This window comes from Schistocerca nitens, chromosome 1, assembly GCF_023898315.1.
Source record: "Schistocerca nitens isolate TAMUIC-IGC-003100 chromosome 1, iqSchNite1.1, whole genome shotgun sequence".
Classification (NCBI taxonomy): Eukaryota; Metazoa; Arthropoda; class Insecta; order Orthoptera; family Acrididae; genus Schistocerca; species Schistocerca nitens.
The window spans coordinates 306,515,136-306,659,314 of NC_064614.1; the positions used below are offsets into that span (position 1 = coordinate 306,515,136).

A 144,179-nucleotide genomic window follows, 5' to 3' on the forward strand; every position below is an offset into this window, starting at 1 on the left:
CTTTATTTTCGTACTGCATTTCCTTAGGATTCTGCCAATGAATCACAGTCTGGCATCTGCTTTATCGACGATTAATTTTATATGGTCATTCCATTTTAAATCACTCCTAATGCCTACTCCCAGATAATTTATGGAATTAATTGCTTCCAGTTACTGGCCTGCTATACTGTAGGCAAATGATAAAGGATCTTTCTATGTATTAGCAGAACATAACACTTGTCTACATTGAGATTGCTATTCCCTGCACCATGCGTCAATTCGTTGCAGATCCTCCTGCATTGCAGTACAATTTTCCATTGTTACAACCTCTCGATATACCACAGCATCATCCGCAAAAAGCCTCAGTGAACTTCCAATGTTATCCACAAGGTCATTTATGTATATTGTGAATAGCAACGGTCCTACAACACTCCCCTGCGGCACACCTGAAATCACTCTACTTCGGAACACTTCTCTCCATTGAGAATGACATGTTGGTTTCTGTTATCTAGGAACTCCTTAATCCAATCACACAATTGGTCTGATAGTCTATATGCTCTTACTTTGTTCATTAAACGGCTGTGGGGAACTGTATCGAACGCCTTGCGGAAGTCAAGAAACACAGCATCTTCCTGGGAACCTGTGTCTATGGCCCTCTGAGTCTCGTGGACGAATAGCGCGAGCTGGGTTTCACACGATCGTCCTTTTGGAAACCCATGCTGATTCCTACAGAATAGATTTCTAGTCTCCAGAAAAGTCATTATACTCGAACATAATATGTGTTCCAAAATTCTAAAACTGATCGACGTTAGAGATATAGGTCTATAATTCTGCACATCTGTTCGACGTCCCTTCTTAAAAACGGTGATGACCTGTGCCCTTTTCCAATCTCTTGGAATGCTATGCTCTTCTGGATACCTACGGTACACCGCTGGAAGAAGGGGGGCAAGTTCCTTCGCGTACTCTGAGTAAAATCGAACGGGTATCCCTTTCATCTTTTGAGCGATTTTAATTGTTTTTCTATCCCTCTGTCATCTGTTTAGATATCTGCCATTTTGTCATCTGTGCGACAATCTCGAGAAGGAACTTCAGTGCAGTCTTCCTCTGTGAAACAGCTTTGTGAGAAGACATTTAGTATTTCGGCCTTTTGTCTATCATTCTTTATTTCAATACCATTTTTGTCACAGAGTGTCTGGACATTTTGTTTTGTTCCACCTACTGCTTTGACATAAGAGCAAAATTTCTTAGGATTTTCTTCCAAGCCAGTACATTGTGTTTAGTACCATACAGGTTCTTCGAGGGACATTGAGGCCAGGAACATGATGAGCCGAGTTCTTAATGAGATGTCTATAGTTAACATTTGCCTGTTGTCATACATGTTTCCATTTTGCTATGGTGTCCTGATTGCTTGAGGAGTGAGTCCAGAAGGGATTTCTTGACTTTAATCGTGTCGGGCCATGCAGATCAGCGTGTATTGGGAGTGTGGTGTCAGCAGCAATTTTTTGCATTTCTCTTTGGACTGCTTGTTGTCTGTGAAAGAAGGGAGGTTCAGTGTTTGCCAGCACAGAGCCCCATGGTGTTGGTGTAGGTCTCACTGTTCCAGTTATTGTTTGCAATGTGTCATTTAGCCGAACATCTACATTGCTGACGTGTAAACTGTTAGCCCATACAGGCTCACAGGAATCTGCAAAGCTGTAGACCAGAAACCAGAGCAAAGGAGGAAGCGCGAAGTGTCGTAGCATTACTTCCCCAGGTAGAGAGCTACAGATCTATCTATCTGCTATGTGTGATACACAGACTTCTCGAGAAAATTCTCCTAAAGGGAGTGATGCAGCAATACCCGTGGAGCAAGCTGGATTCAAGTCGAAGAAGAGCTGCTGCGATCAAGTCCTGGCGCTAACCACGCATATTTAACGTGATTTTCAGAACAAGAAAAAAGACCGGTGCAGTATTTATAGATCTCTCAGCTGCATACGACACAATGTGGCTTAAAGGATTACTGTATAAGCTTGCTATAGTAGTGAAATGTAAGAAGTCGCCATCTGAAATGCAGTGCAGACTGTTGTGATGTCACGTTACGTGTTGTGGAGGCCTTTTGGTGAAATCAGAATCGTCAGCACTTATCGATTTGCCGAAGAAAAATTTTGAAAGTGTGTGTGTAGGCACTGGAAATTTCACAGTCGATCTAAATTCCTTTGTTTCATTAAAATTCATAAGATTCATGTCGACATTGCTTAGTATTATCTTTCTTCGTACCAATGGTTAATTTGATGTATAGTGAAATATCGTTGGTGTTTCCTGTGTTGCACTGTTATCACTGATCATTTTGTAATGACGAACAGCGTCTTTGATTATTGGCGTCGAGGTGTCCATGTTGTGATAGTAGTAAAGCCGAATGCTTGTTAAATATTAATTTACAACAATTTCGAAACTTCATTGCAGTCAAGGAGGTTTAAGACGAGGTTGGACGCATTTCGCCGAACTTAGATAGGTTTAAATGTGAGTAGTTGAGATAATGATGTTGCTTTTATGCCTGTAAACGCCATTTTGTGATTTGTTTGAAGTGCCACAGTTTTTTGTATATTAGCCCTTCCCTTTTGTTATTAGCTGTCTTGTTTTGATTTTTAATTGTAAGTCGTTATAATTTCCAAGGAATCATGGAGGATATTTCATTATAGCATTTTATGTATAATAGGAAATTGGTCCTGACGCCATTTTGAATCTGATTGCTGGCCCGGCGCCGGGTAGTAGGCGTTGCTGTAAGGTGACTGGTTAAATTAATGTTTATTATTAGAAAAGCAGGAGAAGTAAAAGCAGAAGGGAAATAGAAAATTGTTTTAATGTTTGTTAAAGCAAGTGAACCTTTAAGACTTCAATTATGTAAACGTACGTATTGCAGCTGAACATTTTGAATTGAGCGGTGGATATTTATATTGCGATTGATGATAAAACATGTTTTATGGTATATTGCGATTTATTTTCCAGTTTGTATTGGTATGAGAGTTACAACATATAAAACGGACAGCGGTAATGGCAACCATTTTGATTTCTTCCTTGATACAGATTTCTCACCAGTCGTATCATTAGCCATGCTTTACGGGTTTGTCTATTTTCTTCGTACGTTTAAGTACGCCCTTGATGCTAAAATGAAAGTGCTGTATTAAAAATTGTGCCAGCCGTCATGAATGATTTACTGCTTTTGTAATTTGAATGTTTCCAAATGTTTGTCGTAAAAAACTCAGTAGTTAGTTTTTTTCGTTTCATTGGTATAACATTTGATGAGTCTTCATTGATTTCTTACTGCATTTTTCCATGTAGAATGTCAATCGATGGTAAAAGTTCTACGTGGGAAAACAGGGCAAATGTGTCCTGAAACTTTCTTCTTAATAAATGAAAGTTGACGCGTACTTGTTACCTGGTTTTCGCTGAATTTGAGCTGTTTGTGTAATGTGAAGTTCATTGAAGCTCTGCAAATAGATTACCTAGCTAAGTTTTACGTGTTTTAAAAACTAGTATGCACATATGATAATGCAAAAATACGTTGTTACATATCTTGCAAGCATACCAGCTCTAGAGATCTGTTTCGCCTTATATTTTATGCTTTTAATACTTATCATTGACAAGATGTGTGCTGTAGGGAACAGTCATCTGGTTCTAATTCGCTATGACTGTCTTGTAAGAAACAGTTGCTCAGTATGTAACACTGTTTTCTTAAAAGGTAGATAGTACTCGAAATTAATTTTAAAAGAGCTGTATTAATGTACATTCATAAATGCCTATTTGGTACCATATTATGTATATAGGCAATACACCATACGTAAATTATGAAACATGCAAGTGAGAGCCATTATGGAGCTCTGTTACAACTTTTTCTTTGCATTCAGTGTAAATGATAGCTCTCCAACTTAATGTTATGTCATGGGGCTATGGTACGGATTAGTCTGTTCCATCAGCTAATATTCCAGAGGCTAGCTGCAGTATCTCAATCTAGTCACAGGCTGATCTGCAAAAGGCCCTTATACTCGGTTTACAAACCTTGTTTGTCAAATTATTGGCTGTATGGTGACAGACTGGGAGAAATTGATAGCCGATTTTACAATCCAGTTTCATGTTTGTATCTGTCGAGGAGTAGAAAGTTGCTTGGATTATTATTATTCATAACTTTTTAAAAACTTAAACTATGTTATGCATTGCACTTCATATATTGTGAACTAGTTTCAAAATACTTCACACTGTGGTATGCACAGTGAGATAGCTGCTTCAGAATTTGGGTTAAATTTGACGGCCATATGGATATCTACAGTTAATTTAACAAATTAGTTTGATCTTTGACAGGGGCCTTGATTTACTTTTGCACATGTTACTGTTTTAATGATATAAATTAAAACTGTAATGGAAAAGGAATGGATGGAGCATATCCCATTCCCACCTCCAAGGGCAAAAGTATGTATGATCAACTGATGTAGCTTGGTAGCATTCACGTCATTGCATCCGAACACAAAGGGGAAATTGTGGCTATTATTTTTCCGAGAACTTGCAGTTCTGTGTGCAGTAATGATTGCATACTGTGGAATAAAGGTTTCTGGAGATCCCCATTTGGATCTCTGGATGGGATTACTTGGGTTAACAGAAACGTCAGATTCCACCCGCTGGTAATTTCCAAGAATGATTGCCTATCGAAGTCACGGGTTCCAAACGATATTGAAAGTGCGATTGTAAATCAATCATGTGACTTTGGTGGTGGGCGTTATGATCAATTATTTGTGTTTCAGTTTTGTTTTCAGTCTTTCCCTTGGTTGTTGTTATTACATACCTCCACAAATTGCTTGTGAGTTGGTAGGGAAACCCAGACGGTTTCTGTCGGTAGTGAGTGGGATGTCTGGTGGTGCTGATGTTTCTTAGGCGGATTCTCTCACATGGAAAAATGCAATTCCATGCTCATGCAGCGTAGAAAATTGACTTTTTGTCGCAAATATGGAGTATTACTGGGTGAGGAAAGCAGGGACTGTGCAGACTGGTGGTGCGAAGTGCATACAACTTCGTAAGAAAAGTTTTGATGCTGAAATACCGTTACAGTTTCATTGTGGACAGTGTCGAAAACGAACGAGTATCGGGAAGAATACTTGGTTCGTCTCATCCAGATTATCCATCCAGACCAGCGTAATTCTTTTATCTTGCTGGATTCGACACTACACCTTGCAAGTGACAGCATCGGAAATTTACTTATCTGTTAATACCACTTGGGACTATTTCTGGTTTTACAGAGAAGTGTTAAGTGGTAGTGTCGAACGACAGTGTACCGATTGGTGGACCGAGTAAAGTTGTTTAAGTGGACGATTCTCACATAGCAAGAAGAACCAGAGAGGATGACCTTCAAAGAGTGAAATCGATCATATTTGGGTATTCGATGGAATAGAACGAGAGTCACGGAAGTGTTTTGTTGTCAGGGTATTATCCAGAGACAAGATCACATTAGTGTGTCTGATGAAGCACTTCATACTGCCTAGTAGTAAAGTCATGACAGACAGGTTTCAGTCCTACAAGACACTCAAAGCAGAAGGATTCGACCACAAGTTCCTCAACCACTCTGTAGAGTTTGTGTCTTAGGTTGACCCCAGTGTGCACATGCAGAACATAAAGTGACTATGGAAATCTATGAAGTCTTCCGTTAACAGAGAAGGGCGTCCAAAAATACTCCCATATCGCGACTATGACGTCATTACGTAAACATGACAACAAACTCAAAAATATATCGAAAAACCATCAAACACATATTCCTCCAAAAATATAATGAAACTAATGGGACAAGCGGTGAAATTGAGGGTTTTTGGGTAGGGACAAACTAAAAGTAAACACACACCACTAAACCAAATGACAAAAATGATAAAATAAAATGACCACTACCTTCCCAAAACCAATAAAAACAATATCCACTGGAATCGAACACTTCCCTTGACCTAAATAGGTCAACAGAAAATAGATACCAAATCCTGAGACCCAAAAATACAACTAAGTCCACAATCATCACTACCTCAAAAAGCACAACAAACCAACAAAATTGGAAATGAACACTTCCGTTGACCTATGTAGGTAAACAGCAACTACCGATACCACACTGTACGTCTCAAAACTTGCGCCACCACTCTTAATTTTACCCAAAAAAAAAAAAAAACCCTAGAAAATCAAAATTGGAATCAAACACTTCCCTGACCTGTTACCCTTACGACATCTCCACATATAGCCGTCCCTGATCTGAGACGCCAGAACTTTAGTGAGCCTCAATTCTTCACGACACACTGAACACTTCACGACTTCAGCCAACAGGCCGAATAGCTGAAAAAATTTTGCTAGAGACAACGCACTGTCCTCCATTATCGCAGACAACCGAAAACTGTTGACCTTGTCAGTCATATCCATACCTACCAAAGACATAAACAAAACGATTTACCAACATTCACACGTGATGAATTAAAAAAACTACAGAAACATTGACATAACAAAACCAAAATTGTTAACTCACTGAAAAATATTCCGCTGAAAGCATGGTCACCACCGATACCACACAAGTGCAATGCTACCACGCAAATGAATCTCATAGGCCATGTAACGCGCTAACCATAAAAACATCACCAGAGAGGACCACCAACTGTAACAATACACCACCGATAAACGTGCCACAAAAGCAAACTAAACCAAAAACACCACCGATAACATCAAAACAACACTTACAAACACGCCACTATTACAAACTAAACTCTGTGCCGTTGTGACTTCACAAACAGCAGCCGCCTTAAGTCACGGATCAAAGCAGACGGGTGGAATCGGGCGCTTCAGTTGGCCCAATTACTTAGTAGGATGTTAGCGGGAAAGAAAGAGCTGTCATTCTATGGATCAGTGTGTGTAATGTTAGATTTATTGTCGGATAGACAGGTTAGAGAATTAAAGAAGGGAATAGATAAATTGAAATTAGATCAGTGGGTCTTAGTGAAAATTGCAATGGCAGGAATAACAGGACTTATTAGCTTAGGATTTATAATAAAGATTGAACAGGGGTAATGCAGAAATAGGCTATAATGCATAAGGAAAGATTGGTAAGCAATTGTGAACAGCTGAGGGAACATATTGGCTTGCTACTTAAATAGTATGACATTTGGTATTTGGACAGCAAAATAACTGACAAAGCCGAGAGGATATAAAATGTAGACAGGCCAGTAGTGAGAGAACCACATTTTAATAGTAAAATTAGTTAACATAAATTTTAGATGTTTGGATGTTGGTCCTTTCTGAAGGTATTCACCTGCAGTATAGCCTTGTTAAGAAGTGACACGTGGACAATAAACGATTCAGACAAGAGAGGAACAGCTTTTGAAATGCACTGTGGTGGTATGTAATGGTAAATGGGTTGATCGAATAACTAATGTGGTGGTACGAACCGAATTGGGGGAGAGGAGGAATGTATAGCACATTGTGATCCAACAGGAGTTTATTTGTTGGGTAATAGAACTGGGGTGGGGGGCATAAGAACTGTAGATGGACTCTTTAAAGTATAGTAAGCTGGTTCAAATGACTAGGTTGCGGTTATTGTGAAGAGGCTTGTGCCAAATAGACTATGGTGAATAGATGCATTAACATAGAAGTTATGGTTGTATTCTGATTACTGCAATAGTCAGAATCTGAGTGAAGCTCTCCTAATTAATTCATGATGCATTATTTCCAAGCCATCACGGCTTGTAGTCAGTTGTTCACTCTTCCAGTACTTCGGACAGCTGCTAGATGGCTGTGCCTGCGTCCATGGGTGGCTTGACAAATTGTGTCATCAGTTCCTGTGTATTTTTTGTTACAGTGTTCTTTCATAGTGGCCTGAACTGCAAAAGTTTGTCATAAGATGGGGCACAGCTTGACTGACAAATCCTAGTTGTGTTTCAAGACTCTGGTTCTTATATTGACAATGATGGTTTTGAAATGGCTGATAGTATTTGTGAAACACAGTAATATGCTTTCCTGCATCTTACAAGTAGGAGCCAAACAAACTCGAAAAAGTGTAAAACTTCTTGGGGACTGCAGCAACCACTTTGGCCCAATTAGAATGTGTTAAACCAGTCCTCCATCTGAAAACAAAATTCAGAAGATCGACACAATAAACGAGGCCCAGATTAAAGGTGTGCATTTGTACAAGCTGTGAAAAATCAATTGTTTAACATTTACCCCTTTTTGTTTTTGGAAACACTATCAAAAGTTGGCACAGTGGTGAAGTGTGGAAATGATTGCACAGTAGTGAGGATGGGAGGCAATGTGAGTGTTGCCTAAACAGTTCATCTTGTTGGATGGTGTGAAACAGCCAGCTGCAAGCTGGGTAATTCCATGAAAAGAGTATACTGTCACTTAACACGGAAAAAGTGTTTTCACCTTGGAGAAAGTATATTTTTAACTGTGAAATCCGGGTATTTTTTTTTTTTCCTTCTACACTTATACACCCTGTCATATAATGTTTCATTTTCATATTAATTCCTCTTTGTTGTACAAATGCTAATTATGTAACAATGGAATGGACCAGCTAGTCTTTGACATTGAAGTAGTGCTTTATTGTTCTGCAAGTATAGGGAAGGGGCAAGTGATCTTGAAAATTGAAGCTGATCTTGTAGATGCTCAGGTAGAATTGAAGCTTTGAGTTGCAGTTGACAGCAGGAAGTTTGATGGGTGGGCTGAGGTCAGACATGCTAAATCACGCAGATTTAAGAGCAGTGTGTATGCTAATGTTAATCAGCTACACAGCTCCAGAAATTCTACAAGTGTACTGAGACTTTTCTTGCAAGTACTATCCTTTTAGAAATATCCACTTTACTGCAATAGCACCCTTTCATATTTGAGATGTTAAAAGTAACTCCATAAATTCTTAGCTACCAGTATTAAATATTTCATCTTTATGAGCACCTTAATTACAGGTAGCCTAAATTTTACGACAAAGATACAAAAATTTATAAATAAAATGTTTAAACCCGGGCCACTGAAACATGTCACTTCAAGGACACTCCCCAAGCGCCGCAGAGTTGGTAGTATAACTAATAAACAAGTGAGGAACGGGAGGCGCCACGTGTACTGAACCAATAACACCGAACAAAAGCCAGTTCCGGCGTAAATGCTGCCACGTTGCCGGCTTCTGTGTAAACATTGTATGTTAGTGCGCCAGTGCCTGCTGTTGTTTTGTGTTACCGCCTTGACTACAGTTTTTATTTGTTACACAATGTCTCCAAAACGATGTCGTTCACCAAGTGACAATCCGTTGCGTAGTGGAGTGCCATTAAATAGTCATGCTTTAGAATTACTACGGAGGACACGAGAGTTTTACGAGCAAGAAAAAAAAATTGTTTCTGTTCATGGACATGCGTTGATTGCTGCTGATAAAGTTTTAGAGCGCACCTCAAAAACTCTAGGACTCAGTGAAAGAACAGTTATAAGGAAAAGGGTGCTACTTCAAGACTTAAGACAGTGAAATAAACAGTGTGGAAGAAAGCCTGTGTGGAAGAAACAGTGTTCTTAAGTACTCCGGTCAAGAAAAAGCAGCAGCCTTGTCCTATTACAGATATTGATTCTTTCCAATCCGATGCATTTGGTTGGCACATATACGGATACTATAAAAGGAAAGAATACCCCACAATAGCGAAGTTTCCAATTTCTTTAAAAGAAAGTGAACTTTTCTCAGGGTGAAAACATCATTGGAGATATTAAAAAGTATGGGCTTCCGTTTTTAAAAGTTAGATGGACGAAAACTGTTACTAGAAGAAGCTCATGTCGTTGCAGCTCGTACCATTTTCTTACACAAAATTGTAGGAAAGGACATAGTGTCGTATGGTTAGACGAAACCTGGGTCAACGCTGGAGAATCAGTTGAGAAATGCTGGATAGATGATACTCTGAATAGCAGCAGTCATCAGCCAACAGGAAGAGGATCACGATTGTGGCCCATGCAGGATCTTTAAACGGCTTTGTGTCTGAAGGACTTATAGATGGCATTATAAATGAAAACGAACAGTTAATGATTTCTCTTAATGATGATGACGAAGACAACAGTTTTGGCGCCTATTCTGATGACAGTGAAGGAGAACTGTATGGAATTACACCATTGACATCATAAACTGGTTAGTGTAAATGTAGCCTATACAAGATCAATTCTTTTTTCTCTCTGCAATCGGGTGGGCTATGTATGTTCTTTATTTCTTTCTATGTGTGTGGATGGCATGTTATTCGGTGTGCTTAGATTTGCATTATTAGACGATGTTTTGGCTGCAGCTATACTGTAACAATTTGGACGACTTTTCATAGATATTGTCATTAACTTCAGATGTTATTTCCCGGTTTAATATACTATCAAACACTTTGTCTCCGTCGTCGTTCTCTCCATTGTTAGAAAAACGTACTTTGTTGCACTTACATATAAATGTTGATTGTAGCTTAATTACAAAATGTACTTCGGAGTTGTGGACATGTGCGGTGGCAGCTATTGCAACCTCGCAATCACAGTGTAGCCAACCACACGTGAGCTGTCAAGTGACATGTTTCACCTGCCTGGGTATAGTGTGACAACACATTGACATAGTTAACCTGAGAGAGTTGGTTAACTAATTCAGTATTTTGGATGGTGTAGATTTCCAATATAAAATTCAATGCCCCAGTTTTCAAGGGATGCAGTCAATTAGAAGTTGGGATTCCACCTGTTTGTTTTGACTAGTGACACAACTGTGTTGTACGCAATCATGGTGGCGTATTTTTGAATCGAACTGTTTGTATATAGAATGTTGTTGTGTTCTGTGGTGCTTTTATGAGTTGGATCTTTGTTTTGAACTTATTTGTTAGGTATCTTAGTGAATTGTCATTGTTGTTTGAGTGTGTGAGCTTTCTGTGAAGAATCTGTGCTGGCTCGTGGTGAATTAGTATGATTTTGTGCAGTGTGTGTGAAGGGTTAGTGCTTGTTTGGAATTATTATGCCGTGTGTTTCATATTGTAGGATTTTTCTTTTTTCAGTTATGGGTGTGACAAAAAATTGGCCAAAAATATAGTGTTCATGATAAAAATTCTTGGTTATTTGGACCGATTGCTGAAGATTTTATTTTTTAGTGTACGTGTGTGGAGGGAGACTCAAATTTGTGATGAATTTCGTTGATAAGTAATACGTTGTTTTGTTTGTTGTGTAATGTATGGTATGTGGGTTAATAGTTGCTTGTGTATATTGAAATTGATGTAAGTTTCATGAATTTTGGGGTTTTTCTTGTTAATGTTTGATAATTGTGTTGGATTGTGATTGGTAGGTATGTTGGATATTGGTTTGCCCTTATTAGTTAGGTTAAATTTTTGATATTAGTTATGAGTTTTGGTTAGTAGGGCTGTGGACTTTGCTTTATACAGATAGGCTTAGTGAAGGTATGGATAATGTATTTGACAGTTTGAGTGTGTTTGTTTTGTGGGCTTTGTTTTAGCTGCTGTATAGATCAAGTGACATTTAGGTATCAAGTTTTGGAATTGTGCGTGGGTTCATGGTAGGTTCACAGTAGCTTCTATAGGTCAAGTGAAATTCGTGATACCAGTTGTGTGTGGGTTCCTTGTACCAAGGCATTCGTTTGAACTATATAGGTAAGCAGAATTTGTGATACCAGTGTTTTTCATTTTTGTTGAATGTTGAGAATTCTATTTACTTGATTTATGATAAATATTTGTTCTGAATGGTGTCAGATACTGGGTTTCTCTCTGCCCAGAACCACCCGCTTCTCACAGTTTCCCTGTTAGTCTCATATCTGGAGTCTAATATTTCACATACTGTTTGTTATATATGGTGTAATGGGTGGCAATAGGGTAAATATATTGCATACACCTGAAATAAGGGTGCAGGTCAATGCAGAAGTGTTGAATTGCAGCTTTCGGTAAGCCCAAAACTTGTTACAAAAAACATTTAAAGCTACAATTGTCATAAAAAGTTCAGGTTTTTGGATGTTGTTCTCTATTAGTTTATTTGAGAGGTATGCAGAAAATTTGAGTGTACCCTTTGAAATAGTCTTGTGTGAAGTGTGTCTTGAAAGGTATTACTGTGCTGTTTGAGGTTGTCACATCTTTCCCATCTCATCTTCATTTCCTCTTACGTTTACCGTATTTACTCAAATCCAAGCCGCACTTTTTTTCCGGTTTTTGTAATAAAAAAAAAAGCCTGCGGCTTAGAATAGAGTGCAAAGTAAGCATAATTTCTGAAAAATGTTGGTAGGTGCCGCCACAACTACCTTCTGCTGTCGAATATATGTAGCGCTACACAGGCATGCTTTGCAGGCACAAAGATAAATACTGGCGCCAAAACCTCTACGTCAGTAAATAAGTTAAAAAAAAAAGTGGAAGAAGAGCTTTTTATTCTCCGCCCCCAATTTCGACCACTGCATTTTCATACATTATCCATCAAAGTAAATACAAACTCTGTATTGTTCATCTTCGAATGTTGCAGCGTTTCAGTGTACTACGAAAATCCGACTGGCAAGACTGTTAGGGATGTTTGTCAATATGGCCAACTCTACGTTCTGAATTTTTTCCTACCTGCGAGAAGAGATGGTTGCTAATAGGAACTTTTAGGTATTGTGAATCACATGCACTATTCTCTTCACCATAAGAATGGTACCAATATAAACATTTTGCCATGTATTCTTTCATGTTTGCTGCTACCTCATATAAATTCTGTCTGCCTAATAAACTACGAAACTAGAGTGAGACAACAGCAAACGGGGAAGAATATACATATCATGTCACGTTTATATTCGTATTATTCTTATGGGTAATAGTGATAGTCGGAAATGAAGCACGGCAATTGACTAGATTTTTAAATCTAAGATTACTCTAATTTCTGTGCAGAATGTAATGTGCTAAAGAGGCGCCTGCAAAGATTTTCAAACGGAGAAAATTTTCGCTAAACTCTCATTCAGAACATTTTCAATCATTCGCAGTCTATTATTTGGTTCTTGTTGATCATTATCAAAGAAAGCAGCAGTGTAAATAACAACAAATAAGTCTCTTGCCATTGTTTCGCTAATGAGACGATTTCTCTCTCTCTCATATATAACGAAAGTGCTGGCAGGTCGATAGATACACAAACAAACACATACATACACACAAAATTCAAGCTTTCGCAAACAATGGTTGCTTCGTCGGGAAAGACGGAGAAGGAGAGGGAAAGATGAAAGGATGTGGGTTTTAAGGGAGAGGGTAAGGAGTCATTCCAATCCCGGGAGCGGAAAGACTTACCTTAGGGGGAAAAAAGGACAGGTATACAATCTGCTTGTGTCTGTGTATGTGTGGTCGGATATGGGTGTGTGTGCCAGTATATACCTGTCCTTTTTTCCCCCTAAGGTAAGTCTTTCCGCTCCCGGGACTGGAATGACTCCTTACCCTCTACCTTAAAACCCACATCCTTTTGTCTTTCCCTCTCCTTCCCTCTTTCCTGATGAAGCAACCGTTGGTTGCGAAAGCTTGAATTTTTGTGTATGTTTGTATATATAATACACAGTACAGTAATGCATCTTACCTTCAGCTTAGGTTGATGTAAACACCTATAACAAAGAAAACGGCACTTATCAGATCAAAGAAAATAAAGCAATCAATTAAAACCAGTCGAAGCACATGGAAAAGGAAGGGTACCCGTATAAATATGGACGGAGCGCCTGACACACATCAATGGCTACCTGGTAAAGCTTAACTGCTGAGCATAAGACTCGTACCAAACTACTGTAGCTGTATAGTCATTCATTTGGCCTAAATTGTCTCTCATATTACAATGGATCAACTTTGTTTCAATTTGGAGGTGCAGCCTAAAACTTTTCTCTCCCCTAGAATTTAGAGTCTCAAATTTCAGGTGCGGCTTAGATTCGAGTAAATACAGTATATAACAGCCTTAATAGTTAAGTTTCCTTTGTATACTATTCCTATATATTCTTTCTCCCTTTGCGTTCCTTTCTGATCTTGGTATTAACTTGCCATCTGAGCTCTTCCTGCTCACACAGCTGCTTCTTTCTCCAAAAGATTTTGAATTTTTCTGTAGATGGCATCTAGCTTTTCCATTGCCATGCATAGATCTACAACTTTGCATTTTTTCCTCTAGCCATACCTGCTTTGCCATTTGGCACTTTTCCTCATTCGTTTTTTAGACGTGTGTACTCTTTGCTTGCGTTACATTTCCTTGTTATGTCATTTGAAATTCTGTTTTTGTTTCAGCTAATTGACGGTTTTGATTGCACTAGCCATTCCAAGATGAGCTACAGCAGTTATAGGCAGAGGTGAGTGGCACAGTTTGAAAATTTTGTTCAGTTCATTTAACGTACAGAAAAAAGCTGCTATTATAATTCATATGTAACAATGCTTAAAGTGGACACCAGCTTATCAACTAGTGTTGGTAAGTTATGGTAAGTTGCATTCTCTCCCCCTTTCTCCCTCCATGAACCACCACGTGGAGAGCAGTCCAGTCACTTTCTGTGATTTCACAATTCTCTTATTGTCAATCTCCACATTTTGTTGCTTTCTTCCACATATACCTGTTTATTGACCCTGTTTCTAATTCCCCTTTCCCATCTTTTGTCATGCTACCTCCAATTTTATTTCCATAATTTTTGAGATGGTAATGTAATTCTTCAGCATGTAAGCAACAAAAAGTGACCTGGCTGGTATGATTTGAAATTGGACCCTTCTACTGAAGTAGCTATTTGTACTTGAACTGGGCCCACTAAATATTTTAGATGGCAAAACAGTACCAGTTTACCTGCTGGAGGGATTCTTGGGTAAGTGACGAAGTGAACTTTTTTGGGGTTGGGTCATCTGTAAAATGTTAATAGCAATAGATTTTGAAGCTTAGAGGTCTTTTCTTACTAAAATCTAGACCTTGTGGGTCTATCTTCAATCACACTAAGGTACCTGATGTACAGTAATTGCAGAATCTGACACATAATCTACCACGAGCAGTGGAAGAGTTATTTTTGTGGTTGTCTACATTATTTGCTTGAGTAGTGCAAATTCTTTACACAGAGACCTGTGTTGTAAACTCCTGGTCATTTTATAATTTACTGTAACTAAAATGTTGTTGAACTTATAACAAATTTAGACCTAAAGACAGTATATAGGACATTTTTGTGGGTATCAAATGTCCATGTGCTAGGTGATGAATCTGGATATGTTAATGAAATACACTAGGTGATCTAAAAGTACCCGGACACCCCCCAAAACATAAGTTTTTTATATTATGTGCATTGTGCTGCCACCTACTGCCAGGTACCTCCATATCAGCACCTCAGTAGCCATTAGACATTGTTAGAGAGCTGTATGGGGCACTCCGCTGAACTCATGGACTTCGAATGTGGTCAGGTGATTGGGTGTCACTTTGGTCATACATTTGTACGTAAGATTTCCACACTCCTAAACATCCCTAGGTCCATTCTTCCCAATGTGATAGTGAAGTGGAAACATGAAGGGACATGAACAGCACAAAAGTGTAAAAGTCGGTTGACTGACTGACAGACCACTGAAAGTTGAAGAGGGTCATAATGTGTAATAGGCAGACATCAATCCAGACTATCACACAGGAATTCCAAACTGCATCAGGATCCACTGCAAGTACTAAGACAGTTAAGCCGGAGGTGAGAAAACTTTGTAAGATATCGTGGTCGAGCGGCTGCTCATAAGCCACACGTCATGCTGGTAAATGCCAAACGAGAACTCATTTGATGTAAGGAGCATAAACATTGGATGATTGAACTGTGGAAAAATGTTGTGTGGAGTGATGAATTACAGTACACAATGTGGCGATCCAATGGCATGGTGTGGGTATGGCGAATGCCCGCTGAATGTCATCTGCCAGTGTGTGTAGTGCCAACAACAAAATTCAGAGGCAGTGGTGTTATGGTGTGGTTTTGTTTTTCATGGAGGGGGTTTGCACCCCTTGTTGTTCTGCGTGGCATTATCACAGCACAGCACGGGCCTACATTGATGTTCTAATCTCCTCCTTGCTTTCCACTGTTGAAGAGCAATTCGGGGGTGGCAGTTCCAGAATTACCGATGTATAGCACCACAAATTTGTAATTTCAGCCAGGTGTCTGGATACTTCTGATACTAGTGTACCTTTGGAGCAGCAACTTTAAGGTCAGCAATAAGTTGATATTATAAAAGAGTATTGCGAATTAATGTGTGGATTAAGATACAGAGTACAGGTGAACCATAGATGATATGCAACGTTAGAGGTGGTTGTTATAGTGGGGCTAAACAGACAAAAAGCGGGTCTTACTGTTCATAAGGAAAGACCTTGATATGCAAACAAGTGGAAAATTTTCTATCTTCCATAATTTGTCGCTATGGGCTCTTGAAACTTATTGTATTTCTGATAATCCAACTCTGCAGAACGTAGACAAGCACAAGCTTCCTTCTCCCCCCTTACATTGCGACCTGTGTGCACGTGTGTCGGTCAGTGAATGAATGGTTCATATTTGAGTGTTAATGGTACTTCTTTGTTACTACAGTTTGGTGTTTTTCTCTTTGTAATGAAATGATTGCTCTCACTTGTCGTATTGGTTCATGAACTCAGTTTATTATAACTTTTTGAGTTTCTCCACTATCTGTTTGCTGTAGCTGCAGAAATAATGCACTTTTGGACTTTCGGTAGTGCACCATCTGGAATGACAAGAGGACGTGGTTTTGGTGGCCGTGGTGGATCACGTGGCGGCCGTGGAGGTGGTGAAAGTTCATGGGGTTCTACTGGACGTGGTACAGGTAGAGGTGGCTTTTCGGGTCCATCACGAGGAAGATTCAATTGGTACAAGGAACATTCTTCGCCCAGTTTTGATTCTCGCAGTAGATATGGCTCAGGTAAGTTATTGAAGTTCAGAAATTCTTTATTGAAGGCTATTGACATTAGGTGTTTGAAAATGATGTGTTCTTAAGTTGATTGGTTTCATATTCCCAGAAAAATAGTTAATAGCCCAAGAATCCTAATTTCCATGTATTAGAGTGCAGATTAGACAATTCACAAGAATATATTATGTGTAGCATATTGTGTACAAACAGTTGCAATGGCATGTTGGATAACTGTTACACTTCTCATGCTTTTGACGGAAGTACTTATAATGTGACCCACTTCTTAGGTCTGAAGTTTGACTTCTTGCAAGCTACACTTTCCCAACAAAAATAGGAAAGTTGTTCTTCATCCGTTGTGTAAAAATTTTATCGATCATTTATCTTTTGGTGGCTGTAGACACTTCTGCAATAAGTGTCGCAAACTTCATATAAAACACAGTGTACATTCTTATAAAACTGTACAAAAACATACTTTTTTGCGTACGTCACAATAATTTGTCAGCACAGGGTGTCATTTATACTATGTTGAAGTAGAGCTATCTATGTTTAGCAAAAAGTGTTTGAGAAAAGGTAGTTATTCATGAACTAAGTAGGAATCCCTGAATAATTGTTCCCTACAACAACCTTTCTTGCTGTGCAAAGTAACTCCAGTTAAGGCACACTGCTGTTCTTTTTGTATACCGTTTTTGTTTAATTGTAGAAATTATTATATGGGTTTGATTTTAGAAATAATTATATTTGTTTCATTGTAGAAATTATTTGTAGATATAGTGGATTTTTTAAATGGCGTCAACTATTTTACAACTAGTCTTTGCACAGGCACAAATGGATTGTCTATTTATATTTCTGTGAGCAGAACAGTGGAGCTGTACTGTCTTGCTGTCATTAAGATGAGCTAGCTATGCTAATACACATAAAGATCAGTCAGTGCTCTTAGTTTTCCTATATGTTACAAACTGCTCGTATAAGCATAATATTGCCATTTGGCAACACACACTGGGTGTATACGCTCCGGGGCAATGGGGGAAATCTGGGAATTTTTCATCTGGGGGAAAAAACTGAAGTTTTTAGAACTGCAGAAATTTTTCATTGTTTTAGTTTCAGTTAAATTTTTTTGATTGATGAACTGATAGTCTAACAAAGAATTTTACTTTAGCCCACTGCTGCAGAATAATACTGCCCCAATAAAACATAAATGAGAGAATAACACCAAAATAAAACATTTGTCGCAAAGAAAATGAGCCATTTACAACAACAAAATACAGTGCACAAACAAGTGTCTGCTGAAAGCAAAATGTCAAAGGCTTTAGGATGAAGACTATGCAATACTTTGTGACAACAAACTGCTTTCGATGGACGTGACGTCGCAGCTACTTAGTTTCCAACAGATCGCTGGAAAAATCTTGCAAATGCTGATATTCTCTGAATAACTGGCATCATTAGCTGACAAGACCATATGATGTAATCTATGATTGGCTGACAAAAGTGCATTACAATCTCGATTTCAGTGTTTTGGAAGCCACCTTGCTGTGTATGTGGTGGAATTTGTATTTACACTTTCATAATATGAAAATATGCAGTGTACGTATTGTTCCAGAATATACTGTTCTTTTGCTGGATTTTTGTTTCCTCATGTGCCGGCAAGGTCTATGCTGATCTATAAAACCTTTACCATTCAAAGGATTGATATGTTTTACAGCTCCTGGGGAAACAGTGTCTTTTCACATGGGAAAATCTCTATTTTTTAACTGAGAAATCCAGGAAAAATCTAGTATTTTTTCCTTTTTGCATATACACCCTGGCAGTTTGACTGCATGGATCTGAGCTGTGTGTGTTATGTTTGCTGGAATTGTGTGTAAATACATGCATGAGCCTATCAGGTCACATTTAAAGAAATTATATCCATAAAGCACTTCTGACCTACCCCAGCATTGCACGGGTAGCTTCCAAGTATCTATGGCCAGACTGCTTGTCTGGTGTGGCAGTAATTTTATACACAAACCTTCCCCTCATGTATTGGTCTATCTAATAGTGAAAACCATATTAAAATCCCCACTTTAGTTCCTGGGATTAGCCTTCACGTACAGATAGAAAAATGCAGTGGGGAATATTTATATTTGTAGATGTAGATTGGTGCTTAACATAAGCATAGATTGTTCTTGTTTGTTAATTAATCAATGGCAATCCAGGCTGGAATATTTTCAGTTTGTTGCCGTGCAGCTACACTGTGATCTTGTTGCTGTGAACATCATAGTAGCTGTTTCTATTTTCAGTAGGATCAGAACAATGCTGTTTATTACTATTATATTGTAGATACAGTGTCCAATTCCAGTTTCGTGCTTTTGTGATGAAGACATTATGCACCAGTTAGGAATACTCTTGAAAAAAATAATTTACAGAATTGGATGACAGTCAAAGAAGTGTTATGGGTAGCTTAGTGGAGGAGAGGCTCAGACTCTAACATTCTTCTTGGAACTTCCATTATAGTTATTGCTGAGATTGTTGACGAAGGAAAAGTAGAGGAAAAAGAATGAAATGCCAGCAGTGTTAAATGAAGTCATTGTAGTTGCAGAAAAATGAAATGCTCCAAACCTGAATAAAAAGTTTAAACTTACTTGCACAAGTAAGAAGTTCTGGAAAGAACTACACATTCCTAAATAGACTGTTACACTCCATGTACCTTCTCATAAATGCCTTCTGAAAGAGTAGTTTCATACATTTCTTGGAAGTGAAATGTTGGACATTATTGTAGAAGAGAGGCAAAGACTTTGATTTAAAAAAATCCTTGATGAACAGTGTACTATTCAGAGGGTGTTATTCAGTGTAAGAGTACAATCTGAAGAAACCAAAAGGGTTGGTGCTTTAAAATATTTTTACATCAGATCTGAATTGCTTGGTGTGCAGCTTTGACTGCATACTTAAGGTATTGTCACAATAAAAATTTTATTGACATAAGAGCCAGTGGAAATTTTGTGCCAAGACTTTGTAGATATAATATCAGAGTACAAAAATTGTAATATATTTTTGCATACAGTTCTGTAGTTTAGCTTTGCAAATGGAAATAAGAAAAAAAGGCTCTGTGAGATACGTACTGCCTAAAGGAATGTGTGTCTCTGACAAGAGAATGAAGAGATCTGGATGATGTGAAACATATGAAGCAGTGAATCGTGATAAATATACAGTATTCTGCTGTGAAGTGATGTAACAGACTTGTCAGTGCTCAATAATTTTGTAGAGTAAATCTGAGGACTGAAGTAGAAAAACATGACAAGAATTTGAAATTAGTCAAGGTTGCTTGTCACAGATATCATTTCATGGAATGTGTGGATCCTGTGTATTCTGTGATAGACTTGCATAGGTTCCAAATTCTTTCAAAGAGATACGATAGAATAGTTCTTCATATTCTTTGTCTGATGGCAGTGAGTCTGGTTCTTTACATAAAAGATGTACTATAAAGTGGAATTCATTGGAGAAGCACACTTGTCTTAGTGCAGAGCTCAAGGAGGCCATAGGCAAAGGTTTGCTGTTAAGAGTGGGAAAAGTTACGCAAGAAAGGCATAGTTCTGTTGAGAGCTCGGAGACTGCAAAGGGGACGAGCTGCTATCCCGGTTGAGACATGCAACTGGATGGTGTAGAACATTTGCCTATTAAAGATATGAAATGGATTTTAAAGATTCCATCGTGCGTTGGAATAGTCAGAGCAAAGTGTGTGAAATGCGAGGTGCATTTATATTTCACTACAAATAGCTGTTTTTAGAAATTCCTTGCTAAGTGATTGCATGAGGTATCAAACTGTTAGTGTGTGACTAAAAATAATATGTAAAATTGCAGATAAAATAATAATTTCCTTCACATATAATGTCTCATTTTATTACTTAAAAGCATATTTATATCTGAATAAAATCTTTTTTGTTTCCAAAGTTGTCAGTTCGAATAAAATCATCAGGCTTTTGATGGCTATCTCCACCATTGTTGTCAAGAGTAAAACCATTAACTGCTGGGGCTGGAATGGTTTTCTATGTAGATAGAAAAGTTTACAGCTCCTGGCACCACTCAGAGGGCCAAAACGACACAAGCCTGGGAGGAGATTTGGATGGCTCAAAGCAGTTCTGGCCCACTGCTGGACAGAGTGACATCAGGTGGCGCAAGTGACTGGCGCTATGTTTGGAACAGCTGCTCCCACCTCCCTACAAGTGTCAAGCATTGTCTTTGCTTCCGTTAGATATCTAAAGTCCACCCCAATGCCCTATGAAGAGTGTACTGCTGGACTCATAAAATCGTTGCCATCCATTCTAGTCTCAACTACCTCCTCTGTAACATAATTCCCTTAAAAGTTGACAAATGTGCCAAGACTCACGTTTTCAAACTGTACTTTGTGTCTGTTTTCTAGGCAATACTCAGCTACGTCCGACTCGTAAGGCTCAGATTCCCTTTGTTTAATATGTCACTTCTGCTCAGTATGACACACCGCAATTGTGTGAATTGTTTGACCTATGCACATGCTTCCACATTCACAAGGGGTGCCATACACCCCTGGAACACGAAGAGCTGAGCTATATAATCTTAAACAGGATGCAGCATATCTCGTATTTTGGGGGAGAGTTGGGACACTAGTCTTGGTCCATGTCTCTGCAGCACACATCATAACTTGCTGCACGTTGACTCACAGAAATGAGATTTTATGCAGACAAGCCACTGCAAAAATATGGGACATGTATTTATATATTTCATAAAGTTGTTTAGGTGTATGTGTAAATAAAAATATTGTCCTCTTGGTAATTGTATGTATTGTGGTGTAGGTCAACAAACCTAAAATGCTGAGTAAATTGAAAGTAAACAAAAATTTCTGTGTTTAAACTGCTAAATAGTATTTTGTCAGAACCGACACCCAAATTTTTCTATTGACATTGGCATCTTTAAAAAACTAGTGCAGTAGAGGGTTAACATAAAGTATTATTTAAAAAGAAATCGTAATGCTTATGGTGAGTCTTTTAATAAAGGTTTTTATTAGTGTATAAATAAGAAAATCTAGTCATCACATAGCTTTTAACTCACCTGTATGCTACAAAAATTGCTCAGCTTTAGAATTGTTACTTCTATGAATCTGTGATTTTAAAAAGTTGTTTCTTTGGTATATTTGTTGTATTACTTCTTTGGAAAAGAATAATTTAAATTTGTCCTGCTTAGAACATCCTTGCTTTTGTTCTTAGGTGGTGTTGGAGATGGAAGTGACAGGTACTCGAGTCGTGGAAGGGGTGATGACTCTTATCGTCGTTACAGCAGAATGGTCAGTACTGGAATACTTGCAGTTTTATTAGATATTGCCTCTAGAATTCCAGCTGTAAACACTGTTCCCTGTCACTGTCAGGTTAATGATTTAGTTCTGCTGTTAGGTTAGTAACAAATTGTTCGTAATTTAAGCATGTAAAAAAATTATGCACTGCAAAAAATTGTGGTGTTAGTGTAGAAATTTTAATGAGTGGTGGATGATGCTGATTCAGAGCGGAGACCTAACACTGTAGGAGTGTTGTACAAACTGTAAATGAAAACTTGCTTTCCTTCAGCTAATTTTGTTTCGTATGTGGTGTAATACTATTTCTTTCTTTTGAAATTTTGTCTCAAGGGATATGTTAGAAATACTAGGTACTGAAAATAAGGAAAGTATGTGTAAAAGTGAAACTGAAAAAGCAGAGGAACTGCTTCAATGCAGTTATAATCTATTAGTGAACCTATTTCAGAGAAATCCTCTGAAAATTTCATAACTCTTTCAGGCCCTGCATGCACAATTGGGCATTTCTGCTCTTGCCTGCTTTATTTCCTTGTGATTAGCACTGGGAAGCTGCAACAAGCACTGTACTATCTTGGTTGGAGGTTTCTGATGGGTGCAGTGCTGTTTAGTTCCATAGTTAGCGGATGGCACCAGCAGTTGACAAACTTGTAATTAGTTAAGATGGTGTCCAGGAAGCATGTGTTGGACTGTGTGTTATAAAAATCAGTTCGGTTAGATAGTTTTCGTGGTGTAAATCTGATTTAAATATATAATCTTACTTAAATATAAATTGTTAGTTTATTTGAAAATTAACGGAGTTGTAAACTGAAACATTAGAGCATCCACAATTGTGGATGTTGATCCTACTGTCTGATTTTTAAGACAATTCTGTTGACAAAGTGCTGATATCAACATTTGTTTCAACATCTGTGTCATGTCTGATGGTCAGTTGATTTTTTTATGATCCTGTGATGATTTGTCATTACTGTGATAATATAACCGTGTCTTCGAGTTATTATTAATCGAAAATAAATTCAAATTATTTGTGCAATTTAGCCATCCGTGAGAGCTTATGTGATTGCTGTTTTGCTAAACCTTTCATTTATATATTATTTAACCAATAACAACACCCAAGATTCTAATTAGCTGCCAACTACAAAGAGAAATGTTATAAACTGCTGGAAAAGTTCTTCTGGTCCATTCTCCTCGGGTGAAGGTTTTGAAGAAGCATCTATTTCACAGTACAGTGAAGAAGACATATAACAATGAGATGTTGTCAAAGTTAGAAATCCAGCATCTTATTTTCTAAATTATTTCAGTGAACAATTGTTCTGAGAAGCTGCAGCCCATATAGACATTTACTAAATGATTAAAACGGGACAGCTTGCAACAAGTTTGCTGGAAAGAGACATCGTTTAATACGCACGTCAACTGTAAGTGCAATCAATCAATCAATGGAAGAAATTGAGGTGTGTGATCAGCAGATGGAGGCGTATTGTACGCACATAAAAACGAATTAGTGGATTCTGAAGATAAATGAAATATGATGGAAATGACGTGCATACCTTCTGGTATAGGCTGGGCTGTGTTGGACTGATTGCATGAGCTGTTACTTTCCTGATTGCTTATTAGTTGCTCTGTCTGGAGTTCGAGAGGTGTGAACAATCAGCTAAGTTGTGTGCACTGTGCTCTGTGGGGTCCAGCAAAAGAAAGGAGTACACCATCAGAGATACTGGCATTCATGGGGATTAAAATGAGATTGCTACATCAGCTCCACCAACGCAACTTCCATGTAATAAACAGAAATGGAATGAGGACAAAGATAACGAAGAATCTTCCAGTTGCTCTCTATTTCGTGTGTCATGTACAGGAGGTGGTCAGAACCTCCCTACAGTGTACTGGTTTGTCATTCAGAAAGGTATGGGTATAATTGCAGGCCCACAAGTCCTGCACTCACCTATGCAATGGAACGTTGCTTCTGCAGACGCAGTGCCTTGCAATCCCAAAAGCTGCTTAAAGCTCCACTCCGCCACAGATGGCCTGTTCAGGTAGAGGCTTATCGAACACTGAATTCTTCATGTGGCGTCATACACTCAGCTGCTTGATGCTACGACAGAGAGAGAGAGATATATATATACAACATTATCACTTTGATCAGTGTGTAACCGCAGTCTGTTGGGTTATGAAGAGTGGTGATGCAGAATTTGTGTCTATCCACACCCTTCTCTTAATGTTTAATTGAATGTAGCAGCTCCTATCGAAGATAAAGGCATTGTATGAAGTCACCGTCAGACCCTCCATACGGAACCCAATATGTTGCTTCCAGTGTCAGTGTTGTAACCATACTTGCATGTTCTGTAAAATACAGCCAAATGTGTAATTTGTGGCAAGGGTGTTCATTGGAGTGATTGTCCGCTTCCTTCTCCCCTCTGCATCAACTGCACAGAGAGCCGTGCTGCTTCATTCTGCTAATACCCAGTGGAACTAGATGAGCGAGCCCAGGAGATCTGGGTGAAGGGAAAGTTACCCCTCAATGTTGCTCACAAAATGTTAGCCGGTCGAAAGCCTTGCATACTTCTGTACTGTTGCTGCATCAGTTCCCACAAAAAATATGGCCACACATACCTGTGAGTTCAGTTCAGTGCCACAGTGGTGAAATTGCCCAGTGCTAAGGTGACATTCTCACCTCTGCCCACTACAGTAAGTTTTTCAGCACACAAAAATCCATTTATCCACAGTGGTGAAGTCACTTGTGATGCTACCAGAACATAAATGTAAGAAGGAATTCTCCAGAGATGACTTTTTGTGCACTTAGGTAGCAAATCATACAGACTTACAGGTACTAAGAAGTTGAACAAACAATGACACCTTATGAAATTTCTGTCCGGCTGACTTCCCTTTTACCAGTGCAAATCACCAACAATTTTCCTACCTGGTGCTAGCTAACTGACCCAGGGATGTTAATGGTATCCCTGAAGAAATAATGGAAGACGATCCTCTAACCTCAGAACCCTGTAGTGGTGTACCCGAAATCTGGCACTCAGCAGCTGCTGAAGTAATTGCCCCTTATAGGAGAAATACGTCCTGTCAGCTAATATGGCTGTTCTCCAGTGGTACGATCATGGCATGAGATCACACAGGGCAGACTTAACAGCTGCTTTGTGATTACATTGCCCAGTTAGAAATTATGCCCTGAAGTATGCTTTGACCTCCTACATTTCACTCCGGTACATTTCTATTCCTGTTCTGAGGGAAGAACTCCAGCTCATGGAGTTGTGATGCTCATTTGGGACGACATTCATAGCAAAACAATTTCATTGAACACCCAGCTACAAGCTGTTGACATCCGGCTTTTTCTCCTCATTTACAGCTTTTGTCTTCGTAATATCTTCATACGTGCATCGTCTGGTCTCACCAGTGCAGACTACTGCAACTTACTGCGCAACTCCCTCAACCCTTTTTGCTATTCCCACTATCCCATTTGGGGCTCTTTGAGAACATGCACGAGAGGCCCTCCCCCGATATTCTGAACCAGTTTACACTCATTTCTCTCAACACTTGTGGATGCCCATTTCCTTGAGATTCCATGCACACTTTCTCACATCTGGATCTCTCATTCTGTAATGCACAGCTGCCATCATAAAGAGTGGTCTGTCTTCTCAGACACATCGAGTGACCATTTCCCGTGTATAATTCGCCTACTAACTCACGTCCCATATGTGTGCAAGATCAACTGGCAGCTTTCTATAGCTGACTGGAGGCTCTATTCTTCACTGGCAACCTTTGACGAAATTTCCACAACAGTATGATCAGCTAGAGTACCTGACGAATGTTATCCTTACTGCTGCAGAATGTTCCATTACCCAAAACTTTCTCCTACTGTGACATGTCCCAGTCCCATGGTGGTCTGAAGGATTGTGCAATGTGCTTCATGTGCAGAAACGTCTCTAACACCATCCCACAACTGTATTTGTTATAAACAGTTGTGTGCAAAGTGTCGTTGCATTATTGGAGATAGCAAAAAGAAAGTGGGATTTCTTTTACTAATTCTTTTAACCAATTTCTCCCACTTCCATTATTTGGGGTAACCTATGTCAAATTGATGGAAACAAGGTACATCTCCCAATTCCTGGTGAACAGTGTCCTTGTCGATGCTGTCGATATCTCTGGCACCTTGGGTTGATACTTCAGAGATCTCAAGCTGCGCCCGTTATTATCCAGCCTTCATATCTTGAAAAGAGAAGAGAGGCTTTGAGAGATAACTTTCCCCTCTCAGAATCGTGACTGCTACAGTGCCACTTGCACTATGAGGAGCTCGAACGTGCTCTCACCTTGTCACGGTCCTCTGCTCCAGGACCAGACGATATTCACATTTAGTTGTTGCAGCACCTCTTTCTTGATGCCAAGCACTTTCTCCTTCATACATATAATCGCATCAGAACAGATGGCGTGTTTCCCAGATGTTGGTGTGAAACCACTGTGATCCCCATACCCATACGAGGTATGGACAAAGCTCTTCCGTCCAGCTGCCGTCCAATTTCCTTTACCAGCAGTGTCTTCAAGGTGATGGTATGCAAGATCAGTGGTTAGCTGGTATGGTGACTTGTCTTAGAGTTCGCCAACAAATACACAAGTGGATTTTTAAGCAACATTTTGCAGTACATCTCGTCACCGTGTCAACCCATACTATGAAAAATTTTCTGTTTAAATGCTAGACTGTAGCTACGCTTTTTGATTTGGAGAAGGCTTAAGATACCTGCTGGAGGACAGGCATCCTCCATACTGTGTGCATGTGGGGCTTCCAAGGCTGCCTGCCCCATTTTGAATTTTGAAGACTGTTTTCACAGTAAGTGAGGTTTCAGCTTTTTTGAACACTTTCATTCAGAACAGGGTGCCTGAGGACTCTGTGATGAGTGAGTGTAGCCCTATTTGCCATAGCAGTTAACCCTATAATGGATCGTCTCCCACAGGGCCTCTCAGGCTCTCTTCGTCGATGTCTTTACAATCTACTGCTGCGCTCAACGGACGCGTTGACCTAAGTGACGACTTCAACAATGTCTTGACTGTACTCTTGGAGCATTGACAACAGCTTCAACTTTCCCACAGATACAATGGTCATTCTGAATGTCTGGTGGTATCAGGAGTTTCTTCAACCAACCTTCTATCTCTGTCTTGTTGCTCTTCAGTTTGTTGAAACCATGAAATTCTTAAGGCTCACACTCGGTAGGAAACTCTGTTGGTCTTCCCACATAATCTTGTCTAGCAGCACACTGTACCTGATCTCTGAATATCCTACACTACTTCATAGGGGCAAACTGGAAAATTCTCATTTTATACCAATCCATTGTCTGATCTAAATGGACTAAAGATGTCCCATTTCCTATTCTGCACAACTTTCATTTTACACTGCCATTGAGGCATACATTTGGCTATTGGTGCTTTCTACACAAGACCAGTAAGAGTATCTATGCAGATGCTGCTGTCACTGGCAACAAACATTTTAGATACTGGCTTCTAGAACAGTGCTCTATTTTTACTGCAGAGGTTTCTGTCTTCTATCAGACCACCTGGTACATGTAACAACACTGACTTCTTGATTGTGTATTATGTCCAGATTCATTTCGTGCCCTCCAGAGCTTCTGTGTTATATATACATACTGCCCCTTGGTAAAACAAATCCAAGAATGCTTCCACTTGCTTGCTGATGATGGAGCCAACATGATGTTGTTGTGGATCTCTGTTCACAAAGAAGTGTTGGGGAATGATGCTGGTGCAAAGACTGCAGTCGGACTATCTTGTCATTTAGCTATTAGATTCCTTCAGATGACATCTGTTGCTGCACATAGGAACATTGTTACTCTGGCACAAACACTGGTCTTTTCTATATGGGAAGAAACTCCGAGAAATTAAACACCTCCCAACAACTTGGACAACTTCCTCCTGCCCCTGTTGTCGTGAAGAGATGCTGTAATGGCTACGTATTGGATACTGTCATTTCAGTCACCGTCATTTAAGTGAAGACCCCTCACTACTCTGTGTGTATTGCAACCAATGATTGGCAGTGCGCCATTTTTTGACCTAGTGCTGATTTTATAACTACATTTTAAGGTATGTTTGCAATCTGAATTATGTTCAGCAGCTACAGCACGAGCTATAGATGGTGTTTTACTTGTGTAATATGGCAAAGCAAATTTTATTTTCAACCTTTTGATCAACCTCCTCAGAGGATAAGGGCTTGGTTTTTAGCTATCCTTCTACTCCAGTTGATTAGGCTCTAGAGTATTATTGCCTTCAAATTCATTTGGTAATTGACCATTTTAATTTATGACGTAGGTGTTTATGGCCTATATCCTACATCCATAACGAAAGCTGCCTCAGCATGGAATGCAAAAGAACTTCTGACAGCGAAAGGGTTAAGAACCATCTCTCATTTTTTGTAATGCTTAGGGGTTCATCTTGACTCAGATGACGAGTGTAATTATTGTCCTTGAATAAAAGTGCCATTTCTGTTTGTCTCATTGTGTAAATTTTACATTTTGTACTATACTGTAGCAATTATTTCTATGTATGGTCCAAGTTTCAGATCATGCTATTTTAGTTGGCACTGATAAACCATGCAAAAGTTGCTTTTGTCTTAAGTTTTGCACACCAGTGTATGAAAGTTGGCAAATTGAAACATGTCTTTGACCAAACTCTTGGAAGCTGTTTCTTTCATTTTGGAGTGATTATTCTGGGTGCTTCCTTCGAATACAAATATCGTTTTGTGATTTTACAGGTGACGTAAAATAAAAACCTGTCCATTTCTGTGAAGGCTGTGGATCTAGTATGTATATCATGATTGGCGGAATAAACAGATGCTTTTGTTATAAGTAGTATTTTAGTTTCCAGCACTAGTGTGTTGTTAAGAGGGTATTGTGACAAATTAAATTCCTAAGCTCAAGAGCATGGTGCCATGTTCAGACAGTAGCTTGTGCTTGTGGTTTAGCAGCGATGAATGAAGGGTGGGGGTAGTAAAGATAAAAAAAGGCTGTTACGTTGTAGATATTAACCAAAAGATAGAGAAGTGGAAAAATACAAATATAATTTCTCACCAAAAGTTGTACAATCAGAAAATTGCGAAATAATAGGTGCTATTTTATGAGTGACACTTTCACATGCATGGGGATTCCCAAAGTTTGCCAAGAATTTTCTAGAAAATGAAAATTTCTCATTGTAATAATAACCAAAGTAACAGGTTATTTTATGAAAAGTATTGATTCACGGAAGCAAAAAAATTTTGGGCTACAAAACTATAATGCTTCGTTTTGGAAAGAATCATAAACGTGAAGTCCTCAGATCAAGTAAAACATTTCTAGAAAGAGAAGAATAAGGGCTTTCCAATAAGCTGTCAACTATAAGATTTTTTTTGTAAGGAAAGGTTGAGTTTTGATGTGCATGTGGTTTTCAGGTGTTGAGCTATCATTATTTTTTAAATAGAATGTTTCCATAGGAACTAAATAAACTATTGTCATCAGCAGTAGCTAAATTATACTGTGACTAATGAGGTTCAGCAAGATGGAGTGTGAATAAGAAATTACTACATGTGACTCAGTTCACTAAATTATATTAACATATTGCTTTTCTTATTGTGGTAGTCACAAGATTTTTCCAGTCCAATTACTATAAAAGTTAAAATTTAGCAAGAAGCCTGCATTATATGCAAATGGCACAATTTGAAATAAAAAGTTTCTTCTTTCAGATTAATAACAAAGGTAATTTGAACATCTCTCTAACAAATTATGAAGGAACACTGTTTTTTTAATATTATGTTTCTGCAATCATTTACTTACAAATGTTGGTGGTTGTATGCTTCTCTTTGCAGGAAGGCCCTGGTGGTTACTCAGGTAGAGATCATCATAGATCACCTGAAAGAAAACGAATGAGGAGTGATGGCTATCCACAGGTTTGTGTTACAATCAGTTAATCAAAACTGTACAGAATTTTAAGGCATTCAGTTATACAGACTTAACATGATTTCACACTTGTTATCGAGGTATATTTTCTTACTTTTGAAGCACTTGAGTTCAATTTTACTGAATTAACGAATTTGAGGGTAGCTCTGCGAACAAAGTAACATCATTGTTTGTTATGAGATTTATCAAGAAGATCCCTCTCTGTTGGATACAGAACAGTTAATTGGGGAAAACTTCAGCACAACACTGCTTAAAAATTTCTGATCATCCACATTTGAAAGTCTGATGTTACTGAAATATACATATGGTATCTATTTTCTTCTGTCCTAACTTTGTGTATTTGTGTGTTGTGAAGTATACTAATTGAAATAACTTGAAAAGTACATTAATGTTCTATTGTATTTACTAGCAGGAAATAACTGAAATCATGAGGGTAGCAAGATTCTAAAACTCTTTTGACACTGGATGCTGATAGTACTGGAAGACAGATTGTTACTGAAAGTGTGTACTTACAGATATGCAAGTGTTAATTTTCTGTAAGTAAAATTCAGTTAGTTGCACACACAGAAGCAGAGGAAGCCCTCATATGGAGGGAATGAGATTTCCTGCATTGCATTCATGAAATACATGCCCCCCGCCCCTCACACACACACACACACGCACGAACGCACGCACGCACGCACGCGCGCACGCGCGCGCGCGCGCGCGCGCGGAAGTGGATTGAACAGAGGTGTGAGATATTGTTGGTGGGAGTGTGGGAAAAATTGTTTTCGGTGATGGGGTGAGGAGAAAACCATATGTTGGTTCAAGAAGCTTATTGGTGCCATATTTAAATGTCAAGGTTATTTCTGGTGGTTTTAGTTAAATAAATTTAATTGTAACTGGTAAATGTGGCACAGAAAGTCAGTGGTACCAGTTTTTTGGGAAATTGAAATAAAGGCATTTAAAGATCATTCCATGACATATGAAGTTTAGGAATCAGCACCACCTGGTTTTGAAATATACTGAAATTTTTTCGTGAATGTTTGTCATAAAATATAACAGATCTGTGCAAAATTTAAAACGTAAGCTTAAGCTACAAAATGCCTAGGGTTGCAAAATCTTGGTGAGCTATTTGTCAGTTTTGGCCACATCTAAGGGGACCAAAAATTGAAGCTGTTTTCATGTTTGTGGGTTATTTGGGTTAGAGGTGTAACATTTTATACTAAAGTGTCAAAATTTCTGCAATGAAGCATTTACCATTTTTGTGCTACACACCGAATGAGGGGAAATCTGTCGCAATAATTCTCAAGCATTTGTGACTGCAGGAATTTAAGTATACCAAATGCCCTTCAGAAGTTTCTCAGAAGTTACTTCCACTGTACTTCGCCAGACATTTGTCATTGCTGTAAAAGTTATTAGCATGTAAACATGCTATCAAAATTTTTATCAAATTTGTGCTGATTCCCACCACTGAACGCCCACAGTCTGCAAGACACCAGAGCATCGAGCACACTGATACATTGTTGCATTTGTGCCATTTTTATTTTGCAAAAATGTTCTTATGCACATTATCTTTAGAAAGTGGGCTGCTTCTAGATTTAAATACCAGTAACTGAGGACAGTACATATTTGGTATTTATGTGCAGAAAGTAAAGCTATTATAGAACTGTATCTGATAAAAAACCTCCTGTTCATTTTTGGTTCATTGGAAAGAACATGTGTGTTCATAGTAAGACTTTTAACAGTTTTCCAGAATTTGTGTAGCAGGTTCTACTGCACAGAACTTATGTTAGGTGGGGGACAACTGGCCATCAATGCCATAAGATCATTCCACTTCACCTGTTTATTGCATTTGAAACCAGGATCTTTTTTGTAGGACATTAATTTCCTAAATAGAGATTGAGAATTAGTTATTTGTGCTGACAATAAAACTATTTTAAAATCAAACAATAGAAAATCCAGTGTGGTTTCAGTTGCCTGAGACTGCAGTTTGTGTATGTGGTGATAAATGCTATTGGCCGAAAGCTTTAAGTGTGAAAATCTTTTTGTTGTGCCTATCTGCGACACAGCATCTCCACTATATGATGAGTAGCAACATTCCTTCTCAGAATATTGTTACAGACTATTTGAAAATGTAGTTTTTATTAAAAGTTACTCAAGTTAAATTTGCTGTAGGAAAAATTTTGAAGTGTTTTGGAAAATGAAATCCTGCTTCACCTTATTCACAATAGTACCTGGTATCTCCCAGCTACTTGCCGACATTTTTGGCTTTCAGAGGAAAATTTGACATTTCTCCAGCTAGGAAAATGTTTTCTCTAACAAGAAGGTCCTTGGTGATGAGATTGACTTTTTGAAGCCTAGTAAATGGTGATGTAGGTTAAGATCCCAAGTGATCACACCCTGCAGCCATTTATCCTGGTGGATTCTTCCTTGCGTATAATTGACGAAAAAGTCTTGGCATTTTGCATGATGATTAATAGCGTTAAAAAATATGTTTTATGTAGAACATGGTGTAATGTATAGGTTAAGGGCTTTACATGCAGGAAGTTGAGAGTTCATATGTCGACATAGGCATTACATTTTTATTATTTTTTAGATCTTTATTGAAAAGACTTTGATCATTTTTATTCAAGTAATTGTTTTAAATGTAATTTTTATATATATTCCTTCGTTACATAATTTTAATGAATGTAAGAAGTTTTTCATCTCATTTTTTCCTTTATATCATTCTTTTCCACTTGGAATGTTAGTGATTGTGAATTTATGTATAACAATATTCAGTTACTTGAAAATTCTGGTATCATTTAAAAAACAAAATAGTAATTTATATATATATATATATATATATATATATATATATATATATATATATATATATATATATTGACTGTGCAATGGTGTGAAAAATGTATTTTTTATTAAAAGATATGCAAGGTTTTTTGTGTAGTAATTGTCATTCATTTAAAATATAGTGTAAATTCCTGTTGCACTATGGACAAAGGTGGAAATTTGACTGAAAGAAGAGTTTATAAGTAAAATAAAAATCAAGCAATATGGGGGAATAGATATAATGAATGCAATAACCTGAATGAAAAAAATAGGATGTTGCAACCAAAGAAAATAAATGAAAATTAGTACTTAAAATTAATAAAAACATATGAACAAAGATTTAAACTCAAAGAAGAGTGGTAGGAAGAAAAATGATCAAATGAAGTTACTATGATTAATATGTGACAAAGGAATGGAAATAAAAAAATTACATTTAAATGAATTAACCAAACAAGTTATCAGTCATTCAGATATAGATTTAACAGTAAAAATAAAAATAAAAAAATGTAGCTGACGAGATCTGAATCCACAACCTTCTGAATGGGAAGCCCTTTATGTGTATCTAATACAACTCTCTTAATGCTATGTAGCATCATGCATACTTCAGATTTTTCCCTTTTTTCTGTCAGGTACTTCAGGGTTCACCAGAGTGAACAATTGCAGTATGTGATACCTAGGTTCTTAACCTACATAACCATATACATGGTTTCAAGAAGTTGATCCCACCACAGGGGACCTCTGCTTGTGAGTCTGTTTACATGTCAACTATTTAGAGTGGGAATTGATCAACAAGGTTTCCTTCGTTCATCAAAGCCACTGCCAGTTCAGTGGCAAATTCGACAAAAGTTTTGCTAGTAGACTTTGACTTCTATATAAAACGTATGAATTTACAATCACCATGAAAATGTGAAAAAACGTTTTCTTCGACCACTTTATTTGCTTCCTCTCAAAATCGTGGTAGCCCACGGCTGCTAGCTGTGGCCTACACCAGCCTTTTTGTTATTGTAATTCAAAATATAGGCTGGGTTAATCTTCTCTATCATTCCTAATTTTATTCTGACATTGAAATTGTGTAAGGTCAGCTTCTTTCATTGTCAAAAGAAATAAATTCCTAGTGTCCTCCAATCCAGACAGCAAATGGTCTTCTCTGGGAAACTGAGTTTCTTTCAGCTTCTGGGCAATTAGATCTCTAGATAGCCAGTTTCTTTTTCTCAGGAATGTATTGTAAGGCACTTATGAAAATAAATACAAAGTTTGTAGCAGAAAACATACATGTTAGCACTGCTTATGACATTGTAAGGTGGGTCATATGGAAACAAAGGTTAATGTGAACACCAAAAAACTTACACCACAGTGTTGTCTGTTTTCATTTTCTGCCAATATGATGAAAAGTGATGGCATCTGTGTTCTTGGTGGTAGTAAAGTATCAGAGAGGTATTTCTGTACAGATGTAAGACAACTTTGGAATATATTTACTAAATTGAGAAGTGGCCAATATAGATCCTATATCGCTGAATTTATTGGAGTATTATCTGTGCAGTGTAGGAGCTATGGTGCTAGTCTGTAAAGTGTTAAGAAAGGTTTTGTTTGTGTCATAGACTCTGTGTAAGGCTCAAAAAATGAACTTGAAAATACTGTCAAGCATATACCAATGGTTATCATGACCAAGAAATTAGATGACTGGGAAAAAAAAGATGGCTACTCACCTGTTGTTGATTCTATTACACACTCATATTTTGTTGGTGGCAATTTAGTATAGGAGATAAGGTGATAATTGTTGGTGGTTGAAACCAACAAATAGAAAAAAAACTGTGTGTGTGTGTGTGTGTGTGTGTGTGTGTGTGTGTGTGTGTGTGTGTGTGTGGGCGCGCACGCGTAACTAAGAAATTAGTCACTTGGAGTCCAAGAACACAGTGGGCGATGTGCTGCCAACTCAATGCCAAACCTGCAATTTTTTAAAAAGTTTTGTTTACTGGGCAACATAGATGTTGAAGCATGGGGCTGTCTAATTATGAGCAGCCCAGATGTTGGTCGTGGCTTATCACTTAAGTGCGGAGTGTTTCGGCAATTCAGGGTAGCATCAGATCATCTCGTAATAGATGGAGAAAAAGCTATTCAGTGTATTCAAACATGATCAGCAAATTTTGTTGAGTCTATGCTCTGCTTACAGATTAAATGATTTGATTCTGTTGGGAAGCTTTCCTCTTCACACAGTATGAATTCTTGTGAAAGCAACCCTTATGCAAAAACAGTTTTACAAAAATGGCTTGCATGCTCTTTGTAAAGCAAGAGCAACTAAATTAAGCTCACAAAATAGTGTCCAATATGGCAGAATGATGTTCACAAGAAACTTGCTGCTCTGTTATCCTCAAAGGCTTCAGGATCTGCTGTTGATAAACCAGTGGAAACTGCAGAAAGGGTCAGCTCACGTTTGTCTTGGTCACTCTCCACTAAAATGTCAGTCCTTGCATAAGATTCACAATACTTCAGAAAAAAAGATTCATCAAATGAAAAGTGAAATTAATTAGCATATTTTGATTCCTGGTGGATTTGAGTGAGATCAGTTTTTGCAGCATCAGAGGCCTATACTATGTCATAACCTACTGAGCGAATTGAAGCTAAAACGTTTTCTTCAAATGCCAAGATTCGAAAACATTAACATTTGTTCCAAAAAGTTTGTTTCCACGTTGTATGATGATATGAGCAATTTTTAGCAAGAAGAAAAGTCATAAAGCAATATTTCAGCTTTATTGTAGGATCAGTTTGAATGAAAATTTTACATGCATTGTTTCGGAAACATTAGATTGAAGGATGTAGCTACTGTACAAATGTGTGTTTCTCTTAGAAAATGCACGTGCTACAACAATGGATCATGCTCATGTGACAGTGTTTTCAAACTCACTTTAACTTAATCCTGAGGACCTCCAAAATAACTGCTCTTGGTAATGAAACCAAGGTAAATGAAATGGCGATAATGTGAAACGAAGACATCAAAGTAAGCACAAATTTGAAAATATTGATGACATGTTTATATGTTATTAAGGACCTCAAACATTTACGATTTGTGATAATTGTGACTATAGATGTGAATTTTGGCTTAAAAGTGGAAATACAAAATTATTTAACAAATGCTATTTCATAGTTAGCTGTATACAGATGAACTATTTTATCAGATACAGTTCTATAATAGCTTTATTTTCTGCACATAAATACCAAATATGTACTGTTCTCAGTTACTGGTATTTAAATCCAGTAGAAGCCCACTTTCTAAAGATACTGTGCATAAGAAGATTTTTGCAAAATAAAAATGGCACAAACACAACAATGTATCAGTGTGCTCAATGCTCTGGTGTCTTGCAGATTGTGGGCGTTCAGTGGTGGGAATCAGCACCTTTGAACAAAGAAACTTGTAAATTTGTGCGTTAACTAAGCTTCAAGCATTGGTGTAATGTGGACACTTTAAAGTGGCAGTTTCGGGTGGCAGGTGTTGAGCTACAGTTGTTTCAGATACCGGTGTAGGTCAGGCTTGAATTTATGACACTGCCAACATCATTAAACAGTTCTGCAGTAGCTGTTACTGAATACTTTGCACTGTGCATTGCTCCTCCTCCTCAAAAATAAACAAACAATATTGTTGAGAAAACTAATTCTGATCCATTGGAATTCAATCAAGACCACCAGAACAACAGACACCATGTGTTAATTTACACTTTACAGAAATGCAGAACATGTATAGGATGGAATGTAACATTATGAAGAGGCTGGTTCCTACTCACCATACAGCAAAGATGCTGAGTCACAGATAAGCACAACAAAAAGACTGTTACAAAATAAGCTCTCGGGCAACAAGGCCTTCGACACACACACACACACACACACACACACACACACACACACACACAGTGTGTGGCTTCAGCTGCCAGACTGCAGGCGCGCGCGCGTGTGTGTGTGTGTGTGTGTGTGTCGTGTGTGTGTGTGTGTGTGTGTGTGCGTGTGTGCGTGCGTGCGTGAGAGAGAGAGAGAGAGAGAGACCGACCTTGTTAGCATAAAGCTTATAACAGTCTTACGAGGGGCTTGTTTTTATTCACAGCTTCTCTTCCTTTTGACAGTCAAAATTGTCGTTTATTTATGTTCACAGCCTACTATCAATTTATAATGTCCACATTAGTGCATCCAGAAAACTGAATCTATTAACATATTTCAACCATACCAAAAGTCTTTCTCCACTTGCAAACAGTTATCAGCATTGCCACAGGTTCTGGAAATCAGCGAATTTCAAACAAGTTGGGGAAACTTGGAGGGGGAGGGGGGGGGGGAGAGAGAGAGAGAGAGAGAGAGAGAGAGAGAGAGAGAGAGAGACTGAAAAAGTCTTTCTCAGATGAAACGGTTTGTTTACTGAGGTGTTATGCATCGTCGCTGGATGCGTGCACCACGTTCCTACTCCCTCATTACTACTGCTTCCCCTTCCTACTACTCTCCTCAGGTTGCAGCCCGTGCTGCTGCCACCACTTCATACCACTAGCCTAGCAGCTGACCATGAGAGGCAGGAAGGCATGAGGAGTGGTTTGTTTGGATACGATTCTCAGAGATAGTAGACTCTGCCGCCCGAGACTGACGGTCATGTTTACATGAGTTGTATGTGAGTGATTGTGTGAATGTGTGTGCGCTTTCATTTTCCGACAAAAGCTATGGCTGAAAATTTAGTTGTGAGAGCTTTTTCTATGTGCCTGCCTGCAGCTCGGCAATCATCTTTTTATGATGCTTATTCTCAGAGTATTGAGCAAATTACCTGTTGCATGGCTTGATCACTGCGGTCTCATTTCAACAACACTCAGTCTGTGACTCGTGAATAACTGGCTACACGAGTGGATTTGTGTCACGGACCAAAACCTCAGGCCATTTCTGCCAGTATCTGTAATGGATCAGGCCTGTCTATCTGAAGCCATTCGGTTCCCACTAATGTGCATGCCGTGCTGGTTGGATCTAGTCTCACTGATCTGCCCACTGCCTGGTTCTGTCAGTGAGTGGCAAATGCAGCAGATTTTCATGGTTTATTCATGGACTCAGATCCACAGTGCTCCTGAGCAGGCCAGAGACCATGGGGCGATGGATATCAAGAATTGCAACAGTCTCACCACAAGTATGTTGCACAGTGGAGTTTTATAGGCATTTTATATGTTCTGGTACATTTTGGCACTTCGATAGTAGTTCATATGTTAAAGTATGGTGGTAGTTCAGTTGCTGGCGGTTTGTACACTATGTACTTATATATTTCTCGAAAGAAAAATCGCACAATATCAGTAAAATAATAGGTGTAACACAGTGGGTAATAACCGACAATAATGAACATAGTAGAACTAACATTTTATTCCAGTTACCTACAGTGTTGGTTATACAATTCTTCCCCACCTTATACACTTCTTTGAAGGGGCCTACTTTTTCTGGGGTTACTTCTGGAATCGGTGGAGGTATTATCAATGTGTCTTGCGACTCGAAGGAAATCTGTATTTTTGGCATGAAATGTTTTATTTTATTGAAATAAAATATCAGTGGTCTTCATGAACCTTACATACCATTAACAATATTATGAAAAGGATGATCAGGAAACACCATCTGCTTGCAACTTTTTTAGGTATTTGGTCATTTGCACTATTGTTTCTTGTACCATAGCTGCAAAGGCAAGATTATCAGCTTGCATATTAACTTATCTTTGAGATGTCAAAATTTGTCAGAGGAAAATGCTAAAACTTGTCTGGAAATCAGGGAATTTCACTTGGGGAACTTGTGGCAACTCTGGTTATTTTGTGTTGTATTTCTACCCAAAGTTCCTTGTCGGTTCTGTCTGTAGCATTGTCACAGGTATGGGTCACACGATGTGTGTTTTCATGAAAGGTTGAAATAATTACTCTGCAGGTTTTGTGAACTGGTTTTAGAAAGATATTGTCTTGAAACACCTTAACCAGAGATGTGAAAATTGTGCTGCTGCTTAGCAGAAGCAGTCATTTGTTGAAAGATTTGGAGAGCTAAAAGAAGAAAACAAGCAAAGATCATTTCAGAAAACGCTTTTGAAATTTTTGTATACTCAAGTCTTAAAGCTCCCAAATAACTGCTTATTCTTCTTTGTTTCAAAGAACAAAGGTTTTTCAGGCACAAAATGTGACCACTTGGTAAATTTGAGAGTCCAGTCATTTATAAACAAAAAATTTAGATGCAAATTTTGCCAAAAAAGATGAAAATTACACCAAAAATGTGTGTTACATTTTGAGGTCCAAATGTATTACATACTTCCAAAATGCTCGGAAATGACAATTGCAGTTTGGTAAAAGTGAGTAAAAAGTAACTTCAATGCAGAAGTGCACTCAGCATGCTTTGTCTACTCCAAAGTTATTGCAGTCATAAAGTAGTTGAAAATTATTATTCTTTCCTAAATAAGTTTTCTTAACTTTGATCATAAAAGTTTAATGTGATGGCAGTCACGCCCCAGGTTCTGCTCTAAGTGATGTGATTAGGACAAGGGAAGTATTTGGGAAGAGCAGATCATCTTTAGTGTTTTTTAAAAAAGAAAAAAATATTGACACTATTAATACATGTGAAAAAAGTTTGTGTGTCAGGCATGACTTAAATCCTTGATATGTACTATTTGCTGGCAGTTTTAAACAAGTTGCACCACCTGAGTGTATCTCTCAGGCAAGCTTACTCTCCTAGCCTCATGAGGGTGGATTTTGGGTCAGGGGCATGGTGGTTGGGGGTGAGGTGTCTTTTGCCACTTATTGGTCTCAACCTACCTCTTTTGTTAGCCACCTTGGTAAAGCCTACTTTCCTCCCATCACCTTCAGATGTGGTTAGCCTCTTTTTATGCCACATGCTATTTCTTGTTTTAGGGGCAGTGCTCTGATGCCTAGTGAGTGCTGTTCTCTTCTTTAAAATTGGCTGCAGTGGATTGGGGTGGGACAGCTGTGGGATGGATGGCCACTGTTGTTGCAGAGCCCAGGGAGACATTCTCCTGGCCCCACACACCTATTGGCAGTTATTTCTCTTACTTCATTTTATTTTTGTTGGTCCAAGTGATACCCATCACAATTTTAGCCTTCTCATTTTTCTGTTATGAAAATCCTATCTAGAAGCTACTTACATCTCCATTCTTAATCAGGTTGGAGGGTGTGAGAAACAGGTGGGCTATATCTCGCCACAGATGAGCTGTGGTAGACCCTTAGTCTGCACTGACTTAGTATTAGCTTGACTCATGTATTTTCACTTGTCTTAAAAAATTTTCTCAGCTCTAGCATCAACATTGCTTTCAAGGCCTTGATTTTACCACTCGTACATAGTTTCATAATTCAATAAGGTCATTGAGTGCACCAATTCCCGACGAATTCTCTCTTGACTGAGGGGCAGATGACCTTGCTGTTGAGTTCCTCAGTCCCCGACCAACCATATGTGAGAGATATGACAGAATGGGAATTCTGTTTGAAAATTTATCAGAATTTGAAGTTAGTTGCACACAAAATGTTATCCATATTGGGCATCTGTTCTGGCACAGTTTTAACTTTGAAGCATTGACACAATGTTCTTTCTGTTTAATAAGAATCTAGAGTACTTTTATCTTTTTGCCATTGTGTTAATGCTACAGTAGGGAAGTACTTTGAGATTCAGGATGGCTTTAAGGATTCTAACACACTAAGCTGGCAAGCCATGGAATACCTCCTAATACAGTGTTGATCCTCCATTTGCCCGGCATAGTGCAACAACTTGACATGGTATGGATTCAACAAGTCAGTGAAGTCCTGTGCAGAAATATTGAGCCATGTTGCCTCTATAGCCATCTGTAATTGCAAAAGTGTTGATTGTACAGGATTTTGTGCATGAGCAGACCTCTTGGTTAGGCAGTTATTACACTTATCATATTTCTTTTACAAGGCAATGTCATCAAATATTCCTCAAATTTCTTTGACAAAGATCTTTCATATTTTCATCAAAGTTCAACATGGCTGACAAAAATAATTTACTACGTGCTGCAGTTATTTGTACCACAGTTGCAGCAGAATAGAAAGGAAACATACTTTGGTGAAACTGTGGATTTCATGTCGAGATAATAAAAGCATTCAGAAAATTTGTTCAGAGAGCTGCAAGTGGATGTTGTCAAGTCTTACATAAGTTATTTAAGAATGAGTGAGAGTGCATTTCAGTATTTGCTCAATAAAGCGGTTCCTCATATAAAAAAAGGATACTCACTTGAGAAATGCGACATGTGCTGAAGACAGGCTCACCATAACACTGCAATTTCTTGCTACAGGAAAGAGCTATTTTAGCAGATAGTACAGCACTAGAATATCACAGTGCACAGTAACCAAAATAATTCTAGAAATGTATGAAGCTATCTATAAACTACCGGAGGAGGTATATCTGAAGGTAAATAAATGTTTATACACTGTATGGGCAATAAGAACTTTTTTAATTTTGAATAATTCAATTAATAGAATTCTTGATTCCAACACCCACAAAATTAATAAAAAGTACAAAACAGATGAAGTGGCATCAAGAATTCAATAATTGACAAAGTAGAGTGTAGAGCTAATAAAAAATTTATTGTGAAGTATTTCGTATTCCAGCTTGCTGAAAAACTGCCTGGATGTTTCCCCAATGTATAGATGGTTGGTCATAGATATGTTAGTGGATTGGGAGTTGCCTGTAGTGTCCCACCTTCCCATCACCACACAATTAATGGCATGCTCTGTGTCCCTTGCCTACACCCCCCCTCCCCCAACCCCACTTGAAGCAAGGTTATTAAAAAGAGCTGAAGGAACACACCAACTTAATTTTGCAGCTTTTTTTACAAATGCTACAGATGTCACAGTTGTAGTGGTGCCAGCACTCCAAGCAGTTAAATTTCACATGGCAGTGACCCAGAAGACAAACAGCTTATGATCAAATCTAAGGTTCTAGATTTGATGACATTTGTTTGATGAAAGGTGAGATTTGACAGAGTTCCCTAGTACACTATCAAATTTCTTTGACATAAATATTTGATGTATTAGCTTTGTCAAAGAGAGATGATAATGTAACAACAGCCTTGTGTCCAATAAATGTTAAGAGGAGATTCACATGTGGCTATCTGAGTAGCAGATAATTCGCTTGAATTGTCCAGAATGTTCTTCAAATTAGTCACAAACGGTTCTGGCCCGGTGACATGGCCCATTGTCAACCATAAAAATTCCATCACTGTTTGGGAACAGAAGGCCATGAATGGCTTCTCAAAGTAGCTGAACATAACCATTTACAGTCAATGATCAGTTCAGTCGGACGAGAGGACCCAGTCCATTCCAAGTAGGCACAGCCCACACATTTATGGTGCCACTGCCAGCTTGCACAGTGCCTTGTTGACAACTTGGGTCCATGGCTTTGTGAGGTCTGTGCCGCACTTGAAACCCACCATCAGTCTTAGCAACTGAAATCGTGACTCATCTGAGTAGGCCTATTTTTCCTGTCATCTAGGGTCCAACTAATAATGGTCACAAGCCCAGGAGAAGCACTGCAAGTAATGTCATGCTGTTAACAATAGCACTTGAACCAATTATCTGGTGCATAGCCCAGTGATGCTATATTTCGCCACAATGTGTGTGTCCCACATTGATTTCTGTGGTTATTTCACTCAGTGTAAGCAGTTTAAGCATACTCGCCAAATTTAAGATAAGCCATAAGAGCACATTTCTCAAAAGTGAATGGAATGTTTGAATGGTTATGTAGAACCCTTACATTTGCTCCCAGTAATCATCCTCTCCCACTCCCAAAGTGCCAATGTATTGTGTATAAAATATCCATATAATTACATAAGTTGCTCCTCGTGTTAGGATTTTTAGTGGAGACTGAGCTGATGTGGTTATGATACTACTGGTTCAGGAGGCTTAGCTTGGGTGTTGATGTAAGTCGCTGTTGTAGACTGAGGCTTAGTGAAACAGTGTTGTCTGGAAACATATTTGTTACTTACGATCTTTCAGTGTCAGTTGTCTACCCCAGTGGGGCAGTAGGCATGAAGATTTGCAGTCTAGAGTGCAGGAAGGCTGTGGACATTGTGCTTTGTAGTTTGTGGCCTTGATGTAAGTCAGGCCCCAACGGCGATGTCGTGAAGGTAGCTGGAGCAGGAGTCTATAGGTATAGGCTCACCATGACGCGCCAATGACACATACGGCTTGCACCTTTGCTCTCTAAGACAGATGTGCATTTTAGTGGGTGCCAGCAGCATATCATGGATGATGGGAGTCATGTTCTAAGCCCAGGACCCAAATTAGCAACACAGTATATAGCCAGGAAGGCGGTACTCAAGTGGCTCGCCTGACAGGTTGTAGGTAGTAGTCAACATAGTACAGCCCATTGTGAGGGTAACATCCAGTTTTGTCTAAATCTTCAGTCATGGAGGTGACCCAATAGCAGTGGCTGCTTGCTGCGGTGAAGTTCCATTACAGCTGATTGGCTGTGATCTCAAAGGCGATGTGTTTTCTTGTCAGCAGGCAGCGCACTATGATATACCATCCAAGTTATCCTGAAAATGGTCATTGTCGGAATCATAGATACAGACAGATGACAAGAGACAGGGAGAGTGAGGCTTCTGAAAGTCGTATGTGAGCCGAACATAATGTCATCGTAGCTGGCGATGTGGTTATTTGCCCTCACTATTTGGTGGGGTCTCAGAAACGGTCAGTTCTCCTTCAGTCAGTGCTAGGACACCATGGAGTGGCAGAGGTTACATGTTACAGGTCTGTATTGAAAGGCTTGTAGAATGACGCTTCGGATGCTGCCATATAGTGCTGTTTGCATGCTTAATTACAGTCAGGCTCAATATAGAAATATAGTACAAGCGGCCCCCTGCCTTCTGCAGCATTGGCACTATTTTCGTGCCCCAGGTACCAATTGTGACAAGGCATTGAGCCAGATCAGGTTCTTTACCATCTGTGCCAGATAATGACTTAAAAATTTATATGTGCCCTGGGGATTTGATCTGCTGGGCAACAGTTAGCTTGGTTAAGTATTAATGAAGAAATAAATTTGAACTTCCTGTCATTTGTAAATTCTTGATCAGAAAGGATGTGATGGAAGAAGCAGCAACTCCACATGAAAGTTGCAATTTATAGTGATTGAAAAGCCTTCTAAATACAAGCATCTATTTGCATATTTTATAATTGTTAGCTTACGTTCCTAGTCTCTAGTAGCTATGGGTTTATAATTTCCTTGCAGTTAATTTTTTCTTTTCCAGTTGGCCCCCATGAAAGTATCTTTTTAATAGCACATTTCTCAGAAGAGTCAGTTGCTATATATTTTGTAAAAAGATTACATATAGTATCCCTCTTTGCCGTGTACTGATACTCTCTCAAATGATACAGAGACAAGGCTTATTTTCATATCAAAATGAACTCATATTAATTTGTGATTGATTTTCTTCAAATTGCTTAAAATGATGCCTCTGCAGAGACCAGCCTCACAGCTACAAGTATTTGTACCTTCTTGCACAGAGTTTACACACAATCTCATTGCTTTTGCTTGTTGGTATGTAGAAGTCATTGAGTTAGTCAAGCCATAAACATTTTGAATGTTCAGATGTTTGCCCACTAACTTGCTGTACAGATGCTTAAGTGGGTTTGTCAAACTGTAAACACTGGGTCTAAGCAGGAGCAAGTTGCAAAACCCTGTATGTGTGACTCAGATTTTCTGTTGGGGAGTTTCTGTGAATTAGCTGCAAACAGATTTCCTATCCTGTCATGGGAAGTTAAACTCTCAAACCTATTGTACTCCATTTGATTTGAGAAAACTGGCGCAATGACCGACATTTGATTGCTACTTACGGAATCAATCTGTCTGTTATGATTTACAGGGGAATGGTGTGATGTTATATTTTGTAACCTCTTATAAATTTTTTGTACTACAATAATGCATCCAGTGAAATCCAGTGTCAAAATTGCATCTGCTAAATTGCATGAAGTATTCTTTTACAGTATAAGAATAAGAAAAGATTTTAACCTTTCACAAAGGAAAAAGTATCCAAACTCATTAGTGCCATTACTACTGGGGTAACATGGCACAAATCCATTGTAAACTGACAAGAACACTTCAGTTTCTCCAATGTTAGTTTCATTGACAGATAAAACTTTGTTAATAGTACTTGTATTTTCACAATATTATGAAAAGGAAAGTTGCTACTCACCATATAGTAGACACACTGAGTCACAGATAGGCACAACAAAAAGACTTGTCACACTATAAGCTTTCAGCCAATGAGGCCTTCACCAAAAACACTCTCTCTCTCTCTCTCTCTCTCTCTCTCTCTCTCGCTCAGGCAGCTGCTAGAGGCTGCAGTCGTGTGCGCATGCATGTGCGTCGGTGTCGTCTGTTTTGACAAAGGCCATGATGACTGAAAGCTTCTATTGTCACAGTCTTTGTTGTGCCTGTCTGTGACTCAGCGTTTCCACTGTACGGTGAATAGCTACTTTCATTTTCATAATATTGTTACATTCTATCCCGGATTTTCCATTGTGTAATTGTATTTTCTTTATATAAGCAAACTAACAAATTTTTTATTTTTGTGCAGGTTATAGAGCTCTACTTCGTGCGATATCATTGAATCCTTGTAATGTTTTCAGTCTTGCAATGTCAAAATAGGGAGAATGTGGTATGAAACTGAAATAACAGAATTGTTCCTGAAAGCAGAAGTAATTTCCAATATTTTATTTGAAATATTTAACTGTCATAAAATAAGTACCAGATTTTGTTGAATTCTTGGTGAGGACAGATGTTTTATACATCGATAAAAAAATAGTTGGCATAAAGTGATTACTGAAAGCAAATGGCACATGGTACAGTAAGTACTGCTGCATTGTATAAGGAACTGGATCGCTCTCTTGAGCAAGAAACTGTTCATAGTAACATTATTGTGTGATTTCGACTTTGAATTGTAAGGTTCCTCTATGATACTTCAAATCATATGCAACTAATGCTGAGACAGAACAACAGTTGACTACAAACATTTTAAGCTCTGTCAGATAATGTTTTGTAGGAGTTCGGTTACAAAACAAATGACATTTGGTGCAAATTTGTGTACTCAACAGTGATGACCAAAATGTTAAGATCATCTGCACATCAGTGCTGCATAAATTCAACAAGGCTTTCATGGGTGCTGGGGGTATATTGCACCATATGTCTACACGCAGGTCACACATTACTCATAAATTATGGGCTGGTGGTTTGTGGTCATGGAACTGGTGGCAGACAACTATCTCAAATGTGTTACATTGGATTAAGATCAGGTACATTCAGTGGGCAAGACTTGTTCACTATAATTCTCAAACCACTGTATCATGATTCTTGCTGTGTGACTTTTAATGTTATCCTTCTGTAATATGCCATTGTTACTGGGATGGATGTCAAGCATGAAGGAATTATGTGGTCCACTGGTGTCAATGATGTCCAAAGTGGTCTTGATGCTTTTGTTACCATAGGTCCCATGGGAGCTCAGGGAATGTGCCCCAGAGCATAATACTATCCCTATTGACCTGCTTCTATGTTTACAGTGCGAATTTTGAGCAGCTATTCGCATGAAGGATGGCATTTCTAGGCGCGATCACCCACCTGTTGTCTCAGATGTAATTAAACAAATTTCTATTTATCCAGGACAAATCTCTATCATTTCATACCAACTGCAATCACAACAGACAATGTTGTTGTACAACAGGGAACAAGTAGGAATAATTTGCTGCAGTGCTCAATGTTGAACGTAGTGCACTGAACTGCTTCTTGTACTGAGTTGGTGCAGTGGTTAGTACACTGGACCCGCATTCGGGAGGACGACAGGTCACTCGCGACTGCCCATCCTAATTTAGGTATTTTTTGATTTCCCAAAATCACTTCTCATAAATGCCTTTATGGTTCTTGTGAAAGGAAATGACATACTTCCTTCCCCATTGTTCCCTACCACGATGGGCCCCGATGACCTCACTGTTTCGTCTCCTCCCCCAAATCAACCAACCAACCTGTGTGCTCTGAAACACTTTGCCTGCACCAGCATTATATTTGGTTCTCAGATCTATTTTGCAATCTGTGACATTGCCACCTATCTTCATTTACAGAATGGACAAGCCACTGACCTTCACACACAAACACCTTGTCATCTACTTGTAGTTTCACCATCCTTGAAATATTTCCCATATATGCTCAAAACAGTAGCGCACGAACAGTCACCCAGCTTCACCAATTCAAAGATTATCAATCACAAACTCCAGCCTGTAACGATCTGTCCGTCATAAGTCACTTATGTGTGGGGGTTTTCCCATTTGTGAACCATATTGTCCCTCAGTTTATTTCCCTTACAATGTCAAGTGCCCACAACACACCAGACAGCTTTCCTTCTTGCAATGGACAGTGGTCATAATGTTTTGACACAAGAGAGTATATTCAACTAGTTGTAGGTGTCTTGAAAGTAGGACCTACTGGATAAACACACTTTTCCTTTAAGAAGCCAAAATTCCAGTAGTGCCAACACACACTTTAAATATCAATGAATCTGTTCCTAGCTTTTAGAACTGTTACTTCTTCAGAGGGACAGAGGCGATAAGTTGGGTAAAGTTGGGAGGGAGATTACTCTGATTCTAGAACGTGAATGACTCACTTGATATGTTGAGAGGTGACATAAATGAATCAGAGGTGAGAATTTAAAACATTGTGCTAGCTTTGGCCCAGATGACAGGACAGTGAGACAAGCAATGACCACCAAACTGGCAGATCACTAAAGCAGAAAATCAAACTGTAACAATGAAACTTTGATGATAGTCCTCATCTACATATCAGCTCTTCACTGCAACACATTTCAACTCGATGGATGACTTGATCAAGACCCTGGTTGAAGAAGTTGGCATTTTGGCTGTTCAGGAATCCTTCTGCTTTGAAAATCATCATTGTGGAAATGCTTGCCACACTAAAGTTTCATCAGAGGGAAGAGGTAGTAGTCACTGGGTGCCACACCAGGAGATTAGTAGATGATACGGCATTCGATAGACCATTGCAGCAGCATCACAGCAGCTGTCCTTTGCAGTATGAGCCTTGACACCATCTAGTAATCTGGTCACGAGATTTCGGTAGAATGCTGCTGTGATGATTTACCCTTTAAAGAGGCATCCATACAATGCTTTTTGTGTTCAACTTCACGTATGCGAACAAATTTCCAACAGCACAACTATGCATGTTCATTTGTACGTGGCTAATTTACTGGGAATGGAGGCCACAGGTAAGTCACGTTGCTTCCCGACTTTGGTGGGAATCTTAGTGCTTTTTAGCAGACTGGGACCCGATTGTGTGTAGTAAGTTGAGATTGTGCTGTGAAGCGATCAATGTGCAATAATTTGTGTTGACTTCAAAGGAAGTGTGCTGAAATTTATAGATTACACGAGTCTTATGGAATGCTGCTGCTAATGATTATTTGAATAAAAATTGGAAATGTGATGCCCTGAGTGTAAAGTATTACATAAGTCTCCAATCATATAATTGCAAAGAACAAGACTATGTAAGTTTGAGTAGTAAAACAATGAAGAAAGGGCCACAATTTATGAAAAGTGTAGTATATGAAAACTGTGGACGAATATTCATGCTGTGGTAACTTAGAAAAAACAACTGCTGAGGAGCTTGACATCTGAACAAAAGAAATGATGGGCTAAATGCAGCTGCTCAGCAAACTACTAGAAATAGAAATGAAAGACATTGACAAAGCAAAGCATACAAAACTGGAAAACACAACCTCCCTCCCAGTGGCTGCTGGCGTTCATGTAGTTCTCAAGTGTGTCTAGTCTGAGGATGTTAATCTACATATAATATTTCATGATTAAAGTTGTGTAAACTACTTTTTTATAAAATACAAATGATGCATTGAAAGTAAATTACGCTTTACGTAGCGATGACAAACCTCCCTCAACTATTTTTCAGTTTCAGGAATAATCACTGACATGAAATGCTTAGTTTTGGAATAAGAAGTAAACTGTTTAAAAGCGATACATGTATAAGTCGCTGGTTACTAGCTAACGAAATACTGTTGCCAGCCTTATCACTAAGCAGAAAATGTAAAACCTCACTGTGACATCCTCCTGAAATTTGCAAACAAAATGTTGCCACTTTGTATTTCTTGTACCTCTGTTATTTAGATACTTCTTCACCTACTCTCGCTTCTGTGTTTTCTTTTTCTGTCATACTTTTGTGACAATAAATGCAGCACAAATTCCCAAGCAAAGAAGGGGAATCCATTGCAGACTGCTTGCGAAGTGATGCAACGTATGGACATGAGAAAACGCCCATGTGTGTGTGTGTGTGTGTGTGTGTGTGTGTGTGTGCATCCTATCACAAATTTTTGTGTGTACCCTGTTATTCCTGTGCATCTGTGATTGTGCCCGAGGAAAGACACATCTTGGGAACATAAATTAATGATCATCAGAAGTTAACCCTACTCCTTGGCAGTCAAAATCTCAGAATCACCATTACCTATAATGGTATAGTCTTCATTTTTTCATTGTTGTTGAATCCTCATTTCAGCTACTTGTTTAGTTTTTTTGTCTTGTGGTCATAGTGATACACTGACTTGTCCGTAGTGAAGAGGCAGCTAGAGAAGGCTGCATAGATTTGCTTGACAAAGCTGCAACATTTCTGCTGCTGCCTTTGTTCTGCAGGCTATTTGATTAGGTGTAAGCAGTCACAGAAACCAGCAAGCAGTGACTTGTGTTAAAAGCTGGTTCTTCACTTTTCCCATTATCGTCTAAATTGCAATACACTGGTTTTCAAGGTCAAGGGCTTCCACTTACCTTGAGATGCCATCTTCTTCACAGGAAGATGGTCTGCTGCTTTGTTCATTGTCTTGTTTGACAATACTGAGTGTCTGTGCCACCTAACCACTGTTTCATATTGCTGCACAATGCTCCACTGCATCAAGAAGCTGTGTCCTCTTATTTTGGCTCCTCTAGTGGTGTACTATAGTACTGTAGTGCACATGGTCATAGTTTACTTTGACTACTACTCATATTCCTGCATACCAGCATCGTCCTGGACTTGAAGAGGGATGTATGAGAAACTACTTGGAATCATATATATGCTAATGTAACACTTGCTGTTTGAGAGAGAATTGAATCAAATTTTGCACATGTTGACGTTATATTTATTGGCTATAATAAAGATCTTTCCAATTTTTTGTCAAATAATTTGATCAGAATGTTGATGGGTGCTCTCACAATGCATCAGGAATGTTTCCTCGAAGTTTAGTTTACTTATCACTTTCAAAAAGTGGTATGTTATTCTTAGTAATTAGCTAAACAAATCTATATACCAGCTTTTTAATATGTCTCAGAAGTCTCGCAAGAATTTTTAATTTTTGAGAGATACATGGCAATTTTTTCTTTACAAAAATTTACTACAATGCACTTTGAAAAATTTTGTACCACATGATTTTGTATTATGGTATGTACAAAGTCTGTAGCAAATTTCACCTTTTTATTCACAGTGCTTCAGCAGGAAATGTGCCTTATACACTGAAAAATGAAAGTTGTGGGAAATGCAGAAAAAGATAGGATTTATGCCAAAAATGAGTACCTTAATGTTGGCTGTAACCATACATCTGGTCTTTATTGTCTTTGTGTAGCTGTTTTTTTTCTAGTGTGATCTTTCTTGCATTCCCTTTTGGTGAAATCAAACAATGGAAACTTCAGGTAGTAATATCAGTAATTTAGGAAGAGAGATTGCTACTTTAAAGAGATATGTTAGTTCACAGTAAGTAGCAATCTCTTTTCCTACATTGTTGGTGTGCCCTTTTGGCAGATATCATTCACTGACATTTCAGTACTAGCATTACACATCATCATCTTAACAGGTTTTCAGTGAATCAAATTTCATCAGATCCTAGTCTCATAAGGGCGCTGGTTCTTCCAGCATTACCACCATTGAATGCCGGAAAAGCATCTTACAAGGAAATTTTAACAGTAGCAGATAAGTGAAATGTTGTCTTTGGGTCTCTCTCCTAAATGAAGTTATTAAAGCTTTCATTTGGGTTTTGTGTTCAGTGTGTGTATTTCTTTAAAATGGTAATTGATTACATCGTAAGTGGGGGCACACAGCCACTTATACTCTACAGATGTCTTCTCTGATGGCAGGAAATAATAAAATATCACAAACAAGGCAAGGACAGAGTTGCGGAGAATGAGGTGGCGCTGCCCATCTGTTGAAACAAGATAGCTTTTACATCTTTTGTAGTACAAATTAAACTCTGAAAATTGGAGACATTTCTAACATGCTACGGAAGTATGTGATGGCAAAAAATTTCAACATTCTGATCAATTTTACATACCTATCCCCTAAACTTCCGTTGATGATAATTCTCCGCCCCCCCCCCCCCCCCCATTTTCTTTCATCTTTCCCCAACTCTTTAGTTCTTACCTGCCCACCACCAACATCTCTGCTTTCCTCTTGGTTCTTAATTGGATTTTTCATGTTTCTCATCTTAGAAATTGAACTGTACTTCTCATTCTGTTCTGTCATCTGTCCCAAAGTTGATACATTACTTACCATAATACAAGGTATTACCTTTCATGTGCCATATCCCTGACATCCTGCCCCCCTTTCATCCTGGTTTACACATCAGGTGAGTCCCTTGCATCCTGGTGTCTTGAGTGACCTGCCTCCCTTCCCAAACACATTCCTCTTTCCTCCCCGATAAAGGAACCAACAGTTTGGAAAGCTAAAAACATAATTTTTTTTCCTACACTTTTTTTGTTATAGGCAGTATTGGAATGTTCCCTCCTGAAGGTTATTGGTGGCTACTAAACTCTCTCTACATAATTTTTCAGTTAGATTGCACAGAATTCCTTAAGCACCCTTATGAAGGATTTATGTTCCAGGAGGCATGTTTTCTTTTATTGTGATTTTGTTAATGAGTCTTAGGTGCAAAGCTTCCATTCACATTTCACTGATGTTACTGAACACAATTCATTCTGAACCATTTGGCTGGTATGTTTGTGCTATTCTTTAATGAGAGTTTTTTAAAGTTTCAGAAAAGGAAAGCCACATTGTGAGAAGTATTTCCTTGATGTTATATTTTGAATAGTTCTAAGCAGGACTCTACTCCTTTGGTGGCTCCATTTTCCTGGATTGTGTTACCAAGATTTGGTTGCCTCCAGAGTTCACTGTATTCAGTGCCTAATTATATCTGATGCTGAGGGAACTGAAGGAGATGAGATGTGCCATACTGCTAAATTCCTCATCTCTTCAGGCAATGTGAGTGCCCTTTAGTCTCTGCAACAGTTGTATCCAGCCAATAAAGTAGTCCAGGATGTCTGCCTCCACTTACTAAGGCTGGAAAAGGAGATGTCTTCTGCTGAGTTGCAGGACACATGGGTGGTGTGGAGATCAAAGGGTGGGTGTAGCAGGCAGAGGCATGTTGTGCCCCCTCAGCTCAGTTTGTCGTTCTCCTGCATGCATCTTACTGTTGAGGCACAGTCATACATTGATGGGACGATGAGTGGTTTTAAGTGACACTCTAAGCTCCATGATGGGACGAGGTTCTCCTTAATCGTCTTTGCTTAGGCCACAGCCCTATGACTCAAAGCTTCTTGCTGCAGTGAGAGTACCCTCCAATGTGTGTTGCTTGTGATATAGAGATCACTGTGTGCCACATTTTGTTAGATGTTTTATTTTCAGACAAAAGGGTAGTGGCAGATTTGCCAGCCCTCTGTTTTAAATGACTTCAAACAAATGTGGTTAGAGTTTTAAGGTTTTGTGATTTGTCTAATTTGTTCAATTAAATTTTAGGGATATGTCCTTGATGTGGTAACATTGACTGGCTCATCCATATTTTTGGTTTGTGGTCAACCAATCACATTTCCCTGTTCCTTCCTTTTAGCTCCTTTTAATTTTACTTCTGTTTTAATCTCAGGAATAGCACCTTATACCCCATCTCCATTTTCCGGAAGGTGTGTGACATTGAGTGATACAACTAAAATTGTAAAAACTGCTCTGTTGCTACATAGTTGTCACAGCCAAGTTACTCAGTGTTTCTATCCATTATCTCAGGGTAACAAAGAAACGAGTTTGAAACAATATAGATGGTTGGAAATTCATTCATAGTCTCAAAATAATTCTCACATCAGTTCTTTCATTTTGAAATATTACTGATTATACACCAAGGAACTGTCAGACAGCAAAACCAATGTTGTTCTGAAGTGCTTAAGTGTCCTTCAGGTTTCATGAACAAATCTGTATGAGGTTAAGCAGTTTGACCATTGTTTAACCTATTACGCTGTCACACTCTTGTGGGATTGCCAACTGTCAGCAAATCTGTAAATGATTTGCTAACTTCGGGACATTTGCTTCATGCCCAGCACAGCTCATGAAGACTCCAGTACACAGAATGGTGAGATGGATTGGCAAGCTCAGGTCAAAATGAATAATATGACTGTAGGAAATCATCTTGCCTTCAATCAGAGGCTGACACTCTTTTTGACAGTGTGATATGAAATTGTATCTGGTTAAATTTTCCTTGCTCATTGTTAAAGTACTTTGGCAAGTGGAAGATGTCTTCAAATCACAATTGAAAATGAATATAACATGATTTAGAAACTGGCCAGGATAGTGACCTGCTGACAGTGAACTGATGTTTCTGCATATCTGATAGTGGTTGAAAAATATGTGCCTGCTATAATTTGTGTACCAAGTTTCTAAACACATTATCATCACATCAGTGAAAAAGATGGAACAATCAACCAACTCAGGATTGTTATTGGAAAAATTTCAGATGAAGTGCTAAAAATTACAAAATTTCAGGCTCGCAGTCAGTTATAACTTGACTTATTCCAGAAAGTTGGCCTCAAAACATCTTCCGTGCTTCGTTACTGGAATACATGTATCGATTATGCATGCACCCTCTAGCTTATGGAGAATAAATAGTGTAAGTTATGAGGTAAACAATGCATTATGCAGAATGTCCCCTTCCCAGAAAGGCAGTTCATACAAAAATTAATTTTCTAAGGTCAGAGGTGTTTTGTTATCCATTTGTTAAGGATTGTTTTAATGACAATCTTCTGTTACACTCCTAACATGCTTGAAAGCTGCTGGTCACTATCTCAGAAAAATCAACTCGGTATGACAGAAAATTAGTGTAGTTGTTAAGAGATTCTAAATAAATGAGGAAGTGATTATTTTGAGTATGAATCGGTTCCATTTTATGCATGTTGTTTCCTTATGATTCCAGTATGAACATTGCAGCAGATACTTCATCTAAATGTTAAGTTTTGTAAAAATCTGAATTGCCATTAGTATACTTCTTCCTGTACAATTAAAAATTCAATAATTAAGATATTTTGCAGTTGAGAATTATCTTCAATTTAATTTTTAGTTCTCTGCATGTCATGTACACCAGTTCAGACAAAGAATTTTCATTTCATGGTCTCATCTCTTTAGTGTGTAGCCCTGTTTTTTAGAAAGGGAATCTTCTGTTGAGGGTATTGTTGGTCATATAAATAACAGAGAAATCTGGAAATGGTATCTCTTTTTTCCTTGTTGCAGGTACAGGTTTGTGCAGGATATTTCATTTAGCAAATAAGACGTGGTGGAAACTCATTTAGTGTAAAATACCAAAATTTGAGGAATTTTTCATCGAGTCATATTATCGCAAATTCTGAATTTGAGATGACTGAATACTGCTGCTCAGCTGCTAGAATTGTAATAGGGATAATATTGGAGGTTGTGCTCTGAATTAATGATGCAGCTACTCTTCGAAATTGTGATCTAAGACATTCCTAAGTTGTCATAAAGAGTAAAATTAGAATAGTTAAGTATGCACACAGATGCAATGGGCCTGCAGCTTCTGGTGGATACTAATTTAAAATTGTGCATGTTGTGTTTACGACTGAAAGTTTTCACTGGTGAGAACTGAGTATGTGGTTACTTTCCCAAAGTGTGAACTCTGAACAAACTGATGCTTGTGATTGCGTGAGCTTCCTCGTACGAACTCTTGGATTCAAGAGCTGCTTGCAGAATTTATCTATTCTTTGCAGATTCATATTTATATTTGACGTTAAGAGCATATGAAAATAATAATTTGGTTGAATGTTGCAGCAGAATCGGAAATGCATCAGCTTTTGGGCCTTGTACAATTTTACTATATAGTTCACTAGACTTGTTAAATGACTTTAAAATGTTACTGCATGGTCTTGGGTGTGTAACTGTTGGGAAATAGATTTTACCATGATGGAACTAGAAGCTGTAATAAAAAGATTGTCAAAATCGAAAATGATTCTGCACTGTTTCTGCCCATTTATGATAGATGTAGAGAAGAGTGAAAAGTTGATGACAGATTATTTCACATTATAAAGTGTGTCAGCCAAGAGCTATGATTAACATTTAATAGATAATGCCTGGAAAAAAATGCTGATACACTGGCCTGTGAAGTAAGACATTTAATTCCTAGACTTGCAAGTTCTACTTGTCTGCTGTTCAGATAGCTGTTTATGGTTACTGTTGTAAATTGAGTTTCTATGAAATTTCCCAACAATGCAGAAGAAAAATGTGATGTTGTTGTTCAACTTTTGATTTTGAATTTCAGTATTCTGAAACATGATGTATAATTGCAGTGAATGTTACTTATTTCAGACAAATGGCCGAATTGTTCACGTAAATGGATCCCGCACATGCCTGTAATGGTTTTCTTGTTTTGACTTTGCATACAGGCCTCATCTGCCAGACGCAGCCATGAAGGAAGCTATGGGGGTGGGACCGACTACAATAGTCGCTATAGTTACACTGAGGATAAGGGAGGTTACGGAGAGGAGAGGGGCCGCGGATATCGCGAGGAAAGGCGGTCCGCAGGAGCTTTCAGAGACCGCTCAAGGGAAGATTATCCCCACAGAAAAGCAGATCATCTGGATTCAGACATGCCTCCACCCTCAAGTGGACCTCCTCGCCATGTGTCCTCCCCCCGTGGCTCCTTCAGGGGAAGAATTAGTAGCAGAGGCTCAAGAGGCCTATCAAGATTTATGCTCGCCAGAAGAGCTGACTCCATACTCGCCAGGAAGAGGAGATTAGTTGATTCTTACACGGTCCGCAAGCAATATCTAGCAAGAGCTCATGCAGAGAGTTTGAGGAGGCTCAAGATGCAAAAGTTAAGGAGGTAATAGCTGTTAAAATATATTTTAAAAAAGCATATGAAAATGATTGAAAAAATGTGATGTATCATACAGAACAGGAGGATTGTCAACTGGTCAAAGTATTTTTTTCTTTTGACACTGAATATTCCTGGAAAGTAGTTTGAAAGAAGAAAAAGCAAAACACATGATAAGCATTTCGCTGATAATGGCTTAGATGCCAGTGATTATCTGTATTTTACATGTAAAAATGTGATGTCATGTGTTATGAATGAATAGTTTGTATAAGTAATACCATTTTTAATGGTATGTGTGTAGAAAAACCAGTTGACCTCTGTTACTATGGTAAATGAGAGATAGCAAAACCTCTAAACTAATTGCATGTAAGAATTATGTGTACTATGCTGTGTAAAGCATAAGCAGACAGTTACTAATGATGAAACTACAGAAATGAAAATGATTAATTAGGTTTTCAAATACAGATTTTTGAAGAGATAAATGCCCCAAGAAATGGCATATCTTACTTTGTACTAAGCATTCCATTGATATGAAGCATAGATGAAATTTTATGTGACGGAGAAAGGGGAGGGGGTTCTTCACTATGATTATGAAATGGTTAGAACCTGAAATGAACATCATCTACAGATGTACTAAAGTATAGTTACATAAACTTAGTATGTATTATGCTTTCTTCTTATTTTGTTTTCTTATTTAAATCCTCTGTGAAAGTAGGCTCAGAGAAGCAGCTGCAAAGAAAGAGAGTGCAAAGGCAGAAAAAGATTCTGCAAAAGCTACAGAAGATATAAGTGATGAGGAGAAAGAAGCAAACTGGGAAGAAGGCAAAGCAGCCAAGGTAAGATAAGGTTCATATTTGTTGTTATGAAATAGAGAAGTCCTAAACATTTTTTGAAGTTCCTTTGCAAATTTTTCTGTAAGTGTTACTTGTTACTGTTATCATTACTCGAAAAAGCCACCTGTTGTTACTCTTTAGGCTAAAGTTTGCTACTGCAGTAGCAGCAAATGGTAAGTGGTGAAAGTCCTGGAAACAAGTTTCATATCACCTCTATGCTTGTGCAGTATTTTCTTGCAGTATCATTGCAGTTTTTTTCTGCCAAAACACCCTACTCAACAGGGGTTAAAAATGACTTGTTGATTTAGGAGCAGGTGATTCATTTTCACTTAAACAAAAGCAGTGTGAAACAATACTACTGACCATTACACTCCCTTCACCATGAAAAATAGAAAACATAATTTTGTCTTGTGTGTTCACTGTGTAGTAGGAAATAAAAATGAATCAATTTGTAGATGCTTAAGGGGTATACGGTGTGCGAAATTTAGTACATGAAACTACCACCTGTTGAAGTTACAGTAGCCCTAACCTTGCTGGGAATAGTGGAGTCATACTGTTGTGTACCCTATAGGATTCATTACAATCGCAGCAGTTGTTGTGTATGTTTCTGTGGACACTAGTTGCATTGGCCTGTTAATGTCTGCATGACATTGAGAATGGCCCTTCTGAACCCATGAACTGTGTGTCATTCGTGGAATCCCAATGAACATGAATAGCCTGGGACAGGATAATTTTGTGAAACAGCAATGGGAAAAATAATGTAAAATTAGCAGTTTTTAATACAGTAATACGAAATTGATGTTTTTTTTATGAAAAATTAATAAATGTGTAATTTTGCTGTACAAAAATGCTACAAATTTGAAGATAGCAGTAGTCTGGAGAAGCCTTGATCCTGCCTCTTGTCAAATTGATGTGCTGGTAGGTGTTTAACCTTCTTAAATAAGGCAGAACCCAATTGTCCAACATTCAAATGCATATTTCTGAATTGAAACCTATTGCATAAACTTTCTTTATATAGAGAATGGAGGTAGTGTTTCTCCTAACAATTTGTGTGGTTGCTCGGAAATTCTAATCATTTACGTATTCAAGTATGTAGGACATTTCATGCCAAATTGGTTTTTCTTGTGTGCTGTTGCAATGTTCATTGCTAGCACAGTATCATATTTTCAGTTTTTAGTGTCCATTGAATCATGTGTGGGTTGGAAACACAGGGTGGTTCAATCCTTTGTCACACAAGATAATTTAGGAAGTTTGTCTTATGACACAGCAGCCACCATGATGATTAAGGCATTCAGTGTGTAAAATTATGTGTTGAGTATGCTGTAAAAGACAAATATTAATGGATTTGACGAGAAAATCGCACAATTAATTTCATAACATGTCACATTGATGTAAAGCAGTGTATTGGACTCAAATTCTTCAATTTTCACAAAAATACTTTAGTGTCATGTACTGCATTTCCACACAGTTGACCTACTATTCCGGCACTTTTATGTTTTGGATTAGAGATTTGCAATCTGCCTCTTCTTTCGTGTTCTGAAAAATTTGGTCTTTGCACAAAATCTTGAAGTTTCAAGGAGTCTGTATTTTCTTGCATTAACATTTCCAGATCAGATTTGTATGGTCTCTTAATGGCTACTTTTTACTTCCACTCATGAGTAGATAATCATTAATTTGTAACTGCGTTTGTATGCTTCCTTCAGTATTATACAGAGTTACAATCTGTTTCCTTTTCTGTCAGCAGTCTTTCTTGTCTGTAAGATAATGAGTGGACAGAACTAATGGCAAAGAGAATTTCTGTTGATGTTCAGTGTACTTGTACTGCAAAAGTGAGATGTATATCTCTGTTGTTGAGATTGTGCTTTAGCACAATTGTGCCTAGCTTTTGATTTGGCAGGAACACAGATCACTATTAACACAAGAGGTTGGGTCATGTTTTGCCAGTTGACCTGTTGTTACAGAGTACATACCCTTTCAATGGTAATCTTTGGGAAATGGGAAAAGTTAACATAAAGATTTTGTTGTTAAAGAATAACAAACGGCAGTGAATGTGTAAGGAATTTACCATTCATTGTTGATTGTGTGTACTGCATAAGCCAACTTCTATGGAACTGGAATTATCCTTTCCTTCTAGAGCACATGTGAAAAGTAATAGTGGGCTATTATGTTAATGTTAGTTAACAATGAATGACCCAAAAAAATTTTTTTTAAGCATTGTGAATTTTTTTATAGGTGATATAAACGAAACCTCAGGACTTAAGCAGGGCAATAATACACACAACTGTGCTGCTGATTGTCATTTCATCACAAAAGTCATATACATTACACATATTCTTCTCATTTGCTGCGGATTTCGAGAAAACCACTTCATATCAAAACTTTAAACAGTTGTAAGATACTTAACGAGAATTATGGTAGCAAAATTGTTTAAAGTATTTGTGATTTTTCTTGATAATAGTAAACAATACTTGCCCTAATTTAATTTTTTGTGGAATTTGTAAAAAGTATTTCCTGGCGGTAGTGAAGCAAAGGAACACTTAACACTGCTAACATCGTAGAAAGGTAAGTCCTTTGCAGCCTTCTGTCTGGCATTTTGACCATATTCTTCTGAACATGGCAGTCACACATCGTAACAAAGCGTATATAAAAACAAACCCCACTTCCCTGACATAAAGTTGGCATTGAGTCCCGAGATATATACAAAATCCAAAATTTTAATGCTTATAAGTTATACATTAATTTATAGTTAGCTATTAACTAAAGAATGTCTTCACAGATTTAATGAGTTATTGAAGCATGTGAAAACACTTTCAGTTAGAAAAAAACCTGTCTTCAGTGTTACTTCGCAGAATCTGAAGTTTGCAGTCAATGCTGAAACCCATGGGCTCAGCAGGATGATGAACAGGGGAGTTCTGCAAGTGTGATGTGTATTGTATATGATAACTCAGGCCAGAAAAGGTTCAGTTGTGTACATAATGAAGAAAAAATAAAACCTGGAGGTATATAGCACTAGGGGCTGAATTTTATTGTCTTCCTGCTGTACAAAACGCTTTTTGTTGGTCAGGATTAGTCCAGTCAATTGAAGGAAAATTGGGGGAAAAATTTGTGTAGCTGCAGATTTTTGTAGGAGTAGGTGGTGGTGGTGGTGGTGGTGGTGGTGGTGTAATGCATTAAATATGAAAAATCAAGAGTGTGGTGGATTGGGGTTTAAAGGTCACTTCAAAGTATAACATTAAACTACATTAGATTTCCTACAAAAAGATCTTATTCATTTTTTCCTTTCGAAATTCTACATTTAGCATTGCAGGGAATGGAAAAATCAGGGCAATAAGTGTTTCAATGTTATAAAATCGATGTGCGTTGTAAAATGAACTGTGTTAAGAACAAATTTTAAATGTATTCTAGTGTTTCCGACTTAGTGAGTGTGTCAATCTGGGTTACTTCGGTTTATTCCTCCAAACCACCTTCCACTTCTTTACGAGGTGGGTGACTTGGAATTCGCAGCCACTCTTCGTTACTGGATAGCCGGCTGCTGGAAATCCTCTGGACTTCTTCTCCATTAAATAACACTAGGTACAGGAATTTTTAGACTCTTTTCTACTTATGAAATAAGTTGACATACAAACTTTACTTTTCATCAGTTAATGATGTATTTGACTTCGATACACAATAAAACTCTTAATTTCAACATAAATATTTAACTTCCAGTATGTACCTCGTACAATCGAACGTCAGAAACAAATTGAATTACAGTTAAGAAAGTTGGCATTGATAACAACTTTTCTTAACATGACTCCGCAAATAGTCTTACATATAGAAAGGTTACGTCAAGAGTTCTCAGGAGTTCTTTTTCAACTGTCTTTGTTTTAATAACAATAGTCAATGACCCAATAAGCACAGAGCTGCATATAAACTCCATGGTTCTTCCTTACACACAAATCTGTGGATTGCCTGACAGGTACTTGTCAGTGCTGTTTGTGCACCTTGTCTTTCTTCCTGCGACTGCACACAAACATGAGACGCGCAGTAGGTAGGATTCTACCATCCCACACTCATATCCAGAACATTGTGTGTTAGAGACAGTAGATAGAATGTCACGCTGTTCTTTCCTTCATAAGTCTGCAAAATGAAGCACGAACTGGCAGTTCCCCATTTTCTCAGATGCACTATGTCACAAATATGAACTATAGTGTGTTTCACAAAGGTACATCGACCCAGCCACAGCATGGTTTATGAATCACTGTTGTCACATTGTGCAGACATGTCCAGGGGTGTTGACTTTCCCCAAAGTGCCGTTACACTACGTGGAATATAGATATGCATTATTAATAATACTTACGCATATAGACAGAATCTACAGAAATCTCTGCACGCTGTTCTGCAATGCTAGAGGGAAATTGATATTTAGTCACCCTGTATGGCAGCTGCGGCATTCTTCTGGGAAAGGCAACTTCTCCTGTGAGTGCTGTTCACTTTTTGATTTAAAGACTACACCTTCCTAGCACTTCCTGTTCAGTTCTCTCTTGTGAGTGGATAAAATAACTCCACTGAGCTGGTATTAATAGAGTGGAATTGCTTTCAGTCCAGTAGTGAGTACTTATTTGCTGCTGTTAAATGCTCTATTATGTAAAAAGAGCTAAACAGTTAGCTGTTACTTGTCGGCTGTGCCGAAGACCCTGCACAAAGTGTAGCATGTGAATATGTATTTGATATGTCGATTTCATTGTCTCCATGATCTGTGGCTGGAATAATTTTCACAGCTTGAAGGTATAAACTGCACCACCCTAGCCCCAGTTCTCCAAATCTCTGAAGAGGCCTGAAGCCTTGAATTGACTCCTTCTGTAACTGATGTAGGTAACTTAATTGTTATGGAACTTCAGATATTTCCACAAAAATCAAGCAATGCATTACAGCAGGTTATTCCTCTTCTAGATTTGAACATGATCAGTCCTATTTAATCAGACATACCAACACCCACCTAGACAGATTCACAATGGGTGTGTGGCTTCACTCAGTGCAGCCCACTCAAGTGCCAAAAATTTATGAATGGAAGAGATTAATAGTGAGAAGTGCAGTAACTTTCTGATAACACAGTTAAACAGTTTTACAATGTGCTGTCAGTATAGACAGCAGCAAGATGCCACATTTATTAAAACAATCCCTTTCTCACCAACACCACGTAGGTTAAATAAAGCATTTCTCATCCATTGTTTAACAGCACATATGTTGGGCTTACAATAATTTTGTTTATTGGGTTACAGTTATAGGTGAGTAACCGTAGATATTTCCATAGTTGCTCATGAATTCTTAGATCACTTCTATACTGATGTGAGAATGTTACAATATCTCTGTCTTCAAACGGATTGTCCGCCCACCTGTTTCTCATTGACTATGTTGAACCAGCAGCTAACAACCTCTTTCATTCTCGTCATATGTCATCGTGAACATCAACATTGTAGCATGTAATTATGCACTGACCCCTATCAAGAGTTCTCCAGTCCCCTGCAGAAATTAATATTATTGTTGAGTATTTGTTCAATTTTGACTAGAAATGGATTCAGTCACACTGCAGTTTAAACATGGCAGATGTTCCTAAAGACAGTGTACACAGTATAGATTCCCATTGTTGGCAGTGTGATGTAACATGTAGAGTGCAAGTCATGTGTAACAACAGCAAGTAATACATAAATATAAGATCACAATCATGGTTCAGTTCAATTATTGAATTTCTGCTTGGCCTGTGATCTACTGATGTTGGCACTATCTCCATTTTTCTCAACAGTATTACAGTTGTGGTGCATAACTTAATTCTCTCACAACAAGAAGTCAGTTTAATATGAATGAGTTCATTCATTAGATGTTTCATTATGGACCTATTTTCTTCGTCTCACCTTAATGTCACTGTGTTATCAAGCTGATCAAAAGCTGGTAACATCTTCACCTAATATTGTAATAGAAGAACAGTGACTGTCTTACACTTTTGTAACCCACTTACTAGATCATTACACACTCTCATAATCAAAATATTGATCTGGCTTCAGAACCAAGGAATGTCTTTTGAAGGATAACATTTCTGCCTTTGAATGAATGTTACCCTTACTGGAATAGCAGTTTTAATGTTTGTACATAGTGTCCATACGTGTACGAGAAATTTAATTGCAAACATGTTCAAATACAATAGTTCGTAACATGATGGAATTGTGCTGTTTCCTCCCGTATTTCACACAATTATTTTTTGAGCATAGCAGTAGTTTGTTGTGTCTAGTTCATAGTTTCTCGTGTATCCTGTGTGCACTGTCGCCATGAGAGTCAAGTGTCATATGATTGTTTGAGCATCCTCAAGACTGTATTGAGCACTTTGACATATTGGGAAATCTTGAGTCTGTTCGAATATGAGTATCATTTGCCCAGCTGTGTCATTTCTTCAAAATATATCTGCATGTGACCTCAATAGCAAAAGCTCTATAAATGTGAGACAACCCCTATATAATATATTAACCAGTATACAAAGTTAAGCTCAGCAGCAATAGTTAAGTGTGAGTATGATGATACTGTGTATTTTGAATTATGAATTTGGAAGAAAAACATTGTCTTATAATCAGGAAAATGTTAGTAGTAATTGATGGTTCTGGTAGAATTGTTACCCATAACAGTTAGTCTGGCAGCATTGTATTCAGAGTAAATGTACTCAAGGTATACCCTTGGCACTAAGTATGTTGTAACCTCAGTGCATAACGTTAGAGATGGAGCATGCACATATCTGCCGATCCAAGAGTCTGATACCTGGATTTGTCGTACTACAGTCCAAACTTTAATTTTTTATGCTGACAGGGGCACCATCCTCTCTCCAACATGTTTATCTACTTCAATTGTTCATTAATGTACTCAGTTATGCAACACTGTTGACAATGTTTTTATGCTGAATGGGTCCATATTTTGCTATTTTGTTACTACCTTTTGACATTGTATTGCACATTTATATTCATTGTCTTACATGAAATAACTAAATTTTAGAAGGCTGAAGAGCAAGAAGGTGAAGCGGAAGGAGAAGGCGGAGACGAGGAGGAAGATGAAGAGGATGATGCTGAAGAGGAGTTAGAGGAAGGGGAGACACCTGACAAAAAGGAAAAGAAGACGAAAAAGGTTAAAAAAGAGGTTAAGAAAGAAACCAAAGATGAGGAACCGGAAGAAGGAGAAGAAGTTGAGGAAGAAGAGGAAGAAACAGAAGGTGGAGAAAAAACAGATAAGACTGAGAGTGAGAAGAAAGAAACTAAAAGTAATGGAGGAGTTCATGTGAGTATGGCACAGATAAATGCTAGAATGTAATATGCTTTCAATTGTGTGTATCACACTATAATAAATTAAATATGCTGTAAAGTTTGCATTAATAGATTCCATGGCAGCAAAGAAACATGCTTAATCTTGGGTAAGGAAAAATTCATTTCCTTATATTTAAAAAATTCATTTCCTTATATTTAAAAAATTCATTTCCTTATATTTAAAAAATTCATTTCCTTATATTTAAAAAATTCATTTCCTTATATTTAAAAAATTCATTTCCTTATATTTAAAAAATTCATTTCCTTATATTTAAAAAATTCATTTCCTTATATTTAAAAAATTCATTTCCTTATATTTAAAAAATTCATTTCCTTATATTTAAAAAATTCATTTCCTTATATTTAAAAAATTCTACCCTGCAGCGCCCTGCTTCACGAGTGGAGGAGCGTGCATACACATGGTATTTTTTGTATTTATCAGTGTAGTTGTTAATTACATAATTGGTTTGCACATAGTGATGGGTGATGCTGATACCCGTAAACCCCCAGTTTTCTAAAGAATCTAATTCCCATGTATCAGACAGCTTCAGATGTCTCATCACTTTTCAAATTAGGTAGTGTGTTAAATATTTGAGTTTAAGCGCGCAGGTGAGTTAGTTTCGCAAAGTTTGAAATTATGCACAAACTTTGTTGGAAGTTGCTAAGTGCCCCCATTCTCAAATTCTGGCTTAATATATAGTCTGTGTGTTTGCATATCATCAGTTGTGCCGCCTCAAGATAAATGCAGTTTCTAATTGTAATACTTTTCATATTACATTTGCTGATAACCTCAGTGTTGAGCGCCCTTATGATCCTCCTTGCTAGTTTGGTAAACTTAGACATAAGATCACAGCTCTCAGCGAGTAAATTGGCAGCAATTTAAATTTTTAAACTCGATAAATAAATAGCAGACTTAAAATCAAATTTGCCCTCCACCACCACTTTCAAAGCCATTGTATATGTATGTGCAACTAGTACCAGGTTCTGTGACAGTGTTTTAATAGTATAGATGCCTGTTAAGAAGAAATGCCATTTGTCACTTAACCCTTTCACTGTCAGGCCTTTATATATCTGGGTGGCTCATGAATAGCTGGCCACACAAGTGGATTTCCACACTGGGCCAAAACTGCAGGCCTTTTCTGCAGTTATCTGTAATGGATGGTGCCTGCTGATCTGAAGCCATTCGGGTCCCACTAATGTACAGCCCCTACCTGTCAGATCTAGTCTCACTGATCTCCCTGCAGGCCGTGTCTGTGTGTGGTGCTCATCAGCAGGCCAGAGGCCATGGGTGATGCATTTCAGGATTTGTAAATGTCTCACTGCAGTTTATAAACATTTTATTTGTTCTAGTACATTTTGGCACTTGCAAAGTAGTCTATATGTTGGAAAGTACAGACGATAACAAGAAATTTGTCAGTCGTTAACGATTTGTACGCTATGTACTTGTAGATTCCTCAAAAGAAAAATCATAAAATACCTGTAAAATAATAGATATAACACAATGGGTAATAACTCGCAATAATGAACAGAGTAGAACCATCATTTTATTGCTGTCACCAACAGTGCTGGTTTACACAATTCTTCCCCTCTGTATACCCTTCTTTCAAGAGGCCTACATTTTTGTGAGGTCATTTCTGAAATCAGTGAAGGTATTTTAAATATGTCTTGTTCTATTGAAGTAAAATAACGGTTGTGGTCTAAATAAACAACATATACCATTTGGCTTGCTTTTTCCATCTAAAAACAGTTAATTACAAAAAATGTTGATGTTACTCCTTAATATTTTGCTCATATCAGTAAACGTCATCTGCTTGCAAGCTTTTGTTAGATATTCCCTTATTTGCACTATTGTTTCTTGTACCGTAGCTGCAAAGACAGATTGTCAACTTACGTCTTAACTTACCCTTAAGATGTCAAAATTTGTCAGGGAAAAATTCTAAAACTTACTAGGGAATTTCACTTGGGGAAACTTCTGGCAACCCTGAACTGCTAGAATGTTGAATGCAAACATGCATGCATTATGTTGCACAAGTGCCATATATCATTTTGTGGGATGGAGTTCCATGTCTGTTACTACTGTTCGTGGCTGAGACTGGAATGATCGAGCAGGCCAAGGCATATCCACACACTATTGAGCATGATGGACTGCAACATTGGTATGTGGCCAGTGTTTTCCTGTTGGAAACCGCCCTCTGGAATGCTGTTCATGAGTGGCAGCATAACAGGCAGAATCACAACATTGACATGCAATTTTGCAGTGGTGGTGCATGGGATAACCATGATAGTGCTACTACTGTCATACGAAATCGCACCTCAGACAATAATTCAAAAGTGAAGGTCCAATATGTGTGGGCTCAGTGGAATGCATGCTACAGGGCACCTGTCTTAGAGCTGTCCTTGAAGAAACAGATTCGTAACGGTTTGTTGTTACTGTGGTGCCAACTGTTGCTCAAATTGCTGCTGCAGAGAGTAGTATGATGATCCACAGCCATACTCCAAACACAATGGTCTTCCCTCTCAGTAGTGTCATGTGGCCATCTGGAGCCCAGTGTTCTTGTGACCATACAGTCTAATGACCACTGCTGCCAGCAGGGCATGTACAGTGGCTACATTCCTACCAAGTCTGTTTGCAATATTGCAGAAGAAAATGTAGTTTCTTTTAGCCCTATTACATGACCTCATTCAAACTCAGTGAGGTGTTGATAATGGCATCTTCAGCACTCTACAGACTTTCTTAAGACGCCACTCTTAAGTGTAAAAATTGCTTTGTTTTACTGTCATTCATTGTTGTTCACTTGCTTCAGTGCACTGAATAGCATTATCTTCCACTTACGGCGGTATGCTTTCTCCATCTCGGAACAGACAGAAGAATGTTAAACTGGATGAACAATGAATTTCATCCGAAAGGTCACAAGTTTTTTGAAACTAGTTCTGGTTTCAAAGACATTTTGTTGTGTGAACAATGACTCTGAAATATTAGATCATTTTGAACATTTTGTTACTCCAGAACTTGAGTAAAATTTATTTTGAGACAGATAGATATTTTCAGAATTTACTTTCTCACGCAGATTCAGCAGTCATCTAGACAGGCTAGACAGCTCATCGAAAAGAACAGTGTCAAAATTGGGTTAAAAAACAAAATAGGGTTTCTTCTGTTGAATCTTCCAAGATACTGACAGGCCCTGTTTCCCAGTTTCTTCCACCCATACCTGGAGGAAAACAGAAGCCTCAGAGATATTGCTACATATGTTATAAGCCTGGATTGGCTCCAAAAAGAAGAATAAGGTCCCAATATATTGTTCAGATTGCAGCATCATTTTATGTATTTCCGAAAGTATCATACATTGAAGAAATTCTAAGTGATTGCTTTTTCAAAGCCGTAAAAATAAGTATTAAGAGTTATGTTTAGTAAAGCTAAAGTTTAATTTAGTTAGAAGTAAAAAATTTAAAAAAATGAAAAAGAAAATCACTGTGAGAAAGTCTGTTCCTGGCTGTGGACAGAGGTTTTCCATCCACTTTCCCAACATCACAGTGAAAGGATTAAGTGCTTATAACATCCGTTGCTCATTTTCAGGTATGTTTTCTGTGAGTGTTTGACAGGGGATAATAGTTGAATTGAAAATTATTAAAAGTAATTGGAAAGTTTTAGTTCAAATGGCACCATTTTATAAATGTCTCCCTTTTTGTGTATTATTTGAAGTTTCTGAAATTTACATATTATTAAAATCTCTCCCCAAAAGGAGTGCATCAGCATTTGATAGTACTAAAACTATTCTTATCAGATAGTGTGAACACCACAGTGCTTTTAGGTGTGGTACTCCCGGAATTCATATGCTATTTTTTTCTACTGGCTTTAGGGAGCCAACTGTATCTGAAACCTACAGCTTCATGTGGATTGTCAACAATGATGCTAGCAAATAAATAAATTTTAAATGTTGTTATATTAAAAAGTGACATTATGAATCATTGTGAGAGGTGAAACCAGTCAGTTCCTGGTAATCACACCCTTTTTACTTGACTGGCACTTGCCCATTGAGCTATCAAATACTGATGGCTAAATGATATGCAACAAAATTTATTGATCTCATTTTGTACATGTTTACTGTTGATAAGTGTTCTCTTGACACTCATGTGAACTGAGATAAGTATTTACATTGCTTTTGTTGTGTCATTTTTCACTGTTCTAATGTATGTGCTTACTTTTAAATGAACTGTAAATTTAAACATGTTGGTTGTAGTTTGAAATATAAACGTAAGAAGCCCAAAGCAAGTCCACTCGTAGACATGAAAATTATTTTATACTGTTAATGAACCCAATATTATGAAACATATGGTTAGCTTGCGACAGTCAGGCTCCCCACATTCTGTACTGAGTGCCACTTTGTCACAGTACTGGTGCTGCGATACTGCATTCTGGTCACTTTGAAATACTTCCATCCGATTTTAAGAAAACTTTGCAGTAACAAATTTGAGGGTTGCCCATCTTACAGTCTAATATCTTCGCTCGATAAAGGACTGAATTTCTTTTGGTTCTTCATCATAGTTACTATGCTGCATCAAATTAAGTAAAGCTTTGCATGGAATATCAGAGTTTGCAAAGTTATAAGGCATTGCGTGAACTTCCTATATGGCTGACTGTAGCTCATACATTGCTGTGTGTGAAATGTAGATAAGATATGGAAATTTTATTTAAAATTGGTAGCGGAACAGTTTCATTTCATTCCCAAGCTAGTCTCATGGACAGTCATGTGCAGCCCAATCTGTCCCTGTGCATCGGTAGTTATGTAGTCCTAACAGTTGTAATATTTCATAAATACTTCATTCCAGAGTTAGAGTGTTCTATATCTGGCGGACAGTAATTCGTGGCCTAGTCTGTCCTTGTGAATCGGTAATCATGTGATACTTCATTATATGTCTTGAATATAGAAAGCTTAATTAAAAATGATATGCATCTGTTGTGGTGACATTGTTGATGTCTGGTATTACTTTTGACATTGGACAAACAGTTTATAATCATACTATGGATACCTTTTGCCATTGTCTTTCAAGATGAACATTGAAAGAATGACATTTCTAGGTTGTAATTGAGTGGAAAATGTGATTCATTACACATGATAGATGTAATCACATGGAACAAAAAATTCATCGTTCTCGGGAGATGACATTTTTAATACCATGTTGTGCCAGATCTTGCCTTGAAAATGGCCCCAGTTCGGCAAGGAACGGTGTCCAGAAATATCTTCAGGCATGCCATATCAAGATCAAGCCACTCCTTGACAAATGTGTGCTGTAGGTAGCAAATGATGAGGATATTGATTGCTACATTTCACTGGCTGTTCCAAAGTGTTCCAGACCACATTGTGGTCATGTGCAGGACCAAACATGTAAACTTTCTGCCACTGTCATGTCTCCATGTTCAGCCAACTGATTCCATACAACCAACTTGGCACATAAACACAACTTTAACAGCCGGCCGGAGTGGCCGAGCGGTTCTAGGCGCTACAGTCTGGAGCCACGCGACTGCTACGGTCGCAGGTTCGAATCCTGCCTCGGGCATGGATGTGTGTGATGCCCTTAGGTTAGTTAGGTTTAAGTAGTTCTAAGTTCTAGGGGACTGATGACCACAGCAGTTATGTCCCATAGTGCTCAGAGCCATTTGAGCCACAACTTTAACAACTTTATGGTCTGATTTACATCAATGATGGAATGTTATGTGACTGCCTGATAGCAATTTTACGCCATATATTGAGCTTCTTCTTCTCTTTTTTTTTTATAGGTCAGGTTAAAATTGTTGTCAAGATCGGAAATAATTGGAAGACTTGTGTTGCAGTAATCAGTTGGACAAGATATTTTTCAGAGAACACGTATTTCATTGCAATTTGCTATCTTATATCATCTCCTTTCCCATCTCGTCACATACCATTCCTCCCTCTCTTCATGGTGGGCTCTCTGTTTTTAATGTTTGTTATTCAGCTAAATGGGATACTTCAGTCAACACAGCTTGTACTGTTGCATTGAATACCTCCAATCTCTTTTCTTCATTGGAATTTGAGATTACAGATTCAGTGTGTCATCAAATATTTGGAAATTACTGTTAAAATAACTTATTATAGTCCTAAGTTTCACACCATGAGCTCTCAAGAAAGTGTCAAAAACAGTCGTCCTTTTTAGCACATTGACTGCCATAAGGTCGCTGCTGTCCTTCTGGAAGTAATGTTAAGAATAGAAATGTTGTTTTAGCTAGTAAAATTCTTAGTAGCATAAATAAAACTGATGGAAGCCATGTACACACACTGCCAGTTTTAAAGTACGTTCCTAAAAGGATTAGTATATCGGCTGGAATTTAATGCCATATTTAAGTAGTTAAGGGTGCAGGTAAACTTAATATTGTTTACCTATTGATGTATTTACCGAAAGTACACAGCAAATCGTACCACGTTATTACCAGATATCTGTTCATGTTTCACTGTTGGTAAGGTATTATGAGATATACATATATTATGAAAGTTAAAAACTATGAAGAGTGTTGGCTGTTCCCGTTAGAATCCTCATACTGTTAGTGAGTTATAGTATTTACTTAATATTGAACTGTTTACAGTGTTATTTAAATGCAGGTTACAATTAAGCAGGGTTCTGATGATCGAGCAGTGAGTGAAGAAGAGGGCCATCGCCGGACCAACTTCCTGTCAAGGCCTTTCATTCGGTTGACTTGCCCACACTGTTATTCGAGGTGCATAACATTCAAGGTAATAAGCACTTTCGTTATGAAATAGACTTTAAGCCTTTCACCTTTGCGTGTATATTTGATACTTTGCAGCGCAAAGAAATTATGCATTTTGTGCATGTTTTTTTTTGTGGAAAATTGATGCAATGCATCAAAGCACAGTGCTTCTTGGCTTTGTAGGAATTTTTAACATTATTTGCTAACAGAACAGCATTAGCAGCATGTTGATAGCAAGTACATATATGTATTGGTGTGTGAGTGAGTCTTGTCAGTAAAGCAGCACATCAGAATTCTGGACACTACATGCTTATTCTGCAAGCCTAGTTAAAAGTTTATCTTTGATATGACAGCAGGCGATGGAGTAGCCTCAAAATAAATATTAGGTTTGAGCATAAGTTCAAAGCATAAGTTCAAAGCATTTTTCTGCAAGTTTATTGAACGCAACAGATACGTATAAGACTCTCCTTCACTATTTACCAGTCTGCCAAACCTGGGGTAATTTCTCAACTGTGGGAATGTAGAAATCGCATGGTTTTGAGGTGAAAAACTTCAGCCATGTTCAAAGAGCATTTTCATCCAGAAAGTAAGTTCCTTGAAGGTTTTTCAATAGAGCGGAAAAGATGAAAATCTGATAACACAAGATCAGATGAATAAGGTAGGTACAGAATGACTTCCCCTACCCAACTCCTGTATGGTGTTTTCTGTCAGTCCAGCAGAATTCAGGCGGGTGTTACTGTGGAGTAGCATCACTTCATGCAGTCTTACTGGGCAGGGTTCTTGATTTTTGCAAGACCTCTGCTGACAGTCGCCGCTGGAAGGAGGTTTTGCTTAAGAGACTGCGCATCGGACATAGCCCTTTCACACATGGCTTCATCCTCCGGGGGGGGGGGGGGGGGGAGGATCCACCTTCCTGTGAAGTTTGTGGCATGCTGCTTTCAGTTGAGCATATTGTGGCTGTGTGTGTCCTGTGTACAGATAATAGGGCAGCCCTCAGTCTCGCTGGAGATCTGCACACGGTCCTCGCAGATACTGATACCAGTGTTAAGAGTGGTGAAATTTTGTGAACTATCAGGCCTCATCCCTAAACTGGTGGGGAAGGGCGGCTGACTTTAGTATGGTATAAACTGCTCTGCATGTGGGGACAGCCTTCGTCCCCACCCATGAGATTTCATGTTGGGTTTTTGTCCGGGTGCTGATGACCATGATGTCGAGTGCCAACTCATGATCGTCACCATCATCATCAGTTGAAGTAAGTGTCAGTAGTGATTGTTGCACCCCAGGAAACAATTCACAGTACACCATATTTAGACTGAATCATTCCATTCTTTTCTGTTAGCATAGGGACACCATTTCTCATTATCTGTAACAATATGGGATAGGAATGGTCGGTGTTGTTCACGAGCCAGTTGATCGTGAACAAGCAGAGTTGCACATACGGCCTCCCAATGAAGTGACTTTTGTGATTCTGGCTTAAAGCACACGGTATACCCTTACACCCAGTTTTTGAACCTTCCCCATTGCATGCAAATGTCACAAGACGGTGGAATAATCACAGTTCATCACATTTGCCAGTTTTTAAGTATTCTGATGTGGATCATTGTGGGTTCATATGTTTAAATGTTCATCAGACCCCGAAGGTCTTCCTGAATGTCGAGCCATTAATATCAAAATGATTCTCCTTCAAGTGAGAGAACCATTTTCTTCACTGCTCTGTCAAATGGCATTATTCCAATACATGGTACAAATGTTGGTTGAACCCAAAGAATGTCAGAAATGTTCATAATTCTCCACTTGACACTCCATTTTCTAGCGTCCACTATCCCAAATGACAATATAACAATATGTGAACTCAAATAGCAACAGTAAACCACAAATAAAAAGTGACAGTCAATAAATAAACCCATAGCAACTGGAATACCAACATGCGAAACAAAAACACTTTGAACTTATGCACCAATTTAATAATTTTTTGTGTAATAAACTGTAAAATATAACATAAATTTAATTTTCAATGAACTTTTTGACATTGAAATGTGTGAAAGTGACAAAATGTTACCGACAGTTTTACTGTTTGTTACCCTACAGAGTTCAGAGATTTTTATAATTTTACGACAACTGGCGAAGAGTGTCTAAGCCAATAAGTTTTTCTATTATTTTTATACATTTGAAAATAAATTTTAATTTCATTGTATGATTAATATAACACGACATTGAATTCATGGTCACTAAGAATCCCTTGTCTAATTTGCAAATTTTAGGAATAATTAAAGAAAGTTTCATTCTTAAATGTGAAATTAGTTTCTTAAACTTGGGCATGGGAAATTTTCGAGGTAAGTTCCTTTATCAGTTGTTTTCTATATGACCTTGTTTTGCTTAGAGATGTGCATTATTGATTTCCATGTTGTTGTGATCTTTAGTCCTGAAACTGGTTTGATGCAGCTCTCCATGCTACTCTATCCTGTCCAAGCTTCATCATCTCCCAGTACCTACTGCAACCTACATCCTTCTGAATCTGCTTAGTGTATTCATCTCTTGGTCTCCCTCTACAATTTTTACTCTCCACGCTGCCCTCCAATACTAAATTGGTGATCCCTCGATGTCTCAGAACATGTCCTACCAACCGATCCCTTCTTCTTGTCAAGTTGTGCCACAAGCTCCTCTTCTTCCCAATTCTATTCAATACCTCCTCATTAGTTACGTGATCAACCCATCTAATCGTCAGCATTCTTCTGTAATACCACATTTTGAAAGCTTCTACTCTCTTCCTGTCTAAACTATTTATTGTCCACGATTCACTTCCATACATGGCTACAGTCCATACAAATACTTTCAGAAATGACTTCCTGACATTTAAATCTATACTCAATGTTAACAAGCTTTTCTTCTCCAGAAACGCTTTCCTTGCCATTGCCAGTCTACATTTTATATCCTCTCTACTTCGACCATCATCAGTTATTTTGTTCCCCAAATAGCGAAAAACCCTTTACTACTTTAAGTGTCTCATTTCCTAATCTAATTCCCTCAGCATCACCCGATTTAATTTGACTACATTCCATTAGCCTCGTTTTGCTTTTGTTGATGTTTCTTATACCCTCCTTTCAAGACACTGTCCATTCCGTTCAACAGCTCTTCCAAGTCCTTTGCTGTCTCTGACAGAATTACAATGTCACCAGCAAACCTCAAAAGTTTTTATTTTTTCTCCGTGGATTTTAATACCTACTCTGAATTTTTTCTTTTCTTTACTTTCCTGCTTGCTCAATATACAGATTGAATAACATCGGGGAGAGGCTACAACCCTGTCTCACTCCCTTCCCAACCACTGCTTCCACTGCTTTCATGCCCCACTACTCTTATAACTGCCATCTGGATTCTGTACAAATTGTAAATAGCCTTTCGCTCCCTGTATTTTACCCCTGCCACCTTCAGAATTTGAAAGAAGGTATTCCCATCAACATTGTCAAAAACTTTCTCTAAGTCTACAAATGCTAAAAACATACGTTTGCCTTTCCTTTATCTTTCTTCTAAGATAAGCCGTAGGGTCAGTACTGTGTCACGTGTTCCAACATTTCTGCGGAATTAAAACTGATCTTCCCTGAGGTCGGCTTCTACCAGTTTTTCCATTCGTCTTTAAAGAATTCGCGTTAGTATTTTGCAGCTATGACTTATTAAACTGATAGTTCGGTAATTTTCACATCTGTCAACACCTGCTTTCTTTGGAATTGGCATTGTTATATTCTTCTTGAAGTCTGAGGGTATTTCGCCTGTCTCATACATCTTGCTCACCAGATGGTAGTTTTCTCAGGACTGGCTCTCCCAAGGCCGTCAGTAGTTCCAATGGAATGTTGTCTACTCCCGGGGCCTTGTTTTGACTCAGGTCTTTCAGTGCTCTGTCAAACTCTTCACGCAGTATCTTATCTCCCATTTCATCTTCATCTACATCCTCTTCCATTTCCATAATATTGTCCTGAAGTAAATCGCCCTTGTATAGACCCTCTATATACTCCTTCCACCTTTCTGTTTTCCCTTCTTTGCTTAGAACTGGGTTTCCATCTGAGCTCTTGATATTCATACAAGTGGTTCTCTTTTCTCCAAAGGTCTCTTTAATTTTCCTGTAGGCTGTATCTATCTTATCCCCTAGTGAGATAAGCCTCTATGTCCTTATATTTGTCCTCTAGCCATCCCCGCTTAGCCATTTCGCACTTCCTGTCGATCTCATTTTTGAGATGTTTGTATTCCTTTTTGCCTTTTTCATTTACTGCACTTCTATATTTTCTCCTTTCGTCAATTAAATTCAAAATTTCTTCTGTTACCCAAGGATTTCTACTAGCCCTCATCTTTTTACCTAATTGATCCTCTGCTGCCTTCACTACTTCATCTCTCAAAGCTACCCATTCTTCTTCTACTATATTTCTTTCCCCCATTCCTGTCAATTGTTCCCTTATGCTCTCCCTGAAACTCTGTACAACCTCTGGTTCTTTCAGTTTATCCAGGTACGATCTCCTTAAATTCCCACCTTTTTGCAGTTTCTTCAGTTTTAATCTACAGTTCATAACCAATAGATTGTGGTCAGAGTCCACATCTGCCCCAGGAAATGTCTTACAATTTAAAACCTGGTTCCTAAATCTCTGTCTTACCATTATATAATCTATCTGATACCTTTTAGTATCTCCAGGGTTTTTCCATGCATACAACCACAAAGATATTGCTGTGACTCTTTGATTGCAAGCTTATTGAGGCCACTTGTGCATGTTATAGTGCATATGCATTCGCTATGTATGTTCTACCAATTTAAGATTTCCAGTTTCTGTTTCCATATGTCTGCATTAGCATACAAGAAAAGAATATCTGTGGGTGTATGTATGAAATGTAATAGCAATTTACATTTTGTGAGATTCCAGATAGTTCCTATGTTCAGTAGCAATTAAACAAGCAAAAATATTACTAATTAAGCTTCTTTTGTTTAGTTAAAAATTTCTTACATTGTGTGTGCAAGGGTGTTTTCATCGTTAAATTTTTGATTGGCAAGTCGTTTTTTAGACAGTTGGTACAAATACATTACATCTGACCAGTTTAGAATAAATTGAGCTAAAGTATGGGCTTTGTGAAAATCAGTCTGATAAAATAAAACGTAAGTTCACTGTGATATAATGCTTACTAAACTATGAAAATTCAGTTTTATTACTGGTTTTGATATTTGTGACAATGTGTTAACTTCTGTTTTTAAGTATGTAACAAAAAGTTCATAAGTTACTGAGATGTTTCTTCTTGCCGCAGGAGTATGCATTGCATCTGTACTCATCAAAACATGGTAATGCAATGCGTAAGCAGGCTTTGAAACATAAACAGACTCTTGCCCGTATGCGTTTGTCGCAGCGCCAGAAACAACGCATTATTGAAGAAAATGAAGAACTGAAAGGCACTTTGTCATCAAGAAACAATTTTTGCCCAATTTGTAAGTTGTATTACAGACAACTTAAAACAAAACACCAAGTGTCAGAAGCACACCGCGTGAGTACTATTTTCAGATTAACTATGGAATTAATTAGACACCACTCCCCCCTCTCCCTCACCTGCACATTCCACTCCTCCACCCCCACCCCCAGTGGCTTAAAATTTTAGTTTCAAAATAATTCATACTGCAAATCACTACCAAGTCAAATTTCTCAGTGACCACCTGAGCTGCTGTCATGAGTAAATACAAAATGTTAGTCACAATCCTGGGTGGATTGATATAAGTGGTTCTCAAACGTGATATAGATACAAACTGTCGTACTCGTCATGTTCTGTAAGAGCAAACAAAAACTCTCCCACCCCAATCCCAGAAAAAATTAATAGCTCTCCTCTTCCTGATGGTGTTGTGTATTTATTAGCAGATAAAAATATTTTGCTTTGAGCAAAAGTCTATCTGTAGCTGACCCACAGTTTAGATGTAGTTGTAGGTTTATTGGAAGCTTGTTCTGAAAATTTATTTATCCTACAGGCTATGAGGAAGTTTTTGATGCCATATTGCAGCACTTGCCGAATGGGTTTCAAATCTCCCATGATGTATGAGAATCACATATGTTCACTGGATCATATCAAGGTATTTGGAAATATTTTTTTCTTACATAAATTTAATTTTGTTCTAAATTGCATTTTTAACCTCTTGCTTCTCCAAACAGAGAAAGGCACTCTTAGATGAAAGAATGAGGGCTCGTCGTTCAAGAAGTAATGAGCCAAGTGGAGGTGAAGAGGAAGAGAAGGAAGTAAACATGGATAAATTCATGATATTGGATTCTGTGGGAACAGTTGATGGTAAGCCAGTACTATTTCTAAATGCTTAACTGTGCATCTTGTTGCGCAAGCATTTATGCCTGGAGTTACACTGATGGCTACATATATCTTAGAATTCAATTACTGCTTACAAGTATGTGTTAATTCATGCAGTCCCAACATCCACATTGAATGTTACTAACATCTTGTGCTCAACGTTTCCAGAAGTGTTCTTAAAGACATTGCACGTATTTGGGGAAGAATGTTACTAATGATATGGTAATGTAAATATGGTAAATTTGAGGCGGGAAAGCAGCAGTAATATATAAAATTCTCGTAACTTATCTGACAAATTCACTGGAAGTTAATGAGAAAGATGTTCATAGTCATCACTTAACCCTTTGAGCAATGAATTATTTTTTAAAACTGAGTTGAAATTGTGTTACTTACAGAATATAGCGTTATTTCTTAATTTTAATGTGTCATTAAGCCACAAATTGTTGATCCCGGTATGAAACCACTGCAGTGATAGCAACTTGAGTAGAGTTGCACACAAAAACTGACACCTTTTTATTTATCGCAGATAAACGTTTTTAATTCTGTCAGCTATGTGTTAAAGAGAAGTATTATTGCGAAGTAAGCAGAACTGAGAATAAAATTGCAAAAGCAGAATCCGTTATGTTAAGATTATACTTCATTTTAAATATGTAAAAAGTCGTATTACTTCATGTTCAGTACTATCAAATGAAAACATACAGTGGAAAGCACACACTTCCTTTCACCTTACATAGTCCAATTTTGCATATAGAACATTTCCATTTTCTTTGTTCGGGATTTTACTTGCTGCTGCAGTCGACACTGCCTTTGAGACATAGGACTTCATAATATATTATTATTATTATTATTATTATTATTATTATTATTATTATCATCATCATTTTTTTTTTTACTATGACTTGCTCATCCTCAGAGGTGGTGGAATATACACGCCAATAAGCTATGTAGTTACCTCACACATGAAGGATTTTGCTGAAATCTTCGCAAACTTACTGTAAATGAAAGGTTGCATCTGTTTAAATAGAAAATGGCACTTTCCAAATGATCCTAGCTTCTATTGAAGTAGTTTCCTTGGCTATCTGTACACGATTGTCAATGTTTCTGAAAGTCTTAAAAGCATGTAGGGAAATCTTCAGCTGCACTACTTGTAAGCTCATTATTCACAGCCTGTTGGATGTCTGCAATATCTTGAGGAAGCTTTCGTTTCAGGCACCTTTTCACACGCAGAAACAAGAAAAAATTGCACAGTGAGAAATGGTGGATCTAAGATGGCAGAAACAGCGTGTCTGGCCAGATTCTTGGTAAAGCAGAATGGGATGTTGCATTATCATGCAGTGAGAGCAAGCCCTTAGAACGGCACAAGTTAGGGAGGCGACATCACACTACTTGTCGCAAATGTTTTAAGACTTCAGTGTAATTGAGTTCGGTTCACTGTTTGGCCTGGAGGAACACACTCATGGTAAACTAATCCTTTACTATTAAAGAATGCGATCAACATTCTTTGTTCTTAAAGGTTGACATTTGACTTTTTTTGAGCTGGTGATCCAGGGCTCTGCCATTCGCTACTTCGACACTTCATGAGAGGGTCATACTGGTAGCATAAATTTTCATCTCCAGCAATAATCTTTGACATGAATGAGGAATTACATCAGGCTCCATCCTATAGTTCAGCAGAAATTCATCTTTCCTCTTTCTGGTTGTCAGTGTTTGAGGAACAAGTTTTGCATTATTTTCCATTCCCTAAATCTTCGCGTAAAATCTTATGACAAACTTTACGATTCAAATTAATTTGTTATGATATCGTACACACAGTTACACGATGACCTTACGATAACTGCCTTACATTCTTCATGTTTGCAGCAGTATGTGCTGTAGGGACAACAAGATCTGGGATTGTCTTCCACTGAATCTCTGCCCTCACAAAACCTTTTGGGCCACTCGAAAACAAGACTTCCTGAAAGTGCCTCACCTGCAATTTCTTCCTTAATCAGTGTGTTCCTGAGCTTAACACAAAACTTAATGTTCACTCTCTATTCCCAATTGGCATCCATTGTTGTTGTAACTAATGCGCTATGAACCCAAACACAGCACAGCCCTGCCACCTAGTGAGTTGATGTAGAAACATGGCCAAGGAAATGTTGAGGGCACATGCATACAAGGTAACATAAAGACATTTGTCCTTTTTTAGTTTTGCAGACACAGGAATTAAAAAACCTATCCTGGAGCTTTGCTGGAAAAGGAGTACTTAATATTAGCTAAAATGTAGAAACTGTCACAGTTGCAGATGATGTAAACTGAAAAACTCTTACCTTCACATTATCATTGGAAGGAAAAAACCTGAATTGGAACACTATAACCTTTCCCTCAGCTCCCATTTGTTTCAAGAACCACTGCATCCGCCTGGAGCTCATAGTTCGTTTCGTGTTGCAAGATGTTGCACAGATTAATATTTTTGTACTAGTTAAGTCAGAAACCACAATTTCAATAGGCACAAAGTGAAAATACTTTGGTGGTCTCTTTATGAAACTACTTAGGCTGAAAGGGCTAGTACAGTGTGTGTTCGTGCTTTCCAAGTGAGTTTATTGTGTTGTTTCTTTGACAGATAGTGGCGATGAAGAGTCAGAAGGTGAGGGAAAGTCAAAGGAAAATAAAGATGGTGAAGAGAAGAAATCGAAAACAAAAATTTGTTTAGGTAAGGCCAGTTGTAAGCATCAGTAATTCTGTGTTTGTTTTCATAAATGTTATTGTATGTATTTTTGTTTCTAAAAGTAATTATTAAATACTTCACCAAAAAATTCTTTTAGAATGCGTAAGATGTTAATGTAACATTTCATGTGACATTTCAATACTGCATAGAACATTCCACTACTATACCCAGTGCCTGGACAAATAAACGTAAGTTGACCTGAGTGTAAGCCCTCTGAATCTGATTTTAAATTATGAAGAATGAAGTATGATTCAGTCACAATAAAGGATTAACTGTACAGGCAAAATGGCAATAGTGGTATTAATGTTTTATGACTGATCCTGTGGCACAATTTTGAAACTGCTGCATTGTATCCTAAGGTTTGGCAATATCTATAATTAGTTTGTCAGTTTTTGCTTCATGTCTCAAGAAAACATGAGGTATGAATGACTCATTTTTGTATAGCATATCTAAGTTAACCACCTCAAGGAGCTGTGATTAAACAATGGATGCATTAATTTTATGTAGAATAATTCTCTAAAAAATTACCTCTCATCATATTGTATAGTTTGTACGGAACAGAATACTCTCAAAAAGCAATTGAATGTTTATGAATAACTTAAGTCAGGAAAGATTATGCAAGGAGAATGAATTTGTCACTTGTTCCTTGTGAGTCACTGGTAACACCCAGTCATCAGTAAGTCATGTCACATTGGATCGGCAATAATAAAGAACTTTCTTGCATCACTTGACTTCTCACTGTGGTACATACTTTTGCACAATTCATATTTGTAACTGCACAGTTCAGTGGAGAGTGTGTATTAAGTTATTTATAGAACCAGCGTATTGTCTGCTTCTTTAAATAGGTAGTCTACTTATGACTATTAAAATTACCGTGTATGTTGTAATTTAAAGAAAGTGGCACACTCGGTGTAAAGTATTTTGGGTTTTGTCTTTTACAGGTGCAGAGTACGTTAAGAAAGTAGAAGTTTATTTTTGTGATCTGTGTCGTCTTTATCTGCCACGGTTTGATAATCCAGAAAGAGAACTTTCAATTCATTGCCGCACGCGCACACACTTGCAGCGCTATGTGCGTTATCGCGATGATAGGGCTCTCAGAAAAGAAGCAGAGAGAATTCATCGCAAGGAAATGGCTAAAGAAAATGCAGAAAAAGATTCTTCCAAAGATGAAGAAAAGGGAGAATCAAATGAGGTTGGTGGATCTGAATTGATCAGTTACTTAAAGTACATTAGATTGTATGTTGCTCCTTGTAATTTTAGTTTCCACTTGAAAACTAGTGACTGATAATTAATATTCTATAGTTGAAATTGACTTGCTTGTGTGCTCATTGAAATTTTTAAATGCAGAATGAGGATGACAAGGATGCTACTGAGAATAAGGATGATTCTACCAAGGATGGAGATGGGTCTGGAAAGAAGGAAAATGAGGAAGGTGATGCTTCGCATGATGAATCTAGAGCAGCAGATCTTTCTTTCGAAAACAATGCTGAGTGTCGCATGGATGGAGAAAATGTTGATGTTGATTTGGATCAAGATTTGGAAGCTGGAATGGATGACAAACTTTGGGCTGATGTTGATAAAGATTTAGGAGACTTACTTAGAGAAGTAGAACCTGGAAATAAGTCTTCTGATGAAGATGAAGATTCTAGAGCAGAGGGTGGCAGATACGACAGATTTCGCTATAGTGAAAAGGGTAATGCGACAGCTAACCCATCAGATTCAGAAGTAGTTGAGTCTACCACAAAAACTGCTGCAGAGACAGAAGATGAGCCAATGGCAGAGGGTGATGGTGATGAGAAAAAGTCTTCAGATGGTAAAACTGAAGGAGAAAGTACAGTGAAGAAAGGCGGTAATACAACTCCAACACCTTCAACAACTGTTGATTAATCGCATTTAAAAAAAAATTTCAAGAGTTTCATTAGACATTTCCATGTATAGGTTAGAAGTGAATTTGAAATAGGTGTAGAAACTATATATATGTATCTCTAACTATATAAGAAACACAGAAAATGTGTGCACATATGATCTGCATCTCCCCTATGAAGAATTGCTTAGAAAAATACATAATTAGTGTCACTTGCAATCAAAGTCAATCTTTTACATACATTTTTGTTGCTGCAATGAGTTCTTGAAAACTTCATTGTCAAAACACAATTACAATGCTTGTATGTGGACGTATAGATATGTGATGGTGTTTGTTTCCTGGCTTCATAGAACACATTTGTGTTAACACACTAAGCTGTAATGTGTGTATTGTTGTAAACATCTTGGATCCACAGTGGATGAAATGAGTTCCATTAAGTCATCCATAAATTGTTTCTCTCATCCCTTTGCTTTCTTCACATATATTTTAGGCTATGAAAAGTAATGTATGCCAGATATCATAATGACTTACTGGTGCATACATATATCTTACAAATTAAAAACAAAGGAATGTTGTAAGTTGGTGTTTAAAAATGTACATGCTGAACTCTTGACTGAATAAGGGTATTTGTGTTTTGTGATCATCTAGCTATTTTAATGTAGTTATTCATGTATGGACCTGTTAGAAATTTGTAGTTATTCTATATAATACCTGAAGGAAGTTGCAGACAGAACCAATTGTTGATAGACTTTCAGGCAATATCAAATGTATGTCATGTATGTGTATGGTAAATAAATTTTAGTTATTCTTACGTTAATTTGATTCTGAATGTAAACCATTCGTTACTAATATATTGGGATAATCATTGCACATCAGTCAGCTTTAGACATACATTTTGTTTTGATAGCAGCTTGAAAGTTAAGAGGAGCAATAGTTCACGTGATAATCTAGTTCATGTGATAATCTAGAGGAGATCTCTATGTAGTGTCTTCTTTCACTAATCAAAATGCCCTCGGTCCCAGGTTCAAACCCCGCCAATGCTTAATTTTGAATAATCATCAGCAGTGGCAACCAAAGGTTTCTGGCAAAAGTTACGTTCTGCCAGTGGCCTTGTCAAAGAGGGTGGACGAGTGGTTGGAGGTTCAGGGCAACTTTGCCCTTGGGTTGGGCATAAAACCTGTATAAGTGAAGGAAATTAAATGTACAATACAATGTTCATACAATAATTTGTGATAATGAATTTCATCTGTTTATAAAAAATCAGATGTGTAACAGCAAGTGAAAACTCACCAAAAATTGAAATTGGTATCGTGGTACATTTGATAGAGCTATTTTATTACATGTTATGACTCCAAATTACACTTCAGAATGTATGTTTCTGAGAGATCTTTCTTTTTGTGTTCAGAGAAGAAAGCAAAAAGTGAAGAGTGTACGGTGAGCTTTAGTGTATACAGCAAACAAGCTCATTTTACGCGTGATAAAAGCCCCTTTTATACGAGTGACTTCGTTCTCTCAATTGATTACTGTCATTTTATTTCCGTATAGTGTCTCATCTGTTTTGAATGGTCATTTTCATTTACATATCAGCGCCAAAATTGCTAGTGTTTTGAAAGATGTCTGCTGTGGATTATAGCATCTGAATGGTGAAAGTTAGATTGGGGATTATCCGTTTTAAGGAAAAATCACAATATAACAAAAAATATAGGTGAAAGCAGTGACAATAGAGCTTATTAATGACTGAAGCAGAATTCACAGTGGAAGTTCTTGTCAAACTCTTCACACTCTTGAGATCTGAAAGAATAGGAATAGTGTCATCCAAACATTTCAGAACACATACAAGAAAATACATGCTTGCAAACCTGTCACAGTATATAGAGTGCAGTTTTTTAAAAAGTTTCTCACTGCTGAAATAATGTTCAGTAAATGGTTTATCTATTCACATTATGTCTAAACAGGGTCGGTTCATTCTCTGTAAAATGTAAATACTTTTTGGTTTCAGATATGTCTTCTCACTTGCAGAACACACACTAGTAGGAAAAAATACCAGGACCTTGGGTAACATTCCAGTTTGTGACAAAAACAAAGCAAAAAACACAACAAAGATTAAGAAGCTGCAAAAACATAAAATCCATTTCTGTAAAAGGGATAAACTCAATTGGAATAGGTTATAACTTACTGTTAGCAGGCACTGCCATAGTCCCTTGTCTCCGTGCATACCCATCATACAGCATCCTCAAAAATTGAGAACTCTACTCTCGGCACAATTTATAGATCATTGAAGTTAGACACACACTCGTGTCATGTTTGGTCGCCGATTTAGTTGCAAGTATGAAAGGTGCAAGCACGTATAGTAGTAGATTTTGACCAGTAAGTCACGCGTGTAAAATGAGCTTTAGTGTAATGTGGTGCCTGTGCTGGGTGTTGATTGCATAACAAGTTGCAGCCAATAAGAGCTCACTAGCTGAAATGGTTGACGTTTCCTTGATTCTAACAGAGCATATTCTTGGACACTAGGTGTTTGAATTTAAAAGGTTGACAGTTGATATTGTTGCTGAATACAGTACATCAGAAATACATATGAAAGTACAAGACTTGAATTATAAGTGGCACTAGAAAAGGTGGAGGCTGTGTCCCTCCAGTACATATTGGCTCTTCTAGCAGTAGTTGTAATTGCAACCTAGCAGTAGTTGTATTATAATTGTGCATTGAAGCTGAAAACTGTGTTGTCAAAGCCAGTCTCTGTATTACGTCAGCATTTCCTCTCATGTCTCCCCTCTCTGCAACAGCCAAAAATATTCCTTTAACTCCACTACGACCCGTCGTTCAAACCATTTGTCTTTCGTGTCACTTAAAAATATCAATAGGAAGAAAACTAGATGAAGTCAGGTGAGGTGTTGAGTAAGACTGTAGAATTGTGCTAAACCTTACAGGGAAGACATGTAAAATCAGGGAATTTCCAGCATTGATCTTACGGGTTTTACACAGGGAATACAAATTTATCGTGTAGAATTGCGAAAACAATGAAATTGGAGAATGTAAAATCAAAGTTCCACTGTTCTTGGAAAAGACTGGGAGAGACAAAAGAATTCCAGCGGATTTACATCATAGTCAAACAGAGGTTCTGAAATCAGGTATTGGACTGTAAAACATATCCAGGTGCAGTCAGACCCAGATCTGTAATGAAGAAGAGTAGACTGTGGTTAGAGAGAATCGTCCGAAAGAATCAGTACGAAAGAAAGTAGGGTACTGAAGTATTGAGGAATGATGAGACATGTTTAAAATCCACTAAGGATGTGGATACTGTGGTAAGGAACGCCAATGTAGGCATCTCAGTTGAAGAATGAACAACTGTAAAATAGAACAATGATAGATGTTGGGCAAACATAGGTACAAAGAATTATGAAGAAACCTTCAATAACAAATGAAACACTTAATCAATGAAAGATGGTGGTGCAAATATGTTCATGGAAAGAACTGAGTACAGCAATATTCACTTCTTAGGAATGAAATAAATAGCAACTGCAGGGCAGCTGAGGCAAAACTACTGCAGGAAAGGTGTGAAGAAATCTAAAAAGAAATTGTCAGGACTGATTCGCCATTTAAAAAAGTCAAAACACCCTAAGATGAAATTAACCCTTTCACGTTCCATGGTGCATATACTTCAAATTAAATGTGTTTCTTTACAGAATTTAAGGGAATGTGTGTTACCACTTCTTTACACTCCTGGTATCTAGTGGCAGTATGTTGCACCAGCTGTAGTTTATGTTTGTTGTGAAACATAGCCTTCAAGAGTGTGGGAAGTATATGTTCCACCAAACGGTTTTTTTTATGGTTTCTGGGAAGTATATTTACCACAAAATTGTCCTGGGAAGCACACTTGCCACCATCATTGTGGTATCCCAAAGCTTTTGGGAGTACATCTTGCCATCTATACATCTTATGGTAGTACACTGTCTCAGGCGTATGAAAACTGCTGCAACAATCATATTCTTCATGTCACGGGGTCACTACTGTTAGAACACTTTCCTTCACTTCTGCAGTATACCTTTATCAGCTCATACCTTGGATTGCATGATAGTGTCGAGGATTGTTCTCACATTGTGGTAATTAAACTTTAATATCAGTAACTATTATTTTTTAAACAAAGTAAAAGAAAATGTAATAAAAACACAAAGGTCAATATTTTTTTACATGTGATGTCAACATGCAACAGCTCACAAAAGGGAAGTGGGAAATCCATTTACCACCAAAATTTTAATACCTTACATAGGTGCCACTGTGATGTGTTTATATCACCATAGTTTTTTGTCATAAATCACAAAAATAAAATTATCAAAAAATAATAGTAATTTGATCACAATTCTAAAGGATAGCTGAGCTGCTACAAAAATTGCCCGTGAAGGGTTATGGGCAAGGCTGGTAACATCAAGAGTGCAATGGGAATTCCACAGATAAGCACAGAACAGAGCAGATAAGTGGAATGAGTACATTAGAGGCCTCTGTGAGGGAAAGGACTTGAGGCCTCTTGAGAAAAAGGACTTGGCTGATTTTGTATTGCAAGAAGAAATTTGTCTGTAGGAGCCAGTATTAGTGACAATTTAAGAGCTCTGGAGGACTTGGGATTAAGAAAGACGGAAGGGATAGGTAAAAATTCCACTGAAATTTCTTAAGTCATTGGGGTAAGTGGCAATCAAACAACTATTAAAGTTGGTGTGTAGAATCTGAGACTGGAGACATCCTATGAAGACTCGGAAAAATGTAGACAAAATTTTTGAGATAACAAGGGCAGATAATTGCGAAAACTATCACTTAATCAACTTAACAACTCTCATATTTAAGCTGCTGACAAGAATAATACAGTATTTGTCTGAATATAGGCTGTATCTAAGATTTTGATGTGAGATTATACTAAAAATATATTTCAAATATAGATTGCGCTACTAAATTTACAAGAAAGTTCAGTTGGACAATACATTGAGTAGCCCCTTTTACAGTGTTCACCTAGGTGCAGTGTAACTGTTAAGTTGGCACCTTAGAACAGTCTGCTAAAACTGTAGCTTCATTTGCTCTACCACTACATGGCAGGTCATGTAAACCTGACAGGTGTCTTGGAAGTACCGGATTTATTGTGAGGGCTGGTGACATGAATAATCCAAGGGATAGTGTAAGTAAGTTGAGGGCAAGTGAACATTTGATTTGTTGGTTTGTGAGTGATGGTGGGAAAGGAGCACACTATATACTTGACGAAATTAAACTTCAAGTTATCAGTTACGCTAAGGAACATGGGAAGCTGGACTGATGGTGCTGAAAAAAACATTTGTTAGTGTTGTGCAGCTGAACAGAAACATTTGAATAATTCAAAAGGTCAGTGTGCATTTCAAGGGAAAAAGTGCAAATATCCAGACGTGGAAGAGACTTGCTCGACTAGGAAATGTGAATATGCAGTTCAGACAGAAATGATTCAAATGTAATGCCGCAAAATAGCACATAAAAAACATTTGTATGGGTGGGCTTGGCAATTTATGCAATGAAACAATCTTATCTGTTTGTCGCAGAACAACAATTGCAAAAAAACTGCCACAACCGTAAGAGAACAGTTCATTATCTTTCCAGCATTATGTAGTCTGATTTTATTTACTTTGTCAGATGGCGAATGCAGACTATGTGCTGCCAAGCAGCACTATGATAAATACTGTATGTGAACGTAATGTACAAATACGTTCATGTAGTGCTGAAAAGCAGCAGTACACAGTGGTGGTAAGTATTAAAGCTGGTGGATGAAGACTGCCACCGTGTGTGGTTTTTAATCAGGAAACCTTCCCCAACGGAGAGAGCTGCCCACCTGGTATTGTTGCGATGATTGATGGATGACAGAGGATCTGGTCCTAGACTGGATTTCTACAGTTATAGATAAGCAGCCAGGAGCTCTTCTTCACTCAAAATCAGTGTTTTGTTGGGCAGTTTTTGCGTGCATATTGGTGATGGAATGAAACAGAATCTGAGAACGAAGGAAATTGTAACTTTATCCTCCCGGGTGGCAAGACGAGTGTGTTTGCAACCTTTGGAGAGATTTTATAATAAACATTGCAAATTAGATGCCAGAAGGCTATTTGCAATATGTTTTTGTGTCGGAAGTGTGCTGTTGGCAGTCAGTATTGGAAGAACTTGTTAAGTAAAATAAAGGCAATTTAGAGTTGTCTTGATGGAACTGAAGAGGACCTTCTTTAAGACAGTGAATCTGAGCAGCATTCTGGCTTTCCCAGTGACTGAAGATTCAGACTGGTGATGCTGACAAGGGAACCTCCTCATCACACCTCCCTCAGATTTAGTTATTAGTTGGCACAGTGGATAGGCCTTGAAAAACTGAACACAGATCAATTGAGAAAACAGGAAGAAGTTGTGTGGAACTATGAAAAAATAAGAAAAATATACAAACTGAGCAGTCCATGTGTAAGATAGGCAACATCAAGGATAGTGTGAGCTAAGGACCGCCGTGGTCCCATGGTTAGTGTGAGCAGCTGAGGAGCGAGAGGTCCTTGGTTCGAGTCTTCCCTCGAGTGAAAAGTTTAATTTTTTATTTTTAGACAATTATTATCCGTCCGTCCGATGCGAGGTAACTGCGCCGTAGTATGGGGACGCTACACCTAAACAAACATCGAAACACGATGTCAGTCGACTACAGCGCACGGAAGAGAGAGTATTCCTGCATTCATTTGTTGCAGTTTATGTGACAAACTGTTATGTTTTTATCACTTTTTTGGGAGTGATTATCACATCCACAAGAAAACCTAAATCGGGCAAGGTAGAAGAATCTTTTTCCCAATTCGACAAGTGTACAAGTTAGGTGGGTCGACAACGTATTCCTGTCGTGACGTACATGCCATCCCCAGTGTCATATAGAATATATCAGACGTGTTTTCACGTGGAGGAATCGGTTGACCTATGACCTTGCGATCAAATGTTTTCGGTTCCCATTGGAGAGGCACGGCCTTTCGTCAACTAATCGCACAGTTTTGCGGTGCGGTCGCAAAACACAGACACTAAACTTATTACAGTGATCAGAGACATCAATGAACGAACAGACAGATCATAACTTTTCAAAAATAAAGTAAGTAAACTTTTCACTCGAGGGAAGACTTGAACCAAGAACCTCTCGTTCCGCAGCTGCTCACGCTAACCACGGGACTACGACGCTCCTGAGCTCACACTGTCCTTGATGTTGCCTATCTTGCACATGGACTACTCAGTTTGTATATTTTGCTTATTTTTTTCATAGTTCCACACAACTTCTTCCTGTTTTCTTGATTGATCTGTGTTCAGTTTTTCAGGACGTATCCACTGTGCCAACTTATAACTAAATCTGAGGGGGATGCGATGGAGAGGTTCCCTTGTGAGAAGTGACTGTACTTGATTTGGGTAAACGATGTCTGGAATAAATTGGACGAACTGTGTGAAGTTTCGATGTGTTCAAATTTAATGTACTTACATATTTTCAGCAAAAGGAATAAAATTTTGTTACTCGTAATCCACTTAGTGTCGTGTGAATTTTGCCTCCATCTGTCTAAACTAGACTTGATATAAGTGGAAATCAGTCAAATTCTAAAATGGAGAATGTTTTCAACAGATAAAATGAAATGAAGTAAAATAAATATATGCATCTGCAGTATAGTAGTAGTAGTATTAGTAGTAGTATTAAAAAGAATTCAAAATATCTTCACTAATAAATTTGATTTATGCAGTAACTGCTACATATATTGTAGCAAAGAGTAACTTTGATGAACACATCATCAAATTCCAACCACATCAAATACATAAAGACATTTCTGTTGTTCGAAATTCCGTGTGCTTACGAGCATGCATTGAACATACTATCACGTGCTAACTGTGGGTGGCTATATTGTGTTCACTGAAAACAGCTGTCTGTACCGACTGAAGCCATTTGGTGTGTGTTAAAACATTGACCCTCACTTCAGTTGCGGCTAATGTATTAAGTTTTTCAACCCACAAGATGTCACCTTGAAATTAACAATTTATAATTGAGGGTGGAAAATCTCAATTACAGGCAAAATGAGGGAAAGAAGAGCAGCTTATGTTTGTAGTAATACAGTATACAATAGAATGGAAAAGAAAACTGAGGAACAGTTAGATGACAGTCAGTTTGGCTTTAGGGAAGGTAAGGGTATCAGAGAGCAGATCTCACGTTATGCTTGATTATGGAACCAAGGTCAAAGAAAAATGGAGACATGTTTATAGCATTTGGCGACCTAGAAAAAAAGCATTCAGCAATGCAAATTGGTGCAAGAAGCTCAAAATTCCGAGTAGGCTGTAGGGACAGACATGGTAACATGTACCTAGAACCAAGAGGAACAAAAAGATTGGAAGACCAAGAACAAAATGCTCACATTAAAAAGGGCATAAGAAAGGACGAAGTCATTTGCCCCTACTGTCCAATCTATACATCAAAGAAATAGTGACAGAAGTAAGATTCAAAATGGGATTAAAATTCTGTGTGAAAGGAAATCAGTGATACGATTCAGTAATGACACTGCTATCCTCAGTGAACATGAGGAAGAAAAGGATCTGTTGGATGGAATGGACAGGCCGAGTCAGAATGGGGATTGAGTGTGTACTGGAAAAATATAAAGGTAAAGAGGTGTAGCAGAAATGAGAATAATAGCGAGAAACTTAATATCAGGACTGGCGATCATAAAGTAAATATGGAATTCTGCTACTTTGGCAGCAAAATAATGCTCGATGGACAGAGAAAGGACGACATAAAAGGCAGCAGAAGCAAAGAGGGTATTTCTGACCAAGAGAAGTCTACTGGCATCAGACATTGGCCTCAATTTGAGGAACAAATTTCAAAAAATGCAAGTTTGGAGCTCAGCTCAGCACAGCATTGAGAAAACCGAATATGCTGCTGCAGGAACATTTAAAATCAAGTGGACTGATAAAGAATGAGGTTCTCCATGGAATTTGCGAAAGAAGGGGAACATGTGGAAAACACTGACAATAAGATGGGACGGGAGGGGGTAACGTCTATCGTAGTATGCGGAACTGTGGGGGAAGGCAGAGATTTGAGTATGTCCAACAAATAACTGATGACTTAAGGTGCAAGTGCTACCCTGAGATTGTTAGCTCAAATCAGGAATTTGTGGCAGGCTGCATCAAATCAGTCAGAAGATCGATGACTCCAACAAAAGAAAAAAATAAGCTCTACGATTTTGACATATTATTAAAACTGCACGGCTTTTTATGATTACTAACATGAAAGAACTGACAGGAAATGCTGGAGTTCGTGAAAGAATGCTAGAGCTGGCATACAGGATGACTAAGAATCAGCGGAACAGTGTACAGAGATTTAAGTAGTCTCTCTTCACATGTATTTCTTGGATTAGAATTATTAGTATCTATATTCCATCTAGTGTTAAGGCACCCTGGGGAAAATAAACCCCATTGGATACGTCTGCACACGGCGACACCAGTGTTTCATAAACCATGCTGTAGAAGGTTCAGTGTACCTTTGTGAAACACCCTGTAATTGATACTTGTGACCATTTTGCAGACTTATGATCGAGGGAAGTGCATGACCAACAATCTGGTGACCTACCTTCCCTCATCCTAATCACCACTCCCGCCTTTCTGCAGTTACACCTGCAGAACACAAATTGTCCCGTAATATTGTTATACTGCACTTAGATGTGGTACACACATTTAATATTTGTTCTGAATGTAATTCATTTTACAATAGACATCAATTTTATATCATTAAAACACTATTATTAATAATCTGTGGTTTTTCCATCCCCCGCATGACAAATTATGGAACATATAGAAAAAATCAATAGGACCTTTTTTGTAGGAAATTTAATGTAGTTTCATTTTATACTGGGAAAATTTTTGCTAGAAACCATGGTCTAGAGATGTTAAAATAAAACCCAAAATAAGCGATATTTACACACTCCCCACCCCTATGCTCACACCACCTTTCAGGATTTTTAGTATGTAATTCATTACACTCCACTTATCACTGCACAAAATTTTTTTTCCTGTAATTTTCTTTCTTGACTGTATTAATTGGTAGATTTAAGGCTACAGTAACAAATTTTGCATCACTTTAGTGTAGCTTATTGTAGCTTTTTCTGTGCTTTCAATTGGCTGGATAAGAATGAGTGAAGGACCAAGTCATGTTGAAGAAACATAAAGCACATACACCATGTTTAATTGTAGTGTGTTGCAGACCTGTCAGACGTGGTCTCGCACCTTTGAACATGTACATAGATGTATTCCTATTTTGTGTAACAGTACAGTGTAACTTTTGGTGAAGATCTAATGTAATGGTAAATAATTTGTCATCATTGTTTTACAAGGTGTGTGGGCTATTGTCACTCAGTAAAAAATATCTGACATAATTAAAAGAAATCTTCGCCAAAATTGCGATTCAGCACATTTCATTGTGCCAAGCGCGGATGATAGAAATAATGCCAAAGACAGGTAGTAAATGTACTCCAAAGGCTGGTGATAATTGAACATGGGTCCACACACTGCATATTGTGAGAAATGACTTGAAACTGCTTAAATATCAATTACAAACTTTCTGGAGCAAAATTCCTCCTATTATCTGAACAGTCATCCACTCCTGAATTATAGACTTCTTTTGTTCACTCAAGTGCTTCTGGTGTGTTGAATATTGTATTAATTGTCCTAAAATTCATTTACCTTACACAAGCTAAACTAAGTAATGCTGCCAGCCATGAAGGGATAGGGGCTGTATGACCCAACAACAGTATCATGGATATAATAATAGTGGTGATCAGGGTGGTAAGACACCTGTTGAACTCATAAGGGAACCCCAGGACATCCAAAAGGCATTCCTAGTAAAAACAAACGCAGAGGCAAAATGTGCCGTAATATGTGGAAGAAGGTATAAATTTCTATTTGATACAGCCGCATGTGTCAGTGACCTCAAGATGTTAAAGAGGTGGGCCACAATGAGACCCACTACATTATAGTTTGTGTGGGGTGGGAAATAACGTACGTGGCCACTAGGCTCTGTAACAGTGAATTTTCAATTGAAGGCAACCATATTTGGCCACTCTGTAGAAGGGATGTCCTCATGAAAGCGAGGGCTACAGCATCATGCCATAATTGAACACTGATGACATGTGGTGTAACTTAGTGGTGTAGTGTATCTATCGTATTTGGTCAAGAAATACGCCAGAGCAGAAGTGAGTGTAACAAAGCCAGCTGCATGTGGGCGAGTGTGTTGTGTGTTGCAAAGCTAGACAAGGCTGACTGGCATTGTGAAGTGGACTCAACTAGGCGCAATATAGCAACAGCCAATGCTGTAGTTCATTAGCGCAAGGACAGAAGCCTTAAGTGAACATAGTCTGGAGTGTATTAAGTACTCAGCTTCATGTACTAAATCATTCTCATCTCAGTAACACAGCATACGCCGTGAGCCTGTGACACCTGCAGCAACATCCTGGAATGCAATATGGGGTCCACTGTTCAACCACAAGACAGGGCAGCCTGCTCTAAGTCGCAAGGGAGTTTGAGTCATGAGGGAGCTTCCTGCTCACTGGATGAGGTTCACAGCTATTGTCAGCTGTGCCACTGCACTGTCATCACGGTCGCAGCCAGAAACGTCGCTGTTGCCACTCTCAGCACAACTCTTCGCTGTGTCAGCAATGCTGGACATATATTGTTTCATGTGAGAGGCAACTGCACACCGTCACCAAGCTGCTCCTGATGTTTTATGGCCAAGGGCCAGAATAAACAAATTAATAGAACACATCTACTGCTGTCCTGATGTCTCATTTTACTTTCCATGGGTGACAATCTTGGGGTTATTCAACACTGGTGTCAAGACATTATCAGAGCAAGGTTTGAACCGACAGCCTACGGTATGATGAGTTAAGAAAAATTGTATTTTGGTCGTGGAGAAGTAGTTTGGCCATCCTGCATTTTGTAAAGTAGATTTTATTGTGAGTAGAGAACTAGTGGATTTGTCTAATTTTAGAGGTAATATAAGAGAAGATCGGTTAGTGCCTGTTAGATGTACACAGTTTAACATTAAGGGTCACTCAGCACAGTGTATGATCAGTTCCAGTAAAATATTAAACATGTAATCATTGGGGCTGTATGGCTAGGCAACACCAGGACTGTAGATGGTTCATGATTAGACACAAGAACTCAGTTAATTTATTTTGTTTTCTTGTCTTGTGAGTGTTGTCAGGGACAAAGCTTCAACAGAACCAGAGATGAAAGGTGTGTCAGAACTGGAAGCACTTCACACGTTAGTAGAAAAGATATAATTAACAGCAGATAGTTCAGAACTGCATGGGTTGTTAGAATTGTGACCATCAGAACTGGGCGTAGATTTATCAATTGCAAGTTTAATTGCTTCTTTTTCTAGTAAGAGAACAAAGTGTGTGCAGGCTGTTGTGGGAGACCTTGAAAATCTGGCTCGGGTGGAAGGTTGGTCTGATAAGGAATTATTGCGTGTTGCAAAATTAAGACTAAAAGGGGAAGCAAGAACTTGGGTAGGGTATACAGAAGCTCTCAAGGTAACCACAACATCCAAAGAATTTAAAGAAGGGTTAATTCAGAGATATATGAAATAAGTTCCAGACACTATAGGGAAGAATTAAGAGTAATAACTAAGAAAAATACAGAAACAGTGGAACAGTTTGTAGATGGCTAAGGAAAATTAATGGATGTACGTATGATTTAGGAGAAGACGCAATCAATGAAATTATTTTGTTAGAAGCTGAGAAGACAGCACAGGAATAGTTCTCACGCCAAAAAAAAATCAATGTTGTTGTTGTTGTTGTGGTCTTCAGTCCTGAGACTGGTTTGATGCAGCTCTCCATGCTACTCTAACCTGTGCAAGCTTCTTCATCTCCCAGTACCTACTGCAGCTTACATCCTTCTGAATCTGCTTAGTGTATTCATCTCTTGGTCTCCCTCTACGATTTTTACCCTCCACGCTGCCCTCCAATACTAAATTGGTGATCCCTTGATGCCTCAAAACATGTCCTACCAACCGATCCCTTCTTCTACTCAAGTTGTGCCACAAACTTCTCTTCTCCCCAATCCTATTCAATACCTCCTCATTAGTTACGTGATCTACCCACCTTATCTTCAGCATTCTTCTGTAGCACCACATTTTGAAAGCTTCTATTCTCTTCTTGTCCACACTAGTTATCGTCCATGTTTCACTTCCATACATGGCTACACTCCATACAAATACTTTCAGAAACGACTTCCTGACACTTAAATCTATACTTGATGTTAACAAATTTCTCTTCTTCAGAAACGATTTCCTTGCCATTGCCAGTCTACATTTTATATCCTCTCTACTTCGACTATCATCAGTTATTTTACTCCCTAAATAGCAAAACTCCTTTACTGCTTTAAGTGTCTCATTTCCTAATCTAATTCCCTCAGCATCACCCGATTTAATTTGACTACATTCCGTTATCCTCGTTTTGCTTTTGTTGATGTTCATCTTGTATCCTCCTTTGAAGACACTGTCCATTCCGTTCAACTGATCTTCCAAGTCTTTTGCTGTCTCGGACAGAATTACAATGTCATCGGCGAACCTCAAAGTTTTTACTTCTTCTCCATGAATTTTAATGCCTACTCCGAATTTTTCTTTTGTTTCCTTTACTGCTTGCTCAATATACAGATTGATGAGGAGGTATTGAATAGGATTGGAGAGAAGAGAAGTTTGTGGCACAACTTGACTAGAAGAAGGGATTGGGATTGGTTGGAAGGACATGTTTTGAGGCATCAAGGGATCACAATCAATGTATAGAACATGAAAACAGATTTTGTTGTGATTACAGACACCTAAATGCGAAAACCATAACAAATGCATACCTTTGCCAGACATCACAAAAACCTTGGATTATTTAGGGCAGTGCAAATATTTTTCACAATGGATTTGAAGAGTGTCACCAGATAGAGGCTGCACCACAGATGTGACATAAAACAGGATTTTTGGCACCCTGGAAATACTAACAATTGAAAAGAATGCAATTCAGATATTGCTGGGCTATTGACACAATTGTTCAAAAAGGGTACTTAATTTGTGTGGTCAGAAGAGTGCCAGGATGCTTTTGAGGAGCTTAAAGAAGCTGTAATATAGAGTCTGATGCTGGTATTTCTGGATTTTGATAGAGAATTTGTTTTATCATGCAGTGCATCAAACCATGCACTTAACTGTGTTGTCACAAGAGGTAGAAGGCATAGAACGTCTCGTAGTTTTCACATTGAGGTAACTAAATTCTGTGAAAAAAATTATTCCACAACAAAGAAAGAGAAGTTGAGCATTATTATGAAATCACCTATTTCAAATATTATCTGTACAGTAAAAAGTTTACAGTAATAAAGGGTCATGCAGCATTGAAATTGTTGTTGGAGTTAGTGTCTTTTCAATAGGTTGATATGATGGCCAGTAAGACTAAATGAATTTGGTTTTGAAGTTAAGCTTAAACCTAGGAAAAAGCATGGAAATGTGGAGGGTTTAAGTAGAAACGTAGCTGTATTATATATTGGGGGTATTGATCCTAAGGAACAGCAATTTGCACAAAAAGCAGACGACAGGTGGAAGTAGTACTTTAAACAGTCACTGTTTTGTATGCAGAGGAACCTAGTTGGGGCCTTGGGTAGTGGTACCAGCAAAGTGTTGCAAACAGCTCATGATCACATATTAACAGGTCATGGAGGTTGCAGATCTACCAACAGGAGAGTAGCAGAAAAGTATTAGTGGAGGATTAGGTTGACAGACATAAACCAGTATGTGGGGAACTGCATACAGTGCATACAGATAGTGGATTCATATCGAGCAACAGTACCATCACAGAGGTTTCCCTGAAGCATTAGCACCATTTGAGTTTTGGGGATTGATTTTTTAGGTTCATTCACTAAAACACCTACAGGGAGTAAATATGTACTCACAATAATAGTTAATATTTCAAGATATGTAGAAATGGTCAAGACACCAAACTGGAAGGCAGCTACAGTTGCACAAACACTTGTGAATAATAGGATATTTAAGTTTGATGTGCCTGGGACAATAGTGACAGACCAGGGAACGAACTTTACATCAGATTTATTCAAGGAACTGTGTAAGTTATTGAATGTGAAGAAATTTAGGACAACTAATCTCCATTCACAAGCCAGTGGAAGAACTGAAAAAGTGCTTAGACACTCTGGCAGATTCTTGTATACTACACTGACTCACATCACACCAACTGAGATGTCTGAAGTACGAGGGCTATTCCGAAAGTAAGGTCCGATAGGTCGCGAAATGGAAACCACGGTAAAAATCAAAAATGTTTTATTTGCAACAGTTAGATACACCTTGCAGCTACTTATCTCCATAGTCGCCGACCCGACTTAGACGTGTATCGTAGTGTTGTACCAACTTTCCCATACCCTCGCTATAGAAGGCAGCCGCCAGTGCTCTCCGCCAATTCTCTACGCTGGCCTACGGCTCGTTGTCTTGTGCCGAAATGTTGTCTTCATAACCAGCGGTTCATGTGACCAGAGCTGAAACTCAGAGGGAGACAATTACGGGCTGTATTGTGGGTACTCTCACATTTCCATTTGAAAACGATGCAGGAGCATCTTCATTGCCCCTGCAGAATGCGGCTGAGAATTGTCTTGAAGACGAAACAGCACGACAGTTATGTAATGTTAGCTGCATAGCTTCAGGGGAAATTTCTCACCAGGCCCCCGTACTTGGCGGCAGACACTATTTTCTAGACATCTTTACGCACTCACTGCGAGCTCAGAAACGAGAAGAGCGACGTGATGCTAACTGGGGTTATACTAGAGACACTACCCAACACATCTGTGCAAAGCTTTATCGGATTTTCATAGTCGTTTCCATTTCGTGACCGATCGGACCTTACTTTCGGAATAGCCCTCGTACTTTGTCTCTACCTACAACTCAAAATAGCATACGAATAATGGATTATCACCATATGAAGAACTATATACCCATAAAATGCTATCATCATTCTACATAATGAAGAAAGGGACGACTGGAGAGTCTGTCAAGGAATTTGTCAGAGTGGTTAAGGAATGGAACAGAGTACAGAGGCAGAGTACACAAGCATTGGAGGAACAGGGAGAAGCAGTGGGCTGTACAGCAAGAATGCTACAGTATAAGGGTGGTCAGTGGGTGATGTTATCAGCTTCGTATACGCTGAAGGAAAAGTAAAAGAAGTTTTCTGTAAAGTATCGGGCAGTATGAAGTTGCAGAGACTACGTCCCCAGTAAATGTCAAGATTAAAATGCTGACGAGAATGATAATAGTGCATGTAGGGTGTTTGAAACCTTTTCAAGGGAGTCGAAGTTATTCCAGAGGTAGGAGATGAGGACCAGAAAGAAAGAGTGAGGAGAAAGGTATCAGAAGAAAAAGAGGTTGTTAATGAAGGTTAGATATAGATTTAGTGTAATTAGTATAAGCAGCTGTGGTGCAGCAATGTACGTAAGGGAGAGGAAAGAAAGTTACGCTAGAGCTGCAAAAGAGTCAGTTAATCAGAATATCAGCAAACTACAAAATACAGTGTAACCTCGTTCGCACGAACTCACAAAAGACGAACTCACGATAACGCGAAAAAAATTATTGGTCCCACCAGGAATACATTAGTTCTTCTAGTATGTTTTATCGGTTAACACAAATTTCGGTTAAGGCGAATTACGAACTCTGTTTCAGTTCCTAGCATAATTAAATTTCACGTAACTCAAACTTTCGACCTTAGAGTATTCTAAAGCGTAATTTTTTTTCCGAAATGAATGTAGGAAATGTAGCTACAAAGCTAATTATACTTATTGTTGACTTGTTTTTAACGTATTGTAGGTCAGTAGCTGCGATTATCACCTCAACAATCAGCGTATGCTTATCATTGTAAGAAATTCAATAATGTGTGAGCAGCATTTAGGAACATACTCAGTGCCAGATTTGACAGGTGTTCTGTTGGTCGTAGCCATATCGAGTTGGAATACTGAATAAAAACTACAGTTAAAACTGGTACCGTAGCATGTGAAAATGGCAAAGAGGAAACAGACAGCTCTAAATGTACAGTTATAGCTTAAGATTCTAGATGAAGTGGACCGTGGTACCAAGATTGCAGAGCGGTTTGGAACACCTGAATCTACTTTATCTACGATTATTAAGAATCGAGAAAAAATTACTAATGCTGCGGCATGAGGTTCTGGAAACTAATCTAAACGACTTCGTACTGCCAAGTTTGAAGACATCGAGACGTTACTGCTAGAATAGTTCAATCATATGCATGCATCTAACATACCTTTAACTGGCCCTGTGATTCAGTCAAAAGCAAATGATATTGCTAAAGCTATGGGCATGGGAGACTTCCATTGTTCTGCTGGTTGGTTGCATCGGTTCCAAAAGAGACATTCAATTTCATCTGTACAAATTTGTGGTGAAGCAAATTAAGTTGATGAAGAAAGTGTGAACAGCTGGTTGCATGAATTCAACCGAATGAGGGAAAAGTATACCTCATGTGATGTGTTTAACATGGATGAAACTGGATTTTTCTACAGTCTTTTTCCAAATCACACCCTGGGTATAAAAGGCGATAAGTGTCATGGTGGAGCACGAAGCAAACAATGTGTGACTGTTGTACTGTGCTGTAATGCTGACGGCAGTGAAGTTTCGACCCTGGGTTATCAGTAAATCCGAGAAACCACATTGTTTTAAAAACATAAATATGGACACTTTACCTTGCATCTACTCTCACCACAAGAAAGCTTGGATAGATGGCACATCATTTTGCAAGTGGCTTCTTCATTTCAACAATTGAATGGTTGCTCAAAATAGACATGTTCTTCTTACATTGGACAGATGTACTGCCCATAATGTTCATGATCTGAACCTATCCAACATAAAGGTTCAGTTTTTTCCACCCAATGCCACAAGCTGTCTTCAACCTTTTGACCAAGGCATAATCTCTCTCATAAAGCAAGCTTATCGTAAGCGACTTGTAAGAGCTGCAATTCGTGCTGCTGAAAACAACAGTGCAACCCCAAATTGGAATCTGCTTGACGCAATAAAAGCCATTGTAGCAGCCTGGAACTCAGTATCGCCACATCATATAGGGAAGTGCTTTAACAGAGCTTGGAGACATAGCAACACTGAAGATGTCCACGAGTTAGAAGATGCCACTTCACCTGATAAATGGACAGTTCTGCAGGACGTTGTGAACCCTGGGGATTAGTTTCGAAGAACTCATTAATGTAGATGACGATGTTGCCATATGTGCTTCTGTGGAAACGGATGTGCCAAAAGCTATGAATGAGGTGCAAGAAGAGCCATCAGAAGAAAGTGGTGATGAAGAGAATACAGATACCATTCCACCTACCTGTCAGGAGATGTTTACAGCCTTGCATTGTTTAAAACGGTTCGCTTCAACATCCAACGTCACTGCTGGGTTTATGGATGCTATCATTGCAATTGGTTGTGAAATTAAAAAATATTATTGTCCCCATGAATGTCAGTGAACCATGACCGAATTCTTTCCAAGAAAGTAACGTACATAATTTGTAAGTACTTGTAATTTTACAATCACTTTATAATGTTATAAGTCTACAATAACGTGATTGATAGTGTAGTGTATTATACATTAGTGTACTGCTGTACATGTATACTTATTAAAATATGTTTTTTTCACTTAACACAAATTTTTTTAATGCACACTCCTGAATTTTTGGTCCCTTCGGATCATGTTAACGAAGTTTTACTGTAGAAGTCTTAGGTAGGGAAGTAATAATGACAAAATGGTTGCAGTCTGTAGAAGATAGTGTTTGTGAATCACAAGGGAAAGTAACAGAACTACAGGAGGCCATGCAGTAGGATGTAAGAGGTCACCTAGGGGTAAACTTGGTTGTCATCAGAGCACTGTTTAGGAGGTCTAAGGAAAGTACAGTAGGAACTACCACTGGAGTTGAGATTCGGTTTAGAACCTGAGCACAAAAACTTACCCTTTTATTTCAAGGTGAGAACTGACAGAGTAAAAGTTTACATTTCGTTTCCATATGAATAACAGGGAAACAAGCATGTTACAAGTGCTACATAGTTTGTGTGTATCCTGTCAAGTGGGGGTACTGAAGAAATTTGTAAGAGTAAAAACACAGTGACTTTTATTAATTGCAAAATACAAAGGAATATTTTTAGAAATGGAGGAAGCAAAGTTACAAAAAAATGCCACTGAGGGCAAATTACTGTCTGTCCGAACATGGTAATAAGAGAGGGGCAGGATTCCTGTGTAATGAAATTACTAATGGGATGAAAGGATTTAAGAGAACGCAATAAAGAAGTGACTGAACTGGAATTGTTGTTTCACCAGTCCAAGACACATTGGTTGTACTCTACCTTTGACGAGATCATAGTAGTGGCTATTTGTTTCAAGTAGGGGAAGCTTATGTCAGCAAAGGGGCTAGAATTAAATGGGAATAGTTTGTTATTAAATGGAACAGTGTGCAAGATAATGGTGGGGCCTAGTGTGTGCCTGCCTGCCATGATTTTGGGGCTAACACACCTGAGTATTTCACAGCTGCATTGGTACTGCAGAGGACCCCATGGTAATGCTACCTGCTGCAAATCTAACCGCTTAAATCAAATTCTAGAGCTGGAATTACTGCAATCTATAAACATTCTTCTGTACCAGCTGGAGGGATGAGTCTCCCTGGAAAACTTGATACAGTATGTAAATTCATATCTGGAAAATTAGTATTGGAAAGAGGCAACACTGACAGTATCATACCAACCATCGTAGCAGCACTTGTTCTGCTGAGTGCAGTCCTTGCTTTGGCACGTAGATGACAAAGCACAAGACTGAGCTCGGACCTGGCCATCATTCAGATTGCAGTGGCTTTGGATACCCCAAGCATAAAAGCAGCAGAAGGGAACTGAACACACTAGGGGGCAACATTAAGAATAATTGATTCATTTTAGTTTGTAAGTTGGGAATAGAGAAAGCACTTTCTGCGTGGAAGGTGTGAACTATGAACCGGCACAAGATGCCACTAAGACTGCATTGCATGAGAAGGTTAGGCAATGAAGAGGAACAGAGAGAGCGCATGTGGAAGAACTGTTTCTGGAGTATCAGGATTTTTTGTTTTGACATGGACCATTGCCTACAGTACCAATGGTGCAACACTCGAGTCCTATAGGTAATGGTGTACTGGTGCACTGGAAGCTGTACAGAATACTGAGATACCTGCGCCCAATTTTAGAAGAATTTATCAATAATCATCTATCTGGTGGGATAATGGAAGATAGTAGTTGCTTGTTTGTGGGGTGGGGGGCCAGGAATTGTAATTGTACCCAAAAAATCTATGGATGGTTTAAGAAAGAATGGTATAGATTTTGCTGCACCTATCACCATTTGAATTGCAACGTAATCACAGATGCTTAGGCCATTCCAAACATCACGGAAACAATTGCTTCTGTAAAACTTGGTAAACACAAAAAAGTACATTTTTGAGCAATATACATTTTTTAAATATCATAGGAAAGTGTTAATTACACAAGTGAGATAATTTAACCTTTACACCGCTTTTGTAGGCATGATTTCAACTGTGTTTGACTTTTAAAAAAAAGTTTATCAATTTCAGAGTAGAGGGACAAAGCTTCCAAGTTTTTTGAAAGTTTGGTAAATACAATAATGGAAGTAAAAGGTTTTGTTAATAGACACAGTCAAACTGTTTTTTGTTTTGTTTTTGTTTTTTCTGTTATATTTAAAATAAATTACAAAAAAGCTACTCCAGTGTTCATTTTGCATAGAAATACAATAAAGTGCTACAGTATAACAATTTAGTATTATACATTTTTCTTAAAAATGTTTGGTAAACAGAAGTGAAAAGTAGCAAAAATCAATGTTAAAATACAACACAAAATACTTGTAATAAACTGGAAATCTATTGATCTCATTCAAAAAGTCCTTGTAAAACACTTCTGCTCATTGTGGTGCATTAAAATGCCTCAAGTCTTAACGACATAACTTTTTCTTTTCTTTGCTAATGATTTTCTTTTCCAACTGGCTTCTTTCCTCACCTCTTAGCTGAATTTTGTAGACTTAAGAACCCCAACCTCTACAGGACTTACACGATAAGAGTTGCATACTGACAATGATACTTTCTTTTTAAACCTTTCATAAGTCATCATTCACTGAGCAGTTATTCTGAAAGCATATTAGATATTAGGGCTTTTAACGTACTGGACTTGAGATCCTTTGCTTCCCAATCTTTATTTAGTATTTTGACAATGTGATGATGATCCAGCACATTATATGGTATAAAGTAGGTGAAAGAATATCTTCTTTTTTCCAGTAGCTTATCCACTATACCAAACACACTGTCAGGATTATAGCTGTGACGACGACTAGTCAGATAATGCACCACCTTAATAAATTTTCTACTTTCTTCCATGAAAGCCATTAGTATGCACATCATTACTGTACTTTTATTTTGACTGGTAAAGGAGTCATGAAAACAAAGAATTTCATTTGAACCAATTACCAGCTGAGATGCCTCAAGGCTGCTTCCTTTCTGTCTTCTTTCAAGCCACGTATAAAAGCAATCTTTTCCTTGGTTTTGCTCAGGAATTAATTGTTATGCACAAATTGTACAGCAAAACTTGTCTTCAATAGAATATTTTACTTGTGGAGAACTTTGGTAATATCTGAGTCTGAAGTTCGATTTTTCTCCTTCATCGTTCCATAGAACATTTTGTGCAGCCTGTGGTTTGTTATTTATTGACTCTTTTCCTCCAGATCTCATTTCTTTTGAGTCTGTTTGTGGACATACCTTGAAAGCTGCTTCTCCCTGACAAACCCAGCTAGAACTGAGCAATAATTGGGAGTTAATGTTGTTACAAAACATCTAATTTATTTCTATTGTTGGTTCTGACAGCAAGTGCTTGCCTACAGGTTCTCTCTCTCTCTGTTTAATTAAGTTGGTGAGAAAGCGTATCAATATCAAATTTATGTGGTCTGTGGAGTGTCAGAAAACATTTGCTGAGCTAGGGGAAGTGTTGACCTCGAATAAAGTGTTGGTGTTTGTTCATGAATGAAGGAATTTATACTGTCATCTGATGCATCAAACCATGCTCTCAAGGTGCATTTTGAGCCAAGATGTCAATGGAGATGAACACCCTATCACTTTTGTGTTTGAGATAACTGAACAGAGCTGAGAGAAATTATTCTACTGCAGAGGGAGATCCTCAGCCTTCTGTATGGATTAACGAACTTCCAGTGTTACCTTTACAAGAGAAAGTTTAAAGTAGTGACTGATCATGCTGCTTTGAAGTGGTTACTGGGTCTGAAGGATCCATACAGTAGATTGATGAGTTGGGCATTAAAACTCATTGCATCTGATTACGAAGTAATCCACAAGTCAGGGAAGAAACAGGAAGGCGGACACATCAGACAAGAAGGTAGCAAAAGTCCTAGGTCAAGACTGAGAGTGTAAGCAATAGACTATGCAGCAACAGTTCATCATTTGTGACAGGTTTTTATGTAAGGGGATAGGATTGGGGCCGTGAGTGATAGTACCAGTGAAACTAAGGGAAGAAATGTTTAAAGGGATGCATGATCAAGTTTTGTCTGCCCATGAAGGGTGTAGACCAATGAATCGGATGGTGGCGGAAAATAACCAGTGGAAAATAAGAAAAAGTTATTTCAATTAGCACATGAAGAACTGAATGCAGCTTACACAACACACAGATTTGAGCCAAAAACAAGTGTTGTTCTATATTGCCAAAAGCTGTGGAACCTTTTTGGATGTGTTAGTACTGTTTCACTGAACTCTAGCAGGAAATAATTTTGTGCTGACTATAATAGAACATTTCTCCCATTGTATTGAGATGGTGCCGATGCCGAACTAGCAGGCACACACAGTCGTGCAAGCATTGATGAGTAGATGGGTCTGGAGGTTTGGTGTATCAATGACAGTACCAGATCAGGGGAAAACTGCTTATCAGATCTGATGGACTTGTGTCAGTCATTGAGAGTGAAGAAATTATGAACTGGTCCACTTCATGCTCAAATGGAAGGATGGAGTGTGTTCACCAAACAGTTGGGAGGACACTCAGTTATTACATCAACTCCCACCATAGGGACTGGGATACATATTTATCTTTTGTGGTTAGTATATATCATTCAAAAGTCCACAACAGCACAGTGTTGTCACCATTTGGGGTAATGTGTAGTAAAAATATGCCATTACCATATGATATGATTTTAGCAGAAAGGGAGCAGGAACTGGGGAGTCAGTCCAAGAGTTCATTAGAAGAGAGAAGTTTGGAAGAGGATCCAAAGAGTTAACACCAAGGCATTGAAGAGGCAGTGGAGTACATGGGAGCCTCAGTACAAGGGGGCAAGGGGGGGGGGGGGCAGTGGATGATGACACAGAGTCCATATCCTCTGAAAGAAAAAAACGAAATAGTTTGTGACGATACCAGGTCCAGTTCCAGGCGATTGAAACCATGTTACCTGTGAATTTTAAGTTACAGTTATCAAAGAGGTCAACGATCTTACTTGTCTGGTGGTTACGATCATTCAGAGGTGTGCCAGAAATACCAGTAGTAGTATTGGTAGAACCAAAGAAAATGTGGTCTGCAGCCAATGTGGGCTCCCTAGTACTGAGAAAACCGATATGTCACTGTGGTTATGCTACTGTGATCTTTTGCAAGTCCAGGGTGCCCTTTCACTCATGGGTATTCACATGGAAGCAAACTGTGAATTAGTCTTCCAGAAGTCATTTCACTAGCATTCTGTTACATACACTCCTGGAAATGGAAAAAAGAACACATTGACACCGGTGTGTCAGACCCACCATACTTGCTCCGGACACTGCGAGAGGGCTGTACAAGCAATGATCACACGCACGGCACAGCGGACACACCAGGAACCGTGGTGTTGGCCGTCGAATGGCGCTAGCTGCGCAGCATTTGTGCACCGCCGCCATCAGTGTCAGCCAGTTTGCCGTGGCATACGGAGCTCCATCGCAGTCTTTAACACTGGTAGCATGCCGCGACAGCGTGGACGTGAACCGTATGTGCAGTTGACGGACTTTGAGTGAGGGCGTATAGTGGGCATGCGGGAGGCCGGGTGGACGTACCGCCGAATTGCTCAACACGTGGGGCGTGAGGTCTCCACAGTACATCGATGTTGTCGCCAGTGGTCGGCGGAAGGTGCACGTGCCCGTCGACCTGGGACCGGCCCGCAGCGACGCACGGATGCACACCAAGACCGTAGGATCCTACGCAGTGCCGTAGGGGACCGCACCGCCACTTCCCAGCAAATTAGGGACACTGTTATTCCCGGGGTATCGGCGAGGACCATTCGCAACCGTCTCCATGAAGCTGGGCTACGGTCCCGCACACCGTTAGGCCGTCTGCCGCTCACGCCCCAACATCGTGCAGCCCGCCTCCAGTGGTGTCGCGACAGGCGTGAATGGAGGGACGAATGGAGACGTGTCGTCTTCAGCGATGAGAGTCGCTTCTGCCTTGGTGCCAATGATGGTCGTATGCGTGTTTGGCGCCATGCAGGTGAGCGCCACAATCGGGACTGCATACGACCGAGGCACAAAGGGCCAACACCCGGCATCATGGTGTGGGGAGCGATCTCCTACACTGGCCGTACACCACTGGTGATCGTCGAGGGGACGCTGAATAGTGCACGGTACATCCAAACCGTCATCGAACCCATCGTTCTACCATTCCTAGACCGGCAAGGGAACTTGCTGTTCCAACAGGACAATGCACGTCCGCATGTATCCCGTGCCACCCAACGTGCTCTAGAAGGTGTAAGTCAACTACCCTGGCCAGCAAGATCTCCAGATCTGTCCCCCATTGAGCATGTTTGGGACTGGATGAAGCGTCGTCTCACGCGGTCTGCACGTCCAGCACGAACGCTGGTCCAACTGAGGCGCCAGGTGGAAATGGCATGGCAAGCCGTTCCACAGGACTACATCCAGCATCTCTACGATCGTCTCCATGGGAGAATAGCAGCCTGCATTGCTGCGAAAGGTGGATATACACTGTACTAGTGCCGACATTGTGCATGCTCTGTTGCCTATGTCTATGTGCCTGTGGTTCTGTCAGTGTGATCATGTGATGTATCTGACCCCAGGAATGTGTCAATAAAGTTTCCCCTTCCTGGGACAATGAATTCACGGTGTTCTTATTTCAATTTCCAGGAGTGTATAATGAAGATGTTTACCGTTCCACATCACAAATGTTGCAGATAAATTGTTAAATTTCTCAATAACAGTTCAACCACAGACCTAATACAAAGCTGTATTATTAATATGGTGGATTACAACATTCTCATCATATTATTGGAACAATTAAGCTGTAGCATGTGGCATATGTGCACAAATAGAATATGGACATTAGTTTTAGTCAGTATTATATTCTGGTCATAGGTTTTGGCAGAACAGCCCGAATTCTAGGTTACGGTTAAAAACTGATGATTGGATGACAAGGTTACAAAGTCAATAAATCTGTTGTCATGACAATAACTATAGTGTTATTGTTATGTCTGCTGATTTCATGATGATGGTATCAAATACCTCACTTAGTCTCACAAAATGAGCAGCATTTAATCTGTGAAAATTACAGTGACATAGCTATTCAGGCTGCATGTGCAATGCTTCATTACAGGATACAGCACTGCAATCACAACAAATTTCTCAGGAGGAAGAATATTCAACACTGCAAGCAGAGAAAACATCTTAGAGATGTTTGTATTAGGAATGAATATGAATTATTTTCAGCTGGAAATTCATTTACAATTTACAAATCTCCATAAACAGATCTAAAAACAAATAAAAAAGCTACATTATCAAAACATGCCCCTTATTACAAAATGAAACACATTAGAGTATTTCCACCTACATTATATTCTTGAACTTTAATGTTTACTTTCGAGGTCCCCCCCCCCCCACCCCCCTTGCATTTTTCATAGCATATGTAATATACACCAAAATACTCGTCAAAAACATGTCCATGATCTAATATATGCTCTCTGCATTTACCTTGCAATTAGTTTTTTTATGAAAGGTTGCTCAAATATGCCAAAATGCTTTATGTATAGCACAGACATAAAGATTAGGTAACACCACAGGTCAGTGTGTTACTACAACCTTTAGTTAGCAGTCATATTCATTGAATTTGTCAACTCCCAATAAAAAGCATCACCTCAACGTACCCTATAACCGGAGTGATGTCTATTGGTTTGTTATTGAATAACATCGGGGATAGGCTACAACCCTGTCTCACTCCCTTCCCAACCACTGCTTCCCTTTCATGTCCCTCGACTCTTATAACTGCCATCTGGTTTCTGTACAAATTGTAAATAGCCTTTCGCTCCCTGTAATTTACCACTGCCACCTTCAGAATTTGAAAGAGAGTATTCCAGTCAACATTGTCAGAAGCTTTCTCTAAGTCTACAAATGCTAGAAACGTAGGTTTGCCTTTTCTTAATCTTTCTTCTAAGATAAGTCGTAGGGTCAGTATTGCCTCACGTGTTCCAACATTTCTACGGAATCCAAACTGATCTTCCCCAAGGTCGGCTTCTACCAGTTTTTCCATTCGTCTGTAAAGAATTCGTGTTAGTATTTTGCAGCCGTGGCTTATTAAACTGATAGTTCGGTAATTCTCACATCTGTCAACATCTGCTTTCTTTGGAATTGGAATTATTATATTCTTCTTGAAGTCTGAGAGTATTTCGCCTGTCTCATACATCTTGCTCACCAGATGGTAGAGTTTTGTCAGGACTGGCTCTCCCAAAGCTGTCCGTAGTTCTAATGGAATGCTGTCTACTCCCGGTGCCTTGTTTCGACTTAGGTCTTTCAGTGCTCTGTCAAACTCTTCACGCAGTATCATATCTCCCATTTCATCTTCATTACATCCTCTTCCATTTCCATAATATTGTCCTCAAGTACATCGACCTTGTATAGACCCTCTATATACACCCACCTTTCTGCTTTCACTTCTTTGCTTGGAACTGGGTTTCATGCAGGTGGTTCTCTTTTCTCCAAAGGTCTCTTTAATTTTCCTGTAGGCAGTATCTATCCCCTAGCGATATGTGCCTCTACATCTTTAAATTTGTCCACTAGCCATCCATTTCCATAATATTGTCCTCAAGAACATCGACCTTGTATAGACCCTCTATATACACCCACCTTTCTGCTTTCACTTCTTTGCTTGGAACTGGGTTTCATGCAAGTGGTTCTCTTTTCTCCAAAGGTCTCTTTAATTTTCCTGTAGGCAGTATCTATCCCCTAGCGATATGTGCCTCTACATCTTTAAATTTGTCCACTAGCCATCCCCGTTTAGCCATTTTGCACTTCCTGTCGATCTCATTTTTGAGACGTTTGTATTCCTTTTTGCCTGCTTCATTTACTGCATTTTTGTATTTTCTCCATTCATCAATTAAATTCAGTATCTCTTCTGTTACCCAAGGATTTCTGCTAGCCCTAGTCTTTTTACCTACTTGATCCTCTGCTGCCTTCATTGTTTCATCTCTCAAAGCTACCCATTCTTCTTCTACTGTATTGCTTTCTCCCACTCCTGTCAATCTTTCCCTAATGCTCTCCCTAAAACTCTCTACAACCTCTGGTTCTGTCAGTTTATCCAGGTCCCATCTCCTTAAATTCCCACCTTTTTGCAGTTTCTTCAGTTTCAATCTACAGTTCATAACCAATAGATTGAGGTCAGAGTCCACATCTGCCCCTGGAAATGTCTTACAATTTAAAACCTGGTTCCAAAATCTCTGTCTTACCATTATATAATCTATCTGAAACCTGTCAGTATCTCCAGGCTTCTTCCATGTATACAACCTTCTTTTATGATTCTTGAACCAAGTGTTAACTATGATTAAGTTATGCTCTGTGCAAAATTCTACCAGGCGGCTTCCTCTTTCATTTCTTAGCCCCAATCCATATTCACCTACTATGTTTCCTTCTCTTCCTTTTCCTACAATCGAATTCCAGTCACCAGTGACTATTAAATTTTCGTCTCCCTTCACTATCTGAATAATTTCTTATATCTCATCATACATTTCATCAATCTCTTCATCATCTGCGGAGCTAGTCGGCATATAAACTTGTACTACTGTGGTAGGCGTGGGCCTCATATCTATCTTGGCCACAATAATGCGTTCACTATGCTGTTTGTAGTAGCTTACCCGCATTCCTATTTTTTTATTCATTATTAAACCTACTCCTGCAGTACCCATACTTGATTTTGTATTTATAACCCTGTATTCACCTGACCAGAAGTCTTGTTCCTCCTGCCACCGAACTTCACTGATTCCCACTATATCTAATTTTAACCCATCCATTTCCCTTTTTAAATTTTCTAACCTAACCTCCCGATTAAGGGATCTGACATTCCCCGCTCCGACCCGTAGAATGCCAGTTTTCTTTCTCCTGATAACAACGTCCTCCTGAGTAGTTCCCACCCGGAGATCCGAATGGGGGATTATTTTACCTCCGGAATATTTTACCAAAAAGGACGCCTTCATCATTAAACCATACAGTAAAGCTGCATGCCCTTGGGAAAAATTACGGCTGTAGTTTCCCCTTGCTTTCAGCCATTCGCAGTACCAGCACAGCAAGGCCGTTTTGGTTAATGTTACAAGGCCAGATCAGTCAATCATCCAGACTGTTGCCCCTGCAACTACTGAAAAGGCTGCTGCCCCTCTTCAGGAACCACATGTTTGTCTGGCCTCTCAACAGATACCCCTCCATTGTGGTTGCACCTACGGTACGGCTATCTGTATCATTGAAGCACGCAAGCCTCCCCACCAACGGCAAGGTCCATGGTTTGTGGGGGGGAGTCTCCGTTATTACAGAACCTAAATATTTAAATGTTTTCACTCTTTCACATTCTTTCCCATTCATTACTATTGAATTCTTTTGTCCATTTATATTGGACTCCCCCCCTTAACCATGCGCATTCGGGAGGACGACGGTTCAATCCCGCGTCCGGCCATCCTGATTTAGGTTTTCCATGATTTCCCTAAATCGCTCCAGGCAAATGCCGGGATGGTTCCTTTCAAAGGGCACGGCCGACTTCCTTCCCCGTCCTTCCCTAATCCGATGAGACCGATGACCTCGCTGCCTGGTCTCCTTCCCCGAACCAACCAACCCTTAACCATGTACTTTGTTTTGTTTATGTTTACTTCTAAACCTACTTCTCCTGCTGCTTCATCTAACACATCGTAGTTCCCCTTTAGTGCCCTTACATTCATTGCCATTAATGCTACGTCATCCGCACACTTTACCATTTGAACTTGCCGATTAAGTATTGTTCCTCCTGGGTTTATTGGCATTTGCTGCATCACCTTTTCTAAAACTAAATTAAATAGCATTGTAGAGATCACATCTCCCTGTCGTAGCCCCCTCCGTACCTGGAATTCACGAGATAGTTCTTGCTCTATTCTTACTTTATACACTGTTGCTTTCATTGTCATTTCTGTTAAATTTATCAGTTTAAGTGGGATTATAAATTATTTCATGGTCTGTATAATTTTCTTCCTGTGTAGGCTGTCGTTCGCTTGCTTAAAATCAATGTACAATTGATGTAGTTGCTTGTCATATAAAACTTCTCTAGCACTTGTCTTAATAAAAATATCTGATCCATCGTGGATCTGTCCCTCCAAAATCCAGTCTGATAGTCCCCCAATATCCCTTCTATCATCCCTTCAAACCTGGAGGCTAAAATTTTACTAAATATCTTGTATGTTACATCAAAGAGAGTGAATCCACGATAATTGCTACATTCTGACTTGTCACCTTTTTTATGTAATGGGCAGATAATTCCCCTGTTCCCGTCCTTGGCATTTCCTCCTTTACCCATATTTCCTTTATCAATTCATGGACTGCCTCCTCCATTTTCTTTCCCCCATATTTTAATAATTTGACCTCTATACTGTCTTCTCCTGCTGCTTTATTATTTTTTAGGCTCTTGACAGCATTCTTCACTTCCTCTAGCTCTGGTACTACTTCCTCATCCCGATCCTCTACATCTAACTCCAATTCCAATTCTGAGTCCCGTTCCCTTTCATTCTCAATCACGGTTCCTTCTTCTTTATCCCCTTCTTTCCCGTCAAGCAGTTCGGTAAAGTACTTTTGCCACCTTTCTAGGAATTTGCTTTTATCTCCAATTAGGTTTTCATCCTTATCATTATACAAAAACCGCTCGTGGTTGGAAATCTTTCTTCAAATCTCTTTTTCTTTCATACACCCTTCTGATCACTTTGTTGTATCCCATTTCATCCAGCTGCTCTATCCTTCTCCTTTCATGCTGCCTTTTCTTTACCCTACAAAGCTTATCCACTCTTTTCTCTGTTTCTTCTGCTGCTAACCTCGTGTTCCTTTGCAACATTCTCCGTCTCGCTTCATTTCTCTCGTTTCATTCCTCATCGAACCACTTAACCACTCTTTTGCATTGTTCTCTCCCCAGTATCTCTTCTGCAGCTACACTAATGGCAGTTTTCAACAACTTCATTTAGTTTCCACATTATCTTCATTCCCTGTGTTTCTCCCTGCTTCCAATATCTCTTCTAGTTTCTCCCTATATTCTTCCTGTGTTTCCTTCATTTGGAGTCTTTGTATATTGTGTCTCATTCTTATCTTATTCCTTTGGTTTCTTACCAAATCTATCTTCTGCCTAAATCTAATTCGTACTATGTAGTGGTCTGTGTCTCCATCTGCCCCTCTGCAGCTGCTAACTTCCATAATATCTGATGCATGCCTTTTGTCTATGAGTATGGTATGTGATCTATTCGGTTGCTTGTGTTTCCATCTGGTGATACCCATGTACACTTCTTAATATCTTTCCTTGGGTAATAGGTGCTTTTTATTATCATGTTCTTCCCACTGGTGAAGTCTATCATTCTGAGCCCATTATCATTACTGTCATTTTGTAGCCTTTCCTTTCCTATTATACTTCTATATACCTATTCTTTCCCTATTTTTGCATTTAGGACTCGAAGTATTATTTTCACATCGTGCCTTTGAATTTTACCAATTTGGCATAAAATATATCCTTTGCATCTTCATCTGCCTCCTCCATAAGGGCGTAGACTTTCACTATTGTAACGCAAAAAATTTGTGCCCTTATCCTTAGAGAACACATTCTGTCACTCACTGCTGGAAAACCAATTACATTAGCCTTCATAGACCTATGTAGAAGGAAATCAATGCCATAAAGGCCTGTGTTTCCACTGCTATACATCATTAAATGTTCCCCCGACACTATCATTCCTTGCCCTTTCCATCTAGTTTCTTGTATTGCTGCTGTTTTCACTTGATACTTATCTAGTTCTTTCCCAATTTCTTGTAGCTTGCCAGGCCTCTTGAATGTCCTCACATTCCAGGTGGCTATCCGAATATCCATGTTCCTTCTCTTTAACCGTTTTTCTCGTTGGGTCGTCAACAGGCAATCCTTTCTGTTCCGAGGCATGTGTATAGTATCTGCAACAGCACTTTTTTCTGAGGTGGGATTGTTAGCCTAACGCCCAACTCCCGACTTGGAGGACCTGGGTTTTTTTAGCCGCCCCCCCCCCCCCCACCTTACATTGTGGGACACACTTTGTCTGACTCCTCCATCGAGACCAATTCTGTTTGGGTGACCCTGCCAGTAGCTATGCTATTGCCGGCACAGCTCTCGACTTTGTCAAAGCACGCAAACCCTCCTGCCCGGCACTGAAGGTGCCTACGATAAGGCGGTGTCCTCTGGGAGGGATGGCAGGTATGACAAGAGCAGAACTGTCATCTTACCTCATCCACAGAAGTTGTAGTGACAGAAAGTAGGATAGATCCCAGACAGAAAAGAGTAAACAACAATTAAAGAGTACAGTGGGAACAGAACTCATATAGGAAAGAGTTAGAATAGAGTTCATCAGAAATTAAGAGTGGATACCCCTAGCTAGGAAAGGCACCACTTGTCATGTGGTGTGCCTACCAAAGTCAGCAGACCCCTTACCTATTCCATGTCCGAGTAATCAATTTTATCACTTATTTTGTCCTTTAGTTTCTGATTGTTACAAACATCTTGTATTCATTAGTTCATTCATGAACATCAACAAAAGCAAAACGAGGATAATGGAATGTAGTCGAATTAAGTCGGGTGATGCTGAGGGAATTAGATTAGGAAATGAGACACTTGAAGTAGTAAAGGAGTTTTGCTATTTGGGGAGCAAAATAACTGATGATGGTCGAAGTAGAGAAGATATAAAATGTAGACTGGCAATGGCAAGGAAATCGTTTCTGAAGAAGAGAAATTTGTTAACATCGAGTATAGATTTAAGTGTCAGAAAGTCGTTTCTGAAAGTATTTGTATGGAGTGTAGCCATGTATGGAAGTGAAACATGGACGATAAATAGTTTGGACAGGAAGAGAATAGAAGCTTTCAAAATGTGGTACTACAGAAGAATGCTGAAGATTAGATGGGCAGATCACATAACTAATGAGGTGGTATTGAACAGAATTGGGGAGAAGAGGAGTTTGTGGCACAACTTGACGAGAAGAAGGGATCGGTTGGTAGGACATGTTCTGAGGCATCAAGGGATCACAAATTTGGCATTGGAGGGCAGTGTGGAGGGTAAAAATTGTAGAGGGAGACCAAGAGATGAATACACTAAGCAGATTCAGAAGGATGTAGGTTGCAGTAGGTACTGGGAAATGAAGAAACTTGCACAGGATAGGGTAGCATGGAGAGCTGCATCAAACCAGTCTCAGGACTGAAGACCACAACAACAACAATAGTTTTCTTATCACATAATAGATTATACAATAAGATATGAAAAATTGTTTATCAACTCTTTCAAATTATGTTGCAGGATGAGACAGATGGCTCATTCTTACACATTTTCTTGAAAACTGAATTATTTAGTTACTTATGTAAACAAATATTGACCATAAAGTATGCCAAAAATGTCATCAACACTGAAATTTGCTCTAAAGTGCTGTTCATTAACTATTTGTCACTGTTTCATTTGAAATGCTTCTTTCACATTTACATAAAGTACCTGTTTCAATGGGGAAATAATGAAAATTTGAAATATATACAAAATAATATTAATATAAAACATCTATCATAGTAATCACAAGTAAATTATACACAGTACAAGAAATTGAAGTTATTTTGTGAGAAATGGTGTGCTGGCTTCCACAGATATTCCCAAAACTAGCACAGAAGAAATGTCAAAGTTTCATTGGGCGACCAATAATTCTAGACAGCAAAAGTAGATGCTCTAATGGTTATTTTTCAGCTTCCAGAGTTTTTTTACACAAATATCATGTCTAAAAATAAAATGGAAATGACACAAGTACTAATTCATTACATGTCACAAAGAAAGTTATATTAAGAACTGAATAAATGATCAGGAATTGATTGACTCTTGAACTTAAAGATTACTCTAAACATTGACAAATAACATTGTAAAAAAATAATTACTTCTCATGAAAGAACAAAATAAAATACAAATCATGACTTATTTACAACCAGTAGAAAAGTCAAAGCATATGCAAAATAAGAAGTTACCACATTTAAACTGTTTGGAAAAAAATTATGAAGTACTGTAACTACATAGTTCTTTACATATGGCAGAAAATATATATATATATATATATATTGTTACAAGCTATTCATTACACCTTCAAAATCACTGATTTATTCATACGATTTAGGGTGTTTGTGGGTACAATATGTGCAACATAGACGATTCATTTCAGCATATATCTCTCTGCTGGATTGGATGAAGCATTGTAAACTGAAATTAAAATGTGTCTAATACCAGATTTTTCTATGAATGACACCCAACACTTAATTACAAACTGTGATCCATTGTCTGACAGAATTAATTTATGTTTTCCTTCATTTTTAACGTAAACTTTTTCAATTTTCCCAATAGTCTCATTATTTGTAGCTTTTCTGGCTGGATATAATTTTATATGTTTGGAAAAAACATCAAACATCACAAAAATATAACGATAATCTTTTTTTACTTTTTGGTAAACTTCCATAAAAATCCACAGCAACTAAATCCATAGGTTTCTCAGGTGTTATATTTTGCATCTCGCCTTGACAAGTTCTGCTACTTACCTTGATTCTCTGACACCTGTCACAAGTAGGTAGTTCTTTCCTAACCTTTTTAGCCACATTATAGAAATAAACATTTTCTTGTAGCTTTTGTCTACACTTTTGAATGCCATAGTGTCCATAACGCTCATGTATGTACTTAATCAACTTTCCAGTTTCTTTCTCTGGTCTATGTAACTTCCAATCATCAGAATCCACATCTGTTCTCCTGAAAAGTGCTCCTTTATATAGTTTATAATACCTGTCCAATTTTTCCATAATTTATTTTGCCTAAACAGCTCTTTACTAACCTCCAGTTTGAATCATGGTTTTGGTTCCTTATAATTTTGTTACACATTGCCCTAATAATTCCCTCATCATGTGTACCCTTCATGCATCTGATTTTAAACTCTTTTGATCAAAATTTCCATTACCTCCACCCAATGGCATTTTACCTGCACCTTTAATATATTTAATTTCATAATGAAATTGTTGCAAAGACATTCCCCATCTGGTAAGTCTATTGTGATTTAGTCTACATTCTTGTAGGGTAGCGCTTTTTGGTCTGAATATACAATTACTTTATGTCCCAGCAAATAGGTTCCAAATTTAGTAAATGCTCAGTAAACAGCTAATAATTGCTTCTCTATAACTATGCAAGATTCTCTCATGTTTTAACAGCATTCTATTTGCAAAGGTAATTGTGTCATGTATGATTTCCTCATTAACTTCTTTTTCCTGAAATAGTTCTGCCTCCAAACACTACTATCTATATGTAATTAAATTGGTAGACTAAAATCTGGTGTGTGTAGCAAATTTTGATTATTTACTTCTTTCATTATGTTTTCAAATGCTTGCTCACATTCTTGGGTCCAAAACCAGTTGGTGTTCTTTTTAAGTAAATTGCTTAAACAGGATGCATTCAAACTTTGTCCACTCACAAATTTTTGAAAAAATCCATGTAAACCACAAAAATACTTCAGTTGTATTTAATACGTGGTGCTGGAAAATTTGAGACTGCTTTAATTTTATTAGGATCTGCCAAGATTCCTTCCCCAGTAATTACATGACATCAGAATTTTAGTTCTGGGACAGCAAATTTACGTTCTTTGAGTTACAGAGTCATACCTCCTCATCTAAATTTTTCACATACATGCTTCAACAACTCCAAATGCTCTTCCAAACTTAGCCTAGTTACCAAAATGTCATCCACATAAACAGTAAGTTTTTCTACCAGATATAGGCCAAGTACATAATCCAATGCTCCTATAAACTCAGCTACAGGTGAGTTCAAACCAAAATGTACTACACAGTATTGGTAACATCTGCTTCTGTAAAGAAAGGCAGCATATTTATGGGATTCAGAGGCTAAAGGTACCTGATGAAATCTAAAAATTAAATCCAAACTAGACATAAACTCAGTATTCTTAAATTTGTGTAAAAGTTCATCAGTCTTTTCAGGGAGATCTGTTTCTCTGTACAAATGCTTGTTCAAATGCCTAGAATTGAGAACCAATCTCACTCCTCCATCTCTTTTGGAAACAATGATTAATGGCTTGTTATATGGGCTAACACTTCTTTCAATGGTATCACACACTTCCATCTTGTGCAACTCTTTCTTCTCAACTTCAGCTTTCTTGTCTGTACACAATAAGGCTTTATAAAGAATCGTTGATATGGTTTTAGCTGCAAGTACACTGATATCCTCTCACTCTACCTGGAATATTACTCAACACATCACTCTACTCCCATAAGAAAGATTCCAGTGCCCATTTTTGATTATCAGTTAAATCTTTCTGCTTTTGTAATCTTAGTGTCTACAAGGTCTTTAAATTTGGCTTCATCTATACCTAATCCTGGCATATCTTTGACTACAAATCCACTATCTTTTAAACATTGTACACTATTTATTTTATCGTCTTCATAAGACATACACTAAAGAGCCAAAGAAACTGGTATACCTGCCTAATACCATGTAGGTCTTCCACAAGCATGCAGAAGTGCCACAACACGACATCGCATGGACTCGACTAATGTATGAAGTAGTGCTGGAGGGAGCTGGCACCATGAATCCTGCAGGGTTGTCCATAAATCCATAAGAGTACGAGGGGGTGGAGATCTCTTCTGAACAGCATGTTGCAAGGCATCCCAGATATGCTCAATAATGTTTTTGTCTGGGGAGTCTGGTGGCCAGTGTAAGTGTTTAAACTCAGAAGTGTGTTCCTGGAGCCACTCTGTAGCAATTCTGGACGTTTGGGGTGTTGCATTGTCCTGATGGAATTGCTCAAGTCCGTCGGAATTCACAATGGACATGAATGGATGCAGGTGGTCAGACAGGGTGCTTACGTCCGTGTCACCTGTCAGATCCGTATCTAGATATATCAGAGGTCCCAAATCACTCCAACTGCCCACACCCCACACTGCTACAGATCCTCCACCAGCTTGAAAAGTTCCCTGCTGACATACTGGGTCCATACATTCATGAGATTGTCTCCATACCTGTACACGTACATCCACTCAATACAATTTGAAATGAGACTTGTTCGATCATGCAACATGTTTCCAGTCATCAACAGTCTAATATCGGTGTTGACGGGCTCAGGCAAGGTGTAAAGCTTTGTGTCACGCAGTCATCAAGGGTGAACGAGTGGGCCTTCAGCTCCGAAAGCCCATATCGGTGATGTTTCCCTGAATGGTTCGCACGCTGACACTTGTTGATGGCCCAGCATTGAAATCTGCAGCAATTTGCAGTAGATTTTCATTTCTGCATGCTGAACAATTCTCTTCAGTTGTCATTGGTCCTATTCTTACAGAATCTTTTCTGGCCGTAGCAATGTTGGAGAGTGGATGTTTTACCAGATTCCTGATATTCGCGGTACACTTGAGAAATGGTCGTATGGGAAAATCCCCACTTCATCGCTACCTCAGAGATGCTGTGTCCCAGCACTCACTTTCCGACTATAGCACCACATTCAGACTCACTTAAATCTTAATAACCTGCCATTGTAGCAGCAGTAACTGATCTAACAATTGTGCCACACACTTATTGTCTTATATAGGCATTGTCAACTGCAGCGCTGTATTCTGCCTGTTTACATATATCTGTATTTCAATATGCCTGCCTATACCAGATTCTTTGGTGCTTCAGTGTAGTTGACTTTATAAAATAAGTACAAATACCATCTCCATCAGGTGCATTGATAATCAATATCTGCCCACCTCAATCTAAAACTGCATTCACACTAACTATCCATGTCATGCCAAGGATATGAGCTTCACAGAGATCATGAATTATTAAACATACATGTGTAAAAGTCACTCCCTCAATTGTAAAAGTTATTAAAGCCTGACTGTTAACTTCTTTACTGTGTTTCCCAGTTGTACTTTTAATCTGTACTCAAATTACAGGTAATTCTACATACTCCTCATCATGTTTTAATTTTTTACTTAAAGATTCTGACGCTCCTGAAATTTGGCTGCTGGTGTCATCAAGGCACCTGCCTTCCCATGATCTCATCATCACTTACCTTGAATTTATCATATTCAAAAATACCGTGAACACCATCAATATTGTGTCACAAATTATCAACATCATCATTCCCTACTCTTATGTGATAGTATTTGTGTCATTTCTGGTCCATTTGTTATTTGTTTCATGAGCCCATAACTTGGAGACTGACAGTGGGGCCCAAACTAGTTTTTTGTTTCCTGATTTAATACCCCATCCTGCTTCCTTGTGTTCCTATTATCATCTCTGTTCCAATTTCTGTTCAACTATTACCGTGTTGCTCTCCAAAATGAAAATTGTTACCATTTGCTCTATTATGTTCTTTCTGATGATAATTGTCACCACTATGATTACGATGTTCTCTCCTGTTGTGATTATTATTGTGGCAGTTTTGATTATTACCTGTTTCAAAATGAGTGTGTGTGTTGTAGTTGTATTTCCCTGTTGTTTCCAAAACTCTTGTAATTTATCTACGTATTTCAAAAACTGGTCTACTGTGTCATGTGGCGTATAGCTGTGGTCCCACTGTACCTCAGCCAGTAACCACCTTTTTAAAGCATCAATCTGGTTGAGTTCATCAAAAGATTTGCTCAAACACTCTTAACTTTTTAGGCTGATTTTTGCAAAACTGTTTCATACTAATACACCCTTCCCTGTAATTTGGTCCTGTGAGAAATTCACTTTTTATTCTAGCTTCAAAATTTATCTAAAAACCCTTTCCCAAAAATCTACAAAGGTTATGTCATAATTAGTTTACTTATTTGCCCAGCTTAATGCTTCACCTTCCAGAAACTTCTTAACAAACTTGATTTTCATGCTATCAGTTATGCTACCTTCACCTGAAAAGCTTTTCATTGGAATGTTGCAAAACATAGTACCAACATTGTTAACAAGATTTCCACTAATTGCATCAGTAGACAATTCTTCAACTGTAACAACACCAGAGAGGGAAAGTTGCTACTCACCGTATAGCGGAGATTCTGAGTCCCGATAGGAACAACAAAAAGATTCACACAATTATTGCTTTCGGCCATTAAGGCCTTTGTCAACAGTAGAGACACACACACACACACACACACACACACACACACACACACACACACACACACACACACACACACACACACACACACACACACACGTACGTACGTACGTACGTGTGTGTGTGTGTGTACACGTACGTACGTGTGTGTGTGTGTGTGTGTGTGTGTGTGTGTGTACTGCTGACAAAGGCCTTAATGGCCGAAAGCTATACTTGTGTAAGTCTTTTTGTTGTGTCCATCGCGACTCAGCATCTCCGCTATATGGTGAGTAGCAACTTTACTTCTCTGATATTGTTACATTCCATCCTGGATTTTCCATTGTTTAATTCTTCAACTGTTTTACACAATTCAGAAACACTACTTTCTAGGGTGCTGGTTTTGTTGTTACTTAATTTTACATTTTCTGTGAATCTCCTGTCGACTGTTTTCACCTGTTCAACAAAACTGCTTTCAACAAGTGCCAGTTAGGTGTCAACATTAGTTTCCAAAGTCGAAATTCGACTATTTACATTTTTGTCAACGGTTCTTATTTCCTCATGCACTTTTTAAAAAGCATTTTTTTCCCTAGCTTCAGTGATCTCATCTTTGTAAATTTTAATTTCATTATGAAATGTGATGTTGAATTCCTTTCATTTTGGACATCACAGACTCTACTCAACCATCTAACCTCTCAATTTTTTGATCAATATCATTTAATTGACCTATTTTTACCCATACAGTCAAATAATGCTACTACTGAATGACCAATTTCTGTGGACTGATTTTTCTTTCCTTGTTTGTGATTTTCAAGTTGCTCCTTTATTTTTGCAAACTGGTCATTACTAATTTTTCTTAACTATGGCAGCATTGTACTTATGTTATTATTGTCATATTGTTTTAATACATCTATTAGTTTTTCCTGTTTTAAAAGTTCGTCACTAACATTTTCCTGTTCTTGTTTCACTACAATACTTAAGTCTTCCATTTCTGTATGACTCCCTACTGTTCCAGATTGACTGACTGTCACTGTTACTAATTATACGACAAAACGCTACACAAAAAAATCCAGTACTTAACTTTGTTGTTGGATGTTCACCTCACTTTTCATTTTCTCCATCCTTTTCTTCTTCTTGTTGATGAACTCTTTTCTGCTGCTATTGTTGCTGTTTTATAGCTGTGGTTCATATCTGGTTGGCCATTAACATAAAATTTTTCACCAATATCTTTTTAAGGGGTGGGGGGGGGGGGGGGGGCGAGGCAATGTAGCATCGTCACCTAGCCTTAGGTGAAATTTCTAAGAAGCTGCAGTGAACAATTGCATTAGATACTGCTGGCCAGTACACAGAGTGTGGCAACATGTAGGTTACAGCAACATGTACAAAAAAGGATTGTGAGATGGGCTAGCCATGTTATGCGAAATCTGACTCGTGCAGCAGTAATAGCTGGAATGGGTGAGACAGTGTCACCACACCAGGACTAGAACTACGTTGTGAGGTATGTGATGGAACCAGGCAATAGAGCAACAAATGTACCCCAGAGAAAGATAAATAACTGTGAATTTTGAGGTGGAGGCATTCGGAACTCAGCAGTACAACAAAGGCGTCAGTGCTACACTAGTTGCTGACTTATATTAACAACATACATTTAAAGTGTTAATGATTTTTCAAGAATGTGTACTACCAGGCTGGGGATATTTTATGACCACAATAAACAAATTTAGAAAGGAAAATTCATTAATTTTTATAGACTTTTACTCACAACATACTTTTTTAAGAGATTTTAATGTGTAAGGTTCTGGAACCTGAAAAGATGGAATGACAATTCATTGTGGAAAGTGACATCCACTACTTAGATATAATTTTTTGGTTTCAGTTTAACTGAAAAATTTAAAAGCATTTATTGAATCTGGTAAAGGAATTAATTAAAACCAATATCTTTTCAGAATTTGAAAATATAATGTAAGTGACTACATTGCATTATTTTCAAAAGGTGGCCATAAAGTCCCTCTCCTCCCCCCATACTCTTGATATAGTGAGGGTTAAGATCAAGTTGTTCTTTAATGCAGTATGTATAACATTTGTGAGTTAAATTTAGTAATTTTATCTATTTATTGTATGATGACGAAAATATGGACAACTATTTACAACAAAGACACACATTTCTATACAGATATGCACACTCTCAAGTTTGTAATGAGTTCACTGGTTTACTGGAGGGTGGAAATCCAGTCAGAAGCTCCTGCTTGTGACAGTCTTCCATAGTCCTTTTGAATGCTACGAGAGAACATTTAAACTTTATGTGATATGTGGTTTGCTGCTCTTCACCACAGGCACGTATAAGGGGTACCTCCAACCACATTGGTGTAGCAATGCTCCACACCATCCCTGGTCAATTATTATCCAATTCATTATATGCATCAATGTCTCTGGAGTATATGAAAACCTCTGGTCACTCACAAGGAGTTTCAGTTAATAGATGGGGCTTCATGGAAGATTGCTCCTGCCATTGATTGTTCCAAGCTTCCTGCATGTTGAAGGTCGTGTCCTGCAAGCTGATTGCTGTATACCATGATGGTTTTCTAGACCTCAGTCACTGGGGTTCCGATGATGAAATTGCTGAATGAATTGGTAATTCTGGGTGTTTTCTTTTATTCTTGTCCACATGTTCAGCATTGACGGTGATTTTATGGATGATGGTGGAATATTACGAAGTACTGGTAGTCAGTATGTAACACCATATCTCTAATACTCTACTGATTTATTTTGCTTTTGTTTTATTTAATGTTACATCGTTGAGATTGTATAAATGTTGTTTGATTGAACAGATAACACAAAATTGTGTACTACTTTCTTTGTAAAAAACTTTTGATGTCATGATTTGATTCTATGCAATGTAGTATATCTGTCATTTAAATTCTTTGTCTCAATTGGAGGGAGACAAAACTTACTGTATACATTTGGAATTTGGGTGAATAATTTTTTGTAGAAACACTAATATGTGCAAATGTTCTGTTTTATTTAATGTGTTTGGTTGCTGTTATGTAAACTGCTGATCCTCACTTAGGGTTCTTAGTCATCCTGTATGAAAAAGGTGTAGTGGTTCCCCTCCAGAACGGAACTGTGTAGCACGTGCAAGTTGTGGTTGGCCTAGGTAGAAAAGGTGGAACAAGAGTCAGTCAGGGACAGGGACAAGCTACCAAACTGTGCACTGTCCATGTAAAAGTTGTATATTGTGCTGGTTCCGAGAGAGGCTTTTCCTGCCGCTTACCAATGCCTCGGATGGATGGATAAATAGCTGGAATATTCTGCAATTGGTATCTATCATCGCCACCAAGAAGGGACAGAGTCCAGCAATTCTGCCTGCAAATCCACCTACCAACATGCAGTTGCCACCACATTGTGCAATCACTGTAACGGAATACTGTAATAATGTACAGTGAAGGATCAGCTTATTGGATGTGTTAGTATGCTCAAATATAAGGTAACTTATAATTGAATTCATGTACGTAACTTGATTTTTTCCCTATCACAACACCTCTCAGGTTCCTCTCCATTTGAACTATGATTACCGAGTGTCCTAGTTGGTGGAAAAAATGAAAGCCTCCCAGTGATGGAAACAGTCAAATTTAAAGTTTTTTTGGATTGTCAAAGTCACCTATTTAATCATTTACTTGAAAGTAGAAGACTGTGGTAATAAAGACAATTTGCTGTTTCTTTTAAAAATTAAAAGTTCTTAAAACTGAGGCTTATAAAGTTTTGCTTAATTAATGATCATAGTGCTGCCTGTAATAAATTAAAGGTGAGTCAGTTTCTTGTAAATTTGTCAACATTGTGTCTCACTGCAGCAAAAGTCGTGAATTGCAGTTGTGGAAAGTTATATTTGATTGCTAAGGACTTGTTTCTTTCGGGTATTGAAAGCACATATCATAATGTGTAATAAGATCCACAGGTTATCCTTTACCACTATTTATGAAAACAATAATTTCTTTATTCAAAAGACAGTGAGAAGTAACCTGTTAGTGAATTCCAATTAACTTTCATTTTAAATAGTAAAGTATTTAACTGAGAGAGACTTAACCTGTGACCAGCTCATAATTTTGCAGTGAACAACATTTATAATTCTATGTCATTTAGGAAAGTGTTTGAAAAATTATACTTAACCTATGTCCAATTTATGATACTGCAGTGAATATTATTAGTAACGTTATAAAGACCATTCAGTTTGAATCAGGGTGCGATTTGTGCTTTTACCAGTGGGGGGGATGTCTTCGGGGGTTATTAGAATTATATATGTTACCAGCTTGGACCGTGGCATTAGTCATGTTTAAACAGCTATTTATAAATAGATGTTAATGCCAAAACTCACTATTCACGCATATGCACTATCAGAAAAGCCATCCCTTGGTATATCTTTAAAAGTACATTATAGGTAAAGCTTATTTACAAAATACTCTACATACAGGTATACGAGGGGAATTCAAAAAGTAGAGGCACATTTGTGAAAAGCTGTACTTATTCTGATGATAGAAAACTGGAACATATTAATAGTAAGACTTATTAAAAACTTTCAGGATTTAAATTATATGTAAAGTTTTACTCCAGTGCTTGGGAAATAAACATCCCAGGTTGGGGCGCATAAACTAAAACCAGAGGAGGGGATGGTCTGATGCAGAGGGGGGGAAATCCCCCCCATCCCCCCCTGCAAATCGCACACTGGTTTGAATAAGCCCTGAAAGTAATAGTGTGTTTCGTTATCTGTTATATTTTTGCAAATAGTTTGTTCCGCTCTGTCAGCTTCCAATCTTACTGTGAACATATGCAGATGTCAGAGTTCATTGCACTCGCATGTGGCAAAATATAAGTTGTGTTTGTCCGTGAAAGTCACTCATACCTAATTTCTTAAACAAGAATGTTAATCATTCTCTTGCCTAATTAGGCTCGTGACTGTTTTCTTAATCCTTTAAACAGTGTGGATAGGTTAAATATTGTTTGTTACTGTTTAAAAATTTACGCAATTCTGACTTTCACTTCTGATAAGCCACCTCCGTTAGGTGCAACACGGTCAACGTAACAAAATTCCTCTCAGAGGGTAACACTGCTCTGTCGCGTTATACCATAACTGCTTTAACAAGATAGTTTTATTTCACAACCTGCCTCCAACTTTTAAGGTTATGGTACAGCAGTAGCATACAGTAGTGTTATAAGTACATGTTTGTAGGACAAATAAACCCTGTTTCAAGGTGCATCGCTTGATTGGGCTGTATGTCAATTACTTTAATGTGAGCACTTTACAGTCAGATGGGACAGCAGTGCTCTGCAACTTGAGTATGAAATAGCTGGTGCTGATGATCTGAGGACTGTTGTAGCAATGCCCGAGGTGGTTCCTCTTAATTTCAGTAGCATTTTGTGCAGAGTTTTGAATTTAGCTGCCACGTTCCAGAGATGATTTTGTATGTCAGAGACCAGTCTGGGGTCATACCTAGGTATTTTGTAATGTTGAAATATTGGAGGGTCTGATCTCTAAATGTGATATTAGGTTTGTATTTTGCTTGTTTATTTTGGAGATGGAAAGTTGATACAACAGTCTTTTGCAGATTTGGTTGGAGATAGTTACATTCAAAGTATTCATCCAATGCCTTCACATCTGATGTTAGTGTTTCCTCAGCTTCACTAAAGCTTTGAACCTGAGTGATCACAGCAATATCATGGGCCTAAATAAATTTCCTGGACTTTGTTTTGGGAAGGTTGTATGTATAAAAATAAAAAAAAGGAGTGAGGCCTAAACAGAACCTTGTGGAATATCATCATTTATTTTGTGGCTCTGCTTTTGGAATTCACTGAGAACGCATAGAAATATCTATTGTTCATCATGTTGCCCATTAGAGTGGCTAGTTTCTGACATGGAATGGCACTGACAAATTTAAGCAGAAGTTTCTCACGCCAGACAGTATCGTAGACTGCAATTAGATCTAAGAAGGCCCTCATGTTTATCTGCTGCGTCTCAAAGTCATTGTTGATATGAGCTGCTATTGCTAGCGTCTGTTCCTCACATCCTAAGCCCAGCTAGCTCTATTGGGATGCATTTTTTGATGGCTGAGCAGATTGATACAAATGAGCCTTTCCAGGAGCTTGAAAGTGACACTAAGGAGAGCAGTGAGCAATGGTTTTCATTTCTGGATGGATTTTTGTTTGTATTTAGTGCAGCAATGATATCAGTTTTCTCGAAGAGAGATAGCAGATGATCTGATTCTTAAGATATTTGATCAACCATTTGACAGTAGCAGGATCACAGTGCAACATAAACTTTGGGTAAATACCATCAAAACCTGCTAGGTTCCATGTTGTTTATAGCTTCAGTGGTCTCTTTCAGTTGAAATGGGATGAAAACAGATTTTTGTGGAGCCATCCATATCTTTACATTTTAAGTGACTTCTGACTTCTCTTCTGATGTGTTTCTCTCCTATTGACTTGAAGGCAGAGATCATGTAATTTCCCTTACCTAAATATATATAAGTTTTTGTCATTGATGGTGTTTGCTATATCCAGTTTTCTGATTAAGGACCAAGCCTTCCTGCTGGAGTATGATCCAAAAAGCTACCATTTCTTTCCACCAGTTTTGTCTGTTCTCATAATGTGATTGTGAAGATAGGAGGCGGGAACAGGACACCACTGTCTTTGATTTCTTTGAGAAGCCTTTCTCTGTTTTCATTACAACCAGGAATGTATTCTTTGTGATAAGCTCTTGGTTTGCATTGTTCTACAGTACTTTTCAATACACCACTTGTAACGCCGGAAATGCATATCCTCCTGCTTCCATCTATTGTACCATAATTTTTTCCTTATTTTGTTACCTGAAGATATAATATTTCTGTGTCTTTATATATTGTAATTGTTATATATATATATATATATATATATATATATATATATATATATATATATATATATATAAAGAAAGATGATGAGACTTACCAAACAAAAGCGCTGGCAGGTCGATAGACACACAAACAAACACAAATATACACACAAAATTCAAGCTTTCGCAACAAACTGTTGCCTCATCAGGAAAGAGGGGAAGGAGAGGGAAAGACGAAAGGATGTGGGTTTTAAGGGAGAGGATAAGGAGTCATTCCAATCCCGGGAGCGGAAAGACTTACCTTAGGGGGAAAAAAGGACAGGTATACACTCGCACACACACACATATCCATCCACACATACAGACACAAGCAGACATATGTCTGCTTGTGTCTGTATGTGTGGATGGATATGTGTGTGTGTGCGAGTGTATACCTGTCCTTTTTTCCCCCTAAGGTAAGTCTTTCTGCTCCCGGGATTGGAATGACTCCTTATCCTCTCCCTTAAAACCCACATCCTTTCGTCTTTCCCTCTCCTTCCCCTCTTTCCTGATGAGGCAACAGTTTGTTGCGAAAGCTTGAATTTTGTGTGTATATTTGTGTTTGTTTGTGTGTCTATCGACCTGCCAGCGCTTTTGTTTGGTAAGTCTCATCATCTTTCTTTTTAGATATATTTTTCCACGTGGAATGTTTCCCTCTGTTATATATATATATATATATATATATATATATATATATATATATATATATATATATATATATATATATATATATATATATATATATATATATATTTGCATTTATGTCGATGTATAATTGGTTTGTTTTGTAAATATTATTTGTATTTTACGCTGGGTCTTGCCTAGGGAAAACTATGCTATCGAACGAATACATCGATAGGTCGTGTGAAGAACGAAAGTGTGTAGGATCTTTGGGAGTGTTAACTCTGCCGCGTGGAGCGCGGGCAGCGAGGGAGAGTCTGGTTGGAGTAGTGCGATTGAGCAGGTGTGTTGTGTGACGCTCCCGCAAGTTGCCGCGCTTTCGGGGTTTGGCAGCATGTAATTGCGATCGACTGGCTATGGTAGTTTCTAGCACAGTGTCGCGGACGGGAAGCATTAGCTGGCACACATCAAGAGCCCGTTTCGCCTGGTGACCGTGTCGAGAAGAAGGCGCGCCAGCATCCAGCTTCTGCAACAGCAACGGCCGACAATGACTGACTGTCGCCACCTCCTCGATCGGCGACTTCAAACCTTCAATCAACCAACAAGGAAGACTAAAAGCACGTAAAGTTTCAGAACTGTATGGCAGACCTCAGCTTTTCAAACTGTTCAAATCACAAAATTACAGCATCGTAGCATGAACCTTTGTTGCTCATTGTCCCAATTGCATTGCCAAGCAGGGTCCCTTCCTTTTCCGAAATGAACCTGAGTGTCGTTGAAATTCAAACGCCAGCATCATTCGATTTCACTGCTTTAATTTCAAAGTTCAGTTAAAGTATTCATAGCTGGCTACAATATTTAGATTGCACAAGTACAAATTAAGAGTGCGAGTTTTGTTACCGTATTTTAGTTACCTGTGACTGCAGCTCAGCTTGGTACGTACTAAATTTTACTATTGTTAATTGTTCAGAATCATTTAATTCAAGTTCAAAAATAAATCTCCTATTTCTAAATTGCGTAGAGTCAAGTTGCTTTTGAAATGATTGTTGAGGTAGTCCAAGACTAATCGTATTTTACTGAATTTCGATGTGCTTCAGAAAGAAAGCTCACTATTAACTTCAGTCACTAAATTAACTTTCGATTTTCCGGTTTTATTAATTCTTTTGCTAAATTAAGTTAGAGTGTAGCGAAATTTATTACTTCTGACAAACTTTCAGTTTTCACACTACACGTGTCAACCTTCAGTTGCCACGCTTCTAGTGCTAATTATAAGTGTAATAACCTTTCTTTTGCAGTTACTATAGTAATTGTCCTTAGGACTGGCGACCGTAATTTCCCCCAAATCTCAAATATCTAATTACCGCTAGTTAATTGTTAACGTAACGGCCGCACATTTACTTTCTTTATTAACTTTGCCCCTTTTCAAAATTAATTTCCACCAGTTTCATTTGCATTTTTCCTTTCATTTAGATGTAACCCTTTCCTCCCTCTTTACCGACAGATTAACTTCGGTGACGATTGCTTTCCCAAATTTCCATTAGGTACACGCAGTTTAATTTTTCACTGTCATTAAGGTCGATAAGTGAGGGGGAGGTTACACACTTAGTCTGTTGTAGTTGATGAATGTGGGTTTTATTCATCTTATACTGACTTATGTTTGTTTGGGAAATTCAGACCAGTTGGATATTTTAAAGGTCCATCTTGGTTTTGGATAGGAGTGGATGATGATTATGAACAGACCTGTCTGGAGAATTACTGGATGATGCTGTGGGGAAATCTGTTCAGGACGCTGTGGCACACCTCATTGGGAATGTTTGAAGACTGTGTGATAAGGCATAGGGCAGGTGTGTAGCCATGTTAGTTCTATCAACCAAAAATTGGATTTCCCTGTCTTTTACGTTCTAAGTAAGTTTAAGGTTTTCTGTTTCTAGCCAGTTAACAAGTTTTTGTCTATTTTTATCACCTTTTTGATAACCCAAGATTATATGGTGGCTGTTGAAGTATGCAGTGGTGATACTTGGGTGTTGCGACAAGGTGGAGAAGGTCAGTTGCGTCCTCATGCTTTGTACAGGTTGACTATCATCAAGTCCCCCACATTAACTGTGCCTGTGAAAACATTGTAATTGTATTAATCCATTAACAGCTATTTTTTCATCACTCTAAATTTATTTCTGGGTTGCCTGATCAACATAGAGACTGGGAAAATGAATGCAAAATTTAAAAAATGACATTACCTTAAAATAAGCATTTTATTTTAGTCCATTCCCAAATGGGGATCACGGCACATGCCACTCTTTTTACATTTCTTTTTTTTTGGTACCAGACAACAAAGCATTCAATATTGAATCCCACACTGCACACACAGCACTGCTTCCTTGCATTTTTCTTGCATAATTTATGTTTTCTTTGTTTCCCCATGTCGTGCATCTGGTTCCAGAAGTATGGAATTAAACTGCAGGAACATATGAAATGGACGCCGTGGGGTATGATTGGTGTCCTGCTCTTTATGGATCAGAAGCATCTGATGATTGCCACCATCCTTCTGAATTTGAGCAGTGGAATATTTTCATTCGTGAGGCAGTATATGACGTGAACGTTGAACAACACTACATCTATTGCATCCATAAACAATAGAAATTGCCCTTTCTTAACACAAATTCTCGCACCATACTTCTCCACAATCTATCCCAATTTGTCGACGCCTCCCATACGTTTGTTGTACACTGAGGTGACAAAAGTCATGGGAAAGAGAGATGCACATATACAGGTGTTGGTAATACAACATACACAAGATATAAAAGGGCAGTGGATTGGCAGAGTTGTCATTTGTATCAGGTGATTCATGTGAAAAGGTTTCTGACATGATTATGGACCCACAATGGGAATTAAGCGACTTTGAACGTGGCATGATAGCTGGAGCTTGATGCATCGGACATTCCATTTCAGAAATTGTCAGGTAATTCAATTGTTATTGGGAGAGCCGAAGTGTCAAGGTGTCAGAATACCAAATTTCAGGCATTACCTTTCACCCCAGAAAACAAAGTGGCTGACGGCCTTCACTTAATGACAGAGAACAGTGGCGTCTATAGTTGTCACTGCTAACAGACAAGCAACACCACGTGAAATAACTCAGAACTCAATGTGGGATATATAACGAATGTATGTGTTACCACAGTGTGGTGAAATTTGACATTAGTAGGCTATGGCAGAAGATGACTGATATAAGTGCCTTTTCTTAAAGTATGACATTGCCCTGCAGTGCCTATCCTGGCATTGTGACAATATCAGTTGGACCCTAGATGACTGGAAAACAGTGAGCTGATTAGATCAGTGCCGATTTCAGCTGGTAAGAGCTGATGGTAGGGTTTGAGACCCCACAAAGCCATGGTTTCAGGTTGTCAACGAGACACTGTGCAAGCTGGTGGTGGCTCTGCAATGTGTGGGCTGTGTTTACATGGAATGGATTGGGTCCTCTTGTCCAACTGAACTGATCATTGACTGGAAATGCTTATATCTGGCGGCTTGGAGACCATTTGCAGTCATTCTTGGACTTTGCTAAATGACGACAGAATTTTTATGGATGACAATGCACCATTTCACCATCCCACAATTGTTTGCAATTGGTCTGAAGAACATTCTGGACAATTTGAGCGAATGATGTGCCCACTAAATCGACCGATATCACTGATGACTGAACATTTAGGGAACATAATGGAGAGGTCCATTAATGAACAAAATCATGCACCAGCAACACTTTAGCAATTACAGATGGTTATAGAGTCTGCATGGCTCAATATTTCTGCAGGGGACGTCCCATGACTTGTTGAGTCCAAGCTCTCAGGTTGCTGCACTACGCCTGGTGAAAGATGATTTAACATGATATTACAATGTATCTTATGAATTTTGTCACCTCAGTGTGTTCTCCTATCACTCTTTGTGGAGCACGTACTCCCAGATCCTCAGCTTATGCCATCTCCTTACTTGGCTTACTACATGTGCTGTCTCATGGTGTGATAATTGCTATTTTTCCACATTTCTGTCATTAACTCTGTGTTTCGTCAAACCTATAGTCATATGTTCCACTTTCTTTTCCATGCTGTCCTCACTTTCTATGGGCCAGTTATAAGTTTGAGCGGTTCCAGTTTCCTTTAAGCCGGGTTCACACACACAACTAACATTGCACGATAGCTTGTGACACTCTGTAATGGAATCATGCGCTACTGTTCACACAGAACGCCACAAATTCTACATAGTTGCACAATCTTCAATGTAGTGTCAATGGAAATCGTATGGGTGGGTATGAATGTTATAGTGCAGGTTATATATCTCAGATTTGGTATTAGAGATGTGACAAGGGCTAAATGCAAGAATGAGGAAACCCAAATGTTGGATCCAAAAATAGATTTCTCACAGTTGACAAATCAGTGGCCACAAACGCATTTATAAAAGAAATAACACTAGGAGACAGTTGAAGGAGACATGTGGTGATGGAGTTATGGATGTGTCGAAAGTGCGTTCGTGGGTGCGACACTTTAATGAAGGCAGAACATCGTGTGACAACAAACCGAAACAACCTCGGGCTCACACAATCCGGTCTGACGACATGATCGAGAAAGTGGAGAGAATTGTTTTGGGGGATCGCCGAATGACTGTTGAACAGATCGCCTCCAGAGTTGGCATTTCTGTGAGTTCTGTGCACACAATCCTGCATGACGACCTGCAAATGCGAAAAGTGTCGTTCAGGTGGGTGCCACGAATGTTGACGGACGACCACATGGCTGCCCGTGTGGCATGTTGCCAAGCAATGTTGACGCGTAACGACAGCAAGGATGGGACTTTCTTTTCGTCGGTTGTGACAATGGATGAGACGTGGATGCCATTTTTCAATCCAGAAACAAAGTGCCAGTCAGCTCAATGGAAGCACACAGATTCACCGCATCAAAAAAATGTCGGGTAACCGCCAGTGCTGAAAAAATGACAGTGTCCATGTTATGGGACAGCGAGGGCGTACTCCTTACCCATTGCGTTCCAAAGGGCACTACGGTAACAGGTGCATCCTACGAAAATGTTTTGAAGAACAAATTCCTTCCTGCACTGCAACAAAAACGTCCGGGAAGGGCTGCGCGTGTGCTGTTTCACCAAGACAACGCACCCGCACATCGAGCTAACGTTATGCAACCTTTTCTTCGTGATAACAACTTTGAAGTGATTCCTCAAGCTCCCTACCCACCTGACCTGGCTCCTAGTGACTTTTGGCTTTTTCCAACAATGAAAGACACTCTCCGTGGCCGCACATTCACCAGCCGTGCTGCTATTGCCTCAGCGATTTTCCAGTGGTCAAAACAGACTCCTAAAGAAGCCTTCGCCGCTGCCATGGAATCATGGCGTCAGCGTTGTGAAAAATGTGTACGTCTGCAGGGCATTTACGTGGAGAAGTAACGCCAGTTTCATCGATTTCGGGTGAGTAGTTAATTAGAAAAAAAATCGGAGGCCTTAGAACTTGAACGCACCTCGTAAGTTGTACCACTTAAAAAACTGTGGGTTCACACATGCAAGTGCATTGCAACAGCAATATGCCACTAGAGCTGTGGCGACTCTTTCGTTGCATGTGTGAACCCAATTTTACTCTCATTTCTGAGAGCACTTTTATCAAATGGAAATAAGTAAAAAATTGTCAGGACAGATTTTGTGAAGTATAGGAGATTGCAGAACATAACTTTTATTCAGTACAACACATCCACCAAGTCCCGGAACAAACACAACTTTGATCCTTCAATTGTCCTTCATAGACTAATATACTACAATAGGAACCACTCTGGAAATAACACATGGCCCACTGTTTCAATCTGAATGTCACTGGTTTGCTGCAAATGAATTTTTTTTAGATACTCATGTCTGTAAAACTGAACCGTTTCTTCATTAGTGCTCGGGCTACCAGAAAAACTCGAAATTGCATCAAATTCTTATTCAGCAAGTCCATCAAGGGATGAATTTTGAAAAGTTCATCCCTTCCATCAGGGATTCTGTTTAGATGTGTTTAATCCTAGGATGCATATACATGGCCTCCGAGGCCCTAATATGTCTTCATTTTAAAAAAAAATTCTGTAATTTTTTGTTTGATTTAAAAATGCTTTCCAGAGCTCTTTCACTAACACTGTGACATTCCTCCTATCAAGTCTGAACGAGATACCTTTTTAAGTTTTTTGTATAATTCAATACGTTTACCCAAACACCGTGAATGCATAAGCAAGGCTTCAGAAGCTCTCACACGTTTATAAATGTTCTTTAGCCTATATTGTCTTCAACATTTGTTTGGGAGAAGTTGTTAATTCAACAATAACTGTAGTGGTGTTTCCAGCAACAAGAGTGCCAACAGCAGCAGTAGCTGTAGTAGTAATAGTATAGTTAAAAAATAATACACACTACTTTCACAAATTGGCGATGTCAGTGTATTATTGATCTTTTTGCTATCAAATGTTTTATTGTTTCATAGTATTGTTATCCTGTGCTGCTCTTATTAGCCTCATTGTTACTGTAGTTTGTTTGTTGCTGCAAGGCCCATATTGTTACGAGTATGATTCGTTTAGTGCTGCACAAGCTGCTGTTCGGGAGACATGCCTTTTGCTATGGCTTCGAAGTGCAAACCAAGAGAGTCAGTACATGTAAATGCAGCTAATTTTGAAAGTGTTGTGGCCCAGTGGTTCGAAGAAGATGATTCTTGCGAGGAAGGAAATATTTTTGAAGTTGCAAGTAGTGAAGAATCAGTTAATGAACCTGCAGATGTGAATATTGAGGCAGATGATAGTCTTTCCGATAATATTAGTTCATCAGAGTCTGAAAATGAAGAACCACCACAAAAAAGTATAGAAGACCACACATACATTAGTCAGAATGGAACGATTTGGAAATTATATCCTCCTGCAACTTTTCGTACGACTGTCCATAACATCGTAAAGAAGGCATGTGGTCCAGCCCTTGGTTCGAAAACCTGTAAACCTAAGGATGCCTGGGACTATTTCATCTCCAAGGAAATACTAGAGGAAATCATCAACTGCACAAGTATTGAAGGCAGAAGAGTGGCTGCTTTACGTGGTAAAATGTGGAAAAACGTTTCACTTGCTGAAATGGAGGGTTTTCTTGGTCTTTTACTTTTTTCTGGTGTTGAGAAGAGTTGGGATGTCCCTATTAGAGAATTATTCTTGGATGAAAAGGCAAATCCTAAATATAAGGTCACCATATCAGTAAATAGATTCGAGGATATAAGGAGAATGATTAGATTTGATGACAAGCGTACCCGTGAAGCTCGATCTGCAGATGACAAACTTGCAGCTGTTCGCTATGTATGGAAACTATTTCTTGACAAGTGTAAAATAGAATGATTCCCAATGATTCGCTCACAGTTGAGGAACAGCTAGTCCCATTCCGTGGAAGATGCAGCTTCGCCCAGAATATGTCCTCTAAACTGGCGAGGTATGGCATACAAATATTTTGATTATGTGATGCTACATCTGCATATGCTTTAGATGGAATTGTTTACAGGGGAAGGAAGCCCCATGAACCTATTCAGAAAAATCTTAGATTGAATGTGATGAAAGGTCTTGCTAAAAGCATTGAAGGATCATCAAAAAATATTACTATTGACAACTTCTTTACTAGTGTGCAGCTGGCAGAAGTGATGCTTCAGAAGCAAATTACAGTGGTGGGAACAATCAAACAAAATAAACCAGAAATTCCTAATGAGATGAAACCATCTGCCTCAAGAGCGATTCATTCCTATTTGTTTGCATTTACAGGTGACATTACAATGGTGAGTTATGTTCCCAAAAAGAAAAAGTCTGTAGTTCTCATTAGCACAATGCATCACAACAGAAACATGGATGAAACTCATGCAAGAAAGAAACCAGATATAATAAAGTTTTATAACTCTACGAAGGGTGGAGTAGATCAAATGGACCAGAAAATTCGTTATTACACTTGCAAGAGACAAACAAGAAGATGGCCATTTGCATTATGGATGAATATGATGGACGTCGCAGCAATGAACAGTGAAATTTTATTTTCCGCCTAACATCTGACATACCATAGTGGAAGAAGTGATAAAAGGCGTTTGTTCCTAAGAGATTTAGCAGAGGAAATGGTAAGACCGCTAATGGAACTTCGTATTCAGATCCCTAATCTTCCAAAGAAAATCGTTGATGCCAAGCAAAGTTGTTGTGTTCAAAAAGATGTCATATTGCCGAACCAACTACCTGTTTCAGGAAAAAGAAGAAGATGCAATTATTGTCCATATAATAAGCATAGGAAAAGTGCTGTGACATGCATTAAGTGTAAAACCAACATTTGTAAGGAACATAGTGGCGTTCTTTGTGCTTCTTGTCTGCCACATGTTGAAAACTAAGAAAAATGCAATTTTATGTGAACAATGAATAATAACTTTTTGTCAAAATATTGCCTATATACATAATCTTGTGAATAATGAGTATGTTTTAATTGAAGAAATTAGTTGTAATAAATGTCATAAAATGTAAACTGCAACTTATAAGTGAATTAATAAAATTATTTGTATTTGTTGCATGTAAATGAATGTAACTAATAAAAATACACTCTTAGAGTTTTTTAAAAAAATTAATAAAATGTTAATCAGGCCCACCACATTCTGTTACTGTATCTTAAGAATCTTTCAATATGAAAATAAATTTGACAGAAATAAATTTAACTCCAAAGATCGATTATATGAAATGAGAAAAATTTTGAATTAGGGCAGGGCCTTGGAGGCCCTGCATATCCATTCATGTGTATTTTCGGTACCATGCATCCTAGCGTTAATCACTGAATTGAAGGTGCCGATTGATTTCCAGTTATGTTGCTGCTCAGCCATTGTTGTACACACACGTTGTGTGAGTTCTCATCAAATTGGCAAGGTGGCATCGAGTATAGATACGTTTTATGTTAGCCCTAGAAATAAATATCAATAAACAGTAGGAAAGTGCTTAATGTGCAACAAATACAACGTTTATTGTGACAATCCATGTGTTTCGTGTTACATTATTACAAAAGTCGGTGAAACACGTAATGGGACACCAAAGAAACATCAAAGTGAGATAGTGTGTACACCATCAACATCGTATTATGAAGAACCAAGCAGTGAGTCGACTACTGATCACTGCTACTGCGAAAAGCACACAGGAAAAGGTATGATGTGCATAAAATGTGAAATTGTGTATCATTTTAATTGTGCGAAAGTGAATCCAAAGCAAAAAATTTGGTTATGCTCACGTTGTGATAAAGACAGTTTAGTAAAAAAACTCACCAACGAGGACTGTACAGGTGAAATTATTAAATTTCTAATTGAAGAAATACGTGATTTAAATCACAAATGGGTTGAGTGCAAACTAAAAAATGAGGAGGAAGTAGGCACAAAAGCGGCAATAAATACGACTTCTCATAATCGTTGCAGCAAGTGTAAGAAAACCGTAAGAAGTGGTATTCTGTGCACTGAATGTGATGCATTATTTCACTTTCGATGTGGTAAGGTGGTCCCTCATTAATAGAGGACAGGAAATGCGCAAAAGAATGGAGATGCGATTCCTGCAGGCATAAAACGGTAATAAACAACAGTGACAATGCAATGTGTGAACTAACAAAACCTAATAACAGTGATACAGAAACATCTCATGTAAACAATACCAAGCAGATTACCGTTTCAGATACAAATAAGACGATTTAGATTGGAGAACTGTTTTGAAAGGTGGTAGTGGAAAAGCTGTGGCCCAGGAAAACAAAACGGAAACTTTGTCAATAAACAGTACTTTTGAGCCATTGTCAGATTTACAAGAAGCAGAAGAATCTGACATGGTGTGCCCATTGTTTAACAGCCAACCTAGGCCTGACCCTTGCAATAACAAGAAAGTGCATATATGTATACATGCAGACAGCCATGGAAGAAATATTGCTCGAGTGATGAGAAAAAAGTATCTACAAGACATCACTAGTACAATTAACCCAAATGCTTGTTTCCAGGACATGCCAGCAAGAAACGCTGAAATGGATTATCTGGATTCTGAGAAGATTTCATCTTTCCCTGAACGAAACATTACATCATTTAAGAAACACTGATGTCCTAGTTTTCTCAGTGCCTCACCACCATGATCTACCCACGTGGTCCTGCGTCAATTTAGAAGTAAGAAAAGCAAATGAAATTATGTTTAATATTTATAAGAAATATACAAATGTATTATTTGTGGACATCAGTAGATTTGGAAGTAGATTTCATACATTACATGGACTTCACCTGAACAGTCTTGCTAAAAAATATGTAAGTGAAAGAATTCTTGAATTTTCCATAAAAGTAGCATTAGACTTTGGCACTAAATTAAGTGAGAGTAGTTCTACATCAATTCAATATAGTAAAATTAAAGCAGGTTTAAAGAACCAGGAAAACGTGAGTCACTGACCAAGCCTAGTCCAGACTAGGCTTGGTCACTTCCTGTTGACCAGGGCCTAACCCATACTAAAAAACAGCAAATAAATAGTTCAGCAGGCAGTATCTCCAAATCTAATAACATTATACCTAACTATACTGCTAAGATTATGTTTCTTAACATACAGGACTTATTAGATAAAACAGATGCATTGCATGTTCTGATCGAGGACAAGCAAATAGAAGTCCTTGGTTTAGCTGAACATTGGATGAACCCTGATGGCATCAGCTTGACAGGCATTCCAGATTTTAAAGTAGCTTTTGCTGTAAAGATAAGAAACGAGGTGGCTCTGCCATTTTAATTAAGAACCACCTTGTTTTTGAGCCACTGCCTAGTGTAACAAATTTATCTGTGGAGAAAACTTTAGAAATATCTTACTGTTACATTGTGACTTATGCAACAGCCTTTATCTGCATTTACAGAAACCCAGTATTGGAAAATAAGGTTGGACATCTTATTAAACACATTGTATATAATGAAAGTTAATGTAATTCTAATGGCTGATTTTAATATTAATTTCAACTCCAGTACTTCTGACAACTTGGAAATAAATAGCATAGTTAAAAGCTATGGGATGAATATCATGCTGAAGAATGTAATCACCAGACCTTGTAGTGTAAATATGAGTACTTGTATAGACAATATTGTTACAACGTTTCATTCTTCAAAATACAGTTCAAATGTGATTGACACTCTTCTTTCTGATCATCATGGAATTATTATTCATGTAAACAAGGATGCAATGATTTTTAATGTCAGCAAGCCTTCTGTGATTCATAAGACACAACGTACAATTAGTGACTGTAATATAACTGTTTTCCTAAAATGTCTGAGAGAAATTAATTGGTTGTGTGTGTATGGTAACACTGGAGCAGAAAACCAGTTTAATAACTTTCTTGAATTATTCATGTGGGCAGTTAACATTGGCTGCCACTAAAGAACAAATGTGTTAAAATGAGCAGGGTATCGACTATCAATAAAAATAAGTGGTACACACAGGAACTACGAACACTTAAAGATCAATGCACCAATTTCTACTAGCTAGCAAAGAATTCATCTTGTCTGCATGCCAAAGTAAGATATAAAGAATGCAAATATCAGTACAGAATGGGTATTAAGAAAGCTAAATGAGAATATAATTGCAAATTGGTTGCACAAGCTATTAACAAACCAAAAGAAATGTGGAAAATCATTAATGAGAATCTAGCATGGGGTAGCAAAGAATTTGTATCTAGATCCAAAATTAGTGCTGATAGTTTTAATAATTATTTTGTAAACAGTGTAGATAGTGTAGTTACTAAGATACCTGATAGTAAACATGAACCTAGCTAATATTTGGATGTTGCCTATAAAAACCAAAATGCTACGGAAAATGTGTGTTATTTTGAACACATTTGTGTAGAAGATGTACACTCTGTCATTCTTTCTCTTAGCGAAAGTGATTCACTGGAGATTTACAATATCAGCTCTAAAATATTGGAACTTAGTAGTCATAATATAGCAGAGGTTCTCTGTCACATCGTAAACTACTGCTCTGATGAAAGTTGTTTCCCTGAAAAATTAAAAGTAGCTAAAGTAATCCCAGTCCACAAAAAAGGTGACAATAATTTGCCTAGCAATTAAAGGCCAGTTTCTCTTGTACCACTTTTATCCAAGGTCATTGAGAAACTAATGAGTATTAAAATAATCAATTTTCTAGATTCTCATCAATTACTTTCACATAGCCAGTTTGGGTTTAGGAAAAATCTATCAACATGTGGTGCTGTTATGAGCAACATATGTAACTGTCTTGAAGCAAAAGAAGAAAAATTTATTGTAAGTACAAAGTTATTTGATTTATCAAAAGCATTTGACACTGTGTGCCACAACACTCTGCTGCTGAAATTAAAAACTGTAGGTTTCTCAGTCTCTGCTGTCAATAACCAATATTCTAGTTTCTTACCCATTAACTATGGTGTTCCTCAAGGCTCAATCTTGGGCCCTCTCTTGTTCATATTACACTCCTGGAAATGGAAAAAAGAACACATTGACACCGGTGTGTCAGACCCACCATACTTGCTCCGGACACTGCGAGAGGGCTGTACAAGCAATGATCACACGCACGGCACAGCGGACACACCAGGAACCGCGGTGTTGGCCGTCGAATGGTGCTAGCTGCGCAGCATTTGTGCACCGCCGCCGTCAGTGTCAGCCAGTTTGCTGTGGCATACGGAGCTCCATCGCAGTCTTTAACACTGGTAGCATGCCGCGACAGTGTGGACGTGAACCGTATGTGCAGTTGACGGACTTTGAGCGAGGGCGTATAGTGGGCATGCGGGAGGCCGGGTGGACGTACCGCCGAATTGCTCAACACGTGGGGCGTGAGGTCTCCACAGTACATCGATGTTGTCGCCAGTGGTCGGCGGAAGGTGCACGTGCCCGTCGACCTGGGACCGGACCGCAGCGACGCACGGATGCACGCCAAGACCGTAGGATCCTACGCAGTGCCGTAGGGGACCGCACCGCCACTTCCCAGCAAATTAGGGACACTGTTGCTCCTGGGGTATCGGCGAGGACCATTCGCAACCGTCTCCATGAAGCTGGGCTACGGTCCCGCACACCGTTAGGCCGTCTTCCGCTCACGCCCCAACATCGTGCAGCCCGCCTCCAGTGGTGTCGCGACAGGCGTGAATGGAGGGACGAATGGAGACGTGTCGTCTTCAGCGATGAGAGTCGCTTCTGCCTTGGTGCCAATGATGGTCGTATGCGTGTTTGGCGCCGTGCAGGTGAGCGCCACAATCGGGACTGCATACGACCGAGGCACACAGGGCCAACACCCGGCATCATGGTGTGGGGAGCGATCTCCTACACTGGCCGTACACCACTGGTGATCGTCGAGGGGACACTGAATAGTGCACGGTACATCCAAACCGTCATCGAACCCATCGTTCTACCATTCCTAGACCGGCAAGGGAACTTGCTGTTCCAACAGGACAATGCACGTCCGCATGTATCCCGTGCCACCCAACGTGCTCTAGAAGGTGTAAGTCAACTACCCTGGCCAGCAAGATCTCCGGATCTGTCCCCCATTGAGCATGTTTGGGACTGGATGAAGCGTCGTCTCACGCGGTCTGCACGTCCAGCACGAACGCTGGTCCAACTGAGGCGCCAGGTGGAAATGGCATGGCAAGCCGTTCCACAGGACTACATCCAGCATCTCTACGATCGTCTCCATGGGAGAATAGCAGCCTGCATTGCTGCGAAAGGTGGATATACACTGTACTAGTGCCGACATTGTGCATGCTCTGTTGCCTGTGTCTATGTGCCTGTGGTTCTGTCAGTGTGATCATGTGATGTATCTGACCCCAGGAATGTGTCAATAAAGTTTCCCCTTCCTGGGACAATGAATTCACGGTGTTCTTATTTCAATTTCCAGGAGTGTATATTGGATTGGATTGTTTAGGGGAAGAGACCAAACAGCGAGATCGTCAGTCTCATCAGATTAGGGATGGATGGGGAAGGAAGTCGGCTGTGCCCTTTCAAAGGAACCATCCCAGCATTTGCCTGGAGCGATTTAGGGAAATCACGGAAAACCTAAATCAGGATGGCCGGATGCGGGATGGAACCGTCGTCCTTCCAAATGCGAGTCCAGTGTGCTACCACTGTGCCACCTTGCTCGGTCTCATATTATACATGAATGACCTATGTAGCAATGTAATACATGATACTACAAACTGTTACATGTATGCAGATGATATCAGTTTAAGTGTTATAGTGCCTACAACTATTAACATAAGTAACTCTATCTCACTCAAGGTAGATATACTTTCTGACTGGTGCAATGCCAATAGCCTGTCTATGAAAATAAATAAAACACAGGAACTAAACATTTCTTATAACAATAGAATCACCTTAGAGACAGTTCCTGTAAAGTTTCTTGGCATTGTTTTGCAAAATAATTTAGGCTGGCAGGCACATGTGAATTACTTAACAACAAAAATTTCTAAAGGAATATTTATGCTCAGAATATTACAAGCAACAGTAAATGAGAAAATTTTGCTTTCTGTCTATTATAGTTATATTCAGTCTCATTTGACGTATGGGACAATCTTGTGGGGAAATAATTGCTACTTAAAATGCTTATTTACAGCCCAGAAAAAAACTGCCAGACTGATGTGTTAAGTACCACCTAGAACTCACTGTAGAGAATTATTTATTTAACTTAGTATTATGACCTTGCCATGTATACACATATTTCAATGTCTCTTATACATTAAAAAGAACTTGTCTAGTTTTGATCTGAATTCTGATGTACATAGTTATAACACATGACACTGTAATGATGTAAGAGAGGACTACTGCTCATATAGCAAAACTCTAAACATCTTCAAACACACATCTGTAAAGCTATTTAATGAACTACCAGAGTCAGTTAAGAGTCTGGAGCTGAAAAACTTTAACCCTTTCAGGGCCAAATTATTCTCAAACGTGAAAAAAAATATCTATTCATTGTAATAGGTAAAAATGGGTATTAGAAACATAATAAATCCAACAAAATCACTGAAAACATTTTTATTTACATTTTACAGAATGTCCATTGTAATGGACAAAGAGTATTGTAGCGGGGCTTTGAATTTCGCCGCGCTACACTCGTTCCCTCAGATAAAAAGTGTCCCGTCGCAGCAGTGTGAGCGCTCGACGGCAGGGAGGCTACTAAAATTGTAACTCTTTTTTTTTGTTTTCTGTCCGTTTCAGTTTGTCTCTTGTTAGCCGAAGCTTAAGGCAGGCGTGATCTGATGCTGACGTAAAAACTTAATGGCTAATCTTGATCTGATTGTAATGTGTAGACATTGTGGAAGTTAGTAAGAAATTCGGTGGATGGAAGTAGCAAAGTGAATTAAATTGCATACAGTATCAAGATGATTTTAATTGGTATAAATTAGTGATTCCTGGACGATTGCAAGATTTCGGAGCAGAGTTTTCACGCAGAATTGAAAGAGATTATTGAAGACCTGGACGCCGCACGAAAGAAGACATGTTAACCTGGTAAAGAATGAACTCAAAGCTACGCCATTTCCCCCTGTCAGTTACACTTTGTTATTCTCTGTTCTTTTTCAAAAATTTTTGTAGTGGAAATTGGTTTAACTTTTGCTCAAAAACGCCACAAGGACCACCCCAACAATAGCTTTTCCGAATAACGAAGTCCGATAGCTTTCCTGTAATACAAAGTCCGATTTGCTTTTCATTCATTCCCTTTTTCACGGTCATTTACGATTTTAAAACCCCCTTTTTATTCACGATTTCTTCCCACATTTTCAACCTTTTCTTTTTCTTTTCTTCTCTCCTATTTTTTTTAATTAACCACTACAGTATCAACGGCTGTTACGTCCTGCATTGTGGAACATTTTGAAACAATTCCTTCCTTTGACAAAACATAGATGAACATTACATTTCTCACAAAATATATGAGTTTTATTCTTACAATTAGGCATTTTACACCGTGAAGCTTCTGTATTATCATGGTACTCAGGAAAATGTCCAGTAAGATCATTCCGAATCTCTGGTGCCGGACGAATCTCAGTTCTTGCTCTTTTTGCTTTTATGTCCTGTAAATCACTACTGGGTCTGCCACGTTTCACTTTGGTACTAGTGCCCATTTTTACAAGAGCCTCTCCTATTCTCATCTTAAAATGAAGGAAATCCATTGTCTCTTTCTCTCCCAGTGATTCAGTATTTCTTTTGTATTCCAACCAAC

At 38.5% G+C, this 144,179-nt stretch overlaps 1 protein-coding gene across 5 annotated transcripts; it reads left to right on the forward strand.

The window, feature by feature from the left end:
• Positions 1 to 2,311: 2,311 nt before the first annotated feature.
• LOC126248480 (neurofilament heavy polypeptide) lies at positions 2,312 to 82,601 on the forward strand. 5 transcript variants are annotated; one of them, XM_049949511.1, is made up of 16 exons: positions 2,312 to 2,478; positions 2,675 to 2,743; positions 14,214 to 14,275; positions 16,645 to 16,847; positions 22,046 to 22,122; positions 29,966 to 30,046; positions 55,598 to 56,037; positions 56,744 to 56,864; positions 63,876 to 64,154; positions 70,795 to 70,926; positions 76,179 to 76,412; positions 76,885 to 76,986; positions 77,066 to 77,198; positions 79,816 to 79,905; positions 80,862 to 81,112; positions 81,268 to 82,601. In XM_049949511.1, exons 3-16 carry the CDS (start codon positions 14,250 to 14,252, stop codon positions 81,805 to 81,807), a joined length of 2,709 nt encoding a protein of 902 aa, XP_049805468.1. In that variant the 5' UTR covers positions 2,312 to 2,478; positions 2,675 to 2,743; positions 14,214 to 14,249; the 3' UTR covers positions 81,808 to 82,601. The 5 variants fall into 5 exon arrangements, with proteins under 5 accessions (XP_049805468.1, XP_049805458.1, XP_049805485.1 ...); XM_049949501.1 differs by lacking the exon at positions 2,675 to 2,743 and having other exon boundaries at positions 2,313 to 2,478; XM_049949528.1 differs by lacking the exon at positions 2,675 to 2,743 and having other exon boundaries at positions 2,313 to 2,478; positions 70,807 to 70,926.
• The last annotated feature ends 61,578 nt before the right edge of the window (positions 82,602 to 144,179 follow it).

Excerpts from the sequence above, each read along its gene's own strand:
- LOC126248480 (XM_049949511.1), top strand. The coding sequence starts at position 14,250 with ATGAGCTACAGCAGTTATAGGCAGAG. Across the intron at positions 30,047-55,597 it reads GGAGTGATGGCTATCCACAG|GCCTCATCTGCCAGACGCAG; the intron begins GTTTGTGTTACA and ends CTTTGCATACAG. Across the intron at positions 56,865-63,875 it reads AAGAAGGCAAAGCAGCCAAG|AAGGCTGAAGAGCAAGAAGG; the intron begins GTAAGATAAGGT and ends ACTAAATTTTAG.